Source organism: Chiroxiphia lanceolata, chromosome 3, assembly GCF_009829145.1.
Source record: "Chiroxiphia lanceolata isolate bChiLan1 chromosome 3, bChiLan1.pri, whole genome shotgun sequence".
In the NCBI taxonomy this organism is placed as follows: Eukaryota; Metazoa; Chordata; class Aves; order Passeriformes; family Pipridae; genus Chiroxiphia; species Chiroxiphia lanceolata.
Window position 1 is genome coordinate 15043357 of NC_045639.1, and position 144179 is coordinate 15187535.

General features: G+C 42.3%; 2 protein-coding genes across 11 annotated transcripts; both read right to left on the reverse strand.

Moving 5' to 3' along the window:
- Positions 1–7487: 7487 nt before the first annotated feature.
- PPP1R21 (protein phosphatase 1 regulatory subunit 21) lies at positions 7488–43529 on the reverse strand. Of its 6 annotated transcripts, none has more exons than XM_032681299.1 (22): positions 43229–43522; positions 40497–40565; positions 39963–40109; positions 37940–38041; positions 37108–37272; positions 36949–37007; positions 34501–34595; positions 32229–32281; positions 26687–26836; positions 23541–23642; positions 23377–23465; positions 22391–22527; positions 21285–21377; positions 19293–19420; positions 18769–18921; positions 17902–17994; positions 16437–16664; positions 15027–15062; positions 13735–13851; positions 12698–12796; positions 10519–10647; positions 7488–8727 (listed from the first exon to the last, which is right to left on the reverse strand). In XM_032681299.1, the coding sequence occupies exons 1-22, from the start codon at positions 43289–43291 to the stop codon at positions 8698–8700; spliced, it is 2337 nt and encodes a 778-aa protein (XP_032537190.1). In that variant the 5' UTR covers positions 43292–43522; the 3' UTR covers positions 7488–8697. The 6 variants fall into 6 exon arrangements, with proteins under 6 accessions (XP_032537190.1, XP_032537191.1, XP_032537194.1 ...); XM_032681300.1 differs by lacking the exon at positions 43229–43522 and adding an exon at positions 41656–41990; XM_032681303.1 differs by lacking the exon at positions 43229–43522 and adding an exon at positions 41852–41987.
- Positions 43530–53295: 9766 nt separating this feature from the next.
- FOXN2 (forkhead box N2) lies at positions 53296–86455 on the reverse strand. 5 transcript variants are annotated; one of them, XM_032683101.1, is made up of 6 exons: positions 86362–86455; positions 72669–73219; positions 66015–66139; positions 61708–61769; positions 58752–58820; positions 53296–58301 (listed from the first exon to the last, which is right to left on the reverse strand). In XM_032683101.1, the coding sequence occupies exons 2-6, from the start codon at positions 73203–73205 to the stop codon at positions 57784–57786; spliced, it is 1311 nt and encodes a 436-aa protein (XP_032538992.1). In that variant the 5' UTR covers positions 73206–73219; positions 86362–86455; the 3' UTR covers positions 53296–57783. The 5 variants fall into 5 exon arrangements, with proteins under 5 accessions (XP_032538992.1, XP_032538988.1, XP_032538991.1 ...); XM_032683097.1 differs by having other exon boundaries at positions 61708–61772; XM_032683100.1 differs by lacking the exon at positions 86362–86455 and adding an exon at positions 85755–85847 and having other exon boundaries at positions 61708–61772.
- Positions 86456–144179: the final 57724 nt, after the last annotated feature.

Genomic DNA, 144179 nt, shown 5'->3' on the forward strand with positions numbered 1-144179 from the left:
AGTCATGGGAATGTGATCCAGCAGGATGCCCGGCACCCAAACGCTACCGATTTCCGCTGCGATTCAAAGCTCCAGGCAAAGCCATCCCCCTTTCACCACTTCTACTTAAAAAGAAAATGAAAAGGGGAAGAGGGGAAAAGTAAAGGGGAAAGGGAGAGGGAAAAACGAGAAAGGGGAAAGGGAAAAAGGGAGAAGGAAAAGGGGAAAGGAGAGGGGAAAAAAGAAAGAAAAGAAGAAAGAAAAGAAAAGAAAAGAAAAGAAAAGAAAAGAAAAGAAAAGAAAAGAAAAGAAAAGAAAAGAAAAGAAAAGAAAAGAAAAGAAAAGAAAAGAAAAGAAAAGAAAGAAAAGAAAAAACAGAGCGGGGAGGTGGAAAGGAAAGTGGGGGGGGGGGGGGAGAAAAAGGAACCAAATATTTGTTATATGTATCATGTTCTTAACTAAAACAAAGCAGCTCCATCCACCGGCCCGTTTCAAGCCAGAACTTCGGGGCTGCGCCGCAACTACCGGGAAAATCCACCTCGGATGGAGCTCCCACGGGCCCCGCTCCCCCGCCCCGGTCCCCGGGAGCAGCCGCCCCCGAGGCAGAGCCGCCCTGGCCCGTTCTGTGCCCAATCCTTACCAGTTCCTTACCCGCTCCTTACCCTCTCCCTGCCCGTCCCGGTCCCGGCGCCGGCACGACCCGCCCGCCACCGGCAGAGGCAGCAGCGGCAGCGGGCGGGGGGCGGTGGCAGGACAAGCCCCGCCCGGCCCCATCCCGGAGGAGCATCCCCCAGCAAGGGGCAGAAGTTGTTGAAAGGCAGGAGACTCCGAGGTGGACCAGCACCGTCAAAGTTCCCCTGGGAACAGGAGTTCCTCCAGAGACATACAAGGCTTGGAAAATGTCTTTATAACCAACAGGATAATATAGTTGTATTATCTTGAGTAACAGAAAGTCCTTTTGTACGTGCCCTGTGCACCTCTAGAGGGCACCTCCCAGGGGCGACAAGGTACCATGCAGAGAGAGTTCTTTCCTAAAAGGAAAGAACACACAGATAGAATAGAACGGGTAGGGTGAAGAGGGGGGAAAACACCTATAAAACCCTCTAGAGCGTTCCCAGGGACATGAAGCAGAGTTGCCAGGGACGGCAGACACCCAAATTGCCCATATGAAAAGTTATCAATAGCAGTGATAGCTCGCTTACAGCACTGAGCTCATTTCTTGTGTAAGTCATCCAAAATTGTTTGTAAAGCATCATCCATCCATTTTAGCTCCACTGCTTTTCAGTGTTGTTGAAATTTCCCTTGTGTTTTAATACAGAGGGATGTCCTTCTGTAAATTGTTTTCTTTTGTCCTATTTATCTTCTCTGAAAAGTTTTCTTATGCCTTCTCTGAAAATTAAGCAATACTACTGCTTTGCTCTATGCCTGGGAAATACTATTCAGGCTCTGTCCATCTCCATTTGCAATAGAAGTATTCAGTATGGTTTTCCCCACAAATAAATTTTTCTGTAAGCTTAATGCCATTATAAAAATTGCACTAGGATAAACATTGGCCATCCATGGTTTAAAAAAAATCTGGGTTTATTATCTTAATTTAAAAAAATCCAGTGCCAAATATAGTTAGACAGTTCATGAGTATTTATAATATCAAACCAAGTAAGATACTGTTTGTTAAAATTATGCTCCAAATTAATTTTACTTTGGTAATACAGAATTTCACCTGGGGGCTTTTTGCCCACCTGTTTGTGGCAGAATCATGCTGGTTTTCATATTTCCATCTCAATATCAAGAAAGGGAAAGGGTTTAAGGATTTTCTGCACAGACAGGTAGTGACCTTTTCTTAGAATCCTGTTTTAGGTTGGAAGTGACCTTAAAGATCATCCACTTCCAACCCTGGGCAGGGACACTTTCCACTTGACCAGGTTGCTCAAAGCCCCGATCCCGATATCCTGGAATTTTTTGACTATAAGATAATTTAACCTGTAACTTGTAAGCCAGTGAATTGTAACCTTTAAATTTTTCTCTCCTTAAAGGTTTTTCTTGAGTATTGCCAGCCTGAGAGGCCTCCAGGCTCAGACTGCAGTACTGCAGCCCCGGCTAGCACAGGGTTAGGCAGCTCCACCTGCCATCCTCATCCCAGCATACAGCCCTGGAAGTGTCAGAACCTGATCCCAACCTCTTTCCTCTGGAATTCCATCCCACTAAAGTCTTCTGCCTTGGAAATTGACGCCTGATGTCAAAATTGTATTTACAGTCTCCCATAAAAAACACACTCTTTTGCCTCCTCCCAGGACACACACAACCTCTTAGCAGAGGGGACCAGAGGATCAAAACCTCTTGTTTTGCCAAAAAATGCCAGGAAATTATAAATACTTTCTAATTTCTATATTTTCTACATACTCCCAAATGAGTCCTTCAGACTCTCACATACTCCTGCACAACAGTCAATAAAACCTTTTCCCTGTTTAGCTTCCACATCAGCCCTTTCTAATGGTTTTCGAGTGGAAAGGGTATTTATTTCTCATATCTCCTTATCAAAGTCAGCATGTCCAAAAAGAGATCAGACTTTTCCTTTGTTGAGACAAGCATATACATTTTCAAGACAAGACCGTTCTTCTCCAGAAAATTCTGCTATCACTTTCTCTTCCTCCAAAATAATTCCGTGCAAATGAACGCAAGCATTAGTGAAAGAAACCCTGAAACTGAGATTTAAAAGTCCTTTAATATAATTTGACTTTAATGAATAGCATATACAGAATGGATTAGAACTATTAAAATTATTTGCACTGTAAATACAATTTGAAGAGCACTTCACATACAGTATTATATATTGCTACACACAGTTATTAAACTCATTCAACATTTTACAATGCTAACAAATTCAATTTACGTTGCTGACTATATTTAAGTTGATCTTAACATGATTTGCAATATATTACCCTTTTTATAAAATGTATACTGTCTGTGACTATTTTGTCAAAAGTGAAACCTGTCAGTTCATATCTGGCTAAACCCAAATATAACTGGAGACAGAAGAATACTTGTTTCTAGACTTATATTAACTCTTTGCTCTACTAGTTCACCTTTTATTTTAGCAAGAAATTTCTGCAGAAGTTCATCTTAACTGAGAATTACTTTTGTGTTTTGGTTTGAAAAAGCAAATTCTTCTCCTCCTCCTATTTAATAAATTCATCTTTCACTTAGCACAACTGCGATTTAAAATTTACAAGCCTTGTATAGTCTCTATTTAAGTAATATATATTTACTACACATAAATTGGTTACAGAAATCTAGCATACTAATGTCCTTTCTGTGAGAAATTGAATGCTTGTTGGATTCAGGTGCTCTTGACCTCCTGGGCTGGATCGATAATCCAGAAGAAACTTTTCTTGCCTACTTCTTTGGACTAAAAATAAACCAGATTTTCCAGACTTCATAAGAAACCTTTGGTACAGTTGATTTGCCCCTCCCAAGGTGTATATTTTCTGTCCAGCCCTGCTTATGCTATATACAATTTGAAACACACTAAATAGAAGTATATTACAGGTGTTCCTTATGCCAAAGGCTGCAATTAATGAAACTGCACTGAAGTTCTCAGTTCAGACTTCTTCAATCTCCTAACTTCATTAAAATAATCTTTCTTGGATAAAACGTTCTGCATTTACAATTTCAGCACAAACTGAAGTCCTTTAAGTTCAAGAGAAAAGAAACTTAAAGTTTCAGTGGGAGGGCAGACAAGGATGAAGACTCTCTTTGTAGTAGAAAGGGAAGTGTGTGGAGATTTAAGGTGTTCTCATATTCATTTAAGAAGCAAAGAACTTTATACAGAGAAAGTCTGCAAGAAGCTACATGCTACCACAGACTGGCTTCCAAGTCAATTCATGAAAGAATCCACAGTGCTTAAAATAACTGGAAATTACCTAGACTCTTAAATTTTGTGGGTTTAACTCTTCTCAGGACCAAGCTGTATTGTTTATGGGAGACCACCAAGACAATTTTGACACCAGACCTGGATTTCAAAGGCTTCTTCCTTAGTTAAGACCTCATCAGCTTATAAAGCTTTGAACTCCCAGGGTGAATTAGATTTAAACCCAGTACAGGTAAATCATGATCTCTCCTGCACCTCTGCTATTTCACATATAAGAAGTTTTTAACTAGAATTCTTTTAGGACTCTTAGCATGGTGGCTTGTCATGCAAATTAGGCCCAACGAGAATCACATTTCTCCTGTTGCAGCTCAGCTGCATAACCCCAGCATTGCAGCAATGCAAGTGTTTGCCTCTGCAAGAAGCTGAGTGATTCTGAATTAGCATTGACATGTCTAAAGCTGCCTACGCACAGAGCAAAGGCAGATAATGAAAACTGCCCCAGGCAAGTTTCCGTGTGGTTTAGTTCACAGCCCCAGTCAACCAGTAAACCTGGTTTACAAAAGGTCCCCAAAAGCTCTTCTCTGTCCCCCTCTGTAACCAAGCCAGCAGTTCTGCACACACGATTACAGATAAAGCAAGTTTCTGACTCTCTGATTAAAAGAAATATTCAGGAATTCAGGCAAACGTGGCCCCTTCTAAACAAACATGGTTTTAACTCATAGCTGAGCAATTCTGCAAGTAATAACAGAGGCAGAAAATGCAGAATAAGACAGAACAAGCATTCTTAATCGAGCAGCATCCAGCCTTTGTGGGAGGAAGTAATCAGACCTCTGGCAACAATTACCATTTTTTACTGCACTAAGCTTTATTTTTATTATGACCCTGCTGTTGCTAAGATAGTGCTCTCAAATTACCTTACATACAGACTGTATTAAAGAACAGGTTTGCCCAGGTTACAGGGCCAGATGGTTCTCCAAAGTTTAATATATCAGTGGATTTATATTATTACAAAATCCCACAGCTTTCACATTGCTCACCCAATCCAGTAAATAACTTCTCCGGTCTAGGCAATATGTGGATACAAAATTTATTTCCTTTCCTGTTTGCAACTGATGCTTTGTATGTCCAAACAAATCTGTTCTTTGGAGTCCTAGTGAACACTGTTAAACAGTGTGATCATTGTGTCCAAAGTCAGCATCCAGGAAACATGCTGGGCCAAAGACCTTCACACCAAAACTTCAACTCATCTGTCAGTGGGGGAAGGCAGAGTACGTGGAGCAGCAGCATCACAAGTACAAGAAATGGAGCTGGCTTGGGAAAAAGAGAAAATAATCCACAAAAACAGCCAAAGTATTTCAACAAAGATGGGAAAACCAAATGCTTCAACCTCAATACTGATGCTGCTTGGAGTGCCACTAGATCACATCCATCGTGAAGATCCAGCCTCCACTATTACTGAAATGTTGAGCTGGTTCAGAATGAACCTGAAGGAACTAACAAAAGACATGACAAACATCACCATTTTTAAACCAACACTTTAGATGATCATTGTTCAAATCACAGATGAATAATTATGTAACAAAATAAGCACATGACTGTTTAAACAGCAGTGAGATGAGACCCTTGCACAGCTTACAACATCAGCCTAAGATTCCTGTTTTAGAATTTAATCTCTCAGGCAGGGAAACCTCTGATCTGTAAGAGCTTAAGGTCTTTTAAAATAGCCAATGTATTTGGTGCTTCTTGGGTATTTTCATGACTCCTGAAGCAGTAGCTCTTAAAAGGGCAATTCTGATGTTGAACTCATTCGTAATTACAGCAAATATTTATTTTGAGCATACAGAATAGTTACTGGGGATGTGTTTTCAGAAATCTAGGATAGCCGAACATTTTAAAATCCTTAAATAAGTTAGTATAGCTTCAAAAACAAAGTTCAGAGAGAACTTCTGAAAATCCAGTTATTAAAACCATTAAAATAGTGATGTTTCCTGAATTATTCACTTATGCATGAATGTGAGAGACTACTCATGAGGTGCCCAACATTATGGAGACATGAATTAAACACTCTAAAAATGCTTTAAAAACTTCTGTATTACAGTGACCTGTCCATTAAAAAATTAACTGTCATTAGGGTTTTTCTTTAACCTTCGTTTTACACAGTAATGTTCTAAAATTTTTTTGCAGTTTGCAACATTTTGTCGTTAGTTTCCCCAATTAATCAACTAGTAAGACAAGAATTCACACTGTACACTTTTGAGGATTAATTTCAGTATTAGTAACATTTCTTTGCCCAAACTTTGTACACGCCATGATAATCTGCACATACTATTTCATATACACAAAGTAGTTCAAATTTCTATTTCTGGACAGCTTTGCCTCCAAGATGAATTCTTCACTGCCATGTTGAAGTCAGCCTTCAGTTGCATAGCCTTATGCAGTAGCAATTTAAACATTTAACAGCATTTGAGATATTCAGAAACAGATTCAGAATCACCTGGTTAGCAGACAATAAGCACAAGCTAGTTGGGCATTTCTACTTGATCCAGCTTCTAAAGCCACTAAGTTAAATGTAATGTACTATGCTCCTTTACAACATTACTACAGCAGTATCCAAAATACTGTTTTAAATTTTTTTTCCAGATTCTACTTTTGAGTATTGGTAGTTTACAGTTGTCTAGAGCTTAATTCAAAACATTTTCCTGAAAAACTGAAGGGAGCTTGAGTGATCAAAATTGTCTCTCCCTAAGCATGTTTATTGCTGATTGGTGAGGGGGACACACACACTCCCAAATAATACTGCAAAGAAAAAATGCTGATAAACTAATGTACATTGGAATTGTACCTAAATGCCTGTACATTCTGTATGAATTCCAGTTTGGATGTTGAGATATATTGGAATTGTACCTAAATGCCTATACATTCTGTATGAATTCCAGTTTGGATGTTGAGAATATTCTGTTGTAAAACCAGGCTGAGATAACATTTTATGCAAATTCTAAACACACTCTCTTCAAAGCATATGTTTTGATTAGACATGTCAAAAATGCCTAAGCAAAACCCTTTTCTCAATGCAGCTACCTATGAAAAGTAGCATCAGTAACACGCCTAGTAATTTGATTCAGAGAATTAAAATAACTGAATTAGGATCTTCATTGCAAGATAAAAGTCTTCAGAGAAGGCAGCTTCAAAAGAATTGGAAGAAAGCACCTTCCAACGCTAACTGAAACAGGTGAAGCTTCCATAAAATGGTTTGAGAGAAAGCAAACACTTCCCAACCCGGATTAGCACCAGCACCCAGTTTTAAATTCAACACCGTGCTCATAAGAAACCCTGCAGTCTCTCCCCATCTCCTCTCCCTTTTCTAACCACATCTATTTTGCATTTCTAAAAGGAAAAAACAACAGAACAGTTCCACAGTGGTGATCAAGCAGATCAGGTGAGAAATGCTAATGTGGGCTCGATGTCCTTTGCACACAGTATTAGGTACAGAAATGCAGCCTGGCTCAAAGAGAAGCACTATTAAGAGTAACTAGACTGATGTCATTACCTCAGCTCACCTCACCAGCAACAGCTGTTAACACCCCACCATAATATCACACCGTGCAACCTGGGCACAGCCAGAATTAAGAAAAAAGTCAGGCTGGTTTCATGTAGTTGATTTTATTATTACATATTGATAATACATATCAACACTTTCGATATCGGAGTAAACCCTTACGGGACAAGTGCCATAATGCAAATTATGGAACAGAAGATCAGTGTAAAGTGTGGAGCAGCACAGCATCTGATTTTAAAAAAACAAAACAAAAAAACCCCAACCAACAAACCAGTGCTGTGAAAACTCGTGGTATTAAACTTCACTCAAAAAAAAAAAAAATGTCTTAGGAGAGGCCTAAAGTTCACAAACTTCTGAAAACACAGGAAAAGCCATGTGCATCCCCTCAGTGAATCCATCAGGACTTAATTCCATGAACACCTTCTGCAAATTCAGTGTTTAAATCTTTCACATATTTTGTATTCTTCTTTACTGTAAGAGAGCACGGTAAGGTGACCTATTCTACACATATTGTTGCACTCTTTTGGGGTAAATGACAATCACAGTTTCCTCTAGCTTTAAACAGCTGTTTCAACCAATATATATATACATATATGTGTAAACAAAATGTTACTGTAAGGGCTTAAAGCAGTTTCATAGAAGTATCCCAATTCAGCTGTTTGTGCTCTTTACTTCAATATCCAAAGTGCCAAATGCAAGCAGGAAAAGTTTCCACTGTTGCAGTCTAAAATAATGATCCCGTTTACTTGTGTGAATTCGTAAAAATCCTTTCAAGCCACAACTCCAATTAATTCAAAAGGGCTGAGAATAGGAATAATACACTTACAGTAACTGCACAGCTTGCATGGCCAAAAAAAGTCTCAAAACTCATTTTTAAACTGTTATTAACAAGTAATGGAATGTACACATATTGACAATGAAATGTATAACTCAAAAATAGACAACTACTGCACGGATCCAAATTTGTTAATACATACACGTATTTGAAAATATACAAAATCTGAAGTTATTACATGAAATCAAAACCTGGTTTTAAAAAGTGCACAGTAAAAACTGAAGGTAATTACTATATAAATTATCCACAGAGTGTGTATTTCCTGGTTTAGAGCCAGCATTAAGTTCTGGTTTATCTGTTACAAGTTCTAAATATTTTAAAGCCATTTACAGCACCAATTCAGTTTTTACTAGACCCAATACCAGCCTCTGCTTCCTGGAACAAACAGGTACTGGATAATGAACGGTCACTATCTGCATCCTGTGCAGCAGCAGCAGCTTCCAAAGACTCAGCCATAAACTATCGACTTTTGTTCTTTTTAGAATTTCCCTGCAACAAGAAACAAGTGAACAGAACATGTAACTCAGATAAGAAAATTTAGACAGGTAACACACAAAACCCGATGTCTGATAATTTGTGCCTACAGCAAAGAAAGTACACTCAAACTGAAAACAGACTACAGACTTTTAATAATGGCAGCTTGTAGCTACTTGCTCTGAAAATCCCACTATTTCTATAAGCATAACAGAGGCAAATACCAGATATTTCAAATGAGGTAAGGTACTTCAACTGAAACCTGTGAAAGAGACATTTGAGGTATGTCCCAAGACACTCAACTGTATTAACACCAATATTGTAAGGGCAGTGAAGGCAAGTCAAATCACAATTCACCTTTAAGTGTTATTTCAAATATATCCTATAATTGCCTCAAATAGAAAAATCAATCCCCCATCCTACAGCTTTTCTCCAAAACATATTTTAATTTGGTCTGTGCAGATTATTCGTGGTTTAAAAAAGAAATTGTTCCACAGCTAACCAACTCACATTTGACTTGCAATAATTCCACAAAGGAAACATGTAGCTTAAAATAAACTTTACTGCAATAGTTACTTGCTGGCAATTCTTCGCCTTTCTACTTCCTTAAGATAATATTTGTTTTTAATCTAACCAACAACTCTCTCCAAGTGATAAAGGTTTTAACTGCATCATTTTGATTTCAACTGAATTGCCTTCTACATTGGCTAACATTTGAAAACCCATGTGGCTTCTGTTGTGAGATTCTGAGGTACTTCCTTACAGACAGAGTACCACTTCAAGTCCTAAAAGTATGGCAAGTGAAAAATTCCAGAAAACATTTTATAAAAACATGAAGTGCTACGGTCAGTGTGCAGCCAAGAGCTTTCTTTGAAAAACACAAGAGCTTATACACCAAGAAGTATTTTTAAAGAATACAGTGCCAAGTTAAAACACTTAGATATCTGAAGAAAAACATTTCTGTAAAAGGAGGGGGAAGAGCTTACTCTAAAAAACAAAAATCGCCATCTTGGGATCTTTAACCAAAACATGGATCTTTTAACCCTTCAGTAAAACCTGCTTCTGTGCATTCCATGATTAAGGAGAATAATGCTAATTTATTCATTTCAGAGCCAGATGAGTGAAGGGCAAAGGCCTTCACAACACCTGTCCGTTCCTAGAAGCACCAGAGTAAGATATACCATGGTTTAATCACTGACTGCTCAAAACAGCAGACTTCTGTATTTTTCATCATTAAGTCAGAAATTTATTTCTGATAAGTGGGCAGACTCCTTGCTTGGAAAAGGACTTAAGTGTGCACTTCAAGCTCACAGAAGAATGTAAGTAGTAACTTTCTCATTCCTCCATGAGAGACAGACAAGCTGGAATATGGAAATAAAACAGAGAAAGGGACTAGCTGCCGAGAACAGAGTATGCTGTGACCAACAGGGGTGCATAAAGGACACTTTTACCCAGAAGTTAATCATAACCACCTGGTATCACCAGCTGGATTTACAAGTAGTTCTATTTTCACCACATTTAAACAAAAAAAAGGTGCTGATCTGCCATCAGAGGGTACACTTTGAAAGCCTAATGTGAAGCAGTGACACAGAGAGTTTGTTCTTTCCCACATGTATGTTTTGCAAGAAGTTTTTCTTCACTGCAAAGTGCAGGAGCAGGTTTGGAGTTTCCTTTCCACTTGGCTGAGAGTGAGAACTATAGCTTGGGAACTGGATAGTTAAAAGGGCAGCACTGCAGGAACACCAAATGCAACCCACACACCTCCAAAATGCAACCAGTGCCTAAGGCCAGCATCTGCCAACTTACCTTACTAGCCATCTTTAGAGTATCAATTTCTTCCCTTTGTTTAGTTAAGGTTTCATTCATGCTGCAGAGATGGTCACTCATCATACTTAACTGGTCCTCATAACTTCTCTTTGTCGTCATCAATTCATCCTAAGGGAAAAACAAAACAACCAGAAGCCTTTGCTCGATATTAGTGGCAACTGGCAAAGCGGCCAACTTCTACCTCCACTTGTGATGCTGAATGTGTGCAATTCAGCTAAAAAAAAATTGCTTTATCAAAGAAAGTCAATAACTATTTTTCTTTTACCTGAAGTCTCATGCATGGTTTGTTCCCCTTATTTTTGTGATGTTTCTGTAAGATTTTTTCCCCCCGCTTTTTATGTCTTACGTAAAAGAGTAACAGCCAAGTTTTCCAACATTGCCTCCAGCCAGGAAACAAGTAACATTTATAGGGTTAAAGCATGGCCTGTACATGAACACACATGGCATACAAAGCTGAAGGAATCCACATGCAGTTGGAGCTATGATCTCCCTTGGATTAGAGAGACGTGGGGGATAGTGTGCATGACTAGAACACAGCAATAACAGGATACACACACTTTAGGAAAGACAGGATAGAAGGGAAGAAATCATGCTTTATGTGAAGGAGTGTCTTGAAGACAATTAAGATCTCAGAAGTAGGGATTACAGGAGAACAGGGTGATATGGCAGGCATCTGCTACAAGCAGATAAAAACCTCTCATCCACAGCCCCTGATCCTCATTAGGGATTTTAACTACTCTGACATCTCCTGGAAGGGCAGCAAGGTGGAACACAAGCAACTCAGGAGTTGTCTTGAGTGTGGCAAAGAACATCTTGATACCAGTGATCAATAGGACTAAGATATGATCTCTGCTGGACCTGTTACTCACAAATAAGGAAAAGCTGGTCAGGGATGTGAAAGCCAATGGTGGCCTTGGCTGCAGCAACCATGAGTTAGTGGAATTTAAGATCCTGAGGGAAGCAAGCAAGATGAATAGTAGAATTACAGCAACCCTAGATTTAAGAAGAGTAGATTTTGGCTTTTTTCAGTGTCTGCTTGGTAAGTTCCCAGGTAAAACTGCCCTGGAAGTTACAGGGGCCCAGGAAAGCTGAATGATCAAGGACAGAGCAAGGAACAGTCCAATGCTTAAGAAATGGAATGACTGCGGCACAAGGCCAGCATGGCTGTACAGGAAATATCCCATTCAACAGCTTGACCTGAACTCTCTCTGCTCTGACCAAAGGAGGGGACCAACTGACCTTCAGAGAACCCTTCCAACCTAAACAGGTCTATGATTCAATACTATGCAGACTACTAAACATACAAACACTGTGCCTGCTATCTTTTTTCAGGAAGTTTAATATGTACTCGGAGATTAACATCTCATGCCGAGTTGGATTTTGATTGTGGAATTTCTTGGAGGAACAAATCACAAGAATGTTTAAAAGAATTGTTCAAAGTTTATAACATGATGTTCACTGCCTGCATGGAGCAATTTTAGTACCTACCATCACAGATGGGTGAGCAATAAAGTTATGAACTATATGTAAAGAAAACATGAAGCAATTTAGGAACTGAGTATTTATATATATATATATATACTTTATTTAATATTGGCTCCTTTCTCAGCTGTGTGGAGGGGAAGGACAAACGGACAGGACATCCACAAGATCTGGTATAAAAGTCAACTATTGTTAACAACAGCTTCTCAAAAATTAGCCCAAAGTTATCATTGCTCAAGGTATCTATCTATCTCAAAAATAATAATAAAAAAAAAAAAAATCAACCTGGCATCTTTTAAAACTTTCAGGCCCAGGTGCAAGAAAGGATTAAGAATTCCTCGTATAATCTGAAAGCTGTCACACAACCACATCTTTTGACATTAAAACCCCCTCATTTTCATGAAAATCCTTGACATCGGATGCGCTAAAACACGAGCCTGGCTACTACAGCCTTTTCCTTGCAAGGATGTTCCACTTCAACTTTATACCTGGGATTTAAAATGTACCACTTAAGGCTCTTCTCTACATACCATTAGAGATTTTACATCCCATAACTAAGGACCTAGTAATGGCATGGCCATGCTAGATGGCTGTAATTTTTCTCCTCCAACTTCACCTCACACAGGATTACAAAAAGCATCTATTGCATTATTACATTATATAACAATTTACTTGCCTGTAATCTGCTGATGTTTTGACTGGCTGCCTTCAACTCTTCCGTGAGCGACTCCTTGGACTTCTCTGCTAAGGACAGTCTTTTGGCAAGTGCTCGACACTATCAAGAGGAACAGGATAGGGATGGGAGAGGGAAGGAAACTTAGTTACAGAGCATTGGAAATACTGTGCCTTGTGGCATCTTTAGGTGACTACTTTGATTTTTCCATCTTTCTGTAACATTTAGATTTCAAGAAACTTAGTCAGAGCTTCTGCACATTTTTAAATGCAAAGGTAGTGTAATAGTTAACATGAAATGTTTCACTTTACAGAATTACCATACTGCCAATCCTCTAAATATCATATTTTTCCCATAATTGCTAGGAAATTTTTTATAAGTAAAATGCAACACAAACAACTCGCTTCATACATTGATCAAATATGACAGGAAAGATGGCTCCTCCACACTGTGTGATCTACCATTAAAAAATATTTAAGATGATTTGTTCTGTTAACCTGGAGTTTTGTTATATTCCACATCAGTTAATTACACAACTCAAAACAGTCACTGCTTTCAAAAAAAGTTACCTCACAATTCGAAATGAAAACAGGAAACTACAGATACAATGAATAATTCTGTTGATTCTTGAAGTATAACTTATGCCTAAGAACCAGTTTTCTCTGAAGAGAGTTGCTTTCATCACTTCACGATACACTCATACATTTTTGAATGACATCAGCATCACCTTAAAATTAAGTCCAAACTATCTAGGTAACTAAAACCAGCTACTTCAGCTTACATGAACAAATCTATACATGATACACATTATACTTCTTAATACACTCAAGACAAGGCTACCAAAGAATATTTTAAAAACGTTCCTCTACAGTATCCATTTTCATGCATACGAGACCACAGTCAACAAATAAAATACTCCAGGAACAGATTTTTAAAAACACTAAGCTCCATATATTTAAACTCACTATCATAGCACTTGCCTGGGGAAAGATGAAAAAGAGATTTACTGTTTTCAGCAGAGCCACTGCCTGCATGCTCACCTCAGCATGAAAGTGCACTGATTTGCTGTCAGCAAGCTGCAGATGAGAGGTAAGTTCTGCTATCCTTGCCATATAGTGGGTTTTTATCAGGTCTTCACGAGACTCAACATCTGGAGCCTGGCAAAGCAAAAATTTAAGCAGACAGTATTTATGTTTAACAGACTGAACACTTGCATCACAACATTGCCTCTATACAGACTTCTCCCCTCCTGAGGCCTGGCTGCTCTACCCAAAAGTATTAAATTGCCCAAACACAAGAGACAGATAACAGCAGGTCACACTGCAACTTGCCACTCTGATGGTGACTCTTAACATTAAACTTCCTTGAAGGACAAAGAGCTGACTGGAGAGGTAAGAATTCAGCTTGATTTAACATGTCTGATGAAGACGAAAATCCACTGCAGAAGTGCTTTCACCCATGTAAAAACGTTCTATCTTTTCCCAACAAGGAAGAATTCCTTGACATGACTAAATTTCAGAAGCTCACAAAAGTCAAAACTATTTCTAATGCTGCATGTTCCAGAAGTTTCTTTAGACGTGTGAATTTTAAAAAGAAAATAAAAAATAAAGAAGCCAAACGACTTGCTAGTTAACTATAAGTTAACTGTATAAGTAGCCCGCTGGAGGCAGCTTTCACATGATCTGTCATTACCTTCAAGTCCAGCACTATGCTGAAGCTTTTAAGAGTTTGTATGAGTTATTCTCTGGCCCCCTAACCCTTTTTAATCACACCTTCAGAAGAAAAGGAAGCATAAACTGAAACACACATAACTTCCTTCAGTATCAGAAAAGGGAAAGCAATGAATCTTATTCTGCGGAGTTCCTGTTGGGACAAGTGTTACATTATAGCAGTGCTAAATAAAGTGAGAGAAGGTTCCAAGTTTCTTTCAGTATGACCTCTGGTTTGGGATAGCCTGTACACCAAGCACTGCAGTCAGGGACTTATCAGCAGCTTGAGCCCTTCCTCAAGAGATAAGAATGGAGGCTTGGAATGCAGTGTGAGCTACTGAAGCACAAACAGACCAATGTTTTCCTCAAACTACAGAGAACAGACCTGGATCACAGCTCACACTGCTCCAAAATGCTTAAATGGGTAAAATAACAGTTCACTAACAGAAAAAGAAAATTAAGAAATACACAGATTTCAGAAATTTGACTATATAGAGGCTACACAGGTGACTCGTGCCATTATATGACACTACTCTTGGTAATTAGACCTCTGGAGGAAGTTTAACAGCATCAGAATTGAAGTATTTAGCAGATGTACTTTGATAATGCTTAAAACAGATTACCTTTTCATTATCAGTAGTTATAGTCAACATTCCAATCTAGAACAAGGAAGAAAATACACTTAATGAGGACTGCAAAAACAGATACCATAACTGCAAGTCATTAAGGTTTCAGTCAAAGAAGAACTTTAAATTTAAAAAACCTTGCAGCAGTTCAAACTGAAACCAAATTTAAGTATTTCCACCTGTAACATAAACAAGAGTGATTACATGGATGCCTTGAACAGAATTAAAGCTGACACCAGCTCTCCAAATATATCCCCTGCCTTGCTATGCACAGAGGAAAAAGCAATAAAAGCAACAAGATGCAGCTGGGCTTGTACAATTATGCAACTGCTTGATCATATGAAACTAATTCAGAGGTACTTCAGTGCATTGAAACGTTACTTGTCTTGTTTAAGAGCAAGGAAAGACGACTTGGATTTACTGAGTACCTTCTGAATTCCTTCCTTTCCACTTAGACAAAACTCTACAAGAGGGGTGTATGCCAATAACTAGTTTCATGGAAGAATATCTTCACAGAGAATCAAAGGGTTTTTTTCCTCTCCATCTCAACAGGACTAGAGATTGAGGTTTATGGGAAATATTTATACAGTATGTTGACCCATAATTTACGTTAAGCATTGTGCCTGGAAAAATTCTCCTCAAACTCCTAACGATTCAAATAGAGGATCAAAAAGTTAAGGTGCCGGTTTACTTCAAAACTGAGGACTTCAAAACAATCCACTGATTATTTCTTCCTGAAGTGGGACAGTGGGGAGTTAAAAAAAAAAAAAGAATTCTGTTGAATGCCGAGCTGAGTAGTTTGATTATTTCTTACAGATGACATTCCTGCTAATACCACTTCTGAAGTGGTAATTCAAGGGAACAGCCAACCCATTTTAAATACTTGTAGTAAACAGGAAAAAGCCATTGCCCAACACAGAAGAGCAAGGACCAAATCCATGCTATATCCAAAAGCAATTGCTGAACCCCAACTAACATGTAGTAAATCTTATAACCCATTTACAAACACTAGTTACCTACTTCCATTTGCTTTAACATAACTGAGAGATGAATAAAAGTACTGGAAACTCAGAGCCAACCCGAGATATGCACCAATTGCAAGGCTTCCCAGCTACTGAGTCAGAAAAATCTAGAGGTTAAGCACCTAATATTTCCCCCTCAGTCACACAAGTACAGAGCTACAAAAATATCTCCATGACAGTTACAACAGCGAACAAAGTCTCAAAATGCAAGAAGTTCCAAACTCTGCAGAAAGTATTCACAGGCAGCTCTGCAAACACAAGGACCCCAAGCGTGAATGCTCTTCAACACAGTCAAAAGGCTTTCATTATTAGTGTTCCACTGATCAAAGAGCACTACTCCTAAAGAAAGTGGATTTTTCTCTACTGAAGTAAAAAGGTCACTTACCAGACTAGTACTCTTAATGGGTTCCCTCTTTTCTGTGGTTTCCTTCTTTTGTTCTGTTACATTTGGCAAAATGGAATGCTCCTGCATAGTTTCAGTTAAATTTCCACTAAGAGAGTTCTTCAGTTTCTGGTTTTCTTTCTCTAGCTTTATTTTAGCTAGCTGGGCCTCCAACATCCAGTGTTCTTTTTCTTGTTCAAGTTTTGCAATTTTCTCCAAACTCTGCTGAACCTTTAGGAGGGAAAGTTTACAGTCCAGGTTATTGAACCCAAGGGGAAAAAAGCCACAGACAGGAAATGTTTGAGGACAGTATTATTTTAAACTATTACATAAGTGAGCTAACAAAGAGTGCAGCAGGTAAACAACTACTGTTTCAAGCTGTACAAGTAACTATGGCCAATGTCAAAAATGACCATGTTTTTGACTAGTTTGAAACTTGTGTCACAAAGTTATAGCTCATAAAACTGGCAGCATTGTATGAGGTGAAAAATCAAAGCAGGGAAGAATTTTATAAAAACTTGAAAGATGTGTACCTGGCACCAGCATTATAATTTTCTACTCTAGAAAGACAAACTGTCCCCTCCAGCTGCATCACCTCACCCAGACAGAACCACCCACTTTGTCTAGTTAAGGAAACAACCGTGGAACAGAACACATCCAGTCACTCCACACATTTGTGCTGAAATTTATTTACCCCCTACTAACACAGTTTGAGTACTAACCACTATGAAAACAAACTCACAAAAAAACCCAAACCAAACTAACAAACAAACAAGAAAACAACTCCAACAAAACACAGAAAAGAAAAACCAAAACAACAAAAAAACCCACATACACACCAAAGTATTTTTCTTAAATTTCAATGACAATGAGTCAAGCACAGTCTGAGCATCCAAGCTAATAAAGAAGTTTCAGTATTAATCAGTCAGTCTCATTCATATGGAGATGGGCAAACTGTGTAGGCCTTTTAAATACCATGTAACCTTCCCCTGTTTCAGCTTCCAGAAAAAAAATAAATATATATATATATATATATATGCACACCGGAAGACAGAAACTGGATTCTATTACTCTAACTGAATAGAAAAATCATTGTTCTTAACCAGTGCTAATAAATCCTGCACAGTCCAAAAAAAGGACTCAAAACAAATTAATCCTTCACTACACCTTATTTTTGTCTTTATTTTGCATTTATTTGAATAATTGTTTGACTTCTGGTACTTACAAATAAAGCTATCAATGGCATAATCCTGTCTTTTATAACTACATGTACATTCTGTAGGTACAGGAGATAATCCAGCCTGACAAGGGTAAGCTTTACTTTCAAAACTCTACAATACATCTACAGGCTAATTTTAAGCTTCAATACATGCATGACCACAGACATAAAATATGTGGAGACTATTTGATATTACTTTACTCCTACAAAATACACTATGATACGTTAGTAAAATTTATACCAGAATACCTGTTGTGCAAGACCTTCTCTACTTTCTGTAGAACTCAGGAGAACTCTGCGATTGGCTAAAGCCTCTTCATAAGGCACTGAATCTGCACAAGGCTGCAGAAGAATAAAAGAAACCTCAAAACACGTTACACAGTAGATCAGAATACATATTCTACATTTATTTTCTTACTGCCCTCCTTACTCCATAGTAAAGGGAAGAAAAACCATGTTCCAAGTGCTTGCCAGCCAGTAGGAAAAACTGGTTTGAGCTCGCAAGAAATAGTGCCCCAAAAGGTGCAGTTGTTTAAAGCACTCAGAAAACTCCAAGTGTTTAATTAATCATCAAATACATCTTTACAGACATTGCAGTAAAGTGATTTAGTAACAACTGTTAAGCACACCATCACTTAATTGTTAATTTTAACAGAGACAACAGAGAGATCTGGCAGCATTCAATGCTTTGGTTCAGCACATTTTTTCCAATGCTCCTCCTTTTCAGCTGCCTTTTTTTTCCCTGTTGCTCTCCACTGTGTTCCAGTAAATGCAAGTGTAAGAATATGATATCATTTGCTCCACATTCGTGGTGGATACGGGAGGAAAATTAAATAAGCAGCTACCCTCTTCTCCTTGGAGTCTTGGCACAGAAATAATTAGTGGAAATGGGTAAATGGCAGAATTGGCACATACCCTCTGCTGTGAGGGCAACTATGTTCTCTAGTTTTCAACAGTATTATTGCTCTAAGGGTTCCATTCCCTTAGCCAAAAATTCTCATTCAGAGAATCTAATCCATTCCAAATACTGAAAATCCTTAGTTTGTATTCTCTGTGGCATAACCAACTATCAACAGAACTGCGCTTTCTCTGTGCAAGCACAGTAGCTGAACAAACCTTCTTCAAAGACTTCATGTAAGCAGCTGCCTTTTTCTTGTACTGCAGCATACATTCAGCTGAGAGAGGGCTGATGAACTCTGTTCCTCCTTTAGGGCCATAGCTCAATGAAGCAGTGAAGTGATCCAAGTTGTTGCTGAAGAACGAGGCGATCTACACAGATCAAGAGAAGTCACTTTTTGAATTAAGTTGGCCAGAAAGATTCATCAGAGCAATTACTCTTTCAAAAGACAAGTATGCAGTCAAACTGGATTTTGCAACAAGAATTTGAAACAAGCTACAGGCCCTTCCACATAACCTAGACCTTACCAACACAAAGCATCCTCTTCACAGTACCCACTTTTAACACTCATTTATGAGGGGTTTTTTAACTCATAGCCTGAAAATACCTTAAGAGCAAACCAGATACTTATTAATATCAGAGGCACACACAGATTTTCCAAATCATTCAACTAAAGATTACTTCTTTTTCTTAAAAACCTGCACAGCTTAGGGCATTACATTGAAATCAAAATATCCACTACCTTGCCTGCTCCATTTGTTAAAGCCGCAACAGAGGATAAAATACAGTCATTTGTAGTTATGAGTTTCTGTGTGGCAGTTGGAACATCTTGTTCTAAAGTAGCTTTCTGACTGTAGTGTTTGGAAATATCTGGAAAAGGAAAAAAAAACACATTTATGTTAAATTATGATTCTGGTTTATTTCAGCAACCATTTTCAAATTCAGCTTTCGACCTCAGGCTTCAAACGCTTCTCCCCTCTCAAAGTTGTACAAAAGTTTAGTCTGGTTACTCTTAGTTCTTCACTATGGTGCCTTAGACAACCATCTGTGATCATAAGGAACAGACATTATGGCTGCTACACAAGGCAGAATAAAGGTGTATATTTAAGTGTACTCTGTGTTCCAAAACTCAGAGCTATATAGGGGATTCAAGCTCACACTGACCTAGTGTTTCATCTCCCAAATACACTTTTCATTTCCATGTGTTTACATCAGGACACTCAAAAGGAGAATTTTGTGTCACATTCAATATCCAGGTGTTAAGCTCACATGACTTCCAAAGGAAGAGTATTTTAATTCTGCCAGAGCAAATCTAAAAGACTACCAGAAGTTTAGAATGTTACTTTCTAACATTCTTTCAGGTAAAATTAACAGAACAGTCTTCAAGGGGGAGCCAGGTGCGGGAGCACAGGGAGGAACACACAGAACTTTTTGGAAGTCATTCACAATAACAGCTTAGCCTAGGTATATTGTTTGATTTCAACAGCACCAAAATTTAAAAAGAATCAAGTCTTTATTACGCAAGAGCAAACATTCTCAAGTTGCCCTAATTAAAAGAAAAAAAAAAGGTAACTGTTTGATAGGTGAAAGTTTTGCAGCTATTTTACAATAAAGTACTATTGGTACAGAACGAAGAAGTCTCAGCTCATCAACACCACAAGTTATAATCTTAGGCAAGCTTAAGCAGTTGGAAATTAGTTTGGATCAAGAAAGAAGAGAGAAGTGACAAATCAAGCATTCTGGAGTGTGGGAGTGCAAAATGTTAAGCACAACATTTCTGTGGACAACTAATGAATTCTACTGACAGTTTTCTTCAGTACTTCTATTTTCCTTATTTCTTTTAAAGTGTAAGTTGGGTTGATTTTACATTGCAGTAAACATACTAAGAAGTAGAAAGTATTTATCAATAAACTTATCTATTCTCTAAAACTCTTGGTTTGAGGTATAATCTTTAATATAATTTTTTTTTAACAAGGACTGCAGAATGGAGCCATGCTATTGATGTTATTATTAAAAAAAAATTTGCTTAAAATTACAAAAGCTTAATGTTTAAACAGCTGACTAGGAATAAAACAACTCATCTGTATGGATTATTTTCTCCCTGGGAACAGCTACATGGTACAGAAATTCTAGGACATACAAAAACATCAGTTTTTTAAAACTGTGAGTTTTAACCAAACATCACTTCACTGAAAACAGAACATATCTATGTTCTTCTGATAAAAGGAAGGTAAGCCATTTTTCAAGAGGAAATTAAGTTTCAAAAAGAACCCAGACTTCTTTGTAAGCTTTGGTAATATATTCATGTTAAAAATGGTAACCAACCTAAAAATAGTAAGTAAAAATTCCACTTCGAAGGCAGGTACTAGGCCAACAGTATGTATGCAGGGGAAAATACGTACATTTAATAGCATTCCAATCTGTATGCTCGTTTCAATAGAGCAATGAAGTTCAGAAAGTAAAGTGATACTGCTCAGAAAGATGTGGTGAGCCAGAGTTAAATAATCCAGCAACTTCAACTAACAAAGCTAACAGAACAGAGGAATGAAAACCACACGTGAAAGTTTGAAACAAGTGGGTAGTAGGTTTAGTTTCTCATCTTCACTTTTAAAGGCAAAACAAACCAGATTTATCACATGTTATACATTCAATATTGTTACAGAGAGAGTACATGTGGGCTACCTTAAACAGAAAGAAGCAGAGCTGAAACATAACAACATTCCTGTACTCTCACCTTTTAAAACGTCATGAAATCCATGAAGACTTGCAGCAATGTTTGTAAACACAAAGTTATAATTTGTCCTAAGTAGTCCTTCTGGTTTTGTACCTAAAAGTACCACATAAAAAGGAAAAAAAAAACCACAACACCAAGATTTGACCACGAATGAAAAGAGCCACCTCTGAAAATAATTCCATTTCCATCTACTAGAACCATTTGCATAGAGCATGAGTCATAACAGATTCATTTACTTACATTTCCCCTTCAATATCAAATGTATATATATATATAAAATTTTGCCAGAATAGACAGGTAAAAGACTTTCTGGTTCCCTAAATTTTATTCATATTTTACAAATATCAACTGGTTTGGTCTCAAAAACCACTTACACATGCAGAAATACTTACATGTTCACTGCTGTAGGAAGGAGCATCTGGGCTCTTCTAAAGAGTGCAGACTGAAACAACCTGAAGCTACACAATAACCATTTCCTCTTGTTATTTACAGGATGCACTTGGAGACAGTTTCCCCATACATATAGAAGTTTTATCTGATTTTATTTAGTCATTACCATGACAGTTGTAATAATCTTACGAACAGGAGGGCTTGGAAGTGATGATTAGTAATAAAATGTAGTTTATTAACAATTTCCTAATTAAAGGATGACAAAAGACACACTGTCAACCACGCTATAAAAACTCAGTCATTTCTTCTCCTCTACAGCTAACTATGACTATCTAAAATCTGGTACATGTGACTGCTTGGTAATTTCCAGGCCTGCACCATGCCCACATCTGTCCAGAAGGAGGAGTGTGGAGCATGAAACATTCTACACTACACTCAGTTTCCCAGCCTGGATAAAAGAGGCTCATGACAGAGCACACTGCAGAACTCACTGGCTCAGAGTTCAGACTGCACCAAACGAGCAGCGTTCATCTTGTTTTCTTCTGTCATAGACGTGGCATTTGGTATCTGTATGTATGGCTTAAAAAAAAACCAAACCAAACCAAACCAAAACAAGAAAAAACAAAACCAAAACAAACCCACCCAATACTAGTCCAAAAATAAAACCAGTACCTTCCAGTCACAGTGTAACCAACCAAGCCAAAACTGACACTTACTCGGTAAGGCCAGAAGACTGACATATGTATGTAGCTTCTCAAAGACTGCAGTCAACCTTTTCATGTCTCTGTGTAGCTCCATATTTCTAGCTCTTAAAGCAGCTGTGCAAAGAGAAGACTCACACTCTTCTTCCAAACTAGGAATATATGAATTATTTTTTTTAAAAAACGAGCAATTATCTTAAAAAACAAGTTCACGAGTTTTGGAATAGATAAGTGTTCTCTACATCCCCAGTCCAAAAGAACAAGAGACTAGGAATTTACTTTAGAATGGTTAACATAGCAGAGTGACTTAGCAATACATGAAGATTACTGTGTGCACCCCTACTCTTAGGCATTTTAGTCACAAGCCAGGAATGGTTTACGCTCACGGCAAGGAATTGACTGCATCTGTTTAAAGACTTTTTCCTCCACTACATAAATTATTTTATCTTTTGCTTCCTAAGGAGCATGAGAACAGGTGTAAAGAAGACATAAATAAAGCTTTTTCTTCTTCTGTAGTCCAAACCCACTTTTTAAGGAGTTTTTTACGTCTATAATTCACCTCCCTTCGACCAACTCAGGAACAAAGATTTTCAAAGCAGAAGGGATGTGCATCTGGCCAAGTTCTACTACATGTACTGAATGATAAATAATCCTCAGACAGGCTCAAGGCATTAACAATTTCAGTGTACCATACCTGAATAATATCAATGCTACTGAAAAACATTAAGAAACACTAATGAAAGCTGCACAGATTTTTTAAAGTCTCATCTGGAAGGGGGGGAAAAGAGCCTTAAAATACATGGGTTTAGCTCTAACACCTTAAAAGAAAGATGCCTAACCTCAAGGCTCAGAAACCAGCATTTAAAAAAAAAAAAATGTTCTGCCTTTTAAGCCAGAGTGTGTTTTAAGGGTTGACTTAAATATTAAGTTGTAGGTGTTGACAATGCTGCATACCTGACACTTACTGCACCTTTAAATGGGATCTATCAAATCAAAAGTACCTTTTTAACTGATAAGGAAGAATCTTTCTTAAAAAGCACAAGTAGGAGGCTAAATGTTCTGAGAAGGCCTTCAATTTCACTGTTGTTTCCTGAAAGGAAAAACAACATATAAGTGGTTTTGCTCTGTAAAAATCTTTTTCGATACTAACAGTAAGAAATCTTACCAGGACTGTCACAGTATCCTCCGTGATGCTCTCGAACAAGTGCAGCATTCCTTCCTCCAGAGGGCGAACGTATGAAGCGTTTTCATGGAGATATTGTGAGAACTGAGAACAGAGAGATTTTAAAATGGTGCTTGTTGAAGGCTCTTGTAAAATCTTCCCAAGTTAACAACCGAACGGTCCATTTTAGCAAAGCGCCTGTCATCTTAAACGATGCCCAAGATGTCATTAATAAGATATAACAATCATGTGATGTACAGCAACCACTTCTACAGGACACACAAACACACCTTGAGGGAAAGTGAGAAGTAGTGGCAGTCCAGGCAAAACCACATCTAGGGCTTTGCCACTGCACCCTATCCCATTTTAATTGCCATGCACAGCACACCAAGCCCTCACTTTTTAAGTTTAAACATTCTTGCATTCCTTTCTCGACCCCATCAAATTAAGGTTAGATCCATGCACCATTAAGACACCAGAATAAACTATCCCACCTTCCTCCAGCTGTTGTTTGCCTCTCAGCCCTGTGTGAAGTACTGAAGAACTAAACTGAGTTAAAACTGAGAGCAAGAGATGTGGTTTTATCTTTATCTGTGTCCAGTGCAGTTTTCAAAACGACTCAAAGCATGCTTATGCCAATGCAAAGGATGGAGCACTAACTAATCAAAGGAGAATTCTTACTTCCAAAAACTATGATAGATCTGAGCAATAATGAAACTTCAACCTCGTGGAACTGCCTGACTTTGCTGAAAATTGCTTAAGTAAATTCTTTGGTTAATTTTGCCCTCAAAAAAGCACAGCTGAGAATGAAGGTGTGTACTCTTACACACAATCAAAACATACCAACACCATCAGCTTTCCCTTTTGATACCTCAGTATCATAAAAACCTTCTTCCACAGATTGGAAGATAATTCCACAGATTAGCTATCACACAGATACAGGTAGTGAAAAGCGATCTTGGTTTTTATTTTGCCCCACAGAAAGACACCTTCACCTTTGGTTATTTAAACCACAATAGCAGCTAAAGATCCCAGGCAAACAGGGTACAAGAGATTTTAATTATTTCTTGTATTTTTATAGTGCAGCAACACAGTGTTAACAAGAAGAGTGAGATGCCAAGCCCTCATTCATGCATGCACAAATCTGGAGAGAATTAGGGAAAATTCCTAAATATAAGGAGGAAGAAATGACACATGCAGAATGCTCCTGGCTTGTGCTGCAAGAGAGAGGACTTGAGTTATCTGGCATGATGCTGAAGACCCAGCAGAACCCAGCAATTCAATACTTAAAGAGAAAAGGAATACTTGAACCTGGAAGGGAATTGTCCACATCTATTTTGAGTGTTTGGTGGGGGAAATAGCTCGAAAGCACCAGACAAGACCTGGAGTTGGGGAAAAATAAATCAGTGCAAATCTGCTAAGCCACTACCTGACACTTGTCTCATTTTCTCTACCATATTAAGGGGGAGGTTTTGACCCGTTCAGTGGAGTAGCTAAAAATCACACTGAGAATACTTGCCAAGCAAACAGGTAAATTAATCAAAAATATAGTAGCAACTACAGCTTCAGTCAGTTATAAAAGATGCTTCACTGCTGGAAAGTCACAGCAAAAGACCTGAGAAGTAGCATGCACTGAGGGAATTAGGTCATAAATACAGAATAGGGCAGACTAAAAGAGACATAATTACAAAAACAAAGCCTGAACTACTGAATCAGAGTAAATTCTCAGAAAAGAAGAATCAAATTACGGTTCTGATTAAGTTGCATATATCAGCTGTGCTGAAAAGCAACAAAGAAAGGTTAACAAAGGATGTTAGGGGGAAAAAAAATTCAGCGAGAAGTGATGCCTAAGCAACTTGACTTTATTCCTTAGTGTAAACTGCACTAGTGTCTGTAGAATCCAGTCACCACACTGGGCCATAGAAACAAAGAGACACAGTTCCTGCCCCAAAGCATTTGGAAGATGACAAAGCCACACAGTTTTCCCAGAAAGGATATGCCATTTTGAGTGCATTTGTGGCAGAAGCAAGAAAATGTTCTCAAGCTCATATCTATGCTGACTCTCTGTAAAAGTGCATTCTTGACTGACAGAGCTGAATCAACTGAGAAGGCAAACAGAATGGGGTTTCTCTAGTGGATAAACACCTTCACAAGCATATTTGTTACCTGCAAAGAGATAAAAAGGAGGTTTTCCCAAGAGTAAGAAAGTTTTGTGATAGTTAACATTGACACTACATGCACTGCAGCCACTTGGTCAATGCAAACCACATCCATCTCAGTAGGATAAGTCTGAGCCCTAGCAACTACTAAAAGGAAATTAAAGTCTGAATCACAAAATACTGTCATCCGGCAACTTAAACCCACATAGGTCCACTTACACTATGAAGTCAACTCTGATGTTAATGAAATTTTTTTCAAAAGCATACATATATGCATCTCCACACAAATCCTTGTGCACAAAGCTCTTTTCCACGCTTCATGGCATAGAAAATGCAGCTGAACAGCTCTGAATGACTCTCAAAAAGCCTTCCCACGGAGTTGAGTCGAAACAGATGGGTCACATTTCTCGTATTGATTTCAACATGCTTTATAGACTTGCAGCTTCAGCACACTTATATGAAAGATCTTTTTGCAAGTAGCTCAAAATCAGATTATAAAGTTGGGTTTTTGAACAGAGTCCAGGTTTTCTCCTTCAGAAGTCTACCTTCCATCCAGTTTATTTAATGTTACAGTTAAACACTTTATACAGAAAACCAGATTCTGTCTCAACATCTCCCATGCCCCAGTGCATTGACTAAAACAAGCTCCATTTAGCAGTGGAGTATTTGATATTATTTTAAAACAAGTCAGCTGAACTTTTAACAAATGCACTTCAGTTTAGCAATTAAAAAGGAAAGCTTTGATTTGATTATCATATTGTTCTTGTTGCAGAGGCACAGGGGAAAAAGATTCTCTGCAACTGTACCTTTGCCCACATTCACAGAATTCACCCAACAGAAAAGACTTCTCATGCAGGAGGGAGAGGCTGGCTCTCAGGAACACACTCACAGCATTCCAGTGAAGTGGTAGAAGTTTGCATGACTAAGATTAATCACTATTGAAAGTCTACATAACTGAATATACTTGTAGCTGAAATTTGTAAGCTTTACCTTCTGATTCAACGGTGATATAGTGTCTGTTGCAGAATCAATGGGAAAGATCTGTACCTTCTGCTCAGTGTATGTGTGGAAGTTCAAGAGAGCTGTTACGAGTTCTTGAACAAAAGCCAGTGCCTTGCCAGTAAGGTCTCGCAACTTCAGCTGTAAAGACAGTTAAAAAATTATCTTATTTGACATGTATCTATTTAAATATTAAAAAAAACCCCCTACATTTGGATACAAAAAACTGTTATTAGTGATTTCTTTCCTGTTACTATTTCAGCCTAAAAACATAGCAGCAATTATTTTAACTTAATTTTTAAAATTTATCCACGTTAAACTATAAAATTTAAAATTTAAACTACAATGCCACACAGAAAGGTACATTGTTCTATGACAATAAAGCATGTTTTAATTTCACACAAGTGGTGATGCTTTGCCTCTACCTCATTTTTCTAACTGCAGGCCACAAGAACACTCAGAAGTCAGTACAGATACAGAAATCATCCCTGAAATTTCCAGAGACCAACAGACTAATTGCTGACAACAGCAACCTGGTTGCAAGGAAATCTAAATTTACTTAGTAAAACCAATGAGGTTTTCTCCCAGAATTAAAGGTGTCTGCTTTCTAACCAGTAACACTCAATTCTTATTCTCCCAGCCTGGACAGAACTGAATTGTTGCTCAAGAATAAGGCTGTTCTGTGGCTTTAGTACAGTAGGAAGGTATCCCAGAAATTAATCCAAAACGGAACATAGTCAAGAGAGAAGAAAACCACACTCTGTCGTGACTCACAGAGGAGATAATAAGGTTAGAGTGACATTTCAGCCAAGAATGACTTATCCTTCAGAGATGTATTCCTAATGCTTCAATGAACTGCTAAATCAAGTCAATCCTGATTATGGATCTGGGATAGTGGTGAGTAATGAATGTATTCATTAAACTCAGTTTCTGTATGTTAATTAGCTACGCAAAGAAGGAAAACAGACACTATTGCTGTTTTGCTGTTCTTTACACTGCATCCTGTGCTAATACACCAGCATTTTACCTTCACTGGCAAAGCCAGGCATAAAAATCTGTCCTGGAACATTTTCAAGACTGCAGATCTTGAAGTATGAGGCTGACATAGTTCTAGCAGGAAACAGTAAAGGGAGAAATTCTCCATGCAGTTATTCAGATTTTTCTTAGAACTCAGCAGCAGCGACCTGAAATTTAAGGCTACTTTCATCACAAAATTGAACAGCAGGACACCTGTTCTCACAGCAGATGTATTAGGAACAACATCTTTTTATAGGTACTTCTGAAGAATGGAGAAAGCAACTATTTGAAATCTTTCTGCAGTGGCATCTGAATGCACTCACTTGAAGGTTCAAGACATCTCATATAGGCAAAGAGAAAAACCACATTGCTCTGGAGCCCATCCTCAGTGGAAGCAACAGAGGAAAATTTTGACTGCATCCAGGTATCTGATTTGCTACTGTAAAAACCCTTAATATATTTAGCTATTCGCAGAAAACTAATGCTCATTTTTGAATACTGAGTAAACAACATTCCCAAGGAAACTAATGAAATTACAGTAGTGAATAGAAACTTTCTTCTTTTTTTCAAAATAAAAATATTTAAATTTATAAGGGTTATTTTGCTGCAAGTAAGAGATGTTTTGGCAAGAGGTATCCCATAAAATGCAAATGAACCATGCAGAGATCTCAAAAAGACATGATTTATTCCTCAGGATTATGACCAGTGACAAGTAACGTTAACTAACATGGTATTCTAGTGTACACACCAAAGTGTAGTTTACAAATGCAAACATTCTTCAGATCTCAAGTGAAGTGACTGAAAAAGCTCAGTTTAAGGGAAAAGGAATTTAAGATACTAAAGCTATTTTTTTTCCCCTCAACAAAAGACCTCTAAAATAACACAATGTTAATCAACTTCAAAAATTAAATGTTCAAGTTCTAGCTCACTGCACGTTGACTGCTGATAGTACAGGTTGGCAGTGATGAGATCAATAAAAAAGGTACCAGGGCAATTAAAAAGGACTTTAAAACTTTGGGTTGATTAGTTGATGGGGCAGGAGCACAGGTGGTGTTCACCTCAATTTCTGCATTAGCAGGGATGAATGAGGAGTAGGAAAACCCATTTTACCAATAGGTGGCTAAAGGATTGGTGCCACCAGCGGAATTTTGGTTTTTTTGATCATGGGGCAATTTTTATGGTACCAAGCCTGCTAGAGCTGGATGGGCTTCACCTATCTAGCAAGGGCAAAAGAGCCCTAGCATATAAGTTGGCAGGGCTGATCCAGAGGGCTTTATTCTAGGTTTGAAGGGGTTGAAAACAGGCTCTCCAGAGAAGAGCCTGAGTTAGAAGTGATATCAGCAGCATAGCTGAAGTGTACATACACCAATGCAGGCAGCTTGGGAAACAAACAATAGGAGGTGGAAGTCATTGTGCAGCAGGGAAGCTGTGATGTAGTCGCCATCATGGAAACGTGGTGGGATGACTCACATGACTGGAGTGCTGCCATGGGTGGCTACACGCTCTTCAGAAGGGACAGGCAAGGTTGGAGAGGTGGTTCTATATGTTAGAGAGACTCTTGACTCTGTAGAACTTTAAGGCAGTAACAATCAGGTTGAGTGCCTGAATCAGGGGGAAGGTCAACAAGGCTGACATCCTTGGGAGTCAGTTACAGACCACCCAACCAGGATGAAGAGGGTGATGAATTATTCTACAAGCAGCTGGAGGAGGTTTCAAAATCACCAGCCCTTGTTCTTGTGGGCGAATTTAACCTGCTGGATGTCTGCTGGAAACTCAACACAGCAGAGAAGAGGCAGTCCAGGAGATTCCTAAAGTGTATAAAGGATAATTTCTCGTTGCAGCTGATAAATGAACCTATCAGGGCTGGGGCCCCATTAGCCCTGCTGTTTATAAACAGAGAAGGGCTGGTGGGTGGTGGTCAGAGGCCATCTGGGGCACAGTGACCACAAAATTTTAGTTTTCAATATTTGGTGAAGTAAGGAAGGGCATAAACAAAACCTCTACCCTGGACTTCCAGAGGGCAGACTTTGGCCTATTCAGGAGGCTGGTTTGAAGAGTAGTACCTTGGAAACAGCCCTTAAAAACAAAGGGGTCCAGGAAGGATGGACATACTTCAAGAAAGAAATCTTGAAGGCACAGCAGCAGGCTATCCCTATGTGCCAAAAGGCGAGCTGGTGGGGAAGATGACCGGCTTGGCTGAACAGGGAGATTTTGCAGGAAAATAGGAGAAAAAAGAGAGTCTATCACCTTTGGCAAAAAGGGCAGGCAACTCATTAAGTGTTTAGGGATGTAGTTAGGTCATGTAGAAAGAAAATTAGAGAGGCAAAAGCACAGTTTGAACTTAATCTGGCCACTTCTGTTAAGGACAACAAAAAATGTTTTTATGAACATATCAGTAGCAAAAGGAGGGGCAAGGAAACCCTCCATTCTTTGCTGGACACAGAGGGGAATGGAGGGGAACACAATTACCAAAGACAAGGATAAGGCTGAGGTAATAAACACCTTCTTTGCCTCAGTTTTTACAAGAAGACAGGTTATTCTCGGGACAACTGGCTTCCTGGGCTGATAGACAGTGACAGGGAGCTGAATAGCCCCAGTTATCCCGGAGGAAGAAGTTAGTGACCTGTTAGACTTGGATCCTTACAAGTCTATGGGACCAGATGGGATCCATCCTAGAGTGATGAGGGAACTGGCAGAAGAGCTCACCAAGAGCTTCTCCATCATCTACCAACAGTTCTGGCTCACTGGGGAGATCCCAGATGATTGGAAGCTGGCTAATGTGACGACCATCCACAAGGGTGGAAAGGAAGACCCGGGAAACTACAGGCCCATCAGCCTGACCTCAGTGCCTGGCAAGGATATGGAGCGGATCATTGTAAATGCAATCTCACAGCACCTGCAGGATGGACAAGGGATCAGATCCAACCAACACAGCTTTAGGAGGGGCAGGTCCTGTCTGACCAACCTGATCTCCTTTTATGATCAGGTGACCCGCCTGGTGGATGAGGGGAAGGCTGTGGATGTGTCTGTCTGGACTTCAGCAAAGCCTTTGACACCATCTCCCACAGCATACTCCTGAAAAAGCTGCAGCCACGGCTTGGACAGGGGCACCCTGTGCTGGGTTAGGAACTGGCTGGAGGGCCGGGCCCAGAGAGTGCTGGTGAACGGGGCTGCATCCAGTTGGCAGCCAGTCACTGGTGGTGTTCCCCTGGGATTGGTGTTGGGCCCAGTTCTGTTTGATATCTTTACTGATGATCTGGACAAGGGGATTGAGTGTACCATTGGCAAATTTGCAAATGACACCAAGTTGGGGGGGGAGTGTCAATCTGCTGCAGGGTAGAAGGGCTCTGCAGAGGGACCCTGACAGGCTGGATAAATGGGCTGAATCCAATGGTACGATGTTTAACAAGACCAAGTGCCGGGTCCTGCACTTTGGCCACAACAACCCCCTACAGCGCTACAGGCTGGGGACAGAGTGGCTGGAGAGCAGCCAGGCAGAAAGGGACCTGGGAGTTTGGATTGACAGGAAGCTGAACATGAGCCAGCAGTGTGCCCAGGTGGCCAAGAAGGCAAATGGCATCCTGGCCTGGATCAGGAACAGTGTGGCCAGCAAGACAAGGGAAGCAATTCTTCCCTGTACTCGGCACTATTTAGGCTGCACCTTGAGTACCGTGTCCAGTTCTGGGCCCCTCAGTTTAGGAAGGACATTGAGGTGCTGGAGCAGGTCCAGAGAAGAACAACAAGGCTGGTGAAGGGACTGCAGCACAAGTCCTATGAGGAGAGGCTGAGGGAGCTGGGGCTGTTTAGCGTGGAGAAGAGGCAGCTCAGGGGAGACCTCATCACTCTCTACAACTCCCTGAAAGAAGGTTGGAGTGAGGTGGGGGTCAGTCTCTTTTCCCAGGCAACCAGCAGTAGGACAAGAGGGCACAGTCTTAAGCTGTGCCAGGGCAGGTTTAGGTTAGACATCAGAATTAAATTCTTTACAGAGAGAGTGATCAGACATTGGAATGGGCTGCCCAGGGAGGTAGTGGAGTCACCACCAGTAGAGGTACTCAAGAAGAGACTGGATGTGGCACTTAGTGCCATGGTCTAGTTGACAGCATGGTGTTGGGTCATAAGTTGGACTCGATGATCTCAGAGGTCTTTTCCAACCTGGTTGATTCTGTGATTCTGTGACATAGTAAAAGATATTTCATATAACTTTAGTAAGACACGGGTATTAGACCTTCTTGCCATTCTTTTTAGAAAGGGGTATCTGAGTTAATACCTACAGTGATCATGAGCCAAAAATCAATGGATTAGCTCTAGTGAGGTAAGCAGACAACTTGACTCCTTGACATAAGAACAATATCCACTGCCTTTGGAAAAGTGCAGAGGCTCTGTGAACAGACATGCCCTTAGAATGTCATTATAGCTGTAAGGTAGGCTATCTTCTTTTGTTTCAGTCACTAAAATGACTGGTTTTATTTCAGCATCTGTGTAGAAAACTGAATATGAAACCACAGAAAGTGCTTACCTGATATCTTCTGTTGTGTAACGGTACATTCAGAGCATTGTATCGATTAGATCCTACAGGACAAAAATTGAGTTTGCACTTATTAAATTGTGGGGGTTTTTGAGAGACACTTATTGGTAAACAGTGATTTTTTTAAAAAAATAAAATTTCATTGCAGTAATCTTACAGTTCATGTAAGCAATATTAACTAAAGAGATACAAACAATTGACTTCAATAAGGTAGGCCTAAATATTCCCACTTAAGAACTGTTTCTGTGACTAAGTGGAGAGAAAGCAGTAAGTGAACGTCCTGAATTTGACAGCTAAGAGCAGAATCCTCTTGCCCAAAGAACAGTAGCCATGACAGACAAGAGTGAAAAAATCTTTTAAAAGAAATTACACTTAAGGAATTCAAGGTTATCTTCACATCTCAATTACATTCCAGGGAGTGCCAAGTAAGACTAATTTTTTAATGGTTTGAACATTTTTTTAAAAAAGCTTCTGTATATACTTGACATGTTGGTAATTTAGACTAAGATGTACTCTCCATGTATTTCAGCATTCTGCTCCAGTCATGAAGTAACCAGACTGATTATTCAACTACAAGCAGGCACAATTTTTAAAGAGAGAGAGATATTTGTACCTAGAGAAAAGCTTACAAAGTCTTATAGATTTTAAAAGGGATCACATCCATCCTCAATTAAATTGAACAACTACTTCAGTTTAAAATTTACACTCAAAGGAAACTTGCAGCTTTTTATTCCTTTTCTGTCATTCACATGGGAAGAGGTAGTTATATTCAGAGGGCAAAAAACCTCTGTCCAAAATTACCAAATCTTTTTACTCTGGAAATCATGCTCAGCAGTCGAGAAGTCATTTGATTGTTACTGAAACTAGTCAGCTGGTAGTTACACTTAAAGCCAACTACAGAGCCTATAGGAAGACAGCTGGAATCCACAGCAAACAAACATCTCCCAGCTTCCATCACTAAAGATCTGTCCACTATTTGTAGTGTTTTCTACACAAGCAAAAACATTATGCTATAGCAGCTCAGTGAGCAGATAAATTATTTGCATCAAAGTTATTATTTGCTACAATGATAACTACCTATTTAAAAAAAAAATGGAGCTAAAGAAGCCAGAGAAATAGAAACAGGCAGTAGATGCCAGGCAAGGTGACCTTTGTGAGAGGAAAGAAGTGAAAAGGATATCAATTCAAGGCACCAACACCTCAGCATGACGTGCTCTATGGGTGTCAATATTTCCTAAAGAGAAGATGATCTGGTGTTCCTAAGCCAAGACTCGCTGGATTGCCAAACCAGTGGAGAACTTGGAAGGCTCACCCCTGCAGCACCTGCCAGATCAGCTTTTAGAGAACCCAAGGCTATTTAAAACATCATCAAGTTTTATACTGAATGAAAAATGCAAAAGCTACCAGTAAAATATACAGGAAACTCAAAAGCCTGTTTTCACTTCTCTGCTCCTTCTTCGCTACTTTCAGCTTTTTCACTATTCCAGGTCTTCCTGGTGTCTCTGCCAGAAGAGTGCAGGCAGTGCCTGCCTGACCTTGCACTCAGCTATTTAGAAAGCACACAGTGCACAGCACTGATCTGGCATATACTAACCCATCCTTGCACCACAGCAGTGCAAAGGCTGAGCATTCCTAAATTCATGGTATCCTCCGCACTTCAGTTTTTCTAGCAGCAGTTGGAAAGGAAGCACTGCTTCAGGTAAAAATCCCCAAATTCAAAGGGCTTTTTTTCCTTGAAAAGACAAACAAGTCTGAGACAAACTACAGATAAGAACTAGTCTGGGTGTTCCCTGATCAAACTTGAGACACACTGACAAACTTCCCACTAAGTACAGATCACTGTTGATCCAATGCCTCTAAGTCAACAACTCTGCAACCACCAGTTCATCCCCACCTTACTCCAACTTGAGAATATACCCTGCCAAAAATAGTTACTCATCTCAAAGAGTATTATTTTTTACAGAGAAACCATTAAATTGACAGTGTTCCTTCATCTTTTACAATATTCTGTTAACTCTAAGCAAGACAAGTGGCAAATTACTCAAACACCTTCAAAAGCTCTAATTTCCATTATATACATATATTTTCGGATTACTAAGCAAGACTATGACAAGTATTGTGAATACTTACTACAGTTACCTCCAAGTGTCTGTTCAGATGTCCAACATTTCTTACAGCTAATACAGTTTAATTCATAAGGTGTACTTCCTCCAGATGGATACCCAAAAATCAAACAAGAAACCCAGACCAAGGCAATACGTACTTGTGTCATTAAAAGGTACTTTTTCATTAATTATGCATAGTGATTCTTCCAGTCTACTGCCCAAAGCTGCTTGAAGGCTCTTTAGCTGTTGCTGGCTAAATAACAAAGAGACAAACGACAAACCACACACACACACAGTAAACCTTTAAAATTTAATCTGTTCACCAACACCATATCTCACCATAAGCATCCCTTGAGTGTATAGGTATCTGTCTCCTTCTAGACATTAGACAGAAATAATAAAGTAGGAATTATTTGTCCTCCTTTCTGTCATATTTAATAAATGACATTCTATTCTAATCCCTAACAAATGCAGTGAAAGATGCAATACACTTGTAAATCAGAAGTTCCATTCTTGAGAAGCTCAACTTACTTCAGAGTTAAAATTTACCTTGTTTTCCTATTCTGCAAATATTATATAAACTGTATGAAGGCATTCTTTTCTACTAGAATTTGCGTGGGAATGTAAAAGGGCCTTCAAATTAAGTTACTATGTATCAAATGTGGTATTCTGATATGCAGGTAATGAGTTGTCAATAATTCAGTTAAGTATGTCACATCACTATTTCAAATACATAACAAGCTCTTTAAAATCCCATATTTAAACACAGCCACAATACAGCCTCTTCTGACAAGACTTGGCAATTATGCTTCTGATGCATTCTAAAGTGATTTTTCTCTAGATTTGCTTCATTTGCATTTGACTGTGTATATAGATGTGAACCTAAGTAATTAAGATTACTAATATAATTAGATTCCTGAGAGGAAGAGTAACATATCCCAGCATTATACACATATGTCAACAAAGATCACTGCATACTGATTCCAAATTCCACACCTTACCCAACTTAGGCCCCCAAATTCTTCACTGTTTTGCTTCCCATTTGACATCTAGAACTCCTGCACATATAGTGGAGGGTGGGGGGAAGGTGTCAAAGTGACAGTTTTTTCCTTTTTTACAACATTTGATACACAGAAATTTATCAGGACTAACAAGGAAAAATAATCCAAAATAGACAAGCAAGATATGAAGAAACTAGCCAATAAGTAGCTTATGCACATTAACAAACATTTTTCTTGGAAAGTAGCTCCAAAACTGCAGAGAAACGGTACAGCATGTACTGCACTAGCATTGGGCATGATAGAAAATAAAGACAAACTGCAAATGTACAGATATTTCCTTTTTGTACTATAAAGGAACGATAAACAAGTAGTTTGACATGTTTTGTTTTACATTCTGCCCTTAAATTTTCAAGGCATGCAGGCTGTCAAGTCTCATCTCCCTGGCTTTTCTGAAGAAAGAGTGGGTGTCAGAGGCAAATGGATCCCTTCCCCTGAAAGAGTGGGGAAAACAGAAGAGCAGTATTCTCAGAGACATATTCTGTCATGTGCTCAACAGATACTGATTTCAGTGTTTAAAATTAAGAAGTGTCAGGTTTTATTATTTTTAAAAGCCTCGCTTCTTAAATAGTAGGGACAATTTTTTACAATGACATTAACTACCCAGTCATCACAGAACGTGACAGACAAGGTCTGAGCTGAATAGTAGCAGATTAAGACTACAGGTTTTCAAACACCACAAAAAAAGCAAACAGCAGCAAAACACAGCTTTCATCCTCTTTCACAAGTGACTTTCAGTGAAACCCTGACCTGTATTAGAGGAGAGTTATTGGATTTAAGTATCTTCGGATCTATCAAAATAATTAAAATACATACTTTGAGGTTACCAGGTGAAAGGAGGAACTCTGCATCTGAAAATTCACTATGCATCTTACTCATTACGTTAAAGAACTACACTGCACATATCAAAAGCACCTTAAAAATGAACCTCAGAGAAATGCACCCTAATTTGATTTGGCCCACACTCCTCAACTTCCCATTTTCTACAACTTGCGTTCAAGACAATGAAAGTATTCCAAAACTAACAATATAATTCTTCAACAAAAACTCTGAAGTATTCTAGCTGAGAATGTTATGTCTGAAGTAAAAACAATTGTTCAACAAGTTTTTGCAGTGGAAGGGGGGTTTTTTAAATAATTTCAGTGGGTTTTCTGAGTGTACCTTAACCAAGCTTTGTTTTTAGAAGCAGTTTTTACAAACTCACAGATCTTTGTTTCATTCAAGTTCTTTACTTTCTATAGCTTTCCATTACAAATAAATTTTTCAAGCTTTCATCAACATCACTGCTACTTAAAACAACCTGGAGACAAAACTGCTACTACTGAAAGCAAAATTTGTGGAATTGTCTCATTCCATATACAGCTAAAAAAAAAAAAGCGTCTGACCCACACAGGTCAGGCTTGTGTTTTATCCAAGTCTTTTTTTCTCCTCCTTTTTTAAAAAGTATTATTAAAATGATTAAAAATAATTACTAAAAATAACCCAGTTAATGTTTTACAGCATTTTTTTTTCAATCAAATTTTCATTATACTAAATAAAAACACTTACCATTCTTCAGTTCGAAGCCTGCAGTCCTTAGCTTCTCTTTCTAGTGTCTGAGACTTGATCTTTATGCAAGAAGATAATCTCACAATGTAAATACTGACACAGCAAGACATTGCATTTCAAAATTTTTCAAACTTGCAAGTAAGAGGAAAAGCTCCTTACTTCTAATTTGGCTTTATCATTCTGCAGCTTTTCTATGGTATCTGTGTATTTCTTCGTTAAACTGTCCACCACAGCTTGGTGCTGGGCAGCATCAGTTTCCAAAACCTCAAGTCTAGTTCTCAGCTCCGCTTCCAAACGTTTGTGCTGCTCATCTGCTTCAAAGAACTAAAGGAAGAAAAGCAAAGCTCTTAGGAAAGCTTCATTTTACTGTTGAATCCAGTCCTGTGAGTTACACTGACCTCATTAGCCAGTTCAGGTTAATAATTGCTAGTTTTCAGACAAATAGAAATTTTATTTTATTTACAGAGAAATGATTCAGGAACAAAGTAGTTTAATAAAAACAAAGTTCTGTAGTACTACCAAGTACTCCTTAAATATATTGCTGGCTAATAGCAGACACCTGAACTTGAGCCATAAGGTTTTTTTCAAGTTTTCTAAAGTTAAATGCATTCCATTTTGGTAAAGCAATTCCTGACTTAATTACAGCAACTTGCAGAAAATATCTTCAACTTTAAAGCAATTCTGAAACAGCGAATTAATAATGAATTTCCACCCAGTACCAGCCTATTTTCAGTACAGTAGCTGTCACCAAAAAGTTAAAAATCTAAATGAGAAAATATGTATTATGTGAATGACTCCACATACTGTCTAAAGAATCTGAAGACAAAATACTTTTTTATTTGCCCAGTGAACATCTTTATAAGCAAATTATCTGATCTAATCTACTGTTTTGCATAGAACTAAGCCTCTGAAACCACTAGTTTTCAGACAGCATTTTATTTTCCCTATCTTTGTGTGACCGATTTTCCGATTGAAAGAAAGTTTCACTCACCAGTATATGTAGTCGTTCATTCTCTTCTATTTTCTTCTGAAGATCTTCATTGAAGACACTTTTCTGTTCTTGACTCAACTGAGATGAAGATTCTACACTTTTCTAGAAGAAAGAAAATGCCCTCATTTCTCTGGGGACATCCCAAAGCCCATCCCCAGGTATGTGAGAACATTCTCACAGCTCATTCCCAAAAGAGCCACGTGAGCATATACCCTGCTTACATTGACTAATACAGCAAAAGGTAGGCATACTGGACATAGCACAAGCCTAAAAGCAGCACTCTTCCCTTCACACCATTGTTACTGTACAGTGGTACAGCACTGACTGGGGAAAGCCCCTACTCAGATGTCACATTCACACAAGGAAACCAGTCCTATGGGCAGTTGCCCATCTGAATTCATTGGAATACTGCACAATTCCATGCAGTCAGTAACACAAAACCCTATGCACACACGCTCAATTGGTTTGGCAGCTGTGTCTGAGGCACATCTGCCCCCAGCAAGTGTCCAAGTGTGAGCCAGGTCTCAGCAGGCTACAGTACAAGGTGGCACTGGAAAGCACAGGGTCTTCCCTGCTCACCAACTACCCTGAGAATACAGACATCTCTCTGCCAACTGTCTCCTCATTTTTCACCCATTTAATCCAAAAGACTCAGAGACCACTAAGTGAGTCCCATGGTGCTGCTCTGCTTTACCACACTGATGAAGAATGGTAGTATCATCACCAAAAAAAAGGGAGACTTTTCACATTTAACTTAACACCAAACTTAAAGTGCTCAGGACACACAGGTCAGCTAAGCCACATCTGCATTTGGTGCCAGCCTGTGAACTACACTTGAGATATGGGCACATGTTCTCCTCCTTCTACAAGCAGTGCACTCTGACACAGATTATCTATCTGAATCTTAATCTAATTAATTTTAGATGCGATTTATATGGTTCCTAATGACAAGTCACCAAAATAAGAGTGACATGGAATTTAGTGTGTATGTACTTGGTGAGAACCTATAGGTAAAACTGAAGGGAACATATTTAAAAGATAGTATACTTCTCAAAAAAAAAAAAACAAGAAAGAAAGCTGTGCATTCTGACAGTTGAACAGGAAAGAAACTCAGTGGCAATGGTTTGCAAAGCTACTCAAGACAGGCTGATGCCCTTCAAAAATTTGGAAACACATCTAGTGAAACAATGATTTACATAATATGAAATAAAAGAACTGAAGGGTCAAACTGCATTTAGAAGAACAACCTACTATGGTGCATGAACAATGCAGTCAGAAGTACTATGCATGTCAAGGAATTGGAGAGCAGAAAAATGGACAAGAGTTTAGGGAAAAAATAACAAAGATGACTGTATTACTAATAAGTTGAATGATTTCTTTAATGTCAGGTTTGATAGCTACAGCATATTGAGAGCTAACCAAAAAGAAAAGATGACAGTATTTAAGAGGGGTTTCCTCATAAGGAAGGTAACAAGAAGTGCTTGAGAACTAGTTAAGTTCAAGCACACCACACCTGGAATTGTGCTGTTACCTACAGAAGGCACAGTTGACCTTAGAATATGGTATTAGCGGATTTAATCAGCAAGCATTTTGACAGAGAAAGATCACAGTATCGAAATTGCTCTGTCATTTTGAAATAACATAAGGAATACAAGCTAAAAATTGAGATTTCAGAACACCTGACAAGATTCACATACTACAATCACAGACTGAAGAGTTAACCATCAACATCTAAATTACAAAGCAAGGAGGGGGGAATATGAAATGAGTGATCAGCTGTCTTCACAGCAGCTGACTGATCACAGAGCTCCAAGATATTTCCCAGCTGTTTGAACACTTAATAAATATCCAAAAAGGGATACAGCAATTCAGTATCAGACAACAGACTAGAAGAACAGAGAACTACTTAGCACATATGATATGTATCAATACCTGTTTTATGGGTATTTTCACTAAAGGATAAGGCATTGACAGGTGAGGAGCAGTCACCTGCTAAGCAAGTTTTTTTGCCTTTAGCACATACCTTGCTCTTTTTGCCCCTGGCTTCACTTAATGCAAGTTCATCTTGAAGTAACTCCACCCGTTTGGCAAGCTGCTGATTTCTAAATGTTAAGCTGTCCATTTCCTGTTGCAGCTTTCTCAGTGACTGATCCTTCATCTTCAGTTGCTCCTAAATGACCAAAAAATTTAATTTTAAAACTTTCACACTCGCTTTTAATAAGTAGTATCACATTAAAAAAGAGAACAAATTATAAAAAGAGGCAAAAAAGTATCATTTTTAAACTAAAAAACAGATTGCACTTCCTTGAGCTGCCCACAGATCACATTCAAGTAGGTACTTCATTCTATAGGCTAATCATCAAGAAGCAACCTTTCACTTTTTAAAAGTCAGCACTTAGAGAGAACAATAAAGACTAGCTGCTAAACAGAAATTCTTCTAGTAAATCAAGTTCCTTCTTTATTCTCTTAATTACAATAATTTTGAGTAAAAAGTACTCCTGTTTACCTATTTTGTCACAGCTTCATACATCTGACATGAGCAGGTTTTAGAGATTACCTTCAGTGAAGCAGAGTTTGCTTGCTCATCTACAACTCCTTTTTTCAGTACTTGGTTCTGAGCTCGAAGCTGAAAAATAAGAGATGCCAGTAACTGTGCAAGACAATGGAATAAATAAGAGCCATTCATAGAGCATCTGAGTATTCTCTCAGGAAACCATCAGATATGAATGTTTTTTCAAGTATTCTTTTCAGGTAGATACTAGTGGTATCAGGTTGGAAAAAAATTACCCAATTCATATCGTTAATTGCCAAGAAACAAGAAGTTACTTTACCACTTGAATATTTTGGTCAAATAGATCATAATTCTTACTCAATAAAAACCTTTGAGGATAACTTAAGTTAAATATAGTGAAGGCTTGAAGAAATACGGAAAATCTGCAACTTCTTCCTTGACTACTCAAGTTCTTGGTCATACTCAGTGCTATTCCTGTCTCTCGCCTCTTCTCCCCAAAACTGTTCCTAACCGGTTCTGGAACATAAGCAGGGCTCACAAAGTCAGTATCTGTATCAATTCAAGAAGAGCTTAACTATACTCTAATGCAAAAATACTTATTACCTGTGGCAGCAGCTCATCCAGAGATGATCTGCCTGACAGATCACAAGCCTGACATGAAAATGCATAAAAAGCATAGAAAGAAAAGCCCTCTAAGACTTATTTATATAGTCCGCAAATCTGAGCTAAAATCACTACAGGGAAAAGTGATACTCAAGAAACCTATTTCCCAGTCACTTCACAGAGTACCTCTACCCTGCAGCAATGAGGATACCCACAGTTCCATCTTCCCATTCCTTGATAATTGCTTGAATCTCGGTATCTTCAATGACAGTTTGTATTCATTTGACATGTCTGAGTCCAGCTGTTGCAGATATAAATTAAAAGGGTTTGTATAGTATTTGGGAATATCCCTGTCAGATGCATAACAGGCAAGATTCAATGCAAAAGAGCAACAGCTAATGGTTCCAGTCTGATGACTGAGTGTATTTGAAGGTCAGAAGTCAGCTGGCATTGCCAAGCACAGGCCTTTCCCCTGTAGTACTCCCACTGTGCTGCTCAGGCATCACAAAGGCAAGAGAAGAAACTGCCAAGAGCACCACAGAAAGGCTTCCAAGCACAGGGTTTCCCCAGCAAGAAAAAGCAGTGCAGTAGTTTTCCACACCTGTTTTTCTGCCACAGCTACTAACGCAGGACCATGTCGGGTGCAGGTGGATGAACCCCTCATGGATACCCAAGCTGAAGGGTGACCCCCCACAGGCTTGCCACAAACTGAAAGAGCCTTTTCACTCCTCCTTCATGAGAGCTGCAGGAGAGAGCCAGAAGTTGCAACTTGGGTGTTTTCAGAGTCTCTTCTTCACCTCATCCTTCTCCTGGACTGCTCTGCAAACCAGGAGGCAAAGCAATCCAACAGCAGGTACTTTCCCGGGCACTCCTTGAGTCTGTCAAGCTCTTCCCAAGTGAACAGGCAAACAGCTTCCCAAGGCTACTCTCTGCTTCCACCTGCACACAACAAGCAGCCAAGCGAACAACTGACCATGTACACACAGAGAAGAGGTGTCTGCAGAGGGGACTCCCACGACGATCCATGTTGCACAAAAAATGGGATGAGATGAAAAAAGTAGTTCCTGCAAAGAACCAGTGAAACATCCCAGGCTGAGAAGAGCATGATGAAGGTCAAAGAAAGCTTTTGGATGCCATGATACTAAAAGAAAGAGGATCCAGCAGCTGGAACATTTATATGGTCAGAAGTCCACATTTTGAAGTTTCATTCAGGAATCAAGCAGCAAAATCCCTCAATTACCTTATCCTCAGCCACCATTAATTTCCAAGGCATAGCAGAGCCACTGTATAAAGCAACAAGAAATAGGAACTCTGCGACCTACAAAGCCCCACGGTGAATTCAGTTTTCTTTAAATGACTTTGTGGAAACATTAGAAAAATAAGTATCTGAGAGCAATTTAGACTGGATACAGTGGTTTTTAACAGCATTTTCAAGAAGAATAGTATTTAAAGACACGTGGTTCTGCAGCACATACAGTCAAGCACCTTGTGCCAGTCACTCTGATGCTGGACTACCCAATGATGCTTTCCTCCCCAAGGCTGTTGAAGGACCATGCCATTCAAAACCATCTCCTCTTCCTTTTACCGAAGAAGAAAGAATGAAGAGCTCTGCTATTTTAAAAAGCATTTCAGGCACCTTGGAAAGGGAAGGCATTCTCCACCATGGGCTGCAAGTCTGTGCAAACACCGCATTAAGCGGCATTAGAAACAGGATGCAAAGAACCTGGGGCAGAAGAATGGGAACAGACACGCAAGTGTGGAATCCAGTGCCCTCGCTTCCAAGGCACTGCAAACACCACTGACACCGCTGAACTCCCACTTCCATCACAGCCAGCTCACACCGCTGAGATACAAGACCAAGACCGAGTCTCGCGCCCAACTGGAAAGTGCAGAACAATAGAAAACACCGCCAGTTTCGCTTCCCTGGCACAGCCGAGCCCGCTATTTGTATTGCAGCGTGTTTTGCAGCCGAAGCCACTCCTCGCCGTGTTCCCTCGGTACCTGCAAACCCAAACCCGCACCTGCCCCGCCCGGGTCCGCCCGAGCCCCATCCCCGGGAGGCACCTCCGAGCCCCGAACCCCCCGCGCTGCTACAGGAACCAGCGCCGAGGGCTCCGGGCCCCGCGGGGCGGCACCGCCAGGGCAGCCCCGGTCCGGGCTCTGCTGCCTCCTACCTTGGAGTACTCCTGGGCCAGCTTCTGGTACTTGCCCTGCAGCTCCGCCGCGCCCGCCGCCATCTCCGCCCGGCGTGGGTGGACTGGGCTCGGACAGGCTTGGCTAGACTCGGCTCGGTTCGGCCCGGCTCTGTTCGGCTCGGGCGGGCTCGGCCAGGCTGGACTCGGCCAGGCTCGCCTCAGCTCGGCCGGACTGGGCTGAGCTCGAATCGAGTGGACTCAGCTCAGCTGGGCCGGTCTGGACACAGTTCAGCCGGGCTCAGCAGGGCCGACCCCACACGCCCGCGAATGGGCAGACGCACTTCCGGGTTCAGGCGGTGGGAGCGCGATGATGTCATCGCGCCGAGAGGCGGGGGCGGAGCTTTCACCTGCCGGCGCCGCCATCTTGACGCAACTTCCAAGATGGCGGCGCGGAGGAAGGTGGGGCCGCGCGTGGCTGAATCACGTGACACCGGCGAGGTGCTCATTGACGCCCCCTGTTGCCATGGCAACGGGCTACGGGGCACCACCCCGCCCAAAAAGCTTCGCCCTGAGGCTGGAGCGGGGCTGGGGGGTTATGTCGCGATTGTTGCGACGCGGGGAGCGGCGGGCAGTGCTCCGGTGCTGCCCCGCCGTCCCTGCCTGGGCACTGTGCCGGGGCTGGTCCCGCGGGTCCCCAGCCCAGGTAGCGCTGTCGCCAGGGGGAGCCCCGGGCTGGGCACGGCGGGCACGGAGCACAGACGCCCGCGGACGCGGGAAACGCGGGTTTTGCGGATCCGTGGGGGAAGAAATGAGACAAAAGGCGTCCAAGACACCGCTCATGGCTCGCAGTGCGTGTCAGTGCAGCGCTTTGTTCTTCCTACACTCTTCAGCCCTCACATCCATATTGGAGGAGATACTGCACATATCCATTTTATCCCAGTGAAGGGGACTCGGGCAGTCCCATGTCATTGCAGTGCCCTCGGTTTGCTTCCACGGTGCAGGAACTCGAACTCCACAGTCTCAGAGATCATTGAGAGCGGATCTCATAAACACATTTAAATACCTCAAAGGCGGGTGTTAAGAGGACGATGCCAGACTCTCGGGGGTCCCCAGTGACAGGTGGAGGAGCAATGGCCATAGGCTAAAACACAAGGAGTTCTACCTCAGCATGAGGAAGAACTTCTTAAATTGAGGGTGGCAGAGCACTGGGACAGGCTGCCCAGGGAGGTCGTGGAGTCTCCCTCTCTGGAGACATTCACAACCCATCTGGACGCGTTCCCGTGTCACCTGCTCCAGGTGCCCCTGCCTTGGCAGGGGGTTGGGCTGGAGCTGGATGATCTCCAGCGGCCCCTTCCAACCCTAAGGATTCTGTGATTTGGAGTGTCTGCACCCTGTGTTTTCCGGAGGAGGGGGGGGTCCTTCTCTGATGCCTCCAGCGTGCAGGTCTTTGTTTCAGAGCCGCCTTTGATGGCTCCAGCATTCAGCCATCCTCCTTTAGAGATTGCTGAGGCTCTGCTAATTATCTCCTATTTGCTTCTTCTTTATCCTCAGATTTGCCAAACATTTAAATGTGTATATGCCATCAGCACTCCTTGAGCAGAAACTGAAATATCATAATAGGTGTGTTTGGTCCTGCCAGATACTCAGCCAATGCAGGATTTTGTTTCTGAAAATGACTGGAAACAGATGTGTAAGGAAAATAATAAGGCAAAAATGTGATGAGATTTCACCAGCTGAGCATCTGGGGATTTGCAGGTTAAGGGCTTCCTGGTCTAGGATAGAGATATAACAGCAAATAATTATTTTTGTTCAGTTTCCATGGTATCATTTTTTCCACTTGATTTCAGCACAGTGTCTTCATAGCCCTTCCTCAGTAGTGGGTAGTGCTAGAGGTGCTAAATCATCATTTTCTTACCTCCTTTGGTCTTTGTTCCCCTTTAAGTAGGAGTAGATAGTAGGTGCCTGTAATGGAAGCTAATCTTTTTCCTTAGTCTTGAGGCTTTGATGGTGTGTGTGCTATTCTTCTGCTTATCACAGTAGTGGAGTTGGCAAGCCCTAAATATGATATGGTGGCCAGATTAGTAAATATGTTTTTATCTCCACAGGAAGTCTTACCATTGGAGGACATGTTGCTGACCCATATTGCCAACAGCACTGCGCATTTTTAGGAAGTCTGAAAGGGGAAATAAGCAAAACACATATTGTCATTACTCATCTGCTTGACCTGAAGAGCTTAAATAGCAGTACTGGAATAAGAAATAAGGAAGCTCTAGTTTTTAACAATTAGAGCCATGATATATTACTCCTTCCACTCCATTTTGCATTCCCTACAGAAGTTCTTATCAAAGTAAATGGAGTTTGGAATTGCCATTCAGCACATCAGGGCTAACAGCAACATGCCTTACATGGTATGTCCTTACATGTCAGTGCAGTAAATTTTATAGTGGACAATTATTAAAAGCCTTTACAATTGATTCCAGCCTGTATTTTTAGGTTTGTGTTTTCTAGGGTGTGTCTTCCATGAAATGTCACACCGAAATACTTCGAACACACTTTGCAAGACACCACACTCCCATTTCTTCTGCATTCAAAGATGCTTTTGTGATACAATTTTATCCTTCTATGTGGCGCAGTGGAGGCTGGCAGAGAGGTTTCACAGCTGAAAGCTGGAAGAGGGAGCTCAGAGAATTACAGTGCCTAGTTGTAGCAGAATGAATTGCTTTCCCACTGACAACAACAGTGTTTCTGACTGGGCAGCGAGCATCCAGAGTGGAGGAGCACAGAATTTATTTGCCTGCATCCATCCAGAGTGGCAAGATCCAAGTGTACATTATATAGGGCATTTATCATAGGAGACAGTGCCAGTTTCTTAAAACACAAGTGAATGGAGTGAATCAAAAACTGTGTGCTTTTGCTGCTTTAAGACTGAGAGCTGACTGCAGGATTTTTAGGCTCATCAGAACAGCTCTACCTGCATTTAAGCATCAGGACAGCCTCTGGTATTTTAAAGTGGTACTGCCTCTTGCCCAGTTTCTCATGGATCCTGGAGTCCCTATAATGCTAGGAACATGCAGTGTTGTAATTTATCACTGCTCCATGGTGGTATTTGGTGAATAGCTTCAGACAAAGCTCCCCAGACATATAGGTGACGGAAGTTATGTGGTTTGTTTGTTGGTGGGGTTTTTTTTAACTTTCTCACAGGAAATTCTCAGATTCATCCTTTTGATTTGACATTGCAGCTGCAGTGGTACTTCCCCAAACTTCAGCTGTGAAAAAAATGTCTTTCTTGCTCTGTTTCCTCGCAAGCATGTTCTTAATTCTCCTCTCTCCTTGGAGATCAAGGTTGTCCAGGCACTGACCCCCAGAGCCGCACGGCACATGTGGCAGCAGCCCGTGTCGGTGTTGCAGGGAATGACTCACTGATTGCAAAGGACTGACCCCGTTGGCAGAAGTTCAGAGCGAGAGAGGTCATGGGAGTGGAATGCCAGGCAGTGTCGGGTAGTGGCCACAGGACACCCAGAACATCACCTTCTACAAACCCACCCACGTGATTATAAGCACAGGTTATGGCAGCAGAACTTAATGCAAGCTAAAACATGATGTGTCAAGCAAAGAAATCCCTTTCACAAGGGTCATGGCATTTTTGTTTTTCCTATTGGTTTTCATGAGGGAGAACGGAGAGCAAAGGGTAAGCAGTGTAACAAAGGCTGTGCTTTCCTTCTGTCTGTGCTCAGCAGCTACTATAATGGGTGTTGAATTTTAGATGCTGTCTCAAGACAGTTAATTTATTTAAGAATTACAGGGATTGTTTCAAAATGTCCTATTTTCAAGCTCGTTTATCCTCCCTTCCCTGCTCAAACAGTGCCCCCTCCTCTGTCCGATTAGTCAGAACTTGTACTCACAGACGCCGTGAATAGGTGCAGGTAAAGAAATAAACAAAGAATATATTTCAAATTATCCAGAATGTTTTCTGTGCTTTGGGAAAATAAACTCCATTGTCATCACTTACATGCTTACAAGTATTCACAACAAAAGGGTTTCTAAGAGACAAAGATTCAAAAATGATTGGAAGGGAGCCATCTTCAGTCATCCGACCATCACAAGCAGCACATAAACCACATCCTCGGAAGCTGCAAACACCCTAAACTGGTGTTTTGTTTCTGTTATCGTAGCAACCGCAAGTACGAACAGCAGGATATGTGCTCACAATACCGGCTCGTTATTTCTCGTGGTGACTCTGTAACAAATTGCTTGTTATATATAACCTTTCACCTCTTCAAAGCCTGATTGTGCTGATAAAATTAAAAAAAAAAAAGAAAAAGTCAAGTGCTAAAAAAAAAAAAAAAGTCTATGCATGTACAGATATGCACTTCACAGAAGAGTTTACTTTAATAATTATTATGTTCATTATCATAATTTTAGTATTTCCATAGCAGTTAAAATTAGAAATGAGAACAAGTCTCTCTCTCTCTCACGTCCCTTCCCAGCCCATAGGATAAATAGCTTGAGTCATCTATAGGGTGTGTGCAAGGCGGAGGGAGCGGTGCCTTTGTACAGAAAGAAATTGCTGAGAATGAGAAGATGGAAAAACTGAGCCGGCAGCTGCCTGTGATAAGTCAGAGCTGAATTTTGCACCTCACATTCCACTTGGGCACAACACATACTGGCCCTGGGTGCAAGAGCAGGAGCGTCTGTACCTGCACAGCAAATCCTCACTGACACTCGCTCCCTAAAACAGCAGAACCCAGTAACAGCTGAAAAAGTTTGATTCTTACTTTTTTTTTTTTTTGAGTGAGGAATTACCCCTCTTCCAGAGAAATGAAACCTCTCCCCTAGCTCTGCCATCTTTTGTTGAAGGTCTGCACATCTTCTACAGCCTCATTCCTTGATTTTCTTCACACTTGCAGGAGCCTTGGCTAAGAAACCTTGGCCCAGCTCAAACTGCCTGTACTCAAATTCCACAGTCTTGCACATTTGCTGGAGAAAGAAAAATAAAAGCCATACACATTAAATTCTGAGAGACAAATTGCCTGATTTCATTGCCTGATTTCGTAGAGAAAGATAGAAGACTGAATTGAGGAGCGCTGTGAAGATTGTACAGTGAGAAGTGGATGCTCTTTCACATACACCTGTTGTGGACACAGACCTGCGGGCCTTCAAAAGAAGTCCCAAGTCACCCATGTGAGTAACATCCACAAAACCCAGGAGCTGTTACCTGAAGTAAAGATGGCATGGGTTTGTCTTGATTTTCTCATCTTCAGAGACAGATATGTGAGCAGAGAAAGGAGAGAGATACAAAAGATTTACCAGTAGTTCAGGAAACATTTTTATCAGAACTATTCCCATTCATGTTTTTTTGTTGTTTTGGGGTTTTTTTAAAAAATTTTTAAAAATATTGTGCCGCCTCTGGAAATAATTTGGACTTTTGGGAAGAGCTAAAGGCAGGTCTTTGATGTGTATAAAGACTGCCAAGGAAAAAGAAGAGGGATGGAGGAGACGTGGGCAGGGTTCCTCACTGACAGAGCACAGGGAGAAGGCACAACACCACACAGGAGACAGCGATAAATAGTTATTTGTACAGCACAAGCCCGATGGGAAAGGGAACTGGAAGCAGTGGAAGGGGAAATGTCTCAGGAGGATTGAAAGGCAGAAGGGGAGTATTCCAATCAAACTGACTCCTAGAAAAAGTGCCTTGTTGGAGACAGGTTTGTCTTAGTGGATTAGTATGAATTGGGAAGGAGAAACAGCAGGTGGAGCAACACAGTGTTGGTTTTGAATGCTAACAATGGGAGGAGAAAGAATCTTAGGGAGGATTATGAGGCTGAAATCAACTATCTTAACATTTTTAAAACTATGAATAATTTTTTTTTTTTAATTATACTGCATTTAGGGGGCAGGGGGGTTGTGCAGTTCTCAGTGTGTTTTCTTTTTTCTTTTTTTTGTGGTTATGATACTGACTGGTGAAAGCAGAGTTATTTCAACTGAGTGAGGTATCACATACCTCACCTCAGTTAAGAAGGTAGCACTTGAATGCACTTACAGGGATGTGTGTAGTAATTAATCACAGAGTGACACAGTTGGTCAGAATTATTTTCCTTTTTTTTTGGTAAAATACAGGAATAGGCTTCCAGGCTTCTACATTTTAGAAATAAATGAAATGTAGATAACTATAAAAAATGTGAGCACAACAAACAAAACAACAAAAAAACAAATCACAAACCAAACACCAAACAACCTCCTGAAAAAAAAACACAAACAAAAAAACCCCTCTCCAGGACTTCATCATTATCTGTAAATATTCTATGTAATAATTTAAAAGAGTTAAAGTTTTGCGGTGTTAAAAACCCCTTAAATTTCAAAATTACATCCATTTTTCTCAATGGCCATAGATAATACAACAAGCTTCTTAACCAAGATGAAATTCAGCAAGAAACAAGAGGACACATAATATTACTAAAAATTGAAGCTTAATTGATATTGCCAGCTTCCTATCCACAAGCATTCATTCACTTGAAATCCAGCATTCCTTAGAAGGAAAGCAGGGATGAGCCGCTTGCACAAGCCAGCAAAGAAAGGAAGATTCACAGAACAATGCACAATTGTCACCTCTAGTTGCATCCCATATTTCTGTGTATGGGTCAGTGTTAAAAGGAAATTTGGCATTGAGCTCCACCTGGGGCACTTGGGCTTCTCTTTTTATGAGACATTATGTATGATAAACAAAACAGCAACACTGTGAGGATCAGGGTATTTGTGAAGTTGGGACACCAACAAGTAGGGATTAACAACCACATCGGAAATAATGAACCTTGACAGATCTAGGGTTAAATACTTTAAAATTAGATCCTGCTGAAAGCCGAATCTTGTTGCTTAGCAACGGCTGCATGGGATGCTGCTGTCACTCAGGGGATGCTTCTCTGGGGAGTTAACATCATGCTCACAGAAACTGGGTTATGATTGGGTCAAGGTGACATCATGCAGCATGACAGCATCATTTTTTAAGGTAGCATCCACCACAGTCACACCCAGAATTGTGTAGCCACTCGGAGATTTAAGGGAACATCTTTTGTTTTGGAAGGGCTCAGCTCTGCCTACACCTTACCTGGCCCACGAAAGGGCTCGCAGAGTCTGTGTGACAGGGCAGGCCGTGTCAGCCACCACAGCACAGCCAAACTCAACAGGTGGATTTGTCATCTTTTCAAATTCCTCAGCACCAAAAGCAAAACAAAATACAGGCTGCAATTTGGGGAGCTCTGACTGTATTCAGAGCATGGAAACCTCCACCAGCAGTTCAGAAAACACGCACAAAGCTTATGAGAGAGAATAAAATGTACTCTTGCCGAAAATGACTGGAAATTTAGTTTGCTGAGCTAATTTTAGCATTTAAAACAACTAGGGACTTACTGGATCTTAGTAAGAAACCAAGATACCAAGTTAATTAAATTTAAAAAAAAAGCCTTTGAGGCAAAAAATCTTTTTTTCAAAGTGATGCTGTGTTAAGGTTGGTACGGGCACCCACAGAATTTTTCTGAGTGCCTGCCTGCCAACTTCAAAGCATATAAGTGTGAGTGTTTCTGGTCTGATAGAGAGCAACCTGCATTTCTAGGCATGAAAATACCCAAATGCTTAACTGCTACCAGTGTCTTTGGATACAGAAACTGGGTCTTCAGTCCAATCTAGTATGCTGACCATTAAGAGCACTGGAAAGTCAAGATACCACGGAAATGGAGATTATTGCAACCAGCATAAAAGCAACACGAGGTAGACATACCTAGTTTTAAGATACAGGATGTCCTTCTCTGATCATTGAAAGAGCACAGACCTTCCTTTTTTGGGACAGGCTGCGTCAAAAAGGAGCTCCTGGTGAGCAGGAAGGTTACCAGGAGGGATCACAAAGAGTCAGGATCATGACTCTCATTAAATCAACTTCCAGGTCATGAACTAAGAACTTTTTCTGCTGACTGGGGCCTCACCACTTGGCAGTGATGGAGGAGAACAAAGATAGGGACACATTAGTTGATAACAGGATTAGTCAACTGCATGTGACAGGGTAAAGGCCATGCCAAGCCCAGGACATACAGACAAGAGCGTTGCAAAGGCAGGGAATTATTAAGGCCAGATTTCAAAGAAAAGCACTCTAGAAGAGTGGTTTTCACTCTTCTCATGTACATGCTGGCAGGCTGAATTAAAACTGGAATTGATGTACAGAAAAGTGGTTAAGAGGAATGAAGATCATGTCTTCCAAAAGGAAAACACATAATCTTGGTTTGTTTAATAAGTCAAGAGTCTAAGGAGGGAAATGATTGCTTTTGTACTGATGCAATAGGAAAATAAACACGCTGGTGTTTAACGAGGAGCTGTTTAAACTAACACTGGCAGACAGCAGTTAATAATTTTACATTAGCTCTAAGTAGTTTATAATGGTAAGAGCAGGCAGCTTTCAGGACAGCCTTCTGGAAGAAAAGAGAGAAAAAGAAATCCAACTGATCTGAAGACTGAAAATTCAAGCAGAGGTGATACTGCTTTGCCATCTCAGAGGGGAGAATGAACCTTGTGGGTAAAAACAAGGAAGAGTTTTTATGTCTAAATATGCTGGGGAAGTTCACAATAACATTGCTGGACTATGATGTGATTACCTCTAAGCACACCAGATGTTCACAGCTACATGTATTTACTCAAGACTACTCAAAGTAAGAACACTTACAGGTACCTGTAAGCTCAAAATCTGTGAAAGAGTAACCATATTCTGTGTCAAATTTAGACAGCCATTTTTTCAAAATAAATCTAATCTAAGAAGTATTTCCTCAACAACTGTCCTTAAAATACAGCTGGTGTAAGTGCATAATTGCTTCAGTTAATGCTTTATTTTGAGAGTTGTGGCTTCATACAGAGGGTAATTTTCAGCAAAGCCATAATAGAGGAAAACACTCTTGGGAAATTTAACAATGAGCTCAAGGTTCTCAGTATAATACAGAGAATAACAATTAGAAAGTTATCATTAACATATGATACATAGTTGTGATTTTGTCCAAACTAATTAGAGCAGTTGTTCTCTTATCAGTATATTAAGATGAACACTAAATCAAATATCTTAATAGCACTTATGTATTCTGTAATGTGTGATTTAAATTTTATTTGATATGGCAATGAAAGCAAGTCTTTGTTAACATCTACTGTATCACTTCAAGTATTGAGAAAGTTGTATTGTCATCAGATTCTACAGAGCAAGCTTAACTCAGTGATACTAGTAGGTTAAAACAAATAAAAATAGAAAAGGTGGACCAATGTCTGCTTTTAACAGAGATAAGCATCATGTCACATCTTGTTTCCCTTCTCTGGTCTTTCTGCCTCTCGGGCACTGGAAGGGCACATGCCACATGTGTGCATTTGAGGGGAAAGCTGGCCCAGGAGCAGCAAGCTGAGGCATGTATAAAGTGGGATGGGGAGCATTTCATTCCTGCTAGTAAAGAGGGGGCGTTCCCACCTCTGTGCTTTCCGTAAAGGCCTTCTGGATAAAGACTTGACAGATATCAAAAATCGTATCTAGGGAAAGTAAACACTGAAAAAAAACCAAACAAGACCTATGGAGCTTTATCCAGGGACACATTTTTTAAATTACCTGTCCTGTATTAGGTTGTTGATCTTTTGAGTATCGTCCAAGCAACCTGGCCACCACAGTATGGACATGGAACAGTAAATAATCACGGTTTCATCAGCAAAAGATTCAAGTTATTTCTATTTAAACAAATGCTTTGCACACATGAGCAAAATATTATGCAGTAGTGTTTCAGCAATTTCCAGCGTGTCAAAACATTCTTTAAGTTCCAGGTTAAAGGGTAAAATCTTGGCCTTAAAAGATGCTCTTCAATTATTATGGGCCAGTTACGGATGAACCTGACCGTCAGCAAATCCTTGCTATGGACTGGTAGGTGTTTTACAGATGACTTCCACATGCATGCAACATCTTAACCAACCTTCAATGAAACACACATTTGGCTTTTTACACTGGTCCACTTCTCGTGGAAGAAGTTTAAATGGGAAGGTGGAATACTCAGCACCGTCTGAGACCAGAACCAGGGTCTGGAGATAAAGAGAGAACACAGCGCTTTCTGTTTGCAATGCTGTTTATTTTAGAAAAGCCCCTTTGATCATCTGAATGAAAAATGTGGGCAGAAAAGTCACAAGTGTTATAAAACAAAGTTTATTCTGCAATATTTTGTCATAATGAATTGCATCTCTTTGGTAAAAATAAAATTTATAAACATTTTAATTAACAGAGATTAGCATACAAAAAACTAAACTTCTGTAAATCGTCTTTAAAACGGGTAAAGGACTAAACCGGAAGAAAAAGGGTTAGAATTGGTCACCTACTGGCAAAATTATTCTAAACAAACCCAAGGACATTGTTTATGCTACATTAGAAACAAGCTAACGGGAATGGTTTAAAAACAACTCTGGTTCATTTGATCAGAAAGCATTCTTACAATTCACTTTTAAATAAATAATAGTTACAATGAATTGGCAATTATAAAATGTTTTATATCACTATATGGCAGTAACATAATACTTTTAATTATGCACTTTTTAATTTGAAGAAATGTACACTTATAAAACAGACTTGATAATGGCACTGGCAGTTAGGTGTGAAGAATGTGCTTTAAGATAAAATAGCAGGTGCAACATTTAAAATATTCTACCTTTTCTTTTCAATAAATATTCTGACCACACCATTATTCACGTGTATGAGTGTACTTTGCTTTAATTAAAGCTTGTACTTTTCAGGTTGATGAAAAGTTGCAAATCACACAACTTCCATTTTACAGCTGGATCTTAAAACATTTGATGTGACTTCTGCCAATCAGTAATTTAGGACTGGAATCTGGAAGGCCAATATAGGTTTGTACAGTATTCACATCAGATTTACCCTGAACAGAGCAACCTCCCAGGTACAAAAGTCTCATACACTTCTTCACTGCATTTAAAGAACTGAATGTGGTTCATTAATACTTTTCTTGCCAAAATGTATCCAAGTCAACCATTGGCATCAACGTTTTACATATGTCACTAAAAAAACCCAAAGCCCAACAATCAAAATAACTTTTAATTATATTCCATTTATACTATATACACCAGGGTCTCTAGCTGAGGTGGTAAACAAACCCAAACCCAATAGATATGTAAGAGAAAGGAAGGACAGTTCTTCTCCCACTCCCAAGAGGGGTGCTCTGCATCTGAGCTTTCGGCCTTTGCCTCCCAACCGTGCAGGCAGGGGTGTGGGACAACACAGTGGAACAGGTCAGGGGCACAGATTGTCTGCCTTCTCCTTTGAAAGGAGAAAGGGAAAACAGCAAAGCATGAAGAGCTTTGCTCTGTGTCCCAGGGAAAGACTGTGATTGCTTCCCCACTTCCAGAATTCCAGTTCTCCCAGGCTAAAAGCTGTAAGGATGGATGCAGCTAGCTTTCGCTGCTGACTTTGATTAGTAATTGGTTTTTACTGGTCATTGCATATGGTAATTAAATGCACTGGTAGCATCCCAACTCCATCTCCTCAGATATGCTGAAGTCATTATCACCAGCTTCAGGGTTAACAGCAGCACAGCCACACTCCAAGTCAGTATTAACCTTCTCCAATTTTATCTGAGGCATAAAATAAATGCAGAACCAAATCAAAACACAGAGCCAACTACGACCGCAGAATTTCCAGAATACTTGGACTTTGATCCAGCTTTCACTGGAAGCTACAGAAAGGTTGCAACCACCTTCAGCAGGAGCCAGGCAACACCCCTTTCCAACAGCATGAAACTGAAATCATGGCACTGAGCAAAATCCCAGGCTGCTACACAGTATTTATGTGTATCTGAATCCTGGTTTTCACATTGACACAAACTCTGCCCTTTGCAGTTTTCCATCAAAGTTCAAAAGCAACCTATGAGCAAAAAGCAGTTCCACCAAGCATTCACATCTTCACACATCCTGAAATCCAAAGAATCACCGTGTTGATAATTCATTTTCCTTTAAATGGCGAGTTTTACCCCTACTACCCATCAGTAACACATCCAAAATCAGATCTAATTGGCTAATGCAGCACTTGTGATAGCCAGAAGACATACACATCTGCAGACGTTGCTCTGCTACAGGTATAGGCTAACAGGTGTTCACACAAAGCAGGAATGAAGCAGAGTATTTTCCTTCCCTTTCCAGAAATAAAACAAATAATTCTTAAAACTGAAGTAATTGAAAAAAGAAAAAAAAAAACCCCACACTTTTTTTTTTTCTCCTAGGGTTTGTGCTTTAAATTCCAAAACACAAAGAACCTCAAATATTTCAGGCTTGATCCAACAGCCATTGAGTCAGCAGGAGCACCACCGTTGTCTTCAAGAGGCACTGGAATGGGCCCTCAGAGCAACAGACCTTCAGCAGCATGGCTGTGTTTGTATTTAAAACAGTTTATGACAGTATTCATGAATAGACTGACAAATACGAAATAAAAGGAAAAAGGGGCAACCCCCCCCCACTAGTCTAATAAAGGCATCCAAAGAGCCAGGAAAACACCCCCTTAGGGAAAGGTTAACTTTTGGCTGAATCCAGCACTGTTCTCCACAGTGGACATTGGTTTCCTAGGTGGCTCTGCTCCTAATTTTCAACCAGCTTGCCCAACACCTGCTGGAAGCAATAGTTTCACGTTGGTGAGAACGTTTATGGCACATCATACTACCTTTTAGCAACAGGAAAGATGACCTTGAATAGCTGTATACAATTCTGCAACATACTTAAGGCATCCTTGTATGTACAGTAATGTTAAAACCCACTCCAGCTGAACTGCTTGTCCATTTTTTAACAGAAAATTAAAAAAAAAAAAAGGCAAAAAAAAAGGCCATTATCTACAGGAAGATGTAAGCAATCACCACTGATTTTAAAAGGAAAAAACAATAGTGATGAAGTTCAACATACCACAAAACATTTTTGGCTGAAGGATGTCTAGGAACTATAAAGAGATTCTCTTATTGCAAAATGAATTGTGAAGGAACTTCTTCCCAAAACAGAGGTCCTCCTGAGCCTCAATGCACATCCAAAGGCAAAAGCCTTGCCCATTGGATGCCCCATATGTGGCAGAAGGCTGAAGGGGTTCAAAAAGCACTAGGCACAGTGATCTGGGAAACAGAAGGTATGGATGGACAGTCCATGTGACAAAATCAGCAAATACTGGGAGAAGGGGCAAAAACCCCCAACAACACTATATTGGGATGAGCTGTTGTCTCCCCAGAGGGCAGGGAGGCCCTGCAGAGGGACCTCAACAAATCAGAGATGGGCAGCAACTGCATGAGTTTAAAAGGGCAAGTGCCAGATTCTGCACCTGGGATGGGCAACCCTGGGTGTGTGTATGGACTGGGGAACAAGAGCTGGAGAGCAGTGCCGTGAAGAGGGACCTAGGGGTCCTGTGCAGGGCCAGGAGTTGGACTCAGTGATCCTGATGCGTCCCTTCTAACTCAGCATATTCTATGATTCTATGGATTCAGGGTTCAGAGATCCAAAAGGAAGCGATTCTATTTTGTCTCAGATTAGGCAGCAGGACGTTCCCTTTTCAGCAGCTGTTTGCCAACTAAAGCCTCCACCTCATCTGCATTGTCACCACCAACTGCTGGGTTCTTTTTTCCCTCACAAACCAGTACAGGGGAGCAGAAGGGTAGATGTAGCAGGACTGTGTAGGTACTACGTATTCAACAGTGGTGGTAACACAAAGACAACATCTGACTTGGAAGGCAGCAGCTGTCACTGTTGGCCACATCCAAGGCATGTGTGGGCATGCACGTATCTGCATGAAAAGGACAATCCCCCACCCCAAAAAAACTCACAACATGTCTTAAGATAAAACCACAAACCATGTTCCTTCAGGAATCTGAGCTGCACACAGGAGATTTGGGGGAAGGAGGGACAAAAAAAAAAAACAACTGTGGGTGGTAACCACTTCAGCTACCCCTTATCCCACTCTTCCAGGGGGTGTTTAGTATCTTGCTGAAAGCAGCTCCTGTGGGTTTTCAGCCACTGTGTCAGATAGGCCAAAAAATGCAGCAACTCAAGAGTTGCTTCACCAGTGTTTTCACTAGGACCTGTCTAAAAAGAGGACAAGTGGGAGGAGGCAACCAAGGCCAGGACCTTTTCTTTCCCCCTTTCTTTTTTCACCTCCTTTTTAATCCTTTACATGGAAGTCAGAGCCCTTAGACAGAACAAAATTCACCTCTGCAGATGGGGCCAGCAGAGATGTAAATATGATCCACAGTGTGCATCTGAACAAACACATCTCTGAAAAAAAAAATAAAGTCAACTATTAAAAAGAAAGAAAATAAACAGTGATCATTAAGTATGCTTTCAGGTTTTCACAAGTCATGCATCTCTAATCTGAGAAGATTAAATATTCTATTTTTCTTTTTTAGGTGGTGATTTAAAAATAAATGGCTAAATTATAGTTTGCGCCAAAAAATAAAAAAAGCAGTGAGTCCTCTTATGGCTTTGATCTCCCTTGTGAAGGGTAAAAGTAGAAGAGTATTGCCACAATTAAAAAAAATATATGTATATATTCAACACTGACAAACATATTATTTTTTCCTTTGTTTGTGACAGTGGGTCTTTGCAGTACTTATTAAGGAACTCAAGCACGTTTGGATGCCAGCAAGGTGGAGCAGAGACCCCGCTGCTTCTTTCAACTCCTCATCGATTTCTTGACATAATTCCTCGAATGCTTTCTTGCTAGACTGACTTTCCTTAGAGGTATCTACACAAGGTTGTGATGCATAGCCACTGTCTCCAAGAGGATCATCTTCATAGTCAACGTCTGTATCCACTTCGCTGTGAAATCCTTCACTGCCATCGCTCCCGTCATGGCTGGTCTTGGAAATAAATTCATACACCTCATCGAGGGAGGACAAGGAAGACACGCTGGACCTGGATGCACAGCGCTGGGAACCCATGCTGCTGGCACTGTAATTGTGATCCTCGTTCGGATCAATATTGGTGGCCGCAGAATCGTTTTCCTGCAAATTTATGGAACTCGGAGGGTTGAATGCACTGCCATAGCTCCTCTTCTTGGGTGTCTTCAGAGGCTGAGGTTTCTCACCTATTAAAAACAAGATGTGTCAGTAAGCAAATACTCTAATGGTGTCACCTGCACAATGAGCTGGCTGACTGCAAGGTGAGCTGAACGTCAGCAGTTAAGAGTCCTGGTCTCTTGTGCACGTTTACTGTCATCGACAGAGGATAAAAGTCCTCAGCTAATTGCAACTAAGAGCTGCAGAGAAGTAGCCAAGAAACTCTTCTTGCCATTTAGCACAGAGAGGGCAGGGGAAAAACTTTGCATAAAACCCCCAAAATTAACTGGGAAAAGAAAAAGAAGGTGGTTCTAATAAAACTCTTGCAATGCTAGCTGAAAGAACAATCAAACCAGAATTACTTCTTGACTGCTCCTATTATTTGGAAACTAGACCCTACTTGTTTCCTGAAATTTTATAGAGAAAGCTTTTAGCTACTGAGTAGAGAAGAGAAACAGAGTAAAATAGCTTATGCTTACAGTCCAATATCCCTTGCTGAATGGAAGTATTTAACAGCATCATTGCAGTAGCAGCATCAATATCAGATTCTGTAAAGCAGAAGCAGCAAAATGTTAGATCTCAGGTGAGCCTGACAAGATGAGGTCCCTAAAACATACAAAGAACATATATATCCGCCTATACTGGCCTACAATAAAAAGTGGGGGCAGAGGGAATGTACAAACTCAGACCAAGCATGACTTGTACATCACAACACTGTTACAGATCAGTCTCATACCTTAACTGTGCCGTTCAAAAGCTGAATTCTCACGTTGCACTTACCGAAGCCAAGAATCAGTGACATAATTAGACATTCATGTGACAATGCTGTTGCTATACTTAACAAGTGCCTTTTGTTTGTACCAGTTGAGAGAGAGAGATTAGACACATGGCACAGCAAAGCATCTCAGCAGCTTCATACCCTGGCTAGGTGAATGTGCAAGGCTGAGAACAACCGTGCCTGTTAACCCAGCACTAATTCAGAACACCTCCCTCCCCCAGCAGTATTTTTCACACTAATAAGTCAAACGGAAGAAATTGAGAATACGAGGGGGGAAAGGGCACTGAACTGCTTGATCTAGAAAGCAGGGGGATCTAAATAATAAATAGGCACATAAAAAGGCTGAGGTGAACTGCAGCACTGTCAGCTGGGGTGACAAGCGCTGCTGTAAAATGCCATCCTTTGCTGCCCAGAGTGGATTGCTTACATCTCTGAAAGGCACCTGGAGGATATTAAGGCAAAGAGTGACATTTCTAACCAGAATCAGGTGAAAAGGAAAAGAAACAAGCACACCTTTCCCACTCATTTCAGGATATGCTCATGCACTTTAAGAAAGAGGAAATCCAAGGTCTTCCTTGGCTCACTTCAGCAATGGATGATGAATACTCCTTATACAGGACAGAAATATATATGGTGGACTAACCAGGCAAAAGAAGAACAAAGAGACAGTGAGCTCTCACAAGAGCCTTGGTGTCTGAGAACAAAGGATCACATTTGAGGCGTATGTCGGTATGCACATGTGTATGAGCGGGGAGTGGAGAAGAGGAGCTGGAAAATATTGTGCTGGAAGGGACCAGCAGCAAGCAGAACAGGCTCTCAGTTCTGCTGAACTGGAACCTGGGTGGGAACTGTTAAAGTGAAACATCGGCAACATCATTTCTGATGGCATTTGTTTTCCCCCTACATTACAGGCATTAACTATATTACTGAATTTGAGGGGAGGGGACTTCAGAGTCATCAGCGTGGCTTCCTTATCTTGACAACTGTCCCTACCTTCATCCCTGGTCAAGGAGAAATCTGAAGAACATGACACCTTGGGATATTGCATCAACATAGAAAGGGGACTGACCTGCTGTTTCCAGTACAGGTTATAAAACATATGCATTCCCCCCTTGTTTTCAAAGTCTTTCATTTTAAACCCTTTCATTTTAAACCTTTTACTTTAAGGTCTATCCCATTGTACTCATGAGATTATTTTTTTTATTCCGTTTTGCCTTTCTTTGGCAGAAATAGAGCCCCTGAATTTATAGGTCACATGCATCCAACCAAAAAAAAGAAGTGGAAAAAAACCCCACAAAGAGTTAATTTGCTCCACTAGTGTAATCAGAAAGTGAAATACTTCCATTCCTTACTTGCTATCACAGACATTTTGTTTTATCATCTGATGTTGGTACATAAGCACCACTTGTTAAAATGGCAAGTAATTGGAGGCATTAATGCAACATGGGATTACTACCTGCAAAGAGTATTCTGCACCTTAATACTCCCAAAGAAAGAGGAGAGACATTTCTGCAGTGACTTCTTAGCAGTACTCTGTGTCACTGTTAAGTTGCTTTGGCTTCATTTGCGATTGCTCTCCTCAACAGAGCAGTATTTCCCAAATTTATGCTTCCCCAACAGAACAGCTGAGGAAGCACCTTATTACAAGGAATTCTTTCATGTGCACAAGAGCTGCCCTATGTGACCCCAGGAACATTAATGGCTTCCCTCTAACGGCAGAGAAATGCTGAGCAGGTTCCCCGAGATGCAGAAATTAAATGATAACAGACACAAATCATTATTTTGGCACCTCTGGTGTAGCTAATTGGAACAGTTAGCATCAGGCTGGCAATCTCCATACCTGTCACAGGACACACCAGCAAAATCATTAAGAGGAGGGGGATTTCTTGTGTTCTCTAACGAGCCCTAAGAATCCCAGATCTAGCAGCCTTGCAGCAGCCAGCCAGCCAAGGAAGCTTCCTTGCCACTCATGTACAACCATAAACCTCCATCTGGATGCACGGTGATTATCATCTGTGGGCCAGGCACCTGATTCGTCTCTAAAAAGCCTTGGCTTTGCTGCCTAGCCAAAGCTGCTGGTTTTGTGCCCAAAGCAACCTTCTCCCCTCTAAGCCTACCATGCTATCAAAACCAGGGAGCTGAGTGTCTGCTGTGCTTGCTCACAGACCCACTCTGTCGGTGGCCTTTCACTGTCCTTTTTGAAAGAGCTTTAACAACACTCCTATACAACACATGCTCACTTTCTGTTTAGATTCAACTTTTGTGGCCACATCCCACAAGTTTTATACATTAAAATTTGCTGCCCTTGGTTCTCAGTTCTTGGTCTCCAATAAAACTAGTACAGAGATGTGTAGCTTTCAGATTTGTTTTCTACTGAACTATTCATTCTTTAAGTAGGTCATTTTTGGGAGTGATACGTGTGCTGAATACTTTGCTGTAAGAACAAGATGGCCCCAATTACACCTTGAAATTCACCTCATGGATTTAAAATTAATACACAGGTGGCTAATATAATACGCATACACTGTGTTACATCTGGGTTTTTTTGTCATCTAGGAGACCCTTCAGAGCAGGTCTGTAGACAACATCAGCTGGGCTGCAGTACATGCTTGTGACTAAAGCCAGGGGAGCAGAGTGAAGGAAGAAGAAATGTTTACCTTTGAGAGCTCGGCCATGGTTCTGCTGAAGGACTGAAGTTAGGTAGTGAGGGGACGACGACCTACTGAAAAGAAATTCAACAGCTCAAAGCCAAGCCCTAATTTAGGCAAATGATTTGTACAAAGTGTAGTAGACACCATATTATGATCACAGAAGGGTAAAAAACAAAACCAATCCTATTGCCAGAGGTGGGCAAGCAATTCCTATCGTCCTCAGTAAATGGCTTGACACTTGGTTGATAGTTTGTGTAGCACTATTTAAGCCATCATCAGCATTTGGAAAACACCTCCAAACACACACAGCTAAGCAAAAATCTGGTTGGCAAGAGATACTGACTTCTACAGATTTTATGTAGTTGCCTAAAGGCTGGATTTTAAAGAAAAACATGTATTTTTTAGTATGTAAAACCTACGTGTGAAGTAAACTTCAACTTACACAGGGATGCTCAGAGCCCAGGAAAAACACAACAGGTAAGGGGGAGTTGTGTCTGCCTGCTCCTCCAAACGGCAGAGGGCAATTAACAAAAATGAAAGGTAATGTGCAAAAAGCTGGGCAAAAACAACAAAAAAAAAAAACCCCAAACCAAGATACCTGATGATTTTAAAGTTATCTGAAGCTTGGCTGTTTTGGTGATGCTATCCGGGGCTTTTTCATAATCAGACCAGCTTTGCACCTGGCAAAGCACCATTAAATCCCCTACAGAATAAAGGGCAAGTCAAAGCTTTTGCATGTTTGGTTGGTTTTTTTTTTTTTGCTATGCATCCAGTCCTAATTATTCAGTTCACTATAAATATACTAGCAAGCAGTTAGAAATAAATACAACAAAAATAGTACAGACTATTAAAATTGCATGAAACGTAGCAATGTGCATCTTTTATAGTGTTGCTGGAAGAATTTGAAGGGTGATGAGCAGAATTTTCAAGCCCAGTCTGTAACGGAAACCTCACAGGATTAGTGGGGTGATTTTCATCCTTAAGGTGTGCTTACCTTTTACATTTATCATATTTAGGCAGCTCTGTTTTCCAAAATTAGGCACAGCCACAAAACCCCCCAAAATCATAAAGTTGCTAAATGTTTAACACTGTAATTATTTGTCTAGATCATTCATTAAAACTCAAATAATTACTTGAGCTTTAAAAATACCTTTTTTAAACTAAAATCTTCACTCTTCAAATTGCAGTTTGAAGAAAATGCTTTTCACTGGTGACTGGCTGCTATTGAGGGTGTACATATCTCAGCCACCCTGCACAGATGTTAACAAGGGTACCCATTTAATAGCCTCACTGCTCCAACTTGCCATCACATTACCCAAACTCAGCTGACCAAACTCAGCTCCAAAGGCTGCTACAGTGTAAAAGAAAAAAAAAAATCAAAGCAAGGTGGTTTGAAATGCACCATCTGGGCTACATAAGGAGCTCTTGCTGCACCACAGCCTGCCTGGCACTGGTAACCAAAGCTACTGAAAAGGAGAGTAATATTTGAGCACCTCCCAGTGTCGTAACCAAGGGGAAAAAGTTCCAGCTCAGCTGAATGGGAAAAAGTGGAAAACTAGAGTTCACTGTCTGGTATGTTTTCTTGTAGCAGCAATGGAGTACAAAGGGAACTGTAAAAATGGGGTGAAAAAAAAATAATTAAAAATAAAGGGAAAGCAATTGTCCAACCCCAACAGGCTGGCTCTGCAGCCCACAGGTCCAGTGTACAAAGAGATGCTAAACATCTTCATCCTTTTGTTCTAAGCTCAGATCCTTCAAGAATCACATCCACATGGAGCTTCCCCAGAGCAAATTAATGCCCAGTATTGATTAAGACAAGCTATGCATAAGGTATCTGCAAGATGAGGACTCTGGCCATCCCCAGAGCCCAGGGCTGTAATACACATAGTACTAGAAACAGAATGCAGCCAGGGGCTCTGTACCAACTTGTTGAACAAGCTGTGCAGAAACAAAATGCATCAGGGATGCCAATCATCTATGGTACTACAAATTTCAGTGTCACTAGACACAGATTACAGTTCTGGAAAGCTTCTGCTCAAAGTAACAGCTTAAATTTTATTTTAACATCCTGCTGAATGATAGGCATACTCCCCACAAACACACTGTAAAATAATTATGAACACTAGCCTTCCCACAGAAAAATTTAGAGACTCTCACAGTCGAATTTTAGGATCACCCTGTAGATAAATTTGGACAGTACTTCCAGAGTCTCTCCAGCTGTACCTCTGGGCTTTCTCTCTCTCTTCAACAAGGCAGACCCTTGAGGGCCCTTCCCCAAAATCAGGCCAGAATTTAAATCAAATCCAAGAATCTTTAAACGTGGAAGGGGAAAAAAAAACCCTGGTTTTCTGTGCATGATGGAAAGTCATATAAATGTTTTTTTTACTATTAAAGGAAAATAAACTAGCTTTCATTAGAAATAAGTCTGGTATCTCAAAATGCCGTTTCTTATTTTCTTGTACTCATAAATACAAGCACTGCAAAACCCTTCCTGTATTGAAGACAGTGGGAATTTTGCCATGTGGCTTCATTAGAACCAGGATTTCCTTGTAATTGTGATTGTTGGCAAGTGTCACTAGTCCTTCAGTGAAGGAAAAAAAAAGTTACCAAAAACAACAGCTTCAAATTAAAGTCGCGATCTTCTAAGTACTTCAGCATTCAGATAAAATCTCTCCTTCCCTACACCTGATTTCAGTATGTTGTATTTAGACAAGCTAAGTAAACCACACTTCAACATAACTTCAGCTGGACTAATCTTGAAGACCTTGGAGATACTAAAAGCTTAATTGAACTCCCTACCCTAGGCTGACCCTGTCTGGATCCTCTGTGCCTCAGCTGGAGAAACAACATCCAGAGGTCCCTCTCTGTCTCCATTATTCTCTACATTTTAAAGTCTGACTGTGTTAACACAGACGTGGTATTAAAGCTTTCAAGGACTAAACTTTCACTTGAGTTGTACCAAAAAAACAGAAGTCTATGCCCTTACATAGAAACACTAAAGCCTGTAAAAGCATTATCCTCTAGTGCCCGATTACAGTCATTTCAATAATCTTTATTCCCATAAACCCAAGCAATACCACCAGTCATCTCATACTTTCCAAGCTGACTATTTCTTAATACGTAAATGCTTCAGGGGTTATTTTAGTATTGCTCCCACTCCAGCAGAAACTGGAAAACAGGATACTTCTGCCTGGCTTGTTCCAACCCAAGATGGCCCTAGCTTGGAGAGAGACTAGAGATCACTGGTTATATCCTGTAGGTTACAAGCCCAACTGGAAAAGCCCCTGCCACACAAAAATCTTCAGCCAGACAGCTAAGGCTTGCATGGGTTCCCAGCTCCAGAGTCAATGTCCTGTTGGACCCTGAGAAAGGCCTGCTCAATGTTACCAGTCCAGTAATCCCAGTTCCTCCTGTTTGTTAAGGAAACTCCTTGCAGTAAGGTTAAGGCATAGGTCAATGTACAGAGACCTCAATTATCTCTTATCTCACCCAAATTCTTTGCTGAACTAGACAAACCGGCCACATGCCTACCTAAGAACTGAGCTCACCCAATGCATTCCTCTGCTTTGTGCTCCTCCTCTCTGTCCCACCTCTACAGGCTGACCCAGCTCCTCTTCCTCCACTGAGGATCCATGAGATTGACTTCAAATTCCCCCAGATCTATTGCCTGATCTTAAAATGTGCTGGTAAGGAAGCCCTGGTTTCAGAAGTCTTGCACGCTCCACCTCAGAGTATACTTATGTCAAGGACTGTTTTTTCCATCCCTGCTGCAAAATCCTTTTAACAGTCTTGGAGAAAAACAACCCTCGCAGACCAGCCTCTCTAAGCACTTCTGACTGTAGAAAAGTTGATTGTTTTTGACAATAGCATGGAGTATACACATTTTATAACCAGATAAGTGACTTACAGAAGAAGACACTCACCTCCTCCAAAGCCAACAGCACCAGGCACACTTGATTCAGTCCTGGTGAACTGTGCTTGAAGGAGGATTTTGCTCCAGTTCCCGGGATTGCTTGCCCCTTGGAGAAATTGGGCTAACCAGTAAGCACCCAGCACACCCCTGACCTTCTTCTTTGAAACTCTCCCACAGTTAAGGAGACGACTTGGGACACACACCTCAGATGTGCTATCTGGCAAGCCCGAGCTCATGAAATCTCCCCACCTCATCTAGCTGGTCTCACCTAAGCCCCACTCAAATTCTTCTCTCGGGTGGCAAATGGTAACAACAGATCAGCAACATCCACGTGGGTATTTCCTCTGCTGGGTGGAGAAACGTGACCCCACACCCTGCTCGGATGGGAAAATTCACCTACCTTGGTGGTGACGCCGGCGGAGTATAAAATGCAAGTGCTGAGGAAAAGGGCTGTTTCTTCAGTGCTTGGACAAGATTAGGTTTATATTTTGGGTCAACACACCACAACGACCCTTTTCCATTCACCTGCAAGAAAGAAGCATGGAAAATCAGAAAACCTGGGGCCAGACTGTTACAGTCCTTTCTAATTTAATACTCCCAAGTTGCCGCACAGTGCAATGACTGTACATAAGCATACACCCCAGTACAGCTGATGTACAACATCCACAGGCAGCTTCACCACCAGCATGGAAAGTGCACACTCCCAAATTAAGAAAACAGTCCTTATACACTATGGAAGCACCCATCTTGCAGCTTGGGATAGCATCTCCAAAGCCCCTTCTCCAAAGCCCCATTTCCATTCTCATTTGTCCCCCGAAAGCTGTAAACCTTATTTTAACACTTGGTAAACACAGCTGTGAGTTTAAGGATCTGTCCAAGCACCAACAAACTAATCAGCAGTCTTTTCATTAATAGGTTTCTAAGTAAAAAATCTAAGCACCCTTCCTTTTGCTTAAATATGGCCACATACTCATTTAACTTTACAGCATCCTGTAAAAGGATCTTGCCGGATGCCCAGCATTTTCCCATATTTTCAAAATCTGAAAACTTAATTAATGTATTTTTGATGCACCTAACAGTGTAAGCACCACTGTGCTAGTCACTCTTGATATTAAATTTGGTATGTTGAAACCTAAGCAAGATTAAGCACCTCTTGCCCCTCCCAAACGTTTCCTCAAAAATTTATTTAATAAAGAAAAAACCCCTGTTTTTTTGAGCCTGTTAGTTCTTGAAGACGTGAAGAAAATTAAATAGGAAAGCTAAAACCTGATAGATCAGCTAAAAACTCTGCAGGTAGCAGCACTGGATTTTTTCGGGAGAACAGGTATGACAGAAATGATCATGTACCTGGCTGAAGGGTGGGGCAGCTCTACACCTGAACAGGGAGAAATTTTTAGAGGATCTGAGGGGGCTGATTTTCAGAGCAGAAACCCAAGCTCCGTGGAGCACCTCTTGTGAGCCCACAGAGGACAGCTGGCCTCCTCCTGCCACAACCACAGGGGGCAATAATACCCTTGTATGGATGGATGCTCCATGACTTACTCAAGACTGAAAAGGACTCATGAAGCATGTAAGTGGATCTATTTAAGTAATATTTTTTTTTCTGGAGAAGAGGAAAAACCTTGCTATCAACAGAGAAGAGAGCCCCAGCTGAGAAAGAGATGCAGCTCCATAATTTTAGTTGAAGTCACTGCCTTTCACAAAGATCTGAGCTGCCCCATCCCTCCGAGTTATTTATTTTTTAACCTGAATCTTTCTTACACTCATGTTTTCATACTAAAACTGAGCACAGCCTGTAAGATACCTATCAAGAAGTTTACTTTTAATTATTAAACAGCCATGGTGGCTGGGAGGATGATGTAGCCACCCTAAGTACTAACAGGGAGTATCCTCCCAACTGGCTGAATCCGTCATCTCGATGACACTTAAAACCCTGATCCCTTTCCTGCACCTCTACCAGACCCCTTTCCCCAGCATCCCAACCCCTATCCAACTGGCTTTTTTTCCCCCCCTCTTTTTGGTACCTTTGAGGCCCTCAGAGAACAGCAGGAACTCCCCTGACCAGCAAACCACTGCTCCACAGGGTTTTATCTGCTACTTTAGATGAGCACTTTTGTTTTATGCCTAATTCAGTTCGGCTGCTGGGGATTAGTTTCCCTCTTTCACCTTCCCAGCCAGGTATTCCCACCAGCTTGCTGCCATGACAACTTAAAACAAGGATTTTGGGTGGGTATTGCAAGCTGAACCAGGCACACCCTGAAGCCATACAGATACTGACCCAATGTAAGAGGCAGTAAAACAGAGATTTCTGTGGGTTATATGTAATGTGAAGCCACACTTCCACCCACCATTACAGATACTAAAAGCAGACATTGAGCAAAAGAGGTGATGCCCATGGGGCTGCTCCTGTGCACTGCTTCGTTTGCACCCTCTGCCCAGCAAAGACACAGTAGAAGTCTAGCCCAGGTCTGAAGTTAAGTTGAATGTTTTAGGGGAAAGCCAGCCACAACTGGAGCTGGCAGTTCCAGAGAACTAACACATCCAGCTTTAAAACAAGACAAAACAGACTGTGCTATTTCTCCTAGCAAAGACTAGTCCTAGGATGCTCTAAAATGCTAAACTGCCTTTGGAGGTTACCATTTCACATCAACAGTCAGGCGAGTGTTGATGTGCTAGTTGAAATGTAGGTGAAACTTTCATTTAAGATCTAGAGAAACACCCCTCCAGAGTCAGTGCAATGAGGTCACCAGGCTCTTCTTAATCTGCATCTCAGGACATGTGGAGCAGTCATATGGTTCTGAGATTATTTTTTGGCCTATCATCTTTTTTGCATCTTTCCAATGTTTCTAATTTGACTTGTGGGACTTCATCTAGGCGAAAACAAGGGAAAGAAAGTAATCCCTATGTTTTGAAGCAATGGAGCTATTTTGTAAAGACAGTAAGTTTCCAGCCCCCAGCATTTTGGGACTGGATTATAGAAAAACGCGTTGGAAACAAGATGCCTCCCATGATCCAGCCTTACCCTTTATCACCACCCCACCACCAGTCCAGTAAGTAAAGCCCAAGGAGCAACCACAGCAGAGCAACCCAGCTGGTGCTGCTGGCTCGGGCTCCCTGCAGAGGCAGACACATGTCCCTGTCCTGCAGAGAGCCCTCCATAAGCTTCAGCCCTGAGCAGCATCCCCAGCTCCACTGGGTATGGACACTGCTCACCAGCTGCTTCCACTGGAGCAAGGTGAACCACTGGAAAATACTGTCTGTGTGCACAAAGGTATATCATATATTCACCAAGAGTTTTATCAGGTAATAGGCATCTCTCTCCTATCTCTACTGCCTTTTGGATGGGATCTACCCCGCTCCTTGCCCAAATATTTGAAGAGCTACACAGACTGCATACCACCATTACTTGTCAAAGAAGAAAAAGAAAAAAGACAAACACTAAAAGAAAAAAACTCGAAACCACATATTTACCTAGAAGACAGAGAGCTTTGCTGAAGATATTCAAGCCCTGCACCCCATTCTGCAGAGGAGCCAGTGGCAGGGCCACCCACATCCATGCAAGCAGTGGCCTGCCAAATTGATGCTTGATGCGAATGCCACTCCTGCCTCCTTACACCTTTTCTTCCCAGTGGTATACATTAATGCATAATTCCCAATGCCACAGTTGTAAAACCAAGCCTAGAAAAGAGCAGGGAGGCTCTTCAGGGCTTCTAGCTCCGAAGTGCTTTTCACTTCAGTTTCTCCTGTGCTTTACAGCAGATGCTGCTCCCTCAAAAAAAGCCATTTCCATTTCCCACTGTAGGCACCTCTCTTCCCAACCCCAGGGAAGCACGACAGTGCTTAAGATGCAAAGAGCATTAGGTGTATCTTCTGAAGATCACTAGCCTACAGCTGTACCTCCACATCTTCAGGGGCACCAGGGCCACAGCAGGTACACTGGAGGGCAAGCAGGAGTCCCTAAGACTGGCTCCAGCATTATCCCCTTGCTGTTCATCAGCCCCACCTCCCAACCACCTTTATGAGAGACCCACTGGAAATCTCATGTGCCTGGATGACTGCAGACAGGTGCTCAACCCCAGCTCTAACAAGAAAGGGCATTTCAGCTTGTCTGTTACCTGGGGTAAATCTTGACAAACCACTCAGATACAGCAGCCTCGTGCAATGTGCATTCAGAACAGGTAATGTGTGTTTTAGCAGAGATGTGACATACATACAACCCTGTTTCCATGGCATGAGAAGTTCCTCCTCTAGACTGCAGTGCTGGCTCATAGGGCATCTCAAACCAGTTACTTTCCCTTCAGCACCCTTCAAATCATCAAAAGAAAACCATAACATACAATTTTTTCCAGCTGTCCAAGCAAGGACAGACTTCCCAGCAGGGAAGCTCCAGCAGGGTCTTGTGGACAACGTCCAGAGCCATCAGGGCACAGTAAGCATGCTACTGCAGCAACTCTTCACAAATGAATTCAGTTTAAGTGTCCTGAAACTGCCCTGCAGCGCCAGCTCAGTGGGGTAAGTGGGGAAAAATCAGGAGATTCATTTCCATGTGCACTCTCAATCCAAACCAAAATATCAGCATTACAGCAAAGATGAGGACAGACTTTTCCTACTCTTGCTGCCAGACCTCCAAGAGATGATTTCATAGCTGACAGCCAGCAGCAATAGCCAGGGAGCCGTCAGACAGCAGCCTGCCCAGAGATGTGGGGGTCACAGACTGTCCCCTCCTATCAGACATTTACACTCTTCCAACACAAGAGCCCAGATTCATTTGAAAGGCTTTAAAACCATTCTTATCCTGACATTACAAAAAAACCCATGCTCATCCAATACAGCATGCCATGGATCTCTCTGCTTCCACAGGCACTGGGGCTAAAAGAAAACTGACTGTGCGCTCCCTTTGAGATATAAAATGCCATTAACAAAGGAAAAAAATGGAAAAAACACAAAATTACGTTGCCCTCTCGGGGAAGCACCCAGAGGTATGGCTAGCACAAGGTTACCAACAACCAGTGAAATAAGTTTGTAAGCCACTGGTGCTTGCACCAGAGGAGCTCATACAAAGGGGTCTGCAGCATTTCCATCATCTATCAGATCAACTCCCGTGGAGTCTGTGTGTGACGCTCTGTGCCACAGACTTATTTTGCAGGAAGAATTTGGAGCAGTACCCTCATCTGGTCCTTTTCTAAGCAGGGCAGAAGGTTAAGATTTAACTACTGTTTGCTGGAAATGGGGAAGCTTCGGCAAAGTTTCAGGAGGGGCTTTTTTGTTTGTTTTTTTTTTTGTAAATGCAGTTTCTGTTCTTTAGAATTAGAGAGCTGTGCGGTCTCTGGAGCCCTGGGAAAACACTGACAGAGCACATCAGCATCACCCTGCTGGTAGCAGTGGTAGCTGTTCTGCATTTTCTCTTCCTACTGAAGATGTCACATCAAGCAGCAAGCCATCCTCTGAGCCCAGCAATACTAGTGGAGATGCCAGGGCAAGCAGGGGATCACGCCAGTCTCAAGCTCCTGCCACCCAAATTCCAAGACAGGAGGTTTGACTGGTAACTCCTAACCCATGGGGGTTTCCAGGCTAGAAACAGCTGAGCATTAAAGGGCAGATCCACAGACAGCAGGAACTCATATACCAATTTAGATTTCCCATTCCTGCCCTAATTCTTCTGAAACTCATGTCACCGTTCCTGGACAGAGCCACACAGTCCTTTAAGGGCACCTCTGTCACCTGCAGCAGTGTGTGGTCCCTGCTCAGATCCAGTCCTCCTCACAGGTACAGCTGGCAGCATCCCAGTTACTCCATTGCAGCACCTGGAGTCACATTAAGAGCCTGTCCTAACTCTCAGCAGGACTTGACAATGGGGGAGTTACTGGACTTGTCACACTGCAATAAAAAGTCACTTTTTCAGGGTAAAGCTGCTGCTTGGGCAAACAGTGGCTATCAGTTAAATGTAAAAGCAGGAATATTGAGAAGCAGTGGTATTCAGTCCTATCAGCAGAAAGCAGTCCTTCCTGATGCCCACTCAGCTCCAGGACCACTATTTACAGCAAGAGGTTGTCAAGCACGCCAGGCATTTCTGATAACAAGACTGTTACCACTGAGGCTGACCTCCCAACACAGGGCTCCAGGATTTGTTTGTTGACTTCCAGTATGTGGTTTGTTAGTTTATTTAAGTCAGAGCCAGCTCTTTGAGGAACAGGATGAGAAATGAGAGAGGGAGGAAGAAAGTCATTAGTAAAATCATAAAAGTCAAAAGAAAGAACTTGTACAAAAAAGAGTATCCTTGACTTTAAGAACTGTGCCTGCACAATGCAGAGTCACAAACTGTTATGCTATGACAGGGGTTAAAGCATTGCAGTATATTAAGTGCAGGAATTAAGATGGTTGTTGGAAAGCTAGAGCTGAGTGTAACAGGAGATCATAAGTGAAGGAGTCAGTTTAATATTAAAGAAAGCTGTTTGGACTGAGAAACACTCAGCCACGTACGTACAGTGTGCCCCCAAGCAAGAGGACCTTGCAGAGGACCACATCTGCACCCAGAGGGGCAACACTCATGGTAGCTAAGCAGGGAAGCTGGCTGGCATCCCACAATCTCTTCTGCTTGTCAGTGCAATCATAGCCATGGCTGTGTTGGAAAAGAGGGGAAAGAGGAACATATCATAAAGTTTCAGCACTGGAGAATAGAGAGAGCACGGGTTTAAGAAGCTTTATCAAGAAGACAGCCTAAGAGAGATATCTGAAATTTCATCTGGCTATTGCAGGCTAACGAAATTGTACGTGGAAACGAGGTCCTTTACAACTGCATGTTTGCCAGATTTAAAAATGATGCACCACAGCAAGATCTACCCAGGTCAGCAATAAATAACAAAACCAAGTGACTTTTGTCATCCTGTGATTTGTCAGAAGCAGCATTTCCAAACCATCTCCATCTGCAAATAAAGTGTTAGAGGACATGAAGAGGGGAAAAAACGCCAAACAAAACATCCTTGAGAACAACAGAATCTTTTTCATGTCCCCCTGAATTTCAAATTTGCTCCACCTCCCTCCTGCCAGGTCTCACCTTGCCATGGCTTTTCTCCACCTTTCGGAAACACTTGTTCAAGGAGAGGTTGTGCCGGACCGAGTTCTTCCAGCCGGTGGGGGCTGTGGCGAAGTAGGGGAAGCGGTCCAGGATCCAGCTGTAGATTTCTTTGACTGGCAGGCTCTTGTTGGGGGACTGCTCGATTGCCATGTAAATGAGAAGGCTGAAAGAGTAAGGGGGTTTGGAAGTGGAGGATTTTTTTTCAGGGTTCTGGTAACAGGACGGTGAGAAGGATGGCACGCTGTCCCCCTCGATGTCGTACAAGGGGCTAACGATCGGAAGGCCCTCACTTCCGAGGCTGAAGTTTGTTAGAAGGTTTGTACTTTCGTGCAGCCAGTTCAAATTTGTGAGCTCATCGTCTGCTGCATCTCTGTCCACCACAGTGGCCTTTGGCTTGCCGGCATCGCCTGCGTCAGGCAAGCTGCCCATCCCATGACACTGCCGTAGTCCTGCAGCTTTTTCTGCTCCTGGCGTTTCAGCTTTCTTATCCGGAGTCATTCCAGTGACTGGACCCATTTAGCTTTATTGGTCTGCAACAAAGGAGATGGTCAGAAATCACTGCAAACTGCCAAAATCACATTCAGCCCACCAAACCCAAATAAAGAGCAGCACCATCCCTATGCCGTGCAGGAATACTGTAGTCACTGATGAGAGCCAGGGTCCAGCAGGAGCCTCCCAGTAAGCTCATGAGCATCTGCTAGCTCCCCTCCATTTGTAATTAGAGATTATGGTAATCACTTGGAAACTGCTGTATCTATCTTGAAACACCAATTTAGACACAGAAATAATAGTTATTTTCATGTCAACATCTGAATCTGGAAAAGACCTTAACAGGTAGGATCTAATCCATGTAGATCTGACATTAAGTCCTTAGTTATACTCATTATATTTGTAAATTGACCCTGTTTAGAAGTGCTTGCCTTTGGTGCCCAAAGAGTGAAAAAAGTTGCAAAACTTACAACAGCATAAAGTGCGTTTGTGGTCTCAGCACAAACGAAGTCTCTACAACTCCCTACCAGTCACAGTCATTCCCAAGTGCTGTCACATATTTCTACCAGGGAAAGATCAGTTCATCAGCTGTGGGTCCCACAGAGCTGCCTGGGTCCAAAAGATCTTTTCCCCCTCCTGCAAGAGCTTGCTGCCCTAACCTGAGCTCTCCTGCAGAGCAGAAGGTGGTGGGACCAGCTCTTAACAGGAAAGGATCATCTGCTGGGGTGGCAGCTCAGACTTGGTGCAGGAACAATGGCTGAACACTTTGATTAAAAAAAAAACCCACACTAAAAACCTAACCATAAAATTATTATCTACAAAAACCTGGAACCCAGAATGCATGGGTTAACATGCTTTAGAGGCATTACACTAACAAAAACCACCCTGCTTGTAGGATTTTAAATGGGATCCTCTAGCAAACTATGTTATGGGAAGAGCTGCTTTTTTCCAGCTGATGTGACCATGTTAGAGCTTCACTGCACCCACAGCTTTGGCCAACACAGCTACACCAGAAGTACAGACCAACAAAACCACTGTACAGATGTGGGCTGTGTACACGTACACACACACATACACTACAGACATAAGACACGCCAACTATGGATGCTGTTTACCAGCAAATCTGAGGTTCACATTAACTGTAAAAAAAACCCCCCAAAAATCAAACATACAAAAACCCAACCCCCAACCCAGTTCCTCATCCCAGTACATGCTATCATTCTGGTCTCATGCTCTGGCGCCCAGTGCAAGAGCTCAATTGCAAGACAAGGAGTTTCCGTATCAGGCTTCACCAGACAGCTCTGTGCAGTTACTGGATGCTTTCTTACAACAGTCTTCAGTAAACATGTGGCTCCAAGCATTTGCATCTTCTCCTACAAAGCGGAGGCAAGGAGTCAGCCAGCCTGTGTACAGCTCTTGGCTGTCCCACCTACAAAACCAGAGCCGACCAGTTCCAACCTGCCAGCCTCACTGTGTCCATGGGAGTACCCTGTCCAGCCTGCCTGCAGATGTATTTGCCCAGCCTCCTTACTCTGGAGAAGGGGAGTGACATGTGTGATGGATGAATGACATGGTGACCTAGAAAGGCAACAGGACACATCCATTTTATGCTCCCCAACAGGGGCCAGAGTTCTGCCAGCCCCTTCCTGGTGCCAGGCAGTCCTGGGGTACAGAATTTGTGCCTCCCCCAGAGAACACACCAGGTTTCCCACCAGCAATTTTTGCTCCTCTCTTCATCTGTTCATATGCTCTTGCACCAGCAACTGCAAAGCTGTTTTGACAGTAGCACCTACACCTATGCTTACCAGCAGTAGTGCTGGAAACCATTCCCACACCTTCTGTTTTCTATTTCTTATTTCTATTCAATGCAGGGATGGGCATGATCAACTACCAGCTCAGTTATAAAAATAAATAAATAAATAAAGCAAAGTGAGCTGCTCAAATAGCCGGTCGAAAATAGCTTTGCTCTCCCTACAATTTACTTCTCCCCCAAGCCATCAGAGCAGATTTATATTGGCAGTCAGCAATGGCTGGCTTTTAACACAGCCATATATACATACACTCATGTCACTTCTTCACTGCTTTCTTAAATTAAAAAACAAACAAACAAAAAACAAACAAACAAAGAGCTAGTGAAAAAATTCATACAGTGAAATAAACCCCAACTCTGCTGCAACCCGAGTTGCACCGCTCTCCTTATGAAGATCAACTTTACCTCCTTGTTCAGCACCTCTTTAGCCAGCTACATACTGAGCTTACACCTCGCAGCCGTGTGTCGGTAATTTTAGCTCTCGGTTCATGTTACGTGAAGTATCCCTTTGCGAATCTTCCGTCAGCACAGCAGATCAAGAACACGCACATGCACACACACACACGCGAGTCTGAGGTCACTGCATTTATTTCTTAGGTGAAAGGGGGCAGTAAAGTCTGTTTTCAACTCAAATATGGCCCGGGAACACTCAAAATTATAGAGGAAAAAATATTAACTTATTAAATTGGCATTGCATATCAGGCAGGATTTGTGGTAGCATGCAAAGCAATAGTGCATTGACATTTTCTTTTAGCAGAGAATCATCACAACAATTAACACCCTACTTATAAAAAATATTGTTTGCAGGTAATATACTTACAGGAACTAATTTAGGTTAGTGCCATGTTTCTCTTAGATGTGTTACAAAAATCCACACGTCTCATTACGTTCTTGGTGCCTAGTTCACCACCTTGCACACTTTCTACTTGAACACATCAGAAGTCAAAATATTTTTTCTAGAAAGCTAAGAAGGCCATTATTAGATTATTATCATCTCATAAATAAGAAAAAAAATAAAATTAGTTCCATAACTGCTGCAGTTTTCAAAGAGTGTTCTCCAGCAGTCTGCATCAAGGATAACTGAAATATAGAGATAGCAGAGTATGCAACAGGGAATCTATTTTAATGAAGAATTTAACTCCATTGTGATGGCAGTAATAAGACTGGTGACACTGAGGACCATCAGCTGATCATTTTGACACTGCTTTTCTGGAGACAGCATCACCTCAGCCTCAGAATATAGAATGCAGCCTCAGAACCTCTAATTCTGTCTTGTTTACTTTGGCCTGCTGCTGCACCAGTCTGAAGAAGAAACCAACACTGGCAGCCTTCCGACTGCAAAGGACTGCGAAGTCATCAAAAGCTGGCTCTTCCCCTAAGATCAACAACCACAACTCCAAGGGTTGCCCCACAGATGGGGTCATTAGCAGACATGGTAATGTCTGTCTCGTCTCTCAAGCACCCGAGGACCATCTGGACCACAGGACCTTCTCCCTTCTCAAGTACCCAAGGGCCACACGGACCACAGGACCATCTGAGACAGCACTGCTTTCTGCCTGCAGCAGCCTGGTGGGGAGAGACACCAGTGCTTCTGGAGCATATCTGAAGGCACAGAAGTGGCCAGTTTGTCTGCTCTCCAGAGCCCCTCTTCATTCACAGAGACCTTTAAGGACATGGATATTCACAATTTTTCTCTCCATGTGGGCTCTGCCTGGCCATAAGCAGATGGGATTGTGAGCACACAGCTTCCAAGATGTCATTCTCAAGATTACCACTTCCAATATTCAGGTTTTAATATTTTACATAAGGACCGTGGGATTCACCAAAGCCATCTTTGCTGTAAGCTGGCAAGGTTTTGTGGACAGGCATCGCCCAGTGGGAAAACCACAGTTAAGAGTAAGGAGAGCAGACTGTGAGAAGAGCACAGAAGAAGCTCTCTGGTGCAGATGTTTTGATAAAATTGTACATGCTTGGACCATCAGGTTGTTTTCCTACTGTTTCTCACTGTTAACCAGCTCAAAGAGTCGAAGCAAACCAGGTTAGAGGTGGCCACCAGGACTTGCTCTCCACAGTGCTCCTGGACAAGCTGAATTAGCAGCACCAACACGAAAACAGCGAGGGTAAGAGTGGGCATGCGTGTTGCCAGGCCAGTGAAATTCATCTTCCACTCCTTTATTCCCTTACTGCCACCTTCCCTGCCTCTTCAACTACTTCAGGAACAGCAAGAAAACCATTTCCAAATGACAGGCAACTGCTCAGCTGCTGAGACATGCTCCCCATTCCTCTACTGGAGCTCTCCCCAAGCCAATTCTTACTGAAGGGGGATGGCAAATGGCAACCATCTACCCAGCTTCTCCAGCTGCTGCATTGAATGGCCAGAGGCTTGCTGCAATTCCCACAGGGATAGCCACAGAAGAGCCAGAAAGCAACCTCCAGTCACGCACACTCAAAAGTAATACACTTTAAGCACACCTATGAAAAAATATGGCAGAGTTTGTGCTCTGACCCGTGTGCTTTACCCCACCAATAAGTGACACAGCACGCTGCTGCTCATTGGTATTAACACTTGCAACTGAAAGCAGAGCATCACAAATCCAAACCCTACAGAACTCAAGCATCTACCTCCAGTAAGAAAAGAAACGCCAATCAAAACATCTATTCCGAGTATCGCAGTGGAGGTGCCCATTATTTTGCATGGCAATTACAGACAGAGGTAAGACATGATTCAGGGGTAAGAAGATTAAAAGGCTGCAAAGTCAACTGAGGTTGCTCAAACAAAAGTTAGGATGCATCAGAAAAGAGGCGAGACAGACAACCTTCTTTCCAGCAGTGTCTGTGATTTCTGGCATCACTCAAGAGAACACATAAAAGCCAGGAGCAGACCTCCCTGCTAATATGTGCCAGTTCAGCACCCAAAGCCCAGTGAAGACCTGCTCCTCCAGGCCACTCACAACCTGAGCAGCAGAGCCCAAGTCCAAAGGGGCTGATTAAGGCTGCAGATGTGTTCAGTCAGCAGTCTGTTTCAGAGAAGCAGGCACAGACTGGAGAAGACTCAACGTCTCAACGTTGCAATATTTTTTGCAGTCTTCTCTCAAACTCACCGAAGAGCTAACTTTGGGAAAGGTTATGGGGACTGCAAGGTTCTCAGCCTAGCAGAGTACACCTGGAGTTAAACCAGGTTTGTGTGCCCCCACATACATCTCCAGCTACAACTTCATTTTGAAAGAAGACCTTGAGGACTGATACGTTCTGACACAGGAGAGAATACTTTGTGTGAGCATTTTATGAAGACAAAGCTGCTTTAATGAAGGCCAACTGCTTAACAAAACTGAAAGCTCACTTGGGCATATCTTCAGGCAAGCAGGGAAGCATGCTTGTTCTGCAGCAGCCCCTCTCAAAGAAGCCCCACTCCTGCGGAGTCCAGGTCCAAAGGACAAAGCTGCAGCAGATACCACCATCATCAAAGGTGACCTTCTCCAAATCCAGCAGCACTGCAGGTGTAAGTGCACAGATGTCATTTTAGCACTGTGGCCACCGTGCCTGGACTCACTGACCTGGCAAGAAAGAAGTCAGTCTTTCTGTTAAAAGATGCCACAGCCTTGTCCATGCCAAGTCAGCATGAGAACAGAGCTGCTGTTGCTGCTTGATCCTTCTTTTCTCTACACTGGCATCAGATGAAAGGTGCCATTTGGCACCTGCACAACATCAGTGTCCCAGGTTAGGACAACCTTCTCTGCAACTAAATGCACCTATTTATTTCTGTATGACCAGTCGAGCAACTAGGTCACCTCAGCTAATAGTGGGAAGATCTGGAACCTGCCAACAGTGCAGTGATTTCCCTCCAGGTTTAAAAAAATACAAAAATAAATCTTACCCTGCATTGTCCACGTCTGAGGAGCAGAATATAATTTTAATCCGGGGAAAAAAGATTTTTAGCCATATCACACCTTGGTTAATAACAGCAGCTATGCACCCACCCTCTCTGCAACAAGCTCAGGGAGCACAGTCTTTGTTACAGAGCCAGGCATTTGTGTGCTTCACACACAACTTCTGTACTAACAAAAACAGGCTCTGTGAGAGTATTTAAAACGATCAGTAGGTGCTTCTGCATGCAAGAAACTATACCAACAGCAAACTCTTCTCTTGATTTTCACATTCCCTTGCATTTATGAGAAGGTATTGACACCAGGCTTGTCCTGACTTAAACGCATCAATGTATATACTGTGTTATTGAAACAGCCCAAGAATTACACAAATAAATGACTGGCACTGCTCACCTACACAAGCTGGGGATAAACTTCCAAGTCAGCATGCACACAAGCACAGGACCAGCTACAAATCTCTGCATATTAGAGGGAAGTGCAACAAAAAAAAAGATCCTGGCACAACTAGTGAAAACCCATCACTAAAAAGCACCACATCTGCTTGACTGGGAACATTAAAAGCATAACACCAGACCATTTCCTCCCATTTTCCCCCCTATCAATTCAACCTTTCCTTCCCATTCATCTCTTTGTCTCAGGCTGCCCTGCTCCATACCCTGCACACCTCACACCCGCGCTCAGCAGGCTGCAGGTCAGCTGAAATCCTCCCCCCCAGCCCCAAGAAAGGCCTATATTTGATTACAACACTATATGATGTCACGTATCCAAGACAACTAAAGGCATTACAGTCTCCTGAGGACAAAACCACCTCTCGGCCATAGATTTCAGCAAGCTGGGACCCACTCCCTGCAGAGGAGACACGCAGACAGCTGCACCCCTGGGTGACAAAGGGCACCCAGAGACGCTCCCTGGGGTAGCACCTCCAACAGGCAGGGCCCTTCCTGCTCCTCCTGGCTTGCAAAGTGGGGAAAAATTAGAAATAATTGTTTAAAAAAGTGTTAAAAAAGCAGTTACTGGCTTCTCAAAACCAACCTGAAAACAAACCCAACCAACTGAAGGACTGCACAAGCCATAAGCTCAGGGGTTTCGTTTTAACCCTGGCATTGGTAGGCTCAAAGGGGAAGAGAGGTTTTCCAGGGATTTGCTGAAATACTTCCAAGCCTCTCTCATTTTAATGCTCTTTTAATGTCAGTGTTCTCCCGCACCCTGTGATATAATTAAGGAGAGAGGGGAGGAGGAAGGTAACTAAAACCAATTAAAAGGTCCAGTATTAGGAAAAGTTAAGAAATGTTGCAAAATTTAAAAAGGGGAGGGATTAAAACCTTATCATAGCCCAGGGAAGGGCAGGGAGCAAGAGAAAGATTTCATCTGATCTGGCTTATATGAAAAAATTTTCTATTTTTTTTATTAAGTACGCATATACACACACACAAGTGGGTTTGTGTTCAAAACAAGTATCTGAGAGAAAAATGATAACGTGAATTCTGACATGCCCAGACCCCAATCCAGACCCTGTGCACAGCCCAGAGCCTCTGGGACATTTATTCCATCACTGCCTTCAGAGACTTTGCAATCATGTTGCCTTTCCAAAGGCTGCAGTCACTGTTGGACCTAGTTCCGTGTGCCTCAGATTTAAAACACGCACATGAAAACAGTCTAACAGAGAAACAGGGAAATGAAAAATATAAAAACCAAACCAGCAGTGAAACCTAAACTATTAAGAAAAACCCTTGGTGTCAGAGAAAAGGGGGTGGGGATGGAATAAGTGCTTTTAAGAAAAATGCTTCACTGCCAATAGTAGCTTTTCAAAAGATGCCTAGGGGTCATGTTCCTTAAATTCAGTACTGTGCTTGCTAAATGGACTAACATGCAAAAAAATGTAAGCCATTGATATGTTCACAAGTGAGCCATTAGAGCAAATGCCTTGCAAAATAATTCTGATGCTAATTCCCTTCCCAGGGTAACCCTTCCACGTGTTTCTCTATCATCCTCTCGAAACAGAAGTGAATATAGCTACATTTCAGCTGGTGTCACTGCCAATCTACCAATGCTAGAAAACATACTACTGTCTTTTATATTCAGCTTTTCTGCCTTCTTCAGCTTTAAAGTACCAAAACTCCTGACTTTCAGCCGAAAACCAACAATTTGAAGCTTCGCCCCAAGTGCCCCTTCTGCAAGATTTAATTTGAAAGCAACATCAGAGCTGTATCACAAAGCCACAGCCACACTGCCGGTACAACTCTGTGATTGTGAAGCTCTCCCCACTTGCTGCTTTCCCGGCTCCTGCTCTCAAAGCACAAGTTTTCCTCCAGAGCTCCAGGGAAGGCAAAGCACAGCTCTTCGCCGTGCTGACCCCCACGGCCAACTTGTTTTTAATTTTATTCCACAAGAGTCGAACTTGGCTGTTTGAAAAAAAAAAAAAAAAAAGGTCCTACTTTTGACTGCTCAACATCCCTAAAGTAAAACTAAACTGGCTGATAAGCAGTCTGGTGATAGTCCTCACAGGGCAGAGGATGAGGGATGAGTGGTTGCTCCTTGCCAGCAAGCTTCCCAACTCCCACTCACTCAGCTCTACTCTGTGCAACTTCTCCAGGCACTGAACTCTCTCCATATACAGTAATTAACTTTTAGGCAACCATGTACTTGCCCCAAACCTAAGCACAATGGAATCCAGTGAGAGTGGTAAAAAGAAAGCAAGCAGGGGACCACACTCGAACCGGGAAACTAAAAGCAGCTACCAACTGCAAGATAGGAATGCACTGAAAACAACGTGAGACAAGAAACGAGGCCAACTTGAGACAAGAAACGAGGCCTGAGCGTGGCATCAAGATACGCTGCTCCAGGAGATGGGCTTTGGCAACACATCCCCTCATATGTCAGGAAGCCCACAATAAAAACACGATGGCAATTAGTACGACACACACTGGTGGGACACTCGGATGCATAAGCGAAGTACCACAAGGATGGAGCAGCATCACCCACACACCACCCTTCCAGCACCCAGCAGATGGAGAATGCAGCCACGGCAATAAAGTCAAAGGTACTCAACCATGCTGTTCAAAGGCATACTGAGGTGTGGGGGTCTGTGACCGTAGTGCAGAGACCAGGCTTGTTGCTGTCTGGAGGGGAAGGCCAGCAGACAGCCAAAAGCACCGCAGCTGGAGGGTGCAGACCTGATCTCAGCTCACCACTGCACTTCAAACCCATACCATCAGCAAGTTCAGTGGAGCAGTGACAGCCACCTCAGACAACAACTACCATCCTGCCAGGCAGTCAACATACACCACTGACCCGAGTAAATCACGTTAGGATGTTCTGCCAGCAGGAACCGGGTAAAAACATTTCCAAATTATAATCTAATCCTTACAGAGTGTGCAGAAGAGCAGTGGTGGAGGGTGATTCCTGCAGCAGCAGTAGTCAATTTAGTGGAGTCTCTAATGTTCCCTAATCTTTGAGGAAAAAGTAGGGAGCTCTAAGTCTAGTCTGAACATAATGGAAAGAATCTGAATGCACTAGGAAAAACAAAAAAGTCAAAATCCACATTGTTGACTTTTGGTATAAATATTCCTATCTGTGCAAATTCCAAGCTTCTCTTAAAACGGTCCTGGTACCCCTGAGCAACCATTTGGTAACATGGGTATTCCTGCCCCAGACATAACATCCAGGTTTCCCGGTTGCAGGCCTGAAGGCACTCAGCCTGAGCACTCAGCAGTGCTCTTTCCAAAGGGGAAAGTGACCCAACCCTCACGCTTCCACAGCCATAATGTTTTACAGGGAAGAGGCAGAGCACCAGAGGTCATAAAGACTCTGGCTGACATCAGGCAGCACTTCTTCCTTTCCATGTAATTTATTACCAAAGCACAGGCAAGCTGCCTCCCAATTGCTGACTGAAATTGTATTTTGGAAGTACCCTGGACCATCGCTGCATGCTTTTACCCCTCGTGGTGAGGATGGGATGGAGAGCTCACCATCACACAGCACGCACTAAGTCAGAAGACGCGTAATGTGACAGGGAACAAATAAACACGTATCACACGTAAGAGTCCAGCTGGATAAAAAGTGAAGCAGCATCTCAGGGTTTTCTTGTTTTACTTGTGGGTGTCTTCTGCAGGAGCAAAAGGCAGCCGCTGGATCTGGGAAGAGACACCCCACATGCACCCACCCCGAACCTCTCAGCACTGCACCGGGACACGGACAGGGTTTGCAGCCTGCAAGTGTGCACTTGTTGAGGCACAGCTGGGTGCTGACGTGAGTCACCGGTGCCGCTGACAGTGGTGCCTCGGCGCAGGAAGTTGCCCAACACCATTTCGGTTCTTGAGTGGCAACACACGCACTGGGATGAGGCACTCGCTGCCTTCATCTACTTCTCTCAGAAAAAGTTACTATCAGTGCAGTGACATCCTACAGACGAGCTTATACACAATACATTCATTTACCAGGAGGGGAGGAACAGCAACTGCCACGGCAAGAAAACTGAAGGAGCCAAAAGGAATAAACCAAAGTTACACCTGTGCTAATAGGTAGCAAGCGTGCATCCAAACTGCTGACAGACTTTACTTACAGGGACTAAAGGCTGCTTTTCACTGATTTGCAGCCAGGAAACGAAAGCTGTGCTCCACACAGCTTTTTTTGCACCACAGTAGCGCAGTGGAAGTACCCCATTGCAGGGAACAGCCTTAAGGGATGCATGGTAGGGTGGCTGTGGGCTCACCCTCACTCCTCCCAACACCCATACTTCCTGCCACCTCCTGGCTCTAATCCCACTGTGCAGCTCCTTCTGATAAGGTATCATGAACCTGCACATGGGAAAAGTCTTCTGAGTGCTTGGGATATTTCCTCTCAAATACCAGCTCCTTTGAACCCCAACAATGAGCAGTCAAGGAGTAACAGCAGGAGAGGAAGGTGGAATTACAACCCCACTGAAACCAACATAAAAACTTCAGCTGCTCTTCTGGGAACTAACATTTCTCCACAAGAACTGTGTGGCTTTTTACCAGTTTAAACTATATCCATATACAGCATCTTCAGATGCCAAACCATCTCATTCACCAAAAAAGTTTGCTTTTGCTCAACATGTCAGGTTTTCAAGTCTATTGCACTGAGTGGACAGAGCCTGTGGTTAATAAAGATGGTAAAAATCAGCTTGACATGTCCTTAAGCCTTTGTCAAGCACTACACTCACTTGCCAGGCAGCACTTCTCATTCAAGGGGACCATTGCACAACCCTGTACCTGCTCCATTACTTACTGGACTGGCATGTCCTGACACTCAGATAGTTGTTGTCAATGCTGGTGCCATCAATTTCAAGTTCCTCAGAGGACATGGGAAGGCTTCTCAAGCAGAAAACCCATGGTTGTTGGAGCTGTTGAAGCAGCACACTCCTTGGCTGGTGCCCCTTTTAGACAAAAAATATCTTACTTTTGGGCTGAAAAATCCCTGAGGAGCTCCTTCAGCACAGCCTCAGTGGCAGCACCCAAAGCAGGTCACAACTTCATCCTCCGGTCTAGATGCTGCCAACAAAGATATTAACCAAGTTTTATTTCAGCAAGGTCCCTGAGAGTGCTCAGGGCCACATGCCTGGATTGATACAGGGTCAGTGCCTCCAGCTTCCCTCAGGACCTGAAGGGCAGCCAACGCAGCATCTCCACCACAGTCTGCAGGTGTAGACACTGTGTACAGCGGCACCGCTCGCTTTAGGGGAGCATTTGATAATAAAAAAATTACTAAAAGCACAAAAAAGTCTGATACTTATTTCAGGCAACTCAAACATCCAAAGTAGGAATTACCATCCCCTCTGTATTTCCACAAAAGTCAAGTCTCACAGCTGGACACAAGTGAGCCCCCAGCATATCCTGGCACTCAGCTAAGTTCATCAGCTCAAGCTGTGTGCTGCATTAATTGCTACTACAGAGCTTTCAGTTCAGAGCTGTGTCCAACTACCTTCTCCAGAACTTGGGAAATGTGAGTTGGCACCTGGCAAGAAAAAACAAAAAACAGCAACCTGCTAACTAGTTCAAGTTTTCTGACATAATATAATGTCAGCTTAACTTTTCTTGCATAGATGTAGCATAACACCAGACTTCTAGGAGGCAAAAAAAAGACTCCAAACCAAGAAACACAACAGAAGTTAAATGATTCTCACGTCACTATATTACTACCCAATCATTACTAAATCGGTCTAAATGCAAGTCCACCAATGATAAGATTTGGAGAGTATATATACATATATATACATGGTATATTATACACCATGTTATATAAATCAAGTTAGCTTGATTTCATACGTTAGCCACAAAGCTAAGCAAGTTACCTTCTCAGCACTGAAATCCACCATAATTCAGCCTTTTTAACTTCTCATTTTGCATACAGCGCCCATCCCTAGGCAGGCACCACAGTGGGAATGTGAGTTTATTGGGCCCTCCTCAAGGTTACCCCTTATTTTCTGCTTTTAATCTTTGTGCTCTTTACTCTTTGTTTGGGCCTTGTCAGAATCCAAACCTTTACCGACAAAAGCCAGTTTCCGCTCCTACAGAACCTGGGCAACCAAGCACGTTGGTGTGTCCAAGGCGGAATAAGGCGGGAGAGCAGTGGGATGCTGCTCCTCTGCTGCCACCAACTCGCTGCCCAACTTCACCAAAAGAAAAAAAACAAAAGAGACGGAAAACTCTTAAGGGCCACGTGCAGATAGATCCCGGCCTCACCTCGAGCACCCCATCAGTCGTTTCTTGGACTTCAACCCAAAACGCGGGAACCCCGGAACGCCTCCTCTACTCCCCCCTCACCTCTGCAAAACCACAGACCTTCTGCACATCCAAGGGGGCTTCCCGCCGCTTCGGGGACGGCGGGGCGCGGCGGAATAACGCCACAAGGGTCCCTACTTACTTAAATGAAGCGCCCGAGGGTTTTCATGGGGGCGACCCGGAGTCGAGGGGCACGTCGGGGCCGCGCTCCCGGCGCCGGGCTGGCCCCGCTCTCCATCCCCGCCGCTGGAAGCGTGCACGGAGCGCGGGACTGCCCTGCCGGGGAAGCGGGGGCTAAGGAGGGCTGGGGGGGGTGTCACCCGCGTAAATCCCGCGGGCGGAAGCTCCGCGGAGCCGCGCCGGGAGGAGGAGCAGCGGAGCGGGGTGTGGGGAGCGGGTCCGCGGCCGCCGTGGGGAGGGAGGGGGGGGGGGGAGGGTGTCCCCACGCATCCCCCTCCCCGCGCATCGCCATCCAGCGCTGTCCCCACGCGGGGCACCGGGGGACACCAGTCACCTCCCCGCGGAACCCCTCCCCCCCCCCCCGAGCCAGCGGGACCCGGCGCTCCCCGCGCCTCCCCCTTCCGCCCCAGCGGAACCCTCCCGGAGCGTCAAAAACAACAAAAAAAAAAAACCAACCCCATCCCCCCAAACGCGCGGAAAGCCCGAAAAAAAAAAAGCGGTGGGGGAGCGACGAAGCCGGTCGCGGGGGTGGCGGGAGGGGAGCGCGGGGCAGAGCGGGCGGCACTCACCGCGGTCATGAAGCCGCGCGGCCGGCGGCGGACACACAATATGGCAGCGGGGGGATGTGTCAGGGAGCAGCTGCTCCCTGCGCAGCGGCGGCGGCGCCGCCCTCCCCGCCGTGCTCCCCATGGCAACCGGGAACAAGCACGGCCCCCCCCCTCCCCGCTCCCTCAGCGCCGGGGCCGCCTCTGGCACCGCCGCCGCCCCGCGCCCGCCGGGGCGGTGCGGGCTGCGAGCGCGGCTTCCAGGCTCCGCGTCCCGCCACGAGCATCCTCGCCGCCTCGTAGAAGTTCACCTTCGCCCCCCCCACCTCATCCTTCCCACCCCCCCAAAAAAAAAAGAAAAAAACCAAAATTTCAAACATAAACCCTCCTTTTAGTTTCGCTTCGCTTTCCTCACCTTCTTTATAATTATTCTTTTTGCCCTCTCAGCAGAAATGAAGCCTCCGCCGTGTTTGCTCTGCTTTGTAGCGCATTGTACTCCGCTCGTGCCTTCGGCTTTAAGCTTTCCAGGGCAAGAACTTGGCTGTTTGCTCGGCGGGGCTGAGCCGTCCTGCGTGTACACTTGCAGTTTTACAACATCATAAAGGGGACCTCGGGAAGTCGCTCACAGAGAGGAGCTTTGGCTGGGACCTGATCTTCCACTGCAAAAAAAGTTTATTCGCTTTTCCAAGGTTTCCTCACCTTCTGAAGGACACAGCTTATGCCTGCTTCATGATGACTTGCGGTAATTTTATTTATAAAGAACGATGAGGATGTGCTTCAAGGAAATTCCCCCACTCCACGTTAGGAGGAACTAGCTGTTGGAGTTTTTTTAATTTGAAACAATTTCAGAGAACAACCTTGTGGGTTTTTTAAGAGTGAAGATGTATCAGGCTCGGGGTTATAGCACACAAAATATTCTCCTAAGGGCAGAAGATCAAATCCAGTGGCAGGGAGGCTCCTTCTGCTGCACCATGAAGCTTGACCAGCTTCAGAAACAGAGCCCAACCAAGCAGTTTTGACCAGAATAAATTATTCTCAGCAAATTTCATTTAGCTCCTACCTACTTTCCACTGATTGAATGCGTTATGATTCATTCAACCTCTTCTTTTTCCTTTTACAGCTTCAAAAGTTATCTAGGGCCTTCCTACCATCTCTGCAAACAACAGAAATGCACTTATATTAATTATGTATTACCAAAGCCATCTAATGCTGAAAGCACCCTCCATTCCTAAATCATTAAAAATAGACCTAGCACTGCTGGTACCAGCAATGCTTTGCCCGTAAGAGGCTCTTTTGACTAAATTCCTATCCCTTAGGAAGTGCACATCAGCATGCCTTGTCTACCTTTCAGACCTCAGCTGTTTTGGCAGAGGGAGGAGCAGGGCTTAGCAGAGCGTTGTTTGCCTGTTGGGATCAGGGTGTGTTGCTTTGACTTTTGCCCAGCTGGGCGGCAACCTGAAGGAGAGACATTTGAATCCAGGATCCTTTCGACTTCAATTTATTATGTGAAAGGTTCAGCGTGGGCCACCGAAGGTGGTATCTATTCTCAACCTTTGACTGCATCTACACTCTGGCCTTTAAAGTGGGTCTGCTCACAGGTTTTTTTCCATCTACCCCTTGAAAACGCAATCTGGGTTCTGTAGGAACGCACGCTCTCTCACCCTTTATAGTTTAGTTTAGTGGTAGGAAAACATCCCACCAGAAAACCAAACAAGAATTAAAAAGACAAAAGCTGTAAGGACTCTGAAGTCGCCACCCCCTCACAGACTTGGTCTTTGAACTGGCATTTTATTTAAACAAAATTGTAGCACAGCACTTCACATGAAATAAAATGTTTCCACACCTCCTGAAAAACATTGTCACCTTTATCTTTCTCAGCCGTCCCTACTCTCAACATTCTCACATTAGGTCCTTGTGGCTTTAAACTGTACTACAGTGTTCAAAATCCAGCAATTTTGCATCAATACAGTGACCAAGACTTGAGGTTTTTTGGAGCACCTTCTAAATCTCTCCCTTAGCTCCGAGTCCAACCACAGTCACCTTCACTCAGCCTGTGAAGTCATGTGTGGCTGCAGCAGTGCATCTAGGGACAGGGGACAGAAGAAAGCCCAGCACAATTCCTAGAGAGGCTTAAACTTTCTGCCTTATGTCACACTCATCTCCACAACACTCGGTAGCCAGTTACTCTTCCAGCAGTGCACATACAGTTACGGTCCTGCAACAGCTGGTCCGTGCAGTGTTAGAGGACCTGTAGCCAACCTGGCCCGGTTTGGGTGCAGAGCATTTTGCGCAGATATTGCCGGGTCAGGTACTGGGTACAGGACAGGTACATGCCACAGATATGGGATTCGAAATCCCTAGTGTTGCAGAGATGGGAGTCACTCCTCAAGCGTGTTCATTCTCCCACCAGCCACAGCCTCCAGGAGCAGCCCAGCACATTCCTGCCCAAAGACCTTTTGCAACCCGGGGCGATGCTTCATTTCCACCCTGTTTTCAGCAGCAGCCCAGATCCGTCCCTGCAGCTCACACAGGAGCCAGGACATGGCAGGGCTTCAGGCTCTCCTGGTCCCCACCAAACACACGGCCAGAGAGAAGGGTACACATCCTTCATGAACAGGCAGGGACAGTCTTCCACCACAGGCCCTCTGGATCATAGAGGTACACACTCACACCTCTCCTGATGTTCACCTGCTTTGCTTGTCCCTGCCTATACTGACTCCTGACTACCAACCTCCGTCAGCATCAGGATGCTCCTCTTAGTCCCAGGCAGCTGCCAGATAATTGAGGGAACTGTGTTTATCTCTGTTCAGTGTCCACACCAACTTTGATCCCTACTTCCTTACTGTGACCCAGTTTGTCTGCTAACTTGCATGTGATTTGTGAGGGCAAGGGGGACCAGCTGGAAGCAATGGCATCAGACAGAGCCAAGGCCACTGGTATCATCCTGCTGTGCGTTTGTTCACCCCCAAGGAGCTGGAGAGCCATGGCATGGAGGATGCCCTGCCAAGCTGTTTTGTGCAGAACGCCTGAAAGCTGCTTGCTCCCAAATTTCAGACTGAAGGCATTAAACCATTTTTTCCTGCAACGTACCCTGTCCCACGATGGAGGCTTGTGGCTGCCAGCAGTCTGAGCCCACACACCACCTTGGTCTCCCTCTTGCTCCATCTCAGTTTTCTATTGCAGACAGCACAAGCACCAGAGTTGAGAGAAATCTACAGCAAAACAGCAACCAAGGAAAGTAGAACTCATCCAATAAATATGACAAGGACATTGTGCATTTTTCTAACACAGACCTTTAAAAGGGGTAGGACTGACATTAGTCATGGTACTCCCTACAGGTCTCTGCACAGAACCCCAGGATGTTCGTGCAGCATCTCCTGCAGCCCCCCCAGGGAGGAGGCATGGGGAAAATGGGCTGCAGAGGTGGAGGCAGGTGCTGAGGAGGTGGCAGGAGGCGCCTTCCACCCTACCCTTGTCAACTCCTGCTTTGAGCCAAGATAGACTTAGCAGAGGCTGCTGGTGCCTCCTGGCCTGGCTCCAGGCTGTCCTTGAATGTACTGCCCACTGAAGGACATGCCGTGTCTGCTTTGCCAATTTAGCTGTACATCACTGCAGTCCTCCTTCCCAGCTCCTTGTGTGGTTTCTGCCAGAGCCTGGCCGTCCTCTCCCCTTCAGAGTACAGTCGCGGGTCTAGGTGACTTACCATCACCACAGGTGATGAAATGCTAGAAAACAAAGAGAAAAACAAGAGGTGGTTTTGTTGTTTGGGTTTTTTTCTGCTCTGTGCAGAAAACAGGCCTGTCCACCTCTCCCATGTCAGGGTGAATATCTTCAGCCCCTCTTTCTTGTTTCAATCCGAGATGTTGATAGTAAATGGCATTTATATGAGCATTCTGGGAGAAGACTTTCCCTGGGCACAGAGGATGGTCATCCAAACCTGTTATGTGCAGGACAAACCCGCTGGGAAGCCAAACCTGTTATGTGAAGGAGAAGCCCACTGGGAAGATGCAACCTGCCTCCTGACAGTTGCAATTCACCTCTTCTGAGAGGAGAGGGCACAGTGGGGACCCTCTGAGGGCTGCGTCAGCCGAACATGACCCATGCCACCCAGCGCCATGAAAGCACCTCCTCACCCAACCTGTCATCTAAAGCTGGATGAGCATCAAGAGCAGGGAGCAGCAAGAAGGGAACTGCTAAAAAGCATAGGGGTGAGTGCAGGAGGTTCAGTGCCATGGATGCGTGATATAAAAGCCAGCAAGTCCCATTTACTAAGCCGGGATTTCTACCACAGGTGTGAACAGTCAACTGGGCTTCACAGTGTCTCAGCACTTCCCATCATGAGACCTCAGGCCCTTTGATCCTGGTGAACTACAACTGTAGTATCACCCTGCGGAAAGCTGGCATAAGGGAAGTTTGTCAGGTTAATCCATCCAGGAATAGCATTGTCTCCTCCACAGGAGCAAATCAGGCTGCTATTCGCAGCTCAGGCTAACCTTTGTTTCTGCCCAGGGATACTGTGGGAGAAATGCTGGCCCAGCACTGGCTGGACACCTGCTTCTTCTAGGTCTTCTTGTTGCAAGCAGCATCTCCAATTTGCATCGACAGCCTGTTTGAAGTAATAACTTCAAAGGGACTTCCTATTTCTCCAGGTTGCTGTGTCTGCCTACTCAGCTCTCACACCGTAACTTTCTGCTTCTGCTTTCTGCCTGGGAATGTCTCCTGCTTTGCCACCTCCTGCCACCAGTCTAGGCTAGCATTTGATCTCTTCCCTTACCCCAGGCAAAGCTATGAGGGACACTGTGCAGTGCATGGTTCGTAGCATTTCTTCTCCTGCCATCCTGCTGCCTGCCACATTTGCTCTCTCAGCTCTTGTACGTCCTGAATGGGAGTTGCTGCTGAAGTTCTTGTTGTTGTACCTATATACAGACAGGCCCAAAGTCCCTCATTTTAGGGACTGAAGTGCTGTCTGCTTTTTTCTTTTCCCCTTAACAGCTCCTCCTAAGACTGGGGATCTGTTAACATCTCCTGAGACCCACTCTTCTATGGATATCTCTGCAGTATAGATCCAGGTTTCAGACAAGGGGTTAACTGTAAAGGAAGTCATAGGGGTAATGTTACCTGGCAAAATTAATAATTTGATTATTTCTCAACCATACAACCACTGATTGGAAAAATGTTCAATACTGGTTGCAGTATTCCTCCTACACCACATGCTGCATGTCCAAGAACTGAATTAAATGTATTGAATTACCATCAAAACATTAAGACTCTTCAGTATTGGCTATCAAAAATTATTGCAAAGCTAAAAAGTTATCTTTATTAGAAAGAGTTTGAGAATATTGCTACTCTGGGAAACACTTTGGGTGGGAATATCAATCCTAATCGCACCTAGTTGTGTGGTATTGCTTATGCTATCTCAGTAAATGATATAAGCCTAAACCTATGTGAAATGGTTCTGCCAAAACAGAATAGTGAACATTTTGCCAGTTTAGCTGTGTCACTTGAAGGTGAGGAGTTGGGTTTTTTTCAGACTTCTAAATGGTACAGCTGAAAAATACTCACAAGGAGAGCAGGCTGATGCAGCCTGGTTTGAAAGCTTGTGCAGAAGAATTTACTCAAGAATGGAGAAATCAACCATGGAGTAAAGCAAATGTGGTCTACCTTAGCAATACATTATATATTTACACATCTGTATATATTGTATTTTATATATATATTATATATGTTATATTATATATATTTATTTATATATATTTATATCAAATATTTAGCACTGTCTTCTGTTTACTCTTAAGCAGAAGGAAGTTCATCTGCAGACTTGCTATCCTCAACAATATATGAGGAATAAAATCTGCATCTTTACTATTGGAAAGAATCTTGCATTGTTAAGAGGTAACTTACTTAACTCTCTTTATCAGTAATACAAATACCTTACAGAAAATAGTAGCAATTTCCTAAATAAGACCAAGTCAATTGTTTTTGTTGTGCACAAACAAAAAGATTCATGCCTTTTAGTATCCAGCCCACTATGCAATGTGCCAGGGTGAATTACCCAGAGATACTTTGTTTTGAAAGGAGTACAGAAATCCTGCAGGTTTAATTGCCAATAAATCAGCATGACCTCCACTCCCTGACACTTTTTTTCACAATGATCTTTTCAAGCAGAAAATGAAGAGACTGATTTTTACAGTGTGTGCCTACTGCCTTTGGAGAGATAACAGCAATGACACACAGGCAGGTTCCTCCATTAAAAGCTATCCTACATAATGAAGGACTCAATCAATGGTGTGTTCTGTTTGCTTTCTGCTTATTTTCACCTTGTGTTATGGCACTCTCTTTTTGTTGTGATTAGGAGAGTACTTGCTTGTTTAACAATTGGCTTTCAACTTGTATTCAGCAGCACTTGAGATGAATTTACTTGTGGTTCATTTTTATCCTGATGCTTAAAATTTTAAGGCATATGGCAATAGTTCAAGTTCTGATCTGAGGTTAAATATCTGAGTAGGGACTTGGCAGTCTGAAGAGAGCTTGAGTACTTTTAAAAGAAATTGTTTTGATTTCAGTGCAAAATAGTCATTATGGTGCCTCTCAGCAACAAAGTTTTATGGATTTACCTTATTATTCAAGAGAAAAGGTCTGATTTAAAGCCCAGTGAAAAACCTGAAAGCTAACCCCGATCTTCCTGCATGTTATAAGCTTTACTTCTCATATCAGCTTTTGCTTAGCCTATCTTTAATACAAATATCTTCAAGCATTTACAAGTGCTTAGCTTCAAAACACCAACTGAGGCAGCTGGTTATTATAATCTTCTCTAACAGATAGATGGGTTAGTACGGGGGGTGACTGAGAGGGGAACAGCATCTCATCATTGTACAGTGGTAGGCTGGGGTTCAGCAGCTCTTTAATCCCCAAAGAGATTTTCTTTCATCCTGCCATCATGTGTTTTGGCTGAATTAGGAACAGCACAGAAGAGCTGTGGCTCTGCTGTCGGATATTTTTGGACTCATGTTACAGGTGATGCCATCCTCATGTTCAGAACAACAGCGGGAGGAATGCACAAGCTTTCCAAGGCTATTGCTGGGAGGACAACCTTAGGAGATGCTCTCTGAATGTCCCCTTTTGCACATGACACTTACAAACCAAGGAGTGCCTAGCACAAGACAAAGGACAATGATCCACCCACCAACTCCTTCAGTCTTCCTGAGTACTGCAAAGACAAAGAAACAGATGCTGCCTAGGTCTGAGGGAAGGAAGGACCACCAGTCTCCATATGCAGCTGCTGATGGATGAGTTGATCTTCAGACAAGAGACAGAGACAATAGGAATGGCAGTGATGGGGGCTCTGATGACAGCAAGGACACAGCTCTGGCATGCATGCATAGCTCCTTGGCTCTCCTGAGTCTCCTCTTTTTTGCCTATAACCTGTAGTTTAAGGGATTCTAGACAGGGCAAAAGATCGTACACGAAACGGTCACGTTATTCTTATGAAGTTCAAAGTGTTTGCAAAAATACATAAAGGGTGAAGAAAAGAAATCGAGACAAGAAGTGGGATTATGGATGGAGCAAGCAGGAGGGCGTATTTCTTATAGATATTTCTTGTGTATATATATTAGATACAAGGAGCCTTGTGCAATGCTTTTATTGATACAGAGTTATGCCATCTCCAGTATTGAAGCACTGACCCAGGCAGTCCAAGTTATCAGCTCCAGTGACTTCATGATGTGATAAGAGTTCATAAACAGAGTAATGTGGAGTTCTGATCTTCCCTGTGTAGGGCCCACATGGTTTCAGACTCCAAGTGCATTGATAATTGTGGGTTTGCAGCTCAGTTCTGCAGGGAATTTACCCTTTGTCTGAATCTTCCTCCATTCCTGCAATTGCTTGATAACCTCTCCACATAAGAGAAACTCAAGATGTGGCCCTTGTGTGAGGCAAATACCAATGGCTAACTTGGTACCTGCAAACCAATTCTCAATTAATTTTTCAAGCAAGCTAGGAAAAGTCACTCTTGCGTGGATTATATTTCATCATCAAACCTGAAACGTCACAGCCTGTTCCAGTGAAGGATTTCAGACAGGCTTTCTCGCTGGAAATATTAGAAAGATCACAGAATCACAGATTATGCTGAGTTGGAAGGGAGCCACAAGGGTCATCGAATCTAACTCCTGGCTCTTCACAGGACCATCCCCAAGAGTCACATTCTGTGCCTGAGAATATCAGCAAGATGCTTCTTGAACTCCAACAGGCTTGGTGCTGTGATCACTTCCCTAGGGACCGTGTTCCAGCACCCAACCACCCTCTGGATGAAGAACCTTTTTCTAATATCCAAACTAAACCTCCCCTGACACAGCTTCAGGCCATTCCCTCCAACCCTGTCACTAGTCACCACAGAGAAGAGATCAGTGCCTGTTCATCTTCCTCCCCTCACGAGGAAGTTGTAGACTGTGATGAGGTCTCCCCTCAGTCTACTCTTCTCCATGCTGAATAGAAATCCACTGAAATCGTAGTCACCATGTGCTGGGGGCTGGCATGGCTCCTGTGAGCTATTTCTGAGGGGCTGATGTGGAGTAATGAAATGAAGGCATACCAAGTAGATAAAGGTATCAGCCTGCCATATTGCTATCACTCAGAGTATAAAATACATGGGATGGGAGGGAGATTGAAATGGCTTCTTCATTCTGTAGATAAAAAATACTATTTCATTGTTTCAGTGCCTGGGCAAGATGTGCTTGAAACTCCTGGCTATGGAATAAAATTTGTTCTTTTTGTTCACTGATGCTGCCTATAACCTCCTGAGTCAGAGCTGGAGATGGATGAGGTCTTGGAAAATAATCTGGACTCAGATGTCCTGTTGATTATGGACTTATTTGGCGAGAAGAAAGCCTATTCACCTACCAGCTGGTGCATTTCTCTGTGGCACTCAGGAAGGTGCCTTCCAGTTGATTAAGGACAGCATAATGATCACACAGTATTTTGTTCGGTTGATATATTCATACACTCATTGTGGCCAGCAAACCGTATGCCACTAATGGTCCTGGTTGAGTATAGGAAGCCTTTTCTCTGGAAGCCAGTCCTTTTGAGCACACTCTCAATACCCATCACTCATGGGTTATGAAGGTTTTAATCCACTTCACTATCAAAGCACCAACAGCTGGCTTGCCAACGTTAAGCCTGTGGATCATGGATCTGCTGGATATCTGAGGTAGTCATGCTAATAATAATGTCCTTTAGGACTGGTGGTGTAGATCTCTACACAGACCAATACATCCTGCTGGGGAATGGCCCTTGAGATGCTCGAGTGGCATCTCCAGCTCTTCAGCTGAGTAGTTTTGCACCTGTGGCAGCTCGAGCAGGGCTGGTGGGTCCCTGTGCAGCACAGAACCTCTCAGACACATATCACCATGGCATCCAACTGCAGGTGGCAGATGGGAGCTCCTCAGGGATGTTTCCAGATGTGAATGGGAATTTACAAACTGCTAAAAAGCAAATAAAATAGAGGATAGGCTGAATGTTGGAAGGACAGAAAGCAATTCTGTGCAAGGCCACATGTGTCTGCATATGTATGTCTAGAAAATGTCCTGATCCCCATCTAAGGCTGGTTTTGTTCAGGAACTGAAGTCATCCTCCCTCTCCTTCCCAAGGTTATTATTGTTGGCTCTCTTCTGGAGCAGACAAAATATTGGTGACCAGTCAAAGATAGTCCTTAAACACTTTGTTTTGTTCACTGGGCACAGTCTGTGTTGAACATGTAATGGAGAGAATCCACAAAAGAAATCATTTGAGATGAACCTATCATTGCCTTCAGCTGGTTGCATTGACCAGAGCTGCTCAGTGAAGGGCTGAGACCACCAAGTTCATTAAAATATCAGGAATTAGCAATGTATATTCCCCACATTCTATTACTTACTTTTCATTTGTACTTTTAAAAAATGAAGTGTTTTGTCCTTTTATGGATCTGTGGTGGAAAAAAAAAAAAAGATTGAATTAGAGATCAAATGCAAATAAGAAAATTAGAGATCAGATGCAAATGCATCTGATAACTGGGATTTTCCTGGTAGAGATCAGATGCAAATGCATCTCATAAAGGATTCACCTGGCAAGAGGCCCACAAGCACACATCAATAGGCTGATTTGCACAGAGTTGGTGCCAAGGAGGAAGATCCAACGCTGTGTCCTGGAAAACTTGATCCATGAGCTATGGAGCCCCTCATCAGAAGGCCTTTCCTCACATCTTATCTCCAGTGTCTTCAGAAAAAATAGTTTTGTGACAAATGTTGCATCTACATCCTTGTGAAAAAGTCGGGGGTTTATGACCAGGATTTCCTTTGCTTTTTCTTGTGCAAGATTAGATTTCAGACAGTGAAGCTGAGTTTTGGAGAGCTGGTGATGTGTCCTCCATGCCTGCAGCTGCCACTGGGGTGGTTCTGCACTCTGACTTTCACAGGCTTTAATAACCTTGATGTTCTGATCTTTTACCTGTAATAACCAAAATAATTCAAAATTGACTAAAGCTTAAAGCTATTCAGAAGAAAAAGTTTTTTTCTGTCTTCCACCATACCCAAGGCTTGAGATGATCCAAGGAGGAATTAATATTCCTTCAATCTCGCTGCTGCCATATATCAGACTTCCCTAAAATGACTGTAATCAAAACACTTATCACTGAACATTACACTTAACAAGCAATTTCCACATTTGCATGTAGCATTGGTTACTGCTCAGCAGCAGTTTACAGCTCTTTAATCATTGCAAGAAATTTTCTCCATATGTCACTGAAAACATCAAAGCTGATGTTCCTGAGCTGTTCTGTCTAACATATTCAGGATTATCCTCATATAAGACTTTCAGAAACATTATGAGTTACTGATTGTATTCCACCTGTAAATTTTTTTTGTCTTTTGAAGATTAGATTTTTGTATATATGTGTGTACATATATATTTATGTACAATGTGTACACAGACATATTTTATATGTGAATATATGTATATTTTGTGTATATATAATGTGACTGTAAGATTACACTAAATATTCAATATTTGTTATAGATATGCATGGAGTCCAGCAAAAGAATGGGCTATGTTCAGGTTTAGAGTATCTGGGTGTACAACAAGTTGAAGAAGAGTAGTGAGAAGTGGCTGGGCTCAAGCACAGTAATCCTTATTTGAGTAAACTTTCCAGAATTTTTCTGGGCATCTTGCTTGGTTTAGAATGGCAGAATCTGCCTCAGAGCAATTTCTTTCCTTTCTGGACTCTGTGAGAACATCTCCAGTTGGGCTCACGAAGTCAAAAGCACCCTCTGCACACCTATTTCCTGTGTGTGATGGGGATTGCCTCTGCCAGCACAACATGAGGGGCTTTCTCTGCCCCTTCCAAGGAGGCAGAAGGGACCAGAGTTCAGGCTCCAGCACCTTTTCTGCCAGTCAGTCTAAGCTTGGGGTCCCAGGATGGTTACTGGAGAACCTTTTGGAGGTCTTTATCCCCTGGGACAGGAGCTGTTGCTACAAAACCATTGTAACTCATCTGCAGAGAAGTGACCACCACTGTGACCCCACTCTGCAGAGCACCTGCACTTCCCCAGTAATCCTGCTGGCAAACCTGCAAGCTCTGCCTGTTCAGTGGGTTGTATCCTTTCTCTGTCAGATCTCTCTTAGGCTTCTGAAAGTCACTCCAGATTTACAGCAGTAACTTGGACAGCATAACTTAGATCAAAATCAGACTCTGAGGCATGAACCAGCTATTCACTTCACTAGACCATTATACTTTATCGCCAGAAATATTTTAGATTCATATTATTTGGAGAGTTATTTAGAAATCAACAGTTTGGTACTACAGCCCACTGGAGAGGCTGTGCCCTGGATAAGGAGGGGAGGATTCTCTTAGATGGAGCTTGTTGCATTTCCCAAATTATAAATGCTTCCAACAGGCACATCTGTGCAACAGCTGGCAGGGATTACTGCCTAGACCCAGTTACAGCTGTCCAGAGGACTCGTATTTTCTGTCATCTGCATCTTCCATAGATGAGGATCCATCTATTTCTGTTTAATGCACACATAAAGGATGTTGCACTGATAAAATTGCATTGTTTACCTTCCTCCAGAAAGCCCAAGGCCTCTAGACACTGCAGGTGCCTTGGTTGAAACCTGGGGGTGGAGAAAAGCCTCCAACCCACACAGAGAACACACACTCATCCTGAGAGAGTCAGTTAGGGAGATGGGAACCTGAGGAGAAACATGACGAAAAATAAAATAAAATGCAAATAATTGGTAACATTTCATGTTATATTGTTATGCTTTGACTTCAGTTCTGGGTCTGACCTCTTTGTCTGAGAGAAAAACTTCAAACAAACTCAGGTGACTGACAGAAAAACAAGCTTTAATTAATTATCACAATGAACAAAAACTGCATCTAATTCTCTATGAATTGATATCATTCTCAAATCAGATTTGACATGGAAACAGGGAAAAAGATCATCAAGAGGACCAAAATAAGGTTATCCCACTGGCATCCCTGTTGTTGCTTTTCCTCTTTACTGCAACTTGTAGTTTGGAGCTTCAATGTATCAGTATGAAACATAGAAACTGGAACTCCTTTCTTAAGGGTTCATTTGATTATTCTAGGAATCTATGAAAGATAACGTAGAAAAACAAGTTTTATTTTGTATAATTTCTAACCTAAAGAAACATTGTACACGAGTAAAATTATAATGAAAGTAAGGTTAGGCTTTTGTGTAGAACTTTATTCATAGATCTTTAAGTACACCCCCCACCAACAAGCAACTTTGCTCTATTAACTTTGAAAGATCACTTCTAATTAATAAGGTTATGAATTTACTTAATGTTTAAGCAAAAAGTCAGTCAAATAAAGTTAAAACTTATTCTTGCTATTACTCACTGTTCCTATACTCGAAGGTTTGAGCCACCAATAAGGCAATCCATGCAAATCAATTACCAACTTGAGGAGAAGGCAGCCGTGTTGCCCCAGCCCTTACTATTCTGAAGACTAAATCCTTAAGCATGGAAATACAATAGCTTGTCCTCTGCAGAGGCAGGATTTCAGCAGGGAGCAACTTCTGCCTGTGAGCCACCATTAAGAGGCTACATTTTGCTCCTGAAAGCTACTGATGAGGTGACAAGGGGGCCACAGTCACTCCACCCAAGGATCCTCTGGGCCATCATTCTGTACCCTGCTGTGACCATAGGTGGACATTGAGGGGAGGGCAGGAGCAGCATAAATGTGTGTGATCCTTCTGCCCCTAATATTCTCCCAACCTCTGCTTATGTTCAGCTTGGGGGCTTCTTCCGGAGCCTGGTGCACTTTGTTTTTCAGTAATCAAAGGGTCTCTCCTCCAAACACTTCACCTTCTTCCTTTTGAACTCATAAAACACCATCCAAACACCACTTTTGGCAAAGACTCCCTAAGGTCCTAAAGTCCATCACTTCTTTCATGGAGCACCATCTCCTTTTGTCCTGAACCTGGTTTACTTGTTTACCTACATATTATTTGGTAGCAGTTGAGTAGGGGTCACCCTGTTCACTCTACAAAATTCCAACATCTTTCTTTGTAAAGACCATATTTATAGGACAAAGGCTACCCAGTTCCCCAGTTATATTGACAATAAAGTATCTGAATGATCCAAAACTAATCTTTGCTTTTTAACAAAGGGAAGCTAGGATGGGTTTCCCAAGAGATGAGAGCAGGTGGCCATCCCAGGAAGCAGCTTTGGTGATGGGTGAGATGACTCTGCATTGTGGATCCGTGACCAGATGGGGACATCCAGCCAGCATGTGAGGAGCAGCCAGGGATGGGAATGGGGTGCACAGGGATCCCAGGAGCATGGCAGTGGGCGCACTCAGTGCCTTGGCAGTCAACAGCAAAGGCCAGACACACTGCTAAGGGGTTTTTGGCTCATTTTCCAGTTCCAAGAGGAAGGAGGCTGTGACAGGAAAGTAGGAATTAATCTTCTGGCTCAATCTCAAAGTCCAGTCTGTTCAGCAATTCTGATGCAGACTAGTATTGGATGCTTCCCAGGGTGTAGAAAAACCTGTATTTCTCATCCCAACAACAGGAGTTGAACAGTGGCTTCCAGGAGGCCATTCAAGAGCTTTTTCAACTTTATTCTCATTTGGTTTAGCAATAACAATAGTAACACTGGATACTCTAGATCACACCCGCTCCCTTTTGAAAATCGGTGGCAATCGGAAAGCGGAACTGGAAATGATTCATGTGGCTGAAATCTGCAGAACAGAGGTCAGCTGTTGGCTGAGCCAACATGCGTTTGCACAGATAGCTTGGAGTTTTCTGGGCAGGAAAACTCTTCCTCTGAGAAACAGGAAGACCCCCCAAAAGGCATTAGCAAACCTTTTTAAACTTCCTGATCACATAGCTGTGTTTACACCACCCGCGTTATTTACTGGCGGTGTGCTTGACAAGCACTTACCACGAGGAATACTAATTCAAGGTGGCAGTAAATTTCAGGAAGAGAAGCATGCATTTTTCAATTAATATTAGTTTCAGCCTTACCTAGACAAGAGGACCTGCTCGTATGGAGATTTGTATAGCAAATAATTTACTTTGTTTATACATTTGTTTGTTTGTTTCGAGTACATAAAAGAAACACTTTGTTTAATTTTCTTCTAAATCCAAGTGATATTTTCATAAGCTAATCCATAGCGTCACACCTTTACACACTTGCTTGTTTTCTGATTTCTGTGTCAGAATTTCCTTATATGAGTCCCGAAGGGAATAATATCACTTGCTTCGACTCTGGAGCCAGTCACCAAAAAAATACACAAATACCACTCAGTGAGAATAAAGCCAAATGCTTTAAAAGGGCCTCTACTGTTCCGTCAGGAATACTTTTATTAACATACCAAATGTTTCTGACTCTCAAGTCAGTTGTAGTTTTATTCATTGTTTTTCATAGCTTACCAAAAGTGAACAACACAGTAGCTGGGGCTGGCAGTTGCTGGGAGCCAGTGACTCCTTAAGGGTGGCTCCAGTTTGGGGGGAGGAGGAGATAAATTTGCCAGTCATTTGGCCAGAGTTATAGAGATTTTGGAAGCATGGATCAAAGCCCTGTCCACCCTGCATCACCACCTCAAACTGAGATCATCATGGAATAGACTGATAAGGGCACGGAAGAATCAATCCGCTGTATGCCATAAAAACCTATGGCATGTGTGAGGACACGTGTGATGTGGTATTTCACAAAATTGAGGTTACACATGACAGTAGATTCCTCTGCTTATGTAACCATTGTATTGGTATTTGCTGCAACCTACTTGCAGGAGCGTATTTTGAATTTTCAAAGCATGGCTAAGCTAGCAGGTGCTGTATGAGTCAATATTGAACTGCAAAAATGCATCTGAGTGACGTTCTATCACACATGAATATCAGTGCTATGCAAGGACACGGAAAAAAAACTTTACAAGGTTTAAATTAAATATACCTTAATTAAAATTCATTATGGCAATGATCTCAAACTGTATGCAATCACAGCTGATTACTTTGTTTCCAAAATGTGGCAAAAGTTCAAAGAACAGCCCTGAGTTTTAACCTCTGGAGATGTCCTTTTGCTTGTTTTTGCAACCAGATTTTCAGATTCTCAGGAAGTTCCTGAAGCTTTGTTATATATAAGTTTATAAATATGTATATATAAAAATTATTTATATAAAAATATATAAATATTTAATTATTTATTTTACCCTATAATAAAAAAGCGAAGTATCTGCTAAGAAGAGGGTGCATGAGCCACAAAAGATTACACATATTCAGGCTTTTGCTAGCTGACACCATGAATTCTTGCCATACAGAAGGAGACCAAGCCAGTGCCTCACACTCTGCCACGTTGACCCACCCAGGAAGAAATCCAGCAGCCCTCAAGGTGGCTAATCAACAACATTCCTGTCTTAGATGCTCTAGTTCCCATCTGCTGGGCAGCCAGGCCCCCAGCTCTTCTCTTGGGCCAAACACCTTCACCATCCCTTTCTGAAGATACAGACAACATGTTTCTGGGAGCAAATAATAGCACTCAGGCCAGACACAGGTGAGCCAGATCGCCAGTTACCATTTCTGAGATGGGAAGAAAGGGAAATTTTCTCTGCTGATGCAACTAGTTCAGCTCCACTGAGCTCATTAGAAGGATTTGTGTTTGTATCAGCTGCACATCTGTCTCCCAGCTTCCTTTGCTTACTCCTTCCATGGATGAGGGACTGAAAAAGAGTCCAGAAATGTCACTCTGGGAGACTGTTTTGATGCAAGGACGAGCAGGTCAGAGTTACTTACATGTGACAAATCAGGCATAACGTCAACACTATCGACGTGCATCGGGCCTGCTTTCAGCCCCCAGCGCAGCAGAGGAGGGCAACATCACAGTGCCACCACAGCCTCACCGGGACCAGCACCACTCTGAGTGGGACTGTGAAACGACAGGCTGGCTCACAAAGAAAAATAAGGCTGACCTTGCTGTGAGTTACCCAAGTCTCCTGTCTTCAGGGGATATCAGATGTACAAATCCAAGATGCTGAATTTGACGGCAAATGGAAACTTTGCAGTCGGACTCAGCAGAAATGCAATTTAGTCATGGCTGTAAATTAGCTTAATTTTATTTATCCAGGAAACATCAGGTTGATGCAAGTCCCATGATTTTGCCACTTAAAGCTGCTATCTAGTTACCATGGTGGGTACATCTTCCATTATGTTTCTTATGCTCTCTTTTCCCACGTCTTGTACGATGTTGTGGCAGCTGTCAGCATTTAATGAGTTACACGAAACTGAAAGGGTAAGCTTTTCCCATGAGAATTGAATCAAAGCACAGGATCATTTAGGAACTTTGTGAAGAACAAGGGAAGCCAGCAGAACTCCTAAAACACCTCTGTAGCAGTGTTTCATTAAGTTTTATAACTGAAACAAGGCTTCATGTTTTATTGCACCTTAAGAAATGTTGCAGACTCAGGGCAGCTAAATTTTCTTCCTAGTTAAGTGACCACACAGCAGCTCCACCCAGTTACCCCCAGGCTCCTCAGGTGAAGACTTCCACCCATGGTCAAAGCTATACTTTTAAGCCAGTCTTTGGTGGAGCATGTGCACTGGATAACAGGACTCAGTGGAAGCCTGTTTGGTGGGGCTTCCCCTGTTTTGAAGTTTCTTGGGATTAATTTAACACAAGAAAGAGTTTGATGGGAAACTCAGCCTGACCAAAGACTGAGAGCAAATCATCCTCTTTGATGTAGGTCAGGTCCTGTGCAGACTCAAACACGCACCCGCTGTGACACAGAGATTGGAAGAGCACAGAGGTGGGAGGGCAGTGGGACTGCCTTTCTTGGTAGCAGACAATGCTAAAGTATTGTGGAAACTGCAGACTGAGGGCTTGTGTTTCTCATTAGTAGGCAGAACTTCTGGCCAAAGGGCTAAAACTTATCCCAGGGATCACACTAAGGGCAAACAGATACTCCACAATGTAACATGCTACTCTGTTTCTTGCCGCTCTTGCCACCAGGACTTCACTGTTTGCTTCTGTCCCAGTGCTTCTGCCCACTCACACCCACCCTGACATGACGGTGACTGAGCAAATTTAGTGCCAGGCTCCTGCTATGAGCCACAAGGACAAAAAGTACTCTCCCACTGGTGAAACAACAGTGGCAAAATAGCCCCCAACACACACAGAAGAGACAGCAGCAGTAGAGTCTTTTTACGATATTAATTACATTAATTGGGGGATTTTCAGCTTTCTAGCAAGAAGATGAATTTTATCATTATAGACATTGTCTCTGCTGCAATCATTGCTGACAAAATCCAATCAACGAAAATGTCTGCACAGTAGCCTTTAGTTACTCCTGGATCCCTGTCTTAAGACATGGATGCAAATGTACTATTTGTATTAACTGAAGAAACCTGATCTTTCTGCTCCCAGCAATATCAAACAGCTCCCCACACATCCTCTTATTCGTATTAATTTATTCCCAGCTCTAAATATGTTTTCCCAGCAGCTAAGCCAAACCTTACTCACATTTATGACAATACAGATTTAAAATCTGTATCAGTCTGATGATATTCAGACATTCATCTCGAAAGCACAATTTAAGCCATGACCACAGAAGCAAGTGCACTTGCTTATCACCACTGTGGTTATTTGTAACACTGTGGTTGCTTGAAAAATACAAGATCCTTTTAAGTAAATGCTTTTGGCATTCTCTAAGATGCGTGTTAATGTAGATAGCACATTTTCAACAACTACAACCATGTATTCTCGATAACGACTGTAACAGTGAAACTGTTTTTCATGTTTTTACTGATGTGATTTTTGGTTAGAACAATACAAAGTATGGGACATGGGAAAGAGTAGTTGTTAGATTCTAGAAAAGCTCTTCATTCTGTTTCCATAACACAAGGGAAAGTAATTATTAATCTAATTTGTAAAGATGGCCTTACGTTAGTTGTGCCACACAAATGAAACAAGGCAAATAGCAACTGAAAGTGTTCTCGATATCCATCACACATTTTTTGCAATCTAAGGGATAATTCTGTAGCTGCCAGTTAAAAAAAACCTTAACTACCTCCTGAAGTGGTGGTCAGTAATATAACCAGAGGAAAGAGCTGGGTTTGATTCCATGTGAGAAAGGTGAGCAAGGAGAATTACAATAAAATTGATCTTTTTTTTTTAAATAAACAGCCACTCAGAGGAGACAGAATCAGAATAAGAGTATCACAGCACTTAATTGGCACTGGGATTTATAACAATCTTAATGGTAAGGTGGAGACTTTAAAAGAAGGAGCCAAATTCATCCATGCCATTCCTCCAGAGGTGCAATGAAGCCACCAAGCTACTTCACAGAAGAAAAGAAGCCTGCTGCCTTTATTTTTCAAGAGTCACATCTTGCAGACTTTGAGGGAACTGTACTTGTATTTTCAGGAGATAAGGCAAGACCTTCAGCTGGCACAAATAAGGCAGCACTGCAACTTCCATCCATTCAGCTTGGATGTCTGGTGCCCAGCCCACTCAGGCTCAGCATGCGCTTCTAGGTGACACCCTCCTTCCTGATCTGCTTTTGAGGTTGCTTTGATACAGGATTTTTCCTTCCAACAGTTAATTTGCTCCCCATAACACTGAAGCTGGAGCTCACAAGTTTCCCCAGCAGATGCTGGCTGTAGATTGCAGTGGAGATCCCAGTTGGTGAGGGGTGGCAAGCCTTTAGCACAGATGGCACTGCCAGGCTGGATTGCTGCTGTTTTCTTTTTTTTTTTCCACCAAACCCTCAAATGACCAGGTGAGGACTAACCAAAACCCACATCTCTTGTAGTGGTGGGGTGGAAGAGTGAGGCACTTTAACTTGATGGCATTGGGGAGGAAGGCTGGTGCACAAACTGCATCCTCATCCTGCATCCAGATGAGTCTTTGAAGAGTTGTCCCAGGCCATGTGCAAACAGGTTCCTCATGAGGGGAAATGGAGGGGTAAACACTGATCTCCCTGGTGACCAGTGACAGGATCCAATGGAATGGCATGAAGCTGTGTCAGGGAAGGGTTAGGTTAGATATTAGTCATAGAATCATTAAGGATGGAAAAGACTTCCAAGATCATGGAGTCCAACCCTTGACCAAAGACCCCTGTGCCAACTAAACCACAGCACCAAGTACCTTGTCCACTCATTTCTTGAACACTACTTACCAGGGATGGTGATTCCACCATGTCCCTGTGCAGCTCATTCCAATGCCTGACACCCTTTCAGCAAAGAAATTCTTCCTCATGTCCAACCTGAACCTTCCCTGGCACAGTCTGAGGCCATTTTCTCTTGTCCTGTCCCTGGTTCTCTGGAAAAAGAGTCCAACCCCCACCTGGCCTCCTTTCAGGTAGTTGTAGAGAGCAATAAAGTCTCCCCTGAGCCTCCTTTTCTCCGTTCTAGGAAAACATTCTTCATACAGAGGGTAAAGGGCACTGGAACAGGCTCCTCAGGGAAGTGGTCACAGAGCCAAGCCTGACAGAGTTCAAGAAGCATAAGGACAACCGCCTCAGGCACATGATGTGATTTTGGGACTGTCCTGAAACAGGGCCAGGAGTTGGACCTTGTGGGTCCCTTCTGCTCAGGATATTCTATGATTTTATGATGACACAACCTGTACTTCCAGTGGCTGCAGGGATGGAGCTGACGTTGGAACACCACCTCTCCAGCAGCTGTTTACTGCTACCAGCACAGAGAAAACACACAGTAGCCAAGAGGTGGAAAGCAATTTAAGGTTTAGTGATCAGTGAGACACCAAATGCACCAGGAAGAGAGAAACAGAATGTCTTAACTGTTGAAAAAAGTGGTGGTAGGCATTGCTTCTAGGGTCTTCTTTTCAACACCAATTTCCTAGAGAGATAAGGCACAGACACGGGACTGAGATGCTGACGGACAACTCCTGACTTTACTACCCAGACAACAAAATTACTGTTGCATTTTCTCCTCTAAATGAGACAAAGTTTGTAAGAAGAGATTACATCTTTTATTAAAGTAACCACCCACACAGGAAGAAAATTATCCATCACTTTGGGTGCACAAGTCCCTTTCCTAGTCATGAAGAGAACTTTAGAATAAGAAGCACATCCATGAGTGCCAAACAGCTGTATTTGGCAACAGGTCATGTCCAGCCTGAGGTTTCTGCTCAAGGGGCTTGCCTGTCCACCCTTTACCATCACTGGAGCTCACAAAATCAGTCCTCAAGTGCCTGCTTTTTAATAACTCACTGCTCTCAGAGGCAATCTTACTACATGTTCTCAATTACTGCTGCAAAGGAAAAGGGACCTTCATGGTTTTAGGGATTCAGGAAAAGACAGCTTTGCTGCAGCTTCTCAATTAGCTGCCCTAAAATAAGAAACAGGATGTGCTAATAATATAACCAAACTTGAATACCAGACCTGGGAATTTTCTGTGTAGATAGCCTGGTTTAATCCTCAGGAGACAGCCACTGGCCCACTTTATGAGTGCAGGCAGCACGTGTTGGGAAAGGACACCAGAGGCATTATCAGTGCTCTGTGGTTTACTCACATAGAGAAATATTATTATTGATAATCTCTAAAATGTCTAAAAAGGCACCGTGTCTCATTACTGAGACACTAAACCCAAACTTTAAATGGTTCTGATATTCTGCTTGTACAAATATTTCAGAAACTGAGCACCTCATGCTCTTGAGGTGCATAAACTATTCACAATCATCTGACTAAAACCACATTGCTGATAGAAACTCTTTATCCATTTCTTTGAACTTGTAAAGCTGCAGAAATGTTTTATCAGTGCAAGAGGAGCATGGTTGGACAGGCAGAAGATGTAGCCTCTGTGATCTTTGCTTGGTCACTGTTTACCTGTGTGATGATGAATGTTGACACACCGGCCAAAGATAACCTCATTGAGTGGTTTCCACAGAAAGTATTTGAATGTCTGAATATTTTACCTGCCTCTGTGGCATCTACACTGAACAGGGTAATCTGTGCACTGAGGCAACCCTATGCTTTTAGCCAAGTACCCAGTACTGACAGGGTTTCATAGCTGAGGATTTAGGGCCACGTACTCAAAGCCTGAAAATGGGCAAGGAGGGAATGTCCAGTTCAAAAGAAGCTTTCTTCTAAATCCTGACTAATGGCAGTTGCCTCACATCTAGTTTGCAGCTCATCTGATGTAATTGGGGATATTCTCATTGTTCCCATAAGCAATCTAATATCTGCTCAGCTCCTGCCTGTACCAAGTCTTGTCACAGTGACTACTGTAGCCCTTGGTACAGAAGTCCCTCCTTCACTGCCTTACATCTGCAGCCTCCAGTGCTTCATGGGATAATGGAGACAGAGAGTGCTTTTGGTCCAGGTATTGTTCTGGACAGCGCACGCGTGTGGACGCGCAGGTGTTGTGTGCTGCAGTCCCTGTGGCTCTCAGCACCTTCCATCACCACAGGGCCATGGCAGGAGCAGACACCATGGGGCCACTCTGAGGGACATGAAGGAGCAGAGGAACTTGACCTGCCTCTCACATCTGCAATGCAAATGCTCTTTGCTTGACATGTAGTGAAAAGTGGAGCCTCTTTCTCTTGCTGTTGCTGTGACTGGCATGAGCAAACACCAGTAGAGCACAGAGCAGAATACCAGGAAGGTGGTAGGGGATACAGATAATCCCCCCTCGCATGTGATGAAGCAAACTGTGACAGTCCAAACTGCCTGCAAGGACAGGGTTGCCGAGACATCTAGGAAAACATTATCCACTCCATAGCAATAAACAGCATTTTGTTTCACTTTATTTTTAGCTTGGTTCCTCCTCTTCCTCCCCACATATGAGCCCTTCAGCTCAAGGCAAACGTCCAAGAACAATAGCATTTCAAGCCAAGGACTAACCTCACAATCAGAAAACCAGAGCCTAAATATGACAGGCTGCTCTATTTACTAACACAGAGCACACAAAACCAAACCAAACCAAATCAAAATAACCTACTTCAATATTTTTGCTTCATAGAGCAAAGAAAGCAAGTCTCCCTTGCACTCAGCTCTGATATGTGCCATCAGGAATACTCTGAGAAGTCAGATGAAATTTATTTAGAACACTGAAACCCTTGTGTGTACGTTCTTGCTATAAATTTGAACCTCAAATGGGAATGTGATTTGAATTTAAACACTTAAAGCTGTGGCCTTAACAGTAGGCACTTTTGTATATTCATGCTCCTGCCACTGTCCTCAGTCTCCCGTGGTCTTGAATGACGTGTTGTTTTCAGACAATTAGCTTCTTGTCCGCAGAAGAGCAGTTTGGCCCTATCCCTTCCATTGTCTTTTATGTCTGGCAAGGAAAAGGGGGGAGGAGAGAAAAAGAGAGAGACAGATTTCAATCAAAAGCACTACATTGATAAGGGATTAATAATAGCCTACCTTGTGATCAGATGAAACCTGACAATCAGCCTGAATGCCTTATATTTGACTAGCAAAAACAATTGCTTCCAGGTATTCCATGTAGAGTTGACTACCTACATCTTTTGGAGCAGTAGCCGCTCCCAGCAGTGCCCGTGGCTGGTGGGTTTGCACTCTGGCAGATCCTGTGATGGACAACTCATTTTAAGGACAAGAATTGAGTAACATAAGGATGTTATTGAGTAACATAAAGATGGTGTTTTTAGCAGCCACAATTAATGCTGAAGACACAAACAGATCTTTCCTGAAGGCACCCAGCAGAACTGGTGATAAAGAATGAAATAGGCAAAAGCAGGTAGTCTGGTAAGCACGGTGTTCCAGTGCTGTGTATAGTAACTGTTCCAGCAGGTTATTAGTGTTCAGAATTTTAAGGGTCAGACATCCCATGACTGTGGAGGAGCCAAGTAGCACCAGATAAAGCAGAGAACAGCAAATATGGGGCAGAGGGGGACTGCAAAGGGAACACGGCAATTTGGGTGCAGGCTTGGGGATGTGTGAAATTAGAAAGGAGGTAAAATCTCTGGTACAGCTTGTCGTTTCTTGGGGTTCCCGAACTGTCCCCCACTGAAGAAGCCAGCATCTGAAGAAGCACTACCAATGTGTGAGGAAGGTGCATTTACTATGAGAGCGATGGTCAGAGACTGAAGAGAATAAATTGTCGTGAATGTTCATGCCATCCATCAGGGTGGATCCACCTATATCTCTGGAGATGTGTGATTCACTCAGTGAATTCACCTCATAGCAATCCCATTCCCCCTGCTGCAGATGACCAGTACTGTACCCAAAACAGTCATTCTTTATCCTATTCTTCACAGAAGTAATTCAGCCTTTGAGTTAGTTAGTTACAGTCACCACGTTTCTTTTCATTCATATTTTTACAACCATGTGTATATTTGATCTGGGTCAGTGCTAGGGAGCTGCCAAAGGGAAAGAATACCTCTTGGGCAACTGAGACTCCTTTGCCAAATTTGATGTCCCTTTATGCCCAGGGGAAGGGAGAGAGGGGCACATCCCTATGTCACTTTAGGTTGCCACAATGAAACACGGAGATGGTGTAGGTATCACAGGTAAATATGGGCTTGTTACATTGAGAAATGAAGCAACCAGATAACAGGTAGAGGTGACAACAGCTACCTCCTGCTTTTTGCTGGCTCCTCCTCAGCCTCTCACATGGTTTGCTGGGAGGAGTAACTGCTCTTGCCAACACTGTCCCTGTCAGGACACTTGTTGGTGACAATCCTGTCTGTCATCACTTTCCTCAACTAGAGATAGTTCAGTCCCAAAGTACTCTCTGAAGCTGAAATGAGGTCTTTTCCAGAGAGAGGCCACCTATGGCCTCTCTGTTAAAATCTATGCACAGAAAAGCAGCACCCACTGTATATACACAGAAAGCCTAGTGCATCTGTAAGGTATTGCCCATCCCACATGCACCCCAGGCATGCCAGGCTCACCAGACACAAAATAAAGAGGCACTCTTCTTTTAGGAGAGGTACTCTTCTTTTAGGAGTCAAGATTTCTAGGAATCTGTCAGATTACCAGGAAAAATTGGAGGATGTAAGATTATTGGTAGAAGTGATAACCCAAAGCTGGCTGAAAGAGGTTTGACACATCATGAGCTGTATGTCAGGTGCAAATGAACACACAAACCAGATCACAAAACCTGAAAATCAGCACAAGCTCAGAGAGCACTAACAGAGGCACAAACATACTAAATGTAAGGCCATGCTGTCCCAGGGTCTAGGAATGCTGAGCAGGGTGGCCATTAGCACACAGCTTGTTTTCTCTCACCTGTCTTAGTCCCCCCAGCAACATGAGACACTCTGCACTGATGAAAAATTCCCATTGATTTCAGCCTTCGCCTATAACCCATCTAAACACTCCTTTTGGTCACTTCCGTTGCTCTAAGTTTCATAGAATCATATAATCATAGAATAGTTTGGGTTGAAAGGAACCTTAGAGATCATTTCATTTCAACCTCCCCTGCCTTGGACATCTTTCACTCAAAGCCCCATCCAACCTGGCCTTGAACACTTCCAGGTATGAGGCATCCACAACTTTTTGAGCAACATGTTTCCATTGTCTCCCCCAGCCCCTTATCTTCAGAGTAGAGAAAGTCCCATCCCCTTCCACTATTTATTCTTGTGAGCCATGATGCAGCCAGGACCCACCTCAGCTGTGCAGGGAAATGCCCATGGATAGGTATGGGTGACACGGTGGTTGACAAAGCAACTTTCACAGCAATGAAGGGTTCATACCTTGGCAGGAGTCATACAGCCAGATTCCCCAGCTCATCCTAGAGTGACACCAATTTTCTGGTTACACATCTTCACCTCCTACCTCTGTGAAATGAAGTAGAAGAATCAACATATTTAATTTTTCAGTCAGATTGGAATTGTCAAATACTGAGTCAAACACAATGCAGTGGCTCATGACAATGACACAAGGCTCATGACAATGCCTGAACTGCTGACACGTGTGAGTTTGTCAGACTCTCATTCGCAGTTGTCCCACGGTCAACGAGTAATCCACACATGCAGCATCTTGCCTGAGTGTGTCCAACAGACCCCCCTGACGACTGTGCCTTGAACAATTCATTTTGTGTTGGATAATTTGGCCACATACAATGTCCAAGTGCACACTACATTATGGAGGATGATAGTCTATATTTCCTCCAGCTCACGACATCATGAGCAAACACTAGCAATGTCTTAAGGGAAAGCATGGTCACATTTTCCATCCCATATCAGGTGTACACTGCCCTTAGCGGCAGCTCACCTTTGGAACAAGGAAAAATGGTGAAATCCTGGCACCAGAGCTCCAGTCCTTGGACAGCCCGATGGGACTTTTTAAAAATGACATCGCAGATGTTTTACCAAGCTCCTGTTCACCATCTGCTCCGAGTGACACCACCAGTTTTCCTTACGAAAGGTCAAACCCGGCATCAGTGGGAAGACGAATGCCTCTTTCACGTGCTTAGCTACAGCTGTGCTGTGCTTGGTTACGCCAGGATATGCACACAGCGGCCACAACAGGCTGGCTCCTCTTTATGGTAATCAGCCATCTGCCAGAAGGCAGCCCGGCAGAGCCGGCAGCGGGGCAAGCAGGGAGGAGCCAAGGCAGCCTTGTGAAACAGTGGGAAACAAAGGTAGGAGCCCTTGTCTGGCAGGAGGGGGCACAGCTTCATGCCACACTCTCCATGTTAGCCTTGTCTCTTTGAAGGTGTGTCATCTGCTGGGCTGCTACAGGCATATCTGTCATGGTGGTCTTTCCATAGGGGAAGGGGAGATGCAGGTTTCCAAGTACCCATTAACCACAGTCTACATTATGGGAGACAGTAAATACCTTGTGTGATATAGAATCAAGCATTACGAAACAAGGCATAGTCACATCTTCAGATCAAATCACAGTATTTATTCTGACACTCGCCTTCTCACATGAGATGCTTTATCTGTCTATTTATCTATCTGTCTATCTATCTATCTATCTATCTATCCCCATTTCATAGTACGATAGAGTGCACTGGCAGCATGTCCTATTTATTATTAAGGCTACATTCCAACCTCATCTTTAACCATTCACTTCATTTCTTCCTAAGCATTGACGAAACAGTTCCAGTCAGACAGAAATTTTTTATATTTAGGTTCTTTTTAGAAGCATAAGTAGGTTTTCAAAGTTTGCAGGAAAAGTTTTAAAACTTAAAAAAGGCTGAAGAAACATTGCTACATATATATATATATATATATATATAGGCGGAAAAAGTGTGCTCTAAGCAACAGGATATGCAATACGGTTAAGCCATGATATCACAATTTATTATACTTTTATACAGTTCATATATTTAAAACAAAAGGAACAGAAATATAAAAGCAGCCTGGAGTTACTATTTAGGCATGAACTCCGTAAGACTTAGCACAAGGAATTTCCCTTAGTACAAGGAATTTTGACTAACAGAGATCCCAGGAATGGGGCATGGAAGGAGTATCATACAAGTAATCCCCGGGATAACAGTCACTGGGTGCTCCTGCAAGAGGCACCATCATCCAGCCCTTGCTGTCCCACTAACTACAAAGAGCTCAGCAGCTTTCACATTGCCTCTCACTTATAACTTCTGTGAATATTTTCAAGAGTCTTTGCAGTTCAGCTAAGAAGTGAAGAGGGAATGTGTAGAGGAAGCTCAGGCACCTCGGCACATTTATTAATCTGTCACTGTGAACACACCTCATTTAGAGCTTCTTTCCAAACCCAACCAGCCAGCAATGGCCAGCACTACGCATTTCCTTCTGCTCTTCAAAAGCACTTTGCTTGACAACAAATTCCCAAATAATTTGTATATCTTACAGAAGACAAATGACAGTGAAGATGATCAGAAGAAGCCTAAGGAATCTGTAAAGACACCAGTGTGAGGATCCTCACTTACTTCAAAAAGAAGAAAATTAAAGCCTTACAACCTTAGGAAGAAAAGACACTTCATACATACCTGTGTCTTCAGTGGGGACCTTGGGTGGAAGACAGCATAGAATTATACCTGTTATTCTCATTTACTGTTGCACAGTGCCCAGGTATTTCTCATGAACTGATGCTGTTTTCATGTAAAGAGAAGACTGCAAGATCCCAAGCCCAAGGATATCTACACAGATGTTTCAAGGCATTCCTCTGCTTCTGTGTTTAAGGGTGTTGCTGTAGCCTACCACTTCATGCTTTCTGATCTTGATAATCTTTAAGGTATTGCAATAGTGTAGCTTTATTTTCTCATTTCATATTTCAGTTTCTAAGGAGCAGAGAGATCAGATCCTTGTGCACAGGGTATTTTTTGGCACCTAACTCCCTTCAAGGTAGAGTGGAAGATTAAGGCTGCTATAAGCTAAGATTACCAAGGAAGATCTGTCTAAATAAACTTCAAGAAACAAAGCAAGCCCGACAGAAAACAATGCCCAGTAATGTAGTCAATAATGTTTTAGTCTGTACATTTTCCCAGCTCTGGAACTGGTTGGGGATTTACTATCTCACTTTGGGAGATGGACTACACAGCTCAAATGAAGCAGTAATGGAGCATTAACAGAATTAGTCCACTGAAAGTGCTTTGTAGGCTGGAGTTAGACATTTTCATCCCGGATGATGGGATCGCTTTCTTACAGTAATTAGTGGAGCAGCTGACATTAACTCTGTAAGTGACCTGTTTGTTGCCACCACTGTGAATCAAAATTAGATTAGCAGCCCCCCTACAGGTGTGGCATGCAGTATGGAGGTTAAAAGCGCACAAAATGCTTTGCTGATTCAAAATGAACCGACCTGCATCAAAAGGATTACACAGTGTTTGGATGGGCTGCATGCAGTGAGGATTTGGGAGAGATTGTAGAGCCTCGGGGAAGGGAGGCGGTGTCAATACAACAAACAGTTCTTGCTAAGGAAGGGAATATTTATTCCCAATTCATCATGAAATTTACAGTCATCCCAGGTTGCCCATATGCGTTGTGTTCAAAAGCAATGGACGCAAACAAATAAAAAAAGATTGACTTGAATAAATAAAACCCCAGAAACCTCTGATGCAGTAAGGGAGTCACTGCAAAAATGTATTTTGGGAGAACACTGGAAGAACTGACATCTCTCACAACTACATTATATGTCTTGTAGTATTTGGTCATTTGAAATAATGACCCCAAAATTCCAATTTTATTAAAAAATGTAAGGTTTTAGCCTTCGTGGTTGCAGAACAAAGCTTGAAAATGTGACCCAAATATAGCCAAAGAACTTCTTAAGAACCCAGACAAAATAACAAGAGCTCTAATCTCTTAGAAACAGTCTCATGATTCCTGAGCTACTCTCAAAATGCTGTGGGGGCTTAGCAAAATTTATAACCTTTCACTTTTTTCAATTCTGTTGTCAGGCATAAGACCCAAAGCACAGGTAAAAAAATTATAAACCCAATAAAAATTAAAAAGTCAAGTAACATCTTCTGGAGCTTCATCCTTTTACTTTGTTTGTGACTCCATCACAACTGAGTCAACTAAAAAAAAAAAAAAAAAAAGGAAAAATGAACCCAGGAAAACAATATACAATTTTTAAGGCAGGTCAGTGCTCCAGGTCACCTGAGGGCATGAGGACGGGAACAGGTAGGAGAGGAAAACTTCCAAAAGCAGGGACATTGGTGAGGGCTGAGCACATGGCAGAACTGAAACACAGCCTCAGTATAAGGCTTGCAGGCTTGCAGGACAAAGCCTCTTGTAGCTGGGAAGGAATAAGAGATGGTTATACTGGGAAGCAAACCAACATGAAAAGGACCAATAGGAGGAAACAGGAGTCTAGTTGGGAGAAAATAAACAGAAAATCGAATAGTAGCAAAGTGGGGGAAAAAAAATAGAGAAAGCATTTCTGACTGAACAAGACAGGGAAATTTTATATAGCACAGACTCCTGATTTTATAATTAGAAGAATATGTATTGACCATAATAGAGTTTCTGTAAATGCTACGAGTCTCTGCAGAAGTACATAGATATCAAAATGTGTTTCTCTGAATTCACATACCTCAGATGATTTTTGGATAATTTAGGACATGTAAAAGATGCATTGCCATGGAGAGGAAAAGAATTTTCTTAGATTGTCTAGTATCAGGAAAAACTGAATGACAGGCCAGTTATAGACTGACTTAAGCCATGTTAAACTGTGCACAACATACCAAGCTGTTCAAGATGCACATATAAACTAACACGGCTATAAAATAATGCTCTTCCCCACACACATAGCCTTGCACCATAGGATGTAGCAAACAAAAATTTTGAAATATTTCTCTGACCCCATCTCACCTTACAAAACCAGGTTCCTGCCAAAAGACAGACCGTGACCAAAGCTATCCCTCATTCACTAGACCTGGCCTATAAACGTTTAAATTAACCCCAAGCACTACTGTTACCAATCTACCTTTGAGTTGAAAGAAGTGCAGCAAGCACCTTAGATCTGAAAGAAAATATCCTAGCAAGGTTTTGCTGCTGACCTGCGGTCAGTGTGTCCTTTTAATTACTCAAAATTCTGTTTAAGCTTCATGCTCAATGCAAAGCAGACAGGCAATTGTTAGTCAAACCTGCCTGCCAGACAATAGATAATATCCCAACTTTCTCAGTGAAAACAGCTGAAGCACAGCCAGGATTGCTCACTGCAGTAGGTACCATATATGGGGACACTGGCTCACCCCACAGCAGTAAGACAGGGATATGTGTGCACTGAAAGAGTACTGAATGAGCTGGTTTGTGCTCATTAAGAGTTAACACTGCTGATAACAACAAAAAGGCAAATAGCATTTGGTTTCGTGGCTGTTGGCTACTGTGCAGATTTTGTCACAGGAGCAGTACTCTGCCACTGATTCAGATCAGGGAAGGAGACCTTAAGGTCTCACATTTCAGTAGGTGTTTTAATGGACAAGAGGACAAGCAGGACACACTAGGGAGTGCTGACTTTAAAAATGCTAGCTATCAATATCTTGCAGTGCCCACATTTGCTTGAGTGGAGATTTTAAGGCCCCTTGTAGCTTGCAGATAGTTGACAGAACTATCAGTGATCTGGAAATGCTAACCAAGCTGGATCCCTTCCAACTGTCTCTTCTCTCTCTTTTCTTTTTTTTTCTTTTCTTTTTTTTTTTTTTTTAAACACATGCAAAACTTTCACCCTTAAGCCTTTAGTCAGTGAGAAGTGGAAGGAAGAGACTGACTCAGTTTCTAGGTAACAGTGCTATTGAAAGCAACCCCAGCTCCGGGGTTGACCCATATGGGAACTCTGTCGAGGCGAGCAGAAATGAGCAGAGATGAGAAGCTGCTGGTACACGGTGCTGTCACCTGCTGTACTGCTCGGCCTCACAGCCCCTCTTTTGGGCTCAGGTCCTGCTGCTTGTTCACCAACAGGCAGGGTCTGGCTTAGGAGGCTTGAGGAATGGGGTTATTCAGCAGAGGCCAAATGCTAGGCTTGATATTAGTTACAGTTATTCAAGCTATGCCTTTCTATTCTAGCTGTGCCTTTCTCCCTGGGCTCTACCTCGTGTAAAGTTTCCCCTGCTCTGCAGGATGAAAGGCACCACCACCCCAAAAAAAAAGGAAGAGAATAAGTAAAGTAATAGTTGACTCTACACAGCTTTTGACATTTGCTATCTTAGTGCAACTAACTTTAGTGTAAAAATCTTTAAAGATGACGAAAGACTTTCATACAGTCTCCAGGCAAAAGAATTGCAGAGTACCATGGTTCTGAAATTGTTAAAATCTGTGGTGGCTGGCAATCCTCGAGGAACTGATCATCATCTGGTAATGGTTCTCCCTGTATTTACAGTGTCAGAAATTACACACTTCTCTAGCATACTTTCTACAAAATGAGTCATGGCTGTAATTGGCACATATACAAGATGTGACTGTAAATAAAGAAAACCGAAAGCTTAGAAAGTCTAACGAGACCATAAGTCATACCCATAAGAGGTTCTCCCCTACACATAAAGAACAAGATATTGAAGTGTGGGAAAGCAGATTTGGGGTTACTTCTAACCACTGAAGAACAGATGTCTGCTTATTTTTTGGGGAACCAAGGACACTTGTTGATATGGTGGCTGTGTTATCAGTTGCTCATCAGCAACATCTTCCTCTAACACAAGACACACACAAAATTAGGGCAATGTTAAGACTATTTGTCGTCATCAACTTCAACCAGACTGCTTATGTCTGAAAAATAGCTACTGACCCCCCTCAGTACTGTATCTCAGGAAACAAAAAGTCCTCAGGAGCATTAATACTTTTAAATTAGCAAGTATGATTATCATTTATATCCTGACATTAGGGTGTAGTATTGGCATTTTCAGATAAAATTACTGGTATTTATATTTATAAAATCACCCTGATAATTTTAGCTCAGTTGTTTCTGCATATGAAAACTTGGCTGGAAAATGGTTTTCCTTCTGCATTTTATTGACAACTATTCAGACGTAATTTTAAGTTGTATGAATAGCATAGGTTGTTGAAGGCTACCCGTCTACAAAGCCCTTAATGAACAATTTGCTGCTGTGTTTAGACTTACAGTTTTCTAGATTTTTTAATGCAATATCCTTTAATAAAACTACACGAGAAGTCAGATCCTAAGCTGATGTCACTGTACACAGCTGTATTGGAAGAAATGAGGAAGAAGCAAAATACAGCAGCTGTAAATCTTATCCTGCTATCTTAGAGTACCAAATTGTTTCATTTTAATTTAAAACAACAATACATAAAATCATAGAGTATTCTGAGGTAGAAGGGACCCACAAGGATCATCGAAGACCAATTCCTGGCCCTGCAAAAGGCAGCCCCAAGAAGCACACCCTGTGTCACACAATGGAAACTGAAGGAGAAAATCATTATGAGGAAGATGAACTAGAATAACCCAGGGGCAAAGAAAAAAAAAGCCTTCATCTATAACATGGATTTTAGAATGAGGCTCTATGATAAGTCAGAAATCCCTCTGTTAAGTGTCATCCAACTGAATGCATTGATTTTTTGCTTTGCCTTTCATGATTTCTGCCTGCTGTTTGCCGAAACAGATGAAGAAGATTGCAAGCTGATCTATTAAAACTCTCCACCCCTTGCCTCCATCTTTCAGAGATACATGCAGGAGGATGGGAAAAACTTCCCAGGCATCCAAGATGGATTATGTGGGACATATCATAGTTCAAACCAACAACATTCTTGGTGAGGGCAGGAAGGTAATGGCAGATTTTTAGAGGCTCTGATGCTTTGCACACAGGGATTGATTTGAGTTTTTGTTATTTTCAGTACATGCAGAAGGAAATACCTGTTCTGAAACAAAACTGTTCCCATTACAAAGCCCTCTCTGCTATTGATTTTTCCACCCTACCATGATAAGGTTCCAGCAGAAGCTGCGTGGACTTTTGCTAAGCACATCCTCTTTCTCAGTAGCTGCTTTGGAAGTAACAACATCTCTTCTTGCATTTTTGAGTGGGGAAAATAGCCAAAAGGAAACACGGAAATGGCTTGCCACATTTCTTTAGCTCCAGTCCCTGAAATCCATAGGCCTCCATACAGACCAAGTTACAAAGGAGGGTTGGTCAGCTGGTATAAATCTTCTCAGTTGCACTAAAGGGCAGAGATTTTAAGCCAAAGTGCAGCAGCTCATGCTCTGGCAGGACAGGGTGGATGATGGCAGCAAGAGGAGAGGAGGTGGCATTCATTTGTCTTCTGTGAGAATCGGGGTTTGGTTTCATGTGTGATGCTACTTTGGATCATTAATACCTGTGTTGTAAGGCAAAACAGGAGAGGGAAGAGTAAAAGTAGGGTATAGGTTAACCATAGTTTCACAAAAGCCATAGTTTCACAAAGTTTGAGAGGCTGGAAACCAGCTTCATATCAGTTCTTGCAATTTTCAGAAAGTCTTAAGCATATTTCAATGCCGTATCCCTGCAGCACCCACATGTGTTAATTTTTCCATTCAGAGTAGAGAACCAAATTAATTGGTAATAAATTTACCTTAGGTAAAATAAAATTTTGTGTTGTGCCTTGAAATTACAAGAAGTCTAAGAATTTAGCTTTGTGGACTTAAAGATGCTGACAATTCTGGATCCATTAGCCAAAATCTCTCAGCTGTCCCCAGATCTTGTCTTGCAAAGAAAGAAGAAAAAGGCATTTTAGAACAGTCCATCCTCTTCACCAGGATCCAAATCTGCTTGTGTGGAACAAAAAAAAAGAAACCTTAATATTGCTCTGGAGCTGATGGGCACGGGCATTACAGAATTGCAAGAAGATAGAGTTTAGGATTGCATGCAGAATAAAGCAAGATTTCCCAATGTGTGCATGCGTCTTCCTCACAGCTCAAAAGCATTTGGATGAGGTGCACAGACATGCTTTTGAATTGCTAAACCCATATAATCGTTTAGGCTATTTTCCTGCTGTGAAAGGATGGGTAGCAGTGTCTAGACACTCAGAGGCCAGGCCTATTGATGCCGGCAGGATCTATCCCCATGGAGCCGTCGGCTCTATAGAGCACTGCAGCTGCATTCTCCAGCTCTCCAGCTGTGCAGCAGCAGACTGACAATGCTCTTACCCAAAACAAAGCAGTTTTATATGATGATGAAAACTAGACTTTGGAGGGGAATCACCTCTTTGGGTCCCCAGCATAACGCAGTGGATCTTCTCCAAAAAGCTTCTCCGAGAGGATATTCGGAAACGTGTGGATGAAAAAATAAAAAGTTAAGTAAGCATTAATTGTGTCCCAGTTTGCAGGTGTACAGATAAGGCAGGGGAGGTTCTGCTTCTGAGCTTTGGAGAGGAAAGAAACAACACGGACCCCAAGCATAATTTCACTGAGAAGACTAGGGCTGGGGAACCTCTCTTTCCTGTCTCCTGATCTGAATCAATGTAGTGGGGGAGGTGCAGGAGTAGGTGTGTTTGGCATCCTCTTGGCTGAGCCCTGCTAAGGAAGATTACAGAACCAGAAGTGACTGGCAAGGAGCAGAAAAAGTGGAATACATAGTAATGGCCTTCTCACATGGACGCTGGGTATGGAGGATGAGGAATTCCAGACCAGGGTTCCAGCAAGGCAAATTTCTCCTCCCTCTGTGTTCCCTCACCTTCCTCTGCAGAAGAGAAATGGTCAGCAATAAAGAAGGAACCAAACCTGACACCTCAACTGAGGACAAAGGGCATCTTTGCAAACTATTCTCTTGTGGAAGAGTAAAACAGCGTCACTTGGAGAAGAGTCTACATTTGCAGGACCATCAAAAGGCAAACACTGAGGCAACGCCATGATAACCCTGGAGACTCCTTTCAGAAAAAGTCATTTAAGGAATTAAATACAGTTGCAAGTTGAAGATCACAAACCTTTTAGATACAGTGAGAACGTTGTATTCAGTCAATTCATCTGGCCTGAGATGACAACGCCACGCACAAGACATCCACAAGGGTGGCTTTGGAAGAACACAAATTGCGTTTTCCAGATCACTAGACTCATGTCATTGAAGGCTTTACTCAGTTCCTCATTCCTGTCTGTAGTATAGAGGTATAATGTTAAGTTTCTTGGGAGCTGTTCACTCTTAAGAGTTGTGAGCCCCAAAGCAATGTTTAGAATTTTTTTATGATGTTTTGATAAAAACAACATGCAGCTGTAACTTCTAGACAGTACTATAGGCAGTATACCTTCTATAATGAGAAGGCAAATGGGTGTTGCAGTGCTCATAACCAAGGGAAATAATGGATCTGTTGAGTTGCTGTTAAGTCTGGATGTGCTGAGCTTGCTCCTTATCATCATATTATTCATCTGTTACTGAAGACATTTCCAAAGCAATGAGAATTGTTGGAAAGTCTGCAAACATCCTACATTCAGAACAATAAGCCATTGCCCGCTGGAAGCTTTTTTTACAAAATGAAAGTATATTTCAACAGCATTTTTGATAACTGAGCGGGTGCCAGTTTTCAGTGATTTTTCATGTCATTGAAAGAAGCGGATGAAACTAGGACTGAAAAGGAAGAGGGCTTAGTTTAGCCAAGCTATACAGAGCAACTGTTTAATTTGGCTTCCTCAGGTGATTCTGATCAGGTAATGCTTCTTTAGTTAACTCAAACTGAAGCACAATGCCAAAGAAATTTGCATGTGATTTACAGCTGAAGGGAAAAGTTAAACCATTCAAGAAGAAATTCGGGGAAGAAAAAATATAGGGAAAGCAATAAAATGCCTACACTTGAGCAAATACTTGTAGATCACAGAAGACTGTAAGTAGAATTCAGTTAGCGTTTCACAGATTTCAGGTCCCATTTGCTATTTTTCAAGGGGTTTATACTCGTGACTTGGAAAGTCCTCCAATATAGATCTCTAGCTCCAGCTGTTAGAGTTTATTGACTTCAAGTGAGCGTAGAGACAAAGATTTGAATGAAGCATGGCTGGTTTCTGTTAAGGGCTGCTATTATGAGCTATACAGTGTTTATTCAGTTCTACTATTAGCATTGTTGAATCTCTCCCTACAGAAAAAGGAGAAAATCTTTTCCACCGTGAATATACATTAATCAAGAAGCCTAAATTCTGCTCACTGTTGATGAAGGCTTACTCTCAGCTGAATGCTTGCACTGTAACCTGCACAAACCCTATTGGCACATCAGCGGAGAAGTGATGGTCCCTGCTGTAACCCCGTGTGTGTAGGCATGTGCTTCAGTTTAACCTAAAGGTGCTGGATTGCAGGTGACACACTTCAGCAGCTGCTGGCCGAATGTCCTACACTTCCAATGACAAAACACGACCCAAATCTGAGGAATTAGTGTTTTAAAGATTTATTCCTGTAATGGAGTGGAGGAGCCTCTGCAACACTTGTCTGTCACCAACTGAAGTTGGTGCTGCTGCCTACAGCAGGAGTAGGGCTGTGCCAGCTCCTGCTGGTAAAGCAATAAGCTGTGATACATCAGTATTACAAAGAAAACAAAGATTAGCTATTTCAACCTGTTCCTACCATTTTACATATACAGTAAGATATTATTTGCTATGTAGAGGGTAATTCCCCTGAAGGACACCACGTTTAAGTGGCAAATTAATTCACTAGCTCTTCCAGCTGGCTTAATTCTCATCAGCCACCATAATTTATTAACAGTGAGGTGAGAAAAGACATGAATCAGCTTAATGTGCTATAAGTAGGGCATTGTCATGGCAACAAGATGCGGACTGTTTTCTACTATTTATGTATGGTTTGTTTTGTACTCAACCTTGAGATACCGCTTGGAACTACTAGAATTAGAAACATCTTTTTTTTCAACTTTTTTTTCTCTTCAGTGTGTTTTTAATAAATGATTAAAATAAGCATGTGAAAGGCTCTGAAGCATCTCTCCAGGAAAATAGCTATAGGCTCTTCAATGAGTCTTCCTAGAAACAGAAGCCTTAAGTCTGATCTCCCAACCATTTTCTCACATTGTCACACAACCGAGTCCATGGATTAACTCCCAGTTTATACCAGTCTGAGATCAAAATCAGACCTTTCTTGTTCCATACTTTACATATAATTATTACCTGGGGAGAGAGGGAGAATTAAACAGTATTATCGAAAAAAAGAGAAAGCTTTTCTATTTTCTTAAATACAATACATTGCATTTAACAAAGGATATGAAAAAATTAAGGATGTTGTATTTTTACAGACTCATGATGAGGAAATATAAAGTTAAAAATTAAAAATTAATAGTAAAGGATTTTTATTGCCTTCCCAGCTAAGCCTAAATGCCATGCACATTTTGCCTCAGCAATTAATGGTTTTCATGAAACCAGTTCTTCATTCATTCATTTTATTTACTACCCTGCTGCATAAAGGGAACAGTTGGGGTGCTAACATAGCCCTTTGAAAAACAATTACCCATATTACTCTTTTGTTTTCTTTTTTTTCTCCACCACCTCAGGAATCTGATATCAAATAGTAAATGAAAATCAAAACTTCTCTAAGATGTGTCAGGAAAAACACATGGAAAAATTAAATCTCTTACATGAAAAATTTTGCAGGCTTAAAACCTTGCTTTGTTCTGAGTAAGGACTAAAAAAAATTGAAAAATTCAAAGAATTATTCCCCTTTTCTCCATCCAGTACTCATTAATATTTTTTTAATAAGTCTGGGTTTATATTACCCTAGGTATTTGTTTGCATAATATGTAGGGCAACAGGCAACCAGGCTGTACCATAACATAAAAGAAAATAATTCTTATTTAGTAACTCGAGAGAAAATAATAAATATAATATTGAGCTCAAAAATTCTGTCAAGCTACAAATGCTCAAATGAGCACTACTAAATGACACCTGCTGAGGTCAAGCATAGACGTTAATTAAGAAAATAAAGATCTAGACTGCCTTACCTAGAGGTTCAATGGAGTCGTTCAGTCAATGCTGCTAATGGCCCCAAATACACAAGAGCTGATAGCTGTTAATTAAAAATGCTTGCAGAGGCCAAGCCAGGGGAGTGCCAGTCTTGTTTTCTACAGCTCTTTACGCCATGTCAAATTCAGCGAGGGGAGGGGGGTCTGAGCCGCAGAGTTTGGCTGGTGGCCTGGATCTAATATGGCACATAACAAGCAGGTATGCCAAAACATTTGGTGGGCAGCACGAGCGGAGGCGTGAGCCGTGTATGGCAAGCTGGCAGCGGGCTGGGACTGCAGGGCCCGAGTGACTGATCACATTGCTCAGGCACTCAGGGGCCTCAGGAACTACGTATCAGCTCCCTGGTGCAAGGGGTGTCATTAGAAATAAAAGAGGGAAGACAAAGTCATAGCCCAAACCCCACGGGTAACAAGAGGAAAGTACAGGATTGGCACAGCGGTGGCACATCCAGCCTCACTCTGCCTGGGGCAACAAGTACCTCCAGGGATCCACGTGAAGCAACCTGGATGTTCCCTCCACATGCTGAAAGTGTTCTCCGGCGAGCCTCAGCCGTAACATGGTGGAACAAGCATTATTAGGGAATAATCATCAGGTCATGCCTACCCTTGGCTAACACATCACTCGGTGCCATTGGTGGCAGATTTTGCCTCCCAGACGTTTATCCAGTGGGAAGTAGTTTGTGACCAGTACACTTCACAAAACCTACAAAATTACGGAGAAACATCAGTGACTTTTCCTGACTGCTGGTCCAGGCAGTATAGCCAGCCCCATGAGCCACACTGTCCCTCACAAGAAGCACCTTTCAGCAATAATGAATGAGCTGTCAGATATCCAGCTGCTTATAAAACATGGTCCTGTCCCTCCCTGGATACTTTTTCACTGTTCGAGCTATGCTCTTTAAGGTTGCAGTTTCTAATGGACAGATTACATTTCAGCTGTCTTCTCCTGGTGCAGAAGGTGATTATAGGCAACTTTTAAAGGAAAGGTTATTTTGAAAACTGGCTTGTGATCTTTTTTCCTTCCTTATATGTAAGAAGACAGTCTGAAATGTTTCTTCCTCCTTGACATTTTCAACTGCTCAGAGCCACAGGGCATATCCCTCATGTTGGCAAGATCCTCACTGACTGGTGGGAATGCTCATCCCTTACACGAAATATTCACACAGTGAATTCTTTCTTGATGTTAGAGAAGTGTTAACACCATCCCAAAAATTTTTTCCCCCAGTGTTAAAGAGTGTTGGCATTGTGTCCCAGTTTTGCTACAGGCTATTGCAAGTACCTGGTGTGACTTCCTCATATTCATCCTGACTACAGGCAAGTGCATTGACTGAGACTCTATTAAAATGAAACAAACCAAAACCCTGCCTTTTTGTAACTACCTGATGCTTTCTTCACACTGAAAGCAAAGGATATACAGCCTCACCCTTCTCAAAGATAGCCCTTCTGTGTTAAAAATTAATATACATTTTGATACCAAATCTTTCTTTACAGTTTTCAGCTTATGCCTGTAGGAAGTAATAACTAACAATGTATTACTTATTTGCTGCTTGACCCTAGACTGATCTTTTCACCTGCCTGTGATTCTTGTTACTGAAAGGTAGTGATCCAAGAATCCACCAGGGAAACAAAAATGCTTCATTCTTTGACTTAGTAAAAAGTGAATTTCCACCTTAATGAGAAGTATCTCTGATATCACACATCTCTACCCAGTCCTAACAAAATGTCAGAAGAAGGGAGAAAAAAAACCAGGATGAGGCTTATGGTTCCCAAGAAGAGAGGAGAGAGAAGGAGGAGAAGGAGAAGGAGAAGGAGAAGGAGAAGGAGAAGGAGAAGGAGAAGGAGAAGGAGAAGGAGAAGAAGGAGAAGGAGAAGGAGAAGGAGAAGGAGAAGGAGAAGGAGAAGGAGAAGGAGAAGGAGAAGGAGAAGGAGAAGGAGAAGGAGAAGGAGAAGGAGAAGGAGAAGGAGAAGGAGAAGGAGAAGGAGAAGGAGAAGGAGAAGGAGAAGGAGAAGGAGAAGGAGAAGGAGAAGGAGAAGGAGAAGGAGAAGGAGAAGGAGAAGGAGAAGGAGAAGGAGAAGGAGGAGAAGGAGGCACCTGGGCTCAGTTTGACCCTGTTATTGGTGATCTGGGAAACATGAGTTTGGACTGTCATTTGCAGGAAAAGCTAGAGGAACCACATATCCCAATCCCACAGAAAGTAAAAAGGAGGCAGAGGCCTCCTGAGTGTGCTGTACCAGTCCATGCCTCAGGGGAGGGGCTTCACCAAGAGGTCCAGAGGTAGAAGTCCTTTATTCAGCCCAAGGGTATTTTGAACTCCTCACATTCCTGCAACATCTAAATTCTAGACATTCAATATTGCTTTTGTTAGTAAAAAAAACCTGATTCAGGGCATTACGTTTGAAATGAGGTGATTAACCCTGCTGTATGGAGTCAGGGGAGATCCTTGCCCATTTTGGGAAGCTTGGGCTTCAAAATGGAGACTCTCAATACCACGGTGAGGAGCCAGCTCTTTGTCAGTTGGGTGGGATGTCTCTGACACTGCCTGCAGCTAATGACACTAGATGTAGGACCACACAACTGAAGAAAAAATAAAATATAGAAGATGAAGACTACATCTCACATGGCATTCACGCCATGTAATTTACAATACAACAAATCAGCAAAAGCGACCACTATTTTTCATAATACATTGCAAAATTCTGCAAGAGTTTTAGTGTGTAGAAGACAACTGCTGGGCATTGAATGACTTAGTAAGTAAGATTTTAAAAGATGTAGAAGGACTGCCATGACAGGCAGGTGTAGAGAAAACTGTACAGAACCCTATGGGGCTCTAGGATTCACAGAAGTTGCCATGTTAACTATCATGCTTTGCCACATAAACGATATCTGTGTGGCGAAGAAATGCTCTTCCTGGTAGTGTCACACAGAACAGTTAACTATATTTGTGGAGGAAGTGTGATTTATCCCATTGAAGGATCTTGCAGTTGCCATATTAGAGGTGATGTTTTGCATAAGTCAGTTCTTAGTCTAGAGGCTGGGGTATGAGAAACATGATCTAAGAGTTTATTTCTATACAGGGGAGCACATATCTCAGACTCGGGTTTGAGTTTCCCAATATCCATTGAGGTATCTCTTCACATCGAGATAAATTAACTGATTAAAATAAGGCAACACACGTAGCTGACAGGGAAGATGAATATTTTCATTAAGTTCATAAGAAAATTGATTGATTTAGACAATATTTAGAATTTCCTAAAATATATGTAAAACATTGTGTGCTTTATGTAGTTATCACAATATGGCAAGACCTGAGGTCGCTGTAATGCTGGCACCACTCAGATTTTGTGGTTTGTGCCCGTTTCCTCGGGGATTGATAAAGATCTGGAGAAGACCAGGTTCAGCAGAATTGCTTTCTTAGCTTACCTCCTAATGCTTTCCAAGATAATCATCAGGGAGAGAAGAGCAGAAAAGGCTTTTTCCCACCCGATACAATGTCCTTAGCCTTGAAAAACACCTCTGTTCTCCAGAACACCCAGCCTGAGCCCAGGGCCAAGAGAGGAAGAAAAACCAGGGCTTAGCAGAAAGGGCAGTGGACCTTTGGAGAGTGTCCAGCTGCCGGTGAGACCTGTCCTACAGAGCCCCGTCCGTGTCCTTTCCGAGCCTGACTGAGCGACCGCCTGGACCTCCGTCCCCCTCGCTCAGGGCACCACCAGGAGTCTCCACACAGAGGAAAACCGCAGGAGAGTCCTGGTTCCCTGCAATGGGGGAAGTGGCACCTGGCAAAGCATTTCGTGGCTCTTCAGTGCGCACAAGCTCCCAGGGAATCTTTGAGTCGGATGGCGGTCGGTGCCCGAGAAGGAGCGGGGCAGCAGGAAAGCTGGGAGCCCCTTGGGCAGTGTGCGGCGGGGATGGGGTCCTGCTCCTAATCCCTGGCCGGCCATAACCCCAGGCACGAGCCCCGGCAGCTCCAGGATTTAAAAATTAAAGTTTGCCATCTAGCGGCAGCCTCGGGCTTTTGGGAGCAGCCACCCACCCCCCTCCCAGTTTTTGGGTGCCAGTTTAGGATTTCTGAAACAGATCTTATGTCTTTGCTAGCGCTGCCGGAGCCTTCCCATTGTCCCGTTCCTCCTGCAGAAGTGATGGAAGGAGCTCTGAATCCCGGTGAGCTGCCGGCTGCAGACAGGTCATTGTCACAGCTCTGGGGCAGCTCCCGCGGTCATCACACAGTGCAATAGGCACGGTTCTGGGGAGTATTAAATCCTGGGTGGTTTAAAAAACCCCAAACCCAAACAACTTAAAAAATTTCACTGTGATTAAAAAAACGAGGCAATGAAATGCAATCATTTCCCTTCATGTTCTTCTCTTGCCTGGGACAGTGGTAGTTCTCAGGGGACTGTCTCCTTCTTTCTTTCTCATAAGTATTTTATTTCCCCTTTGAATAGAGCTGTACCTGCAAGTGACACACTTGCCCTGGTTTGTGTGATACTCCTGCGTGTCAGAACAAAGCTGCCAGGAGCCAGCACCTCTGCAGGAGCATCAGGTGCCCTCCTTGCCATTGCCAGTGTCACTGTGAGTTTCCTGTGAGAAGTGCATGTGGCCTATGTAGGATCATATGTACCTATAGGACCCATATGGAGACCACCTGCCAAAAGATCCATGTGGAGACGACCAGTCACATATTTCCGTAAGAAGTAACAACGTGATGCATCAGGAGCATGGGCAGTGTTTTCTCAAGGGAAGAAGAGGTCAAGAATCCTTCATGGAGGAAGCCAGCAAAGAATGTCTGTGGCTGAGGAAAAGGCCTGGAGAGGGAGCAAAGGGAAAGTCTGGAAGGTGATGGGCAGTATGGTCTATTTGGGTGCCCAGATTGTAATTAAGGAGCCGCTGGCATTCAGCCTGATGCCTGCAAAATCTCTCCTCTTCCACATACAACACTTCTATTAACAGAACTCCAGGTGGGATTAGCAATTTTTGCAGCATAATCACATTGTTGAGTCATATTTAATTTATGAACCACTACACACACAGTATCATTTTCTCATATTGATGCTGAGCTGATTATTTCCCAATTCATATTTATGCATTTGATATCTCCCTCTGCAGTGTAGCGCTTCATATTTGTCGTTAGTTAACTTCATCTTGTTGATCTGAGACCATCTCTTCAATTTAGCATTTTGCATTCTGATCCTGTCTGCCAGATTGAGCAAATTTTATAAGTGTACTCTATATTTATCCTTCAAATCACTAATAAAAATATTGACTAAAATCAGTCCTGAAGATCTCTGCACATCTGCTTGGAATGCTCTCATGAAATTTACTTCCAGTTTGACATTGAGTCATTGGCAATAATACTTTGAGAGTTTTTTCATCTATTTGTATACACACTGATCATCATAATTTTGCATAAACTGCATTTCGCTCGCTTCTATGTATGAATTCAGGTTATTAGTGCCAAAAGTCTTATTAAATATATTTTCTACTGTTTATTCCCATCATCAGTACTTAGCATACACATATTTAGGTCCTGCTACAAAACAGTGCAGCTATGTAAGAAAGGAGCAATTTTTACTCTCTCCTTCAAATATATTAATTTCATAATATGAAATTAAGTCTCTTTCTTTAATGAAAGAACTTATGAGGTATAAGCTACTCAAATTATGTTGAGAGTTTCAGAGGGAAAAAAAAAGCTCTGTACCTTTGCATTTGACTTTGTGTGCAGCATCAGCACAATAAAAATATTTGCTGATGATGTAGCTGCTCCTTAATATAGCACATAGGACTGAAATTATGCAAGTGCCTATTAATCCTAAGATAGAATTCCTAGTAAAAGGTGAAAAAACGGAAAAGGGCCATAACTGTGTCAGTTTTACTGCTAGCATATAATTAGATCAGAAGAAGATGATTTCAAAATGTCCAGAGCATAACTGCTTCTTGCTATTTATATGATCTGTTTCTGATTCAGAAGCTGCAGTTCATCTTATATTTCTAAGTGTAAGAACCTCTTTGGGGCCTACATCCCCAGAGTGGTAGCAGAAAGCTGCTTCTTCCCAGCCTCTGCATTTTGTAGTTTGCAGAGGAAAAGTATCCTAAACCAAAAAAATTAACATGCTAATAAAAGGATTTGTTTTTCCCTACATGAAATCTCCCACATGTAATGTCTCTGTTTCTGGCATGAGCTGGAGGATTTTAGGGATGCCACCGATCTGGAATGTAGCATCCGCATGCCAGCCCTCTCAGACAGGTGCTTGGGAAGAGTCCAGGAAAAAAGTTGTCCACAGTGGCACGATGGAAACAAAGAAATCAGTCAACAACCTCTTCCCACAAAAACCTGCGTTAAGGGAATGCAGTCAAGGAGCCAATCTGGTACACAGCTGGAGGGACGGGGCCAGCAAAGCCCGACCTGTGCTGTGAGCAGTGAAGAGGCAGGACAAATTTGGGTCCAGCCCTGACTCCAAACAGACCTGCTGGTTTTGGGGAGGCAGATGGTCAAACTGCCCTCCTCTTCCTTCTAAGCTTCCTGCTGCTTTTTCCGCTGAAGCTGTCCCACTGAGACCAGCAGTAAATGTCATTTTGTAGGTGTCTGCAATACAATAAAAGTGGCCCCAATGCAACACCCCATGAAATGTGTAACTGCAGACAGAGATGAATCATGCCACCACCGAGGCAGGTCTCACATAGAGCCAGTGTAGGTGTTATTATGACTGTAACAGGCTTCAAAAGAATAAATTGCACAAAAGTTGGGCTGGCGGCGTTTCCCCGTTAGCAGTAGTTTGGGTAATGCTGCTCAGATCACCTTCTCACATTACAATCACTGTTCCTTGAAGGAGGTTTGGCTGTAAACTCCTCCCAACTCCGTGCTAATTCTGAAGGATAACATGAGCGTCAATTAGGCATCAGCATGACTCAGAAATGAAATATTGCCCTTGGTGGGAAGTCAAGGCAGTGTGTTTTTCCAGCACACGTTGTCCTACCCACTAGGTGTCCCTGCCAGCCAGGGAAACAGCGCGCCGTAACCAGGGCTGCATTTGCTTCATTCCATTTGGCTTCAGCTGAAAACATCAAACACAAACAACAACCTCGGAAACATGTCTGAAATAACTTCTCCTTCTTCTCTGTTTTTCTTTTCTTTTTTTTTTTAAACTTCCTTTTTGAAGCAGCTCCAAACTCATGCACAATGCACAGAATGGAAAAGGTAGCTCTCTGCTTTGCCCTGCAGGGTGGTAGAAAGGTTTTGGCCCATAGGAGAACGTTTTCCCTCCTGGATAGCATGTACGTGATGGGCTGCTTTGGCTCAAGCACCACCAGCTTCATCCCTCCAACCTCACCTCTGAATTCTGTAGGAGCCAGACAAATTACACAGTAATCCCTTACCTCTATTTGCCCAATCTTTAAAATAGATGCTATTCTAATTTGTCTCCTCCAGCATGGAGCTGTGAGGTTAAATGAAGGGTGATGATGTTACTCTTGCTTCCCAGTTAAAAAAATTAAAAATAAATTATTTTTTAAATGAGATTACTATCCATGTGTGGCTGTTCAAGTCTCAAAAAAAAATTCCGAATTTGTGGGTAAATAGGGCTAGGTGGATGCAGCTGTTTATAACCTCAACATGGATTAGGCATAACGCACATGTTTGTGGCTGCCTCTGTAAAGAAGAGACCTTTTTAACCAACTAAAATATGCTCCAGGAATCCCTGGAGAGATTCCAGAGGTCAGAAGAGAACCATGGAAGAAACTGAAGACATTAAAGGAAGCACATATTTGCAGATGTGGCATCTTCTGCCAGCCCAGGAAGAGGGAGAGGAAGCAGGAGGTAAAATCCTGAAGACATGCAGGGAATTTTTTGTTTCGAAAAAGGTTTTGTCTCTTTGTAATACTGAATTGGGGGAGACAGGAAAAAAAAAAAAAAGCGTGTTTGCCATATAAGCCAGAGAAACCCGTTCCACATTTTTGTAGATCTCTTTCCTGATCTCAGAAAGGAGAAGGAAAAACAAGCAGGAGAACTGGGTTTTCTGAAGCCATCACACAAGGTGATCTCCGTACCAGAAGTCTCCTCTGAAGGCTCTGTGTTTGGGAGCCATCCACCAAGATCACAGCCTATTGTGCTGTGCACTGTACAAACAGCCAGGGAGAGACCATCCCTGTCACAAAGGACTTGCTCTCCAGAGACGACAGAAGAAGAATAGGGGGAGGATTAGAAATGAGTTGACTAGATCAGGGTTGCACAGTTTGGTGAGGACACCAGAGGCATAAACCTGGTATTCTGATTCCCAGCCCAGCAATCTGCTCTTTTTCAGGGGCAACCACCTTTTGATGTTCTAGTGCTTATGGGGTTGTTAGCAGCACTAAAGATAATTACATATGACTTGCTATTTTTAACTAATGGGAGCTTTACATACAGGCACACACCCACTGAACTTTGCCGCCCCCTGGGACAGTCCTCCCCCTCCCAGCCCTAAGAGAGCTTGGAGGGTGCTCAGCCAGTGACTATAAGGTGACCTTCACAGCAGAAACGCGATACAGGAAAAAAAAAAAAAAAAGGAAAGGAGGAGGGCACAGCTCTTGTGAAATCTGGCTGTTGAAACACCTTCATATCTTGCAACACAAAGTCAAAAAATTCTTTGTCTTAAGGATTTAAGACTAAACATAGGAAGAACTGTATTTATCTCATGTTAATCACCTAGGCAACTGGGAAAGCAGAAGTGAGCTTCACTTTCTAGTGGGTTTTATAATCTGCCAGTTCATTCAAACGCCTTTTTCCGGTACATCAGAAATACATGTGGGCCCGCTGCAAATTTGCATTTTTAAGAAGAAAAATCATACCCATAAACAATCAGTTTGGGCTTGTAGCTTTTCCTTTAACAGAGGTGTTGTGTGCCTGCAAGCCCAGGTATTTATTCAGTGGCCCAGAATCTGCATTAGAAGCAGAGGTTCTCATTTTAATTTCTCCTCTCCGGGATCACGAGACTGCAGCAGCAAGGATTTGTTAAGAGACCAAGGAATGGACTGGGAGCTGCCCTCACCTTTTCCAGTCGGTAGGGAACAGCTAGAAGCCTCTCCTGTGTAACTGAGAGGGATTGTGAAGGATAGAAGGATATATCCCAAGAATGAAGTAATGCTGTGCATACGCAGTCCTGAACGTTGTGTTATACTACTGCAACACAGCTGTCAGGAAGTGAATAACAATCCAGTCTGCCACAGGGTCTTGCAGGATTCAAGCCCCAACTCGTACCTTTATCACAGGCCAGGTCAGGAAGAAGGCAGAAAGGCTGTCTCTTACCAAGGAACAGCAGCAAGGTTGTATTTTTCCTAGTGGTTGATTCAAATCTGGAGCTGTTTTTGTGAATAGCGTTCACATCTGCTATTTTATAGAAAGATGTAAAAAAGCATAGGTTGAAAATTCTGTTGAAGCTGAACTTTTGTCAGAAAATGAGACCTTCAAAGAAAAAAAAAAAACAAACAAACCAGACAGCTCCTACAATCCTGAGAAAAATAAGAATAATTTCAATTTGATTGTTCCTGTTCTTGTACAGATTGTTAGCTTCTGATGGATTTTGATAGTTTTTCATAGACCTTTATTTCCTAAATGGAAAAAAACACCCATTCTTGGATGGTGCTGTCCTAGAAGAAAAACATGTTTTTGGTAATGTCATTATTTACATTGTTTCAAAACCTATTTTCCTTGAAAGGAAATGTTTATGAGGTTTGGCTTTTCTCCCTGTGTTTCCTAGGCAGAGTTGCGGGTGCTTTGCTCTGCCTTCCTAAGCCCAACTTGAACTCCAAATCATTAATATTATTTTATTCAGCACAACAAATTCTCTGAGTTTTCTAGATCATTTACAGCTCTGCAGAGGGGGTGTGAAACTCTGACATTCCATTTGGGCAACATTTATAAAAACTTCCCAATGACTTTGCAAAGTTATAAATAATTATATAAAAGGCACAAAGACTTGCAGAAACAAGCCAAGTTTATGAGGCCCAGAAACTGAGGGAAGTAGGAATTTTTCCATCCGCTTGGATGAGTTTTGGTTTAAACACTAGAAAGTCAGATTCATCTGAACATACTGAATGAATGGAAAAGTTACGGAGCTATGGACAACATGAAACACTTCACGGAGGCTACTGAGTAAGGCAGAGAGAAGAAAAAGTACATGATCGGATTCTCCACCAATCTTTCTAGCAAAAGAGCAAAAAACAAGCAAGAACAAGAAGGAACTGAGCAACATTGTAAACCCCTTTAAAAGGGATAAATTCATATTGAGGGTGAAGGAGAAGCAGTGTCTGTGCCCACAGCTCCCTAAGCAGAAGAGAGCAGGGAACACAATCTGACGAGCACAGTGCTGTGGAGCGTGTGGGGTGTCAGAACCTGCCTCAGTGTCCATGGACTAAAAGGAAACTCTCCTAGATCCAATATGCAGGCTGCAAGGTTTGTTGGTTTGGATTTTTTTTCCCAAGGTCATACAGCTGTAAATAAGAAAGAACTGAAGGCCTGGAAAATTCAGGAAGTGAAAGGACCAGTTTTGATGTTTCTCAAGTTTAGAATTAATAGAAGGTAGAGATATACTGCTTATACAATAAAGATGCAATTAAAAATTAAAGGCTAATTCTTGCTCATTTTCAATAATTAGAATTAGTGAATGAAATTCATGATCACACTACATCTGCCTTTAAATTATAACGAGGATCATGACACTTACGGGATAAAGCCATGTGACTTCAGCACATGATGGCTCTAGGAAGAAATGGAATCCACTAATTTGCATGTGGAATAATTTGTTAATATTTTAAACCAAGTAAATAAGAATGCCATTATATAAGGCTCTCAGGAGCCTTATATAAGCCTCAGGACCACTGGTATGAAAGGAAGTTGTGTGTGCAGAGCAACTATCATCTCCAAACAGACTTGTTGAACCTGGGCCCAGAAATTATGAATAATTGGGCAGTCTTACGTGCAAAGAAAGACTGTGACATTAGCAGACAGAAAGTGTTAAAGTGGTGGAATAAAGGAAAGGGATAATGGAATAAAAGGGGAGAATTTGGCAAGGAGAAAGATTCTGTGGCATTGGGATCTAGCTGCACTGGGGGGAGTCTCTCAGGCTTTGCAGGAAAAAAAGAAGCTAAATCTGCAGGTTACAAATGGATGTAATATGAGACAGAAGCCATATGTTATCATTTCCACTCCCCCTGCAAAAGACATCCTCCCTAAAGTCTTGATCAAGGAATGGGTTGTAAATCACAGAAGAGGTAGGATGCGAAATTCAGTAATTTCCATTAACTGACACCAGGCTAAAACCATAATTGGTAAAAAAGTGGTTTAGGGCAGTCTATTACCTTCTGCTTTGCTGTTCATCATTCTCACAAGTTCGTAACAGAGTATGAGGCAGTAAGATACCCAGCTGTCTATTAATAATTGATTTAACGTAACACATGAAGTGTGTGTAATCTGTTTCCTTGTTCCTCTGTTTAATATAATCCATGAATCATGGTGACCAGTGAAGAGGTTGATTGACCACACGCTGCTAACTTTTTTCCTAACTCCAGTTAATGACCTACATTTAAGAAAGCCAAATGTCTCCTAAATACTCTGTGGTTATAGCAGGGATGCTTTGGAAAAGGGAGACAATTAGCCAGTGGAGTGAGATAGTGTTCATTTTTGGAAAAGAGCTTGAAACTCTGCCTTCTGCTATTTCCAGCAGTCCCAAGCCTGCCCAGCATTAGACACTAAAATAATTGTTGTCAAACATAGACCTCTCTCTTTTTGGCCCAGTGTCTTGTCTCTTCGAGACCTAAGAAAAAGTTTAACTTGCAAGCAGAAGCTGCTTTTATTCTCAATGTATTGCTACAGGTATCAGTACCGTGGAATCTGTTTACCTCACAGTCATAAAAGATTTCCTATTTTCAGTACCTCTTCAAGGTGAGGAACTGCTACTTTTCCTTTTTTAATCATAGGGAAACAAGGCATCAGGAGTGTGTCAAGAACCTGGCTTTGCTAATTGTGCTATTTTCAGGCACTTTTGCTCGTGAACATATGTGTGTTTTTCACCAATGCCAAGATTTTCACTCAGTGAGTGTCACTTCCTTTGTTAGCTCCAAATGTGCAGAGGTTGAAAGGGCATCTTTACTAGTGAAAAATCTCTCAAGAACTCTTATAAATCATTCAAGCTTCTGGTTGAAAATGTTTCCTTTCACACACTTCTTAGTGCCAAATACAGGCCCATCTGGAATCATTATTAATTCTGTTGAACTGTTTAATTCCAAGTGGGTTTTTTTAAAAAAGAAAGACTTGATTCAGTATTTTATAACCATAATTGGAATAGCACATTAAGACTCAACAGCTCATTTTTTTATTCCGGGAAATGGCAAGCAACACATCTTGTACTCAATCAGTCACATTAGTAGAGCAATGCTAAAAAATCTTGTAACATGTAGCTACCTCCAGGTTTAATTTCTCTTACATATTTATTTGCCATACAAAGCAGAAATGAAAATACTCTTTGGAGGCTCAAGGAAGCTTCTTAAACAATTTGGAGGACTTTTCTGTGTGTGCTTCATTGAGCACATCAGCCAGACAATTAGAAGAATAAGTGCCCTGCCACAGAAATGCTGGAGCAAAGTGCAAAGCATACTCCTCTATATACAAACTCACATCAAAATGGTTATTTCTGGTTCATCATTGGGAATGAACTATTAAGTGCAGTTTGCAAGCAATGTCCCATTCACATTTCAAAAAGAAAACCACACAAAAATATTGTGGGTTTGTGTAAATCTGCTTATTTTGCTTATTTTTGCATTAAATGTTGCTTCTAGGACTTACGGGAGGGGAACTGTGAAATCTTGATGCCATTGATATCAACAGCACAATTCCCATTGACTCACAGTCAGGTCAGCTTGGAAGTTCTCTGCATCCTTCTTCACATTCAAGTGATGTGGGAGACACTCAGGTTGTTATGTTTGGATCTTTGAAGAGCAGTCACAGGTCTTTGTACCTATGTGGGGTGGCACAGGCTGCTCAGTGCAGTCAGGCAGGCTGGAAACACAGAGCCAGCGAGTGTGGCTGCCCACTGAAGGGCAGAGCTTGCATCCTCCACAGCTTGGAGGATTAAAGTATCAGAAGGTTTTCATCCCTAGAAGCTGGTGATTAATATTCGGCTACAGAGAGCTCTAGGTATGGAACCAGTCAGGTTTTAGAGTGATACAATTATAAATTCATAGCCAGACTGTCGTGATACAAATTAGTCTCAGCACTTGTTTTCTTTGGCAAGACTCCCATTCTTTGGATGCCTTTCTGGTGAAATTTACTGTGACATGAAAGATATCCAAAATACAGATAAAAGGAGTACTTGTCCAAGTGCAAAATTCACTAGAAGTGTTCACCATAAACTCACCAAAAAATAAGCTGGAAGGGAGCTTTCATATCTCTGGTCCATAGCCCTGCTCAAAATAAGGTCAGCTTTGAAGTGAGATGGGGTTACTCAGGGCCTTATCCAGGTAGGTTTTGAATATACCCAAGCATGGAGAGTTTACAACCTCTCTGAGCACTTGTTCTAGTGCTTGATCATCTTCACTGTGAAAGCTCTTCTCCTTACATCTAGTTGGGATTCATCTTGCTGCAGTTGATATTCACTTCCCCTTGCCTTTTGCTGTGCACCTCCAAGAAGAGTGTGGCTCCATCTTCTCTATAACCACTTAGTAGCTACAGAGAGTAATAAGATACCCCATGAGCCATCTCTTCTCCGGGATTGACAACCACCTTTCTCAACTTGTCCTTGTACACCATATGTTCCAGCACCCTGAGCATCCTGGTGGATGTTGCTGAACTTGCTCCAGTATAGAATTGTAGAATGGTTTGAATTGGAAGGGACCTTAAAGATTATGTCATTCCAGTCCCCCTGCTGTGGGCAAGGACATCTTCCATTAGACCAGGTTGCTCAAAGCCTCATCCAATCTGGCCTTGAACAGTTCCACGGATGGGGCATCCACAACTTCTCTGGGCAACCTGTTCCAGTGCTTCGCTATCACAGTAAAAAAGGCCACGTTTTCCTTGTAGTGGGGAGACCAAAACTGGCCACAGCCCAGCAGACACGGTCTTAGTATGTCTGTGCTGAGTAGTGGGAAGAATCACTTCCCCTGTGCTACTGGTTGCACTCCTGCTAATAAAGCCAGTATGGTGTTGGCCTTCTTGGCCATGAGGCTACACTGCTGACTCCTGTTCAACTTGTCTACCAGAACCCCTGGGTTGTCCCTTCAAATTCGCTTTCTAGCAAGCTGGACCCTAGCCTGTGCTGTTGCAGCACATTATTCCTTAGTGATGCAGGATATTCTACAATTCTATGACTTTGCATTTGGCTTTGCTGAACTTCATGAAGCTTCTGTCAACCCATTCCTCCAACCAGTTGTCATCCCTCTTCAATGCCCTGCCCTTTCTCTGTATTGACTCTTCCCTCAGTTTTGCGTCATCAGTGAACTTGGAGAGGTCCATCCTACTCCGTTGTCCAGCTTTAATGAAGCCTTTAAATAGTATCAGACCCTGTAGTGACCTCTGAGGCACACCACTAGTAAGCACTCACTACTTCACCTGTGACCTTCTTCATGGTAGGAGGTCCACATGGACCATATTGTGGTCCAGTCAATTTTCCACTCATCTTATTCTCCTGCTCAGACCTCATGCCTCCAGCTCAGCACCCAGCATACCAGAGGAGACTGTCAAAAGCCTTGTCAAAGCTCAGGTAAATGACATCCACTGTTCTCCAGTGCCTGCCAAGATGGCCATTGCCCACTGGCACTGTCCCTTTCACCACCCATTGGCATCATTGTCCATAATGTTGTCCACAGGGTTTGTCAGAGAGACCATGTGAAAGGATTATAAAGCAGTCGGTTTCCTGGTACAGTTAATATAGCTATGGGGATTTGATTGAACATCAGTGCCAAGAGACAGCAGCAAAATAAATTTTGTTTGGAAATATCGCTGCAAAGTCATCATATCCATAGAGAAGGGTTTGATGTATTAGTAATCAACTTCCCTGGAATATTCCTGTAATTGCTATGGTACTTTAGGCATAAGGAAATAATTTTCTGAATTTGGATCACTGTGTTAGTTAGTCTGACAAGCCCAAAATAAAGTAAATTTTCACACATCAATCATTAGCATATTTGCCTAAAAAACAGTGTGCAGAATTCATGCAAAATCAACAGCTTATTCAAGTAAATACATATTCATAATTATTCTATGTGAAATATTGCTTTCTGAGTTTATTCAGTGAATGCTAACTACATTCCCAACAAATATACAAAAATAACAGTTCCCCTGTTACTATGGAGAGGGAGAGGAGAAAGTATTGTGCTTAAGGACTAATTGTAAAATCTTTGGAGTAAGAACAAGATAGTGTGATTCCCTCAGATACAGTAATAATAATAATAATTTAGCAGCCCAAGGTTTTACATCCAAGGTTTTGGAGAGAGAAATATGAAGTTGCTGATGAGTTGGTCTAGAGGTATACCAAAGGGGTGTTTCACAGGAGGGACATTTTCTGTCATTCTCAGATAAAGGAAGGGAAAGTGTAATTCTCAGCTGAAGTGAAACACAAGAACAGGTACGCTGCATCTTAAATTGATTCTAGCTCATTGGACACGACCATCACTATCAGAGCCCATCCCTTTCACATTTCCTGCAGCCCAGCTAGCAAAGCCGAGCGAGGATACACAGCCTTGAAGGAATCAGTATGCACGTGTGTGCACACGCAGACCTGCAGACACGGGGCCACCCGGTACCTCATCTCCATAATGCGATCTGCTCGTAGCAAGCAGAAAGCAACCGCTCCGCTCCACCCCTCCTAATGCGCTGGAAAGGACCAGCACTACATGTTTTATTGCCATGGGTGTAGGAAACCTAGACTGCAAGTCACATTGATCAGAGAGCCAATAAGGCGAGGAATGCTCCCTGCAATATGGAGCCTGCGGAAGCACTGCCAAGGAGGGATCTCAGCACTGCCAAGTGTCACTGCAGGGAGGCACAGAGAGACTCAGTGCTGCACCAAAGAGGGGACGGGGCGCGCTGCACATCGTAAGGCAGCTGGAAACAATAATTTACACTTTATCACTTTTTGCTTTTTTTGCCAAAGATTGCTAAGCACTTTGCACAAATTCCTGGCATTCAGGTTCCCAGCACCCGTATGTGGTCGTTTTCCATATGGCAGAGGGGCTTTTTCATCCCTGACACTGCGCTGCACTCATTATTATGCAGTAGATTTTTTGTTTCTGTACACCAGGCCTGGGATCTTACAAGGAAGTGATTATACTTGCCTAAATGGAGATTCTGGTGACAAGATAATTTACAACACTCTGTTGCATAATCACTGAGCCAAGGTCAGGGAAACCATTGATGTAGCATAGTCAGGGCAGTTGTAAATAAACCCCACATCACGAAAGGGGTTGCTGTCAGTGAGAACAGACAGACAAAAAAGAACAGAAAAGAAAGAACCTCCAGCATTCTTGTCATGGTAAATTCTTATTCCCCTCCCTTGTCCCCATAGATCCTGTGGTTGGCTAATTAAAGAAGGAGGTGTAACTATCAATCTAATCTCACTTGTTCTCAAATTTACCATAATTTCTACACTTGAGAGGCTGGTGAAATGAAACAGCACTACTAGAATTTCCCATTCATCAGCAGGAAGCAGAACAACTCTGGGAATTGGGCTAAAAATAATTAAGAAGCAGGATCAGGTGCTGTGCACATGCATCTGTCTGTACATGGGCACGCAGGCACACAAGCATTTACTGGAGGTAGCAGCAGTAGCCCAGGGGGAGATGAGCACCACCAGTAATTTTATCTCAACATATGAATGCTTGCAGATGTACTCACAGCATACTTATTAGAGCAGCAAAAACGCCCAAGAAAACTGCAATCAAATTATGCTATAAACAAAATCAGCTTTTTTAAACAGATACAACCACCAGAATGCCATCAGCAGTGCTGCAGGAGACACTCTGGAGCTGCTGGGGAGGCCACAGCACGCGGGGTGCTCAGCACGTGGCCATTATCCCAAGGTCCTGTGGGTGCAGAGCAGTCACCTTCGAGCAGGAAGCTTGACATTTGCTGGAAGCATTGGTGTTATTTCACGTGCACTGCCATTGCTCTGCACTTGTGCAGCAACCCTAGAGCTTTTCAGAAAGTATTGGAGTGGCTTTTGAACCTTTTCCATACAGGCAGGCTGGGTGTGAGGCGTGGGGCTGCTGCCAGGGGCTTTGCTCTGCTCAGCACAGCATGAATGCAGCTGGTCCAGGACCTCCTTTGAAAGACAGACTGGTCAGACACACGAATATCCTGGATCATCAGAGCTGTTCTTTGATATCCCCTCAGAACACATAGCCGAGAAGGAAGATGTACCTGGGGGGCAAGCCTAGGTTGGAGGATTTAACTAAACAGGTAGTTCTTACCTGAATATTCAGCTATCCAGCAGAAGAATTTTTGAGAAAGATTCCCCAACTTTATTCTTAGTCAGCCTAAACATGCAATTACTTGCCATGTTCCAGGAAAAGCCTTTATCCAGTTTGCTCTAAAAAAGCTATAAAAAAGTGGTAATGGACCAAATCCTCAAGCCAGTGTAAATCAATGCTATTTGTTTGCCTCTGCTGAAACACCCACTCTTTATTTCAGTTAAAGAGCTAACACACAGTAATTTAATATGCATTTATGTTAATATTTTCACTTCACAGAGCTTGGTAGATTGTGTGGCTGGCACATGTCAGACTGAATGTCACTTCCAAAAGCTAAGGGACCTAACCGGAAACTGCCATTAAGAGTGACTAGCTGACAACATGTGGAACCTCTCTGGAAAAGCCTTTCCACCTCAAGCACCTCCTTGTGATTATTCTTTCAACTAGACAATACACATTACTACTTTAAAAAGCAGAATTATTAAGGACAGAATACATTAATGAAGAGAGGAAAACGTGGACAAATTAGAATTTTCAGGCACTGCAAGACAGAAGGGATACAGAGATAGCATAGCCAAGGTCCCTTCAGAAACCACAGCTGTAGCCGCTCTCCGCAACATTGCCTCCTGGAAGAAACATTACATTCAGCCCCAGAATCCAGAATCCAATCACTCCAGAGTGTTATTAAGATGCATGGCATCTTGGCAAAATTCAAATCAAGGTTTCTTTCACGCACATTGGAGTGGAATAGGTAGCAAAGGTTGACATGAAAAGTAAGCAAGCTGCCCAGCAACGATGGGGGTTTGTGCCGCACAAGCTTAGAAAATAGTCTGGAATGAAAAATGTGTGCATTATTGACTTTCACACTGTATCTGATCTTGCACTGCCACACAAACTATGAGTATCTGGCAGAATTCTAGATCATTTTGCAAGGACTTGTCATTCTCCTTCACCAGATCATTCTCTGTAAGACATGACGGAGGGGGAGTTGGAATACACAGTATTAGAATTAATATAAATGGTAATGATCATGCTCCTTCACAACATTCCACTTTAAGGAATCAGTTAATTAACCCTGAATTGAGCAGGCTTGCCAGTCAGGAATACAGCAGTTGAATTGATAACAGCTTCCTGACCCTTACTTCTCAAGGACAAGATTCGGTAACCTTATTTATGTTAAATATTAGCTTACCCTGTGAGGAACCTCCAGAAATCAATAGGGATTGCACTACATGAGTAGGACTGGCAGAATCTGATACCAATTATAAACTCAGATTGGCCCTCAGCTGGGTATTTCTATCTACTCTTTTCTTTTCTATTTTGTCTCTCCATATTCCTCCTCCCCCATGTCTGCACCCAAGAAAATACAGAACGTTCCCTCTTATAAAAGGCATTTGAATGGCTGCTTCTGCTCTTTCTCTTTAATCCAAAATGTATGAATATTGCTTGTTAAAGGAAGGTAATGTTTGACAAAACTTGGCAGATTTGAGTGTATTTCTAAACCTGGAAGGAGCCCAGCCTTTTTGACAAAATGGAAGCAACAATTTGTGACTTTTAAATGTGAAGTGGTTTATTTCTTCTTGAAGAAAGAAGTGCAACTGAAAACACTAAAGAAAGCATTAAGGGAAGCAATCTGAGCTTAAAGAAAAAGAGATACAAGATCTACACTTTTTTTTCTTTACCAAAGCACGTGAGGGAAGAGGTGGATAGAAACAAGGGGATGTATTTTCTATTTGCAGTTCCTTTCTCCAAATCTTCCCAGAAGCAGAACAGACTGTAGCTGGGTAGAGCAACTGAAAGCCTAAAGATACTGGTAAAGAGAAAAATACCCATGTGATGTAAAAGGGAGGTGGGAGAGAAAATCCTTCAGCCTTTTATTTTGAGTCAGCTCGAAGTTAAATTGCGTCTCACTGTGCAGGGAAACCATGTCCCCTGAGAGCTGCAGCTTGGGTTTCTCTGTCTCCTCTCTGATCTGGCCACCTACGTTGGACTCCTTCTCCTAAAATGTCACTGCCACGCACCACCTACAGCAATCTCCTTGCCTCAGGCGAGCCAGAAAAGCATGTTTTGCTGTTGGAGCAGTAATTGGGATGGGGAAACTAGAGGATGGCAGGGGCAGCTCTCCACTGAATTGTGGGGAAGCAGTTCAGCCTTCAACCTTTTGGGTTAGCTCAGTGGGCTGAAGGACGGTAAGCTCAGGTTAGGTAACCCTAAAAGCAAGCCATTTTTTTACATCTCATGATGAAAGAGTTGTTAGTGTATTAGAGTTGTTCATGTGGCAGAAACTGCATTTTTTACCAAAAATATTGTTTTAATGGGAAATTTAGAAGCAGATATATTCTTGCCAAAAAGGAATGATTAAAAAACCCCACTGGGTTCTCAGGAATGGAATCACGCAGAATCTTCCTTCCAACACTGATGTGCCAGCACAATAAACATCGATGTTTTCTGCTACTGAATGACTGTTGCTCACACTGTCTTTTTCAAATCCCAGTGGCAGATTGTGCTGGAATTGGATGGGAGGCATTGCTACCTTGAAGCTATGTAACTGTCTGAAGCTATGTAACTGTCTGTGACTTTAGAGCAGTGACTAGTTTTAAGTTTCTATTTTCCCCCAGTTTAGTAGGTACTTTTCTGCATGAACTAGATG

Excerpts from the sequence above, each read along its gene's own strand:
- PPP1R21 (XM_032681299.1), bottom strand. The coding sequence starts at position 43,291 with ATGGCGGCGGGCGCGGCGGAGCTGCAGGGCAAGTACCAGAAGCTGGCC. Across the intron at positions 21,378-22,390 it reads CAGTCTTCTGGCCTTACCGA|GTACAAAACCAGAAGGACTA; the intron begins GTAAGTGTCAGT and ends TGGTACTTTTAG. Across the intron at positions 12,797-13,734 it reads CAGTGCACTTTCATGCTGAG|TGTCGAGCACTTGCCAAAAG; the intron begins GTGAGCATGCAG and ends TCCTCTTGATAG.
- FOXN2 (XM_032683097.1), bottom strand. The coding sequence starts at position 73,205 with ATGGGTCCAGTCACTGGAATGACTCCGGATAAGAAAGCTGAAACGCCA. Across the intron at positions 66,140-72,668 it reads TGGAGAAAAGCCATGGCAAG|GTGAATGGAAAAGGGTCGTT; the intron begins GTGAGACCTGGC and ends TCTTTCTTGCAG. Across the intron at positions 58,302-58,751 it reads TCAGCAAGGGATATTGGACT|GTGAGAAACCTCAGCCTCTG; the intron begins GTAAGCATAAGC and ends TGTTTTTAATAG.